Below are 101,146 nucleotides of genomic sequence, written 5' to 3' on the forward strand. Positions count from 1 at the left end.
CCCCTGGGTTGATCCCTTAACTGCTGCAGTTTATTTATTTGATGAATGTTGAGTTGCTTTGCCCTCGGTGCTGGGGACATAGCTGTGAAGAAGATGGGAAGCATGCCTCCTCCTGGAGCCTGCAGTCTGGCAAGGGAGGCACTGAGATGCAGCGCAGCAAAGCTCGGATGAGGCCAGCCCAGCCAGTGGGGGGTTGTGGATGCACAGGCACAGCCCCTGGATGGCCAGGGCTGCTTTTCCACAGGCACCATCTGAACACATGCAAGAATGACAGAGGCCGAGCACTGGGAAGATCCAGGGGATGCTGAGATCAGAGGCATGGTATGAGCAAAGGTCCTGAGGTGGGAATGACTGTGGAATGTAGGGGCAGGGATAAGACCTCCATGGGGAGCAGGGGCATAGTTCCCAGAAGTGGGAGGAATAAGTTTTTGTTGTTTATAAACCATCCAGTCCATGCTATTTTGTTCCAGCAGCAAATGGATGAAGATAGAAATCGGTACAGAGGAGTGAGGGGCTGCTGTAACCAACACCTGAAAGATGAGGAAGTGGCTTTGGAATGGGGTGATGGGCAGAGGCTGCAAGTGTTCTGAGGAGCTAGAAAAAGCCACTGCTGTGCATGGACTTTTAGTGGTGATTCTGTTGAGGGCTCAGAAGGGAAAGAGGAGGGCTGTAGAGAGAGCTTTAATCCAGAGGAATTGCTGAGTAATCCTGACCAGAATGTTGGTGGCAGTGTGGGGGGTGAGGGTTATTCTGATGAGGCCTGCAACAGAAACCAGGAGGAGCATGTAATGGGAAGCTTGGGGGAAAGGCCATCCTTGTTACAAAGTGGCAAGAACTAGGTTCAGTTGGGTTCATATCCTAGGGTTTTGCTGAAGGTGGGACTTGCAAGTGATGAAATTGGGTACTTGGCTCTTTCTAAGCAAAGTGTTGAAGATGTGGGTTGGCTGCTCCTGACTGCTTATAACAAAATGTGAGAGGACAGAAATGACTTAAAGATGAAATTATTAAGCAAAAATGAAGCAGAACTTAAAGACTTGGAAAAGTCTTAGCTTATCCACATTACAAAAAGTGAGAACACTAGAGTGTGGCCAAGTGACTGATGAGGTCAGTAAAGTCATCTGTCTCCGCAGAAGCCAGGAGCTACTCTCTGTGACAGTAGCAGAAACAGTTCAGAGATGGTCAGAGCTGCCATTCCCATCAAAGGAGGGGCCACTGTGCCTGTGGGACCTCGGTGTGTGCTGTCCGGCACCACCTCGCATCACCGGCCCCGCTCCTCTGCCACCCCAGGTGTGGCTCTGTTGGGCCCTGGTGTGGTACAGGCTGTGGTGGCCACCACTCCAAAGATGCGGGCAGCAAACTTGGGTGATGTCTGCATGGTGCCATCTCCACTGGGTGCAGAGCGAATGGGCTCAGGGAGCTGCCCGGAGCCCTGGGCACAGGACCCCAGCCCCAGAGAGCTGCCGTGGGCCATCCCGTGGAGCCGTAAGGGTGATGTTACCACCCCAGTGTGCTCATGAGCCAGAGCACTGCGATCTGGAAAATTGTTCCAAGAAGGAGAAAGAGTCCCTGAGGGCACTGGAGGCACTGGAAGGTGGGACTGTAGTGTTGGAAGTCTGTTTGACTTGCTTTTGGAGACGAAGGAGCTGATATGTGGCAGATTTCAGAGCAGTTACCAATCCCCCCCCCCCCCCCGCCCCCACCCCCGTAAGTGTGCCCCTTTGCCATGTGACTTTGCCTCTGTAAAATCTGTTCCTCTCCAGCCATGGATTCTGGGCTGGTCCACATGACTTCTCTGGCCAAGAAGACAGTGGCTTGAAAAGCGCTTTTACACTGGGCCTGCCATCCTCTGCTGCCCACCTCTGTGTGAATAAGCCCAGGCCATTTGCTGGAGACACCAGGCCCAGCGATAGCTAGCATGAACTGTGAGTCAGAAGTGAGGTCCCTATGGCTGCTGTAACTAATTGCCACAAACTTGTTTGTTGAAAACCAGAAATGTATCCTCTTACACTTCTAGAGGTCAGAGGTCCAAAATCAGTCACATTGGACTAACCCATCGTGTCGACAGGGCTATGCATCCTCTGTGGAGGCTCAGCTGGGGTACAGGTGGGGAGGGTGTGGAGTGGGGCTCAGCCTCCTGGCCTTTCCCGGCTTCTAGAGCAACATAGCATGGCTCTATTCCTCCTCCATCTTCAACTCCTCCTCTGCTCTGTCTGGAGCCTCTCTCCAGGACCCTCCCTACGAGGACCCTCATTTAGGGCCCACCTGGAAAATGCTTTCCAGGACAGTCCCCATCTGAAGACTCTCAATTTAATCATCCACAAAGATCACTTTTCCATATAGGACAACATTTATAGGGATTAGGACTTGATATTTTGGGGGGTCATTCTTCAGCCTGCCAACCCTGTTGTGGAGTGCCAGCTGACTGTTGATGTGGGAGTGAGGCTGATACTACTAGCCAGAGAATTTCAGCTGACTCAGAGGGATCGCTGACCACAGTCCTGAACTCATAAGTGATCCTTGTTTCAAACCATTAATTTTTGGTGGCACGTGGGTGGCTCAGTTGGCTGAGTGTCTGACTCTTGATTTCAACTCAGGTCATGATCCCAGGGTTGTGAGATCGTGCCCCACGTTGGGCTCCATGCTCTCAGCTCAGCTTAAGATTCTCTGTCTCCCTCTGCTGCTCTCCCTGGCTCTCTCTCTCAAATAAAAAACCCCACAAACCATTAATTTTTGGAGAAGTTTGTTGTGCAACAAGAACTCATGGAGACATGATGATTTTGGTTGACTGAGTACCCCACCCTACCCGTCTGGATTTGGCTTATTTTCTCAACATGCCTTGTGAAAATACTAGTATAGTAATTTCCTTAGTGGTTAGAAGGATCCCTTTCCACATTTGCCTTTGTTGCTCATCACTAAAACCATGAACCAAACTTTGTAAAATAAAATCAGTCTCATACAGGTAAGATAAGAAAGCAGCAAACACCTTCAGACGTTATTTCTATAATTTATGTATTTACATGTGTAGGTATGTACGTACCTTTTTCTAGTCATTATTGTATAAATATGACTGTTTTGAGACACAAGGTATACTATGACAGTAGGTAGCAACTTGGTTTTACAAAAGGTTACTTTCTAGATCTGTTCATACTAATACCATTGAGTGCACTGTCCAATCTGCATACATGTGTGTGAGTGTGTGCAGTCTGTGGTGTGAGTGTGTCTGCTCCTGAGATCCACACTGATCATTCTGTCAGGTGCCCCAGCTCCCACCTTGTACCAGACACCTGCTGACTCGAACCTGGGCCACTTCACCTTTTGTTCCATTCTGTGTGCTCTCGGGCTATGGTTTTCCCTCCTTCAATGCAAGTTCCACTTACTTTTCGTGTTTTGGGTCTTTGGTTTGTGGAGGTGCTATGGACAACCTATTTAGTGAAAGCATGTCTTTTCTGCCACCTGCAGGGTTTGGGCAGGTGGGCAGCTCCATGCTGGCTCAGGAGGGCTTATGTTGAGCAGAGCATCATTTTAGTTACTAGGTTGCAAAATGCAGCACAGACAAGCCACTTTTTTGTAGTTTGGGAGCCTGGGTCCACCCTTGGGGTACAGTTGGGGGCACAATAGTGGCAGCTTCTGGATCCCACTGCTCCAGCGGCTGAGCGCCGCCCCCCCCACCCCGCCTCCCCTCCCCCCCTTAGCGCTTCATCATTCTGAGGGTCCCACATGTTTCATGGACACTGAACAGTCTGCTCGTCTGTCTTCCTGCTGAGACCCCTGCTGAAGCCTCTGCCTGGGAGTCCTGTGCTCTGGTGAGCAGCAGTGTCTAATGTCCATTCTGACCCCTCACCCCGTAAGATGCTGTGAGTCCCCCAAACATCTTCTGAAGCATAGACATGATATTGCATTGTTGGATGGGATAATTTTTAGGATATGAACAAAATGTAGCTTATGCAAAGTGGGCATAAGTAATTTTTCTGTTGGAATACAGATGGGAGCTGAGGCCACCCTATTCTTTGATATTTACACGGCTTTTACTCAGTGTGTGTGGTGGGCATCTCCGAGGTCGGCAGGGGGTGCTGTGAGAGCACCTGAGAGCAGTGTTTACAATACTTACCGTTGTGCCTCTGGCTACCATGTTTCTAGAAGCCCAAACCTCCACTGAACTCTTAGTGCTTTTCTCTTGGTCCTACCTGGTTCTGCCATGTGTCCTCTCCCACCTCAGGATTTTGTGTCTTTCTTAGACAAAGCCACTTGCATCTTTGTTTCTTTGATTCCCTCCAAGCCTTGGGAGCCATGCTTTTCACACCCAGAGCAGACTACCAAGGTTTGTTCATTTGTTCGTTTTCAACAGATAAGACCGTTTATTGCAGAGACATCGAGCCACCCTTCCAAGGGAGTCACACATCACATTTTCTTCCTTCCTCGTACACACACACAGGGTTTCAGACAACATCCACACCCCAGTAGTTAAAGTTAACATTTGAGGCTGCACCTGCACAAACGTGCAGTAGTAATATGTATAAAGCTTTTCACTGAGGTAGTACTTGGTAATAGCAAAGGGCTGGAATATCCTTCACCCATACGAGACTGGCTGAATTAATTCTCATATATCCGTAGAATGGAATACCATGTAGCTGTCAAGAAACGAAAGTTTCTATGGACTGATTTGGTTTGATTCCCAGGATATATTGTTGAGTGGAAATAACAAGGTACAAAAGAGTGTATTAGTATGCTACTTTTTGTATGAGAAAATATAAGCACACACATACATATATTTATTTTTCCAAAAGAAACCCATTAAAAGTAAACCAGAAATCAAGGAAAATGATTATCTCCAGGAGATGGTGGGGACAGGGTGCCCTTGGAGCTATGCCAACATAGCAGCTGGTGCAGCAGTGGGATCTGGTGGCCTGTGGAACATGCAGCGTGGAGAAAAGGTGGCAGCTATATATCCTATTTATGCAAGAATGTACATGTGACCCTCATTAATAAATTTGCATCTTTGAAGACATTATCCTAAGCAGGCAAGCAAATCTGTTACCTTTAAGGATCAGGAAAATTGGAAGAGCTCCTTTAAATTTTGAAGTCTGCCACTGTTTTCTTCTCAACGGCTCCCCGGATCACCTGCTGAGTAACAAGAGTGTCACTTTATGTACAAGCAGAGGGAGGTAGATTGCACAGAATATGCAACAACAACAACAACCATAAAAATGGACAGGGTTATCGGACCTCTTTCAGATTTCATTTTCTTCACTAGACTTCCCCTGAATGCAGCAACAAAATTTGCGTCATGGAGCTTAACGGGGAGCAGCAGGGGTGTGGAGCAATTCTCTGAGGGCTCCTATCGTGTGAAAAGTCTTTGCCAAAGCACATACGCTGCTGGAGCCGGAAGCTGGGCCGAGTGAGCCGGTGAAGGCGGGGACGGGAAGGTGGCCAGAGCTCTGCGGAGCACTACTGTATTATTTTGGCTTGTTTTGATTAAAAAAAAATTTTTTTTCCCATTGCACAATCAAGACATTCCTTGTACAGACCACTTGCAGTGATGTCCGAGAAGAAAGAAAATCCCCACTCTTGCCTCCTAGAGACAGTTGCTTTCCACTCAAGCTTTCTCTAGAGGAATGGCCACCTCGTTTTGGGACCCGTGGCCTTTCAGACATCTGCGTGCAGGTCTGCACCTTCACAGTGGGCTGGGTCCCCTCCCAACAAACCAGATGCTCTCAGGCTGACCCCCTCCTTCCTCCTTCCCTGTAGAGAATCTTGAGGTTTCTCCAGGGTCTGCCTGCCCACCAGCTCTCACAGACTAACCCCACACTGACTGATGACCCCAAGGGCCTCAGGCCTCTCTCCTAAGCTCCAGACCAGTGAATCTGATGGTCCCAGGACTCACAACCCAAGTCCCTCCCTTGATCACCCCAGACTTCATGGCTTCAAGACCTAACTCTGCCTCCACCTCACCATGCCTCAGATTCCCCATGTGTAAGGATAATAATGTACGTTCTTCAGAGGGTTATTAGGCAGATACAGTAAAATACCTAGAATATCCGCAATAAATGTCACCTCCATTGCTCCTGAGACAGATGCAAGCCTTCACTCACTGCCTGTCACTGTGAGCCCCCCTGGCCCTCATCCCCATGTCTGGCCAGCAGCACCTCTGGGGTCCCCACTCCATCCTTGCCCACTCTACCTTTGTCAGTGATGCTGGAACCCAAAGAGGAGGTGGCCACAGCACAGCACCCTGTGGTAATGGAAATGTTTTGTACCTTGACTGGATGGGGCTGCAGGGAGGTGCGTAGGGCCAGATCCCGGAGGGCTGCCAAGGCTGGCTCAGAAATGCCACCTCCATCCTGAGGCCTGGGCGAGAAGCCTTGATGGCTCCAGGAAGTAGCTGTGGTTGCTGCTGGGTGGCGATCAGGTTCAGGATCTGGAGCACTGGGGGTGAGTCCTGAGCTCAGAGGCTGGCCGTACACCCGGTGCTGCTCTCACATGCCGGTGCTTGGCCAAGCCAGCTCCGTCTGCTCTTGCCCGCCCTCTCCTGGGTGGTGCAGGAAGGGTGACCCACTTGCACCTCTAGGCAAATCCTGACTGCTGAGGCCAACTTGGTGCCACATCTGTTCCCAGTGATGGCTCAGGTTGGGCACGTGGCTCTGGCCTGTTGGGGGAGGTCCGGGGGGGAGGCCCACCCTTTTCTGCTGTTGTGAGGTGCATCCGGGTGGCTGTGCTTACCTTGCTAAGGGCACAGGTTGAAGTTTATATGAAAGAGAGAGGCTGAGGGAGCAGCAGGAGACAGAGCCTACAGCCATAAGCCCTCCTCCCCTTGGCCTTGAGCCTGACCCTGATAGCGCAGGAAGCCCTGTCATTTCCTCTTGTACTCTTCGGGGACCTGGCAAGAGCTGGGTTTATGGAATGGTGGGCAGATCTGTCTTCACAGGAGATGCAGCAACCCCCCTGGATGAACAGGATCATGGTCTATGCTCACTTGGGCCCATCAAGGCCAGTGGATGCCCAGCTGCCCATCACAATCCCCCTCCCTGGGTGCAGCTCTCTGGGCTAGGTGACTCATTTTCCTACATCCTGAGCCCAGAGTTGTTGCGGCAGCATCTCAGGGCGTCTCCGAGAGCGGGGTGCACCAGTAGCCTGGCTGTGCTTTTGTTTCAGCAGATCAAGTGGGACTCAGATATTCCCTGCCCGTTTCAAAGCATTGTCTGGGAAATAACGTGGCACGTCAGTGTTTTGTCAGGGGTCAGATGAAGGACACACGTGGTAGCCCACAGGCTTGGGCTGTGTTCCTGCTAGATAGACAAGGCTATGGAGACAAGTGCCAGCCCCACAGGAAAACAAGGGGCCTCGAGTTCCCAGGAAACCACTGGTGGGAGAGGTCGTGGGTTTGGGAGAAGGCATAGCCCTGGGTGGGGACGGGGCAGGTCACAGGCTGATTAGCACAGGTGCCCAGAAGCCTGCATCCTATCCCTGCTCTGAAGACAAGCCAGTGGGATCAGGGGTCCGTGGTGCCCTCTTCCCAGTGTAGGATGGGCTCCAGCCCCACTCCTCATCTCCTGCTGAGGAGACTTTAAAGAGGCAGCCTGGGACAGACCCCTTCCATGGGGGCATGCTGCACCCACTGATCGTGGGGACCATGATTTTCTTTGCTGCGAAGTCTACTTTATCTGATACTAATATGGCCACTCTTATTTTCTTATGTTGATATTTTCATGATGCATTTTTGTATCCTTTTACTTTCAACCTGCCTATATTATTATATTTGAAGTGAGTTTCCTGTAGACAGCATACAGTTGAATCATGTTTTCTAATCCAGTCTACCAGTCTGTCTTTTCATTCATTATATTTCGTGTAGCTATTTATATATTAGTGCTTATGTCTACTATTTTATTTTTGTTTTGTTTCCTCTGTTTTCATGCCTTCATGTGGATTACTTGAACAATTTTTAAAATTCCAGTTTGATTTACCTACAGTGTTCTTCATATAAACTTGACTGTGGGGTACTCAGATATTTAGTTCAACATTATTCTAGGTGTGTCTGTGAGGGTGATTCTGAATGATATTAACATTTGATTTGGTAGACAGAGTAAAGCAGATTGCTCTCCCCAATATGAGTAAGCCTCATCCAATTAATTGAAGACCAGAATAGAAGAAAAAGGCTGAGAAAGGGAAGGGAGAATCTGTTCTCTGCCTGCTTATGAGGCAGGGCATTGGTCCTCTCCTGCCTGCAGACTCAAATTCAGAATCAAGCTACACCATTGGTTCTCTTTGTTCTCAGGCCTTCAGGAAAGAACCATTTGTTCTTCTGGGTCTCTGGTTTTTGTCTCTGTCTCGTATATAGTATTTATATTTATATATCTTCTGTTTATAGGTATCCATATTTTACCAGGCTAGTAAAATGTGGAAAGCATACATTTTTTAAGTGTTTATCTTTGAGAGAGAGAGAGAGAGAGAGAGAGAGAGAGAGAGAGAGAGAGAGAACAAGTCGGGGAGGGGCAGAGAGAGAGGGAGACACAGAATCCAAAGCAGACTCCAGGCTCCAAGCTGTCAGCACAGAGCCCAATGTGTGGCTCGAACCCATGAACTGCGAGATCATGACCTGAGCTGAAGTTGGACACTAAACTGACTGAGCCACTCAGTCTCCCTGAAAACTTACATTTCTTTATGTTCTTTTATACTCCCTTATTTATAATATAGTTATCTTGAATATTTCCTCCACATTAATTAAGGTAGAAAGCATTTCAGATAGTGTTATACTTTTGCTTCAACTGCCAGACCTAATTTAGATGATTCATGATGAGAATATCTATTTAATTTACCCTTACTCTTTGCCATGTTCTTTCTTCCTTCTGGTGTTACAGTTTCCTTTGTTATTGTGTCCTTTCTCTTTAGAGCATGATTTTCAGCCAGTTAAAATTTTTTTTCAGTTTAAAATTTTGTTATTATTTTAGAGAGAGAGAGAGTGAGAGCATGAGCAGGGGAGAGGGGTAGAGGGAAAGAGAATTTTTTTTAATTTGTTTTTTAAACAAATTTATTGTTAAGTTAGCTAACATACAGTGTATACAATGTGCTCTTGGTCTTGGGGGTAGATACCTGTGATTTATCGCTTGCATACAACACCCAGTGCTCATCCCAAGAAGTGCCCTCCTCAGTGCCTGTCACCATCCCCCCCCCCCCAAACTGCCCCCATCAACCCTAAGTTTGTTCTGTGTATTTAAGGGTCTCCTATGGTTTGCTTCCTTCTCTGTTTGAAACTATTTTTACCCCTTCCCTTCCCCCATGGTCTTCTGTTAAGTTTCTCAATTCCACTTATGAGTGAAAACATGATATCTGTCTTTGACTGACTTATTTCACTTAGCATAATACCTTCCAGTTCCATCCATGTTGTTGCACATGGCAGGATTTCATTGGAAAGAAAGAGAATCTTAAGCAGGCTCCATGCTCAGCGTGGGGCTTGATCCCATGACCCTGGGATCATGACCTGAGCCAAAATCAAGAATCTGATGCTCAACTGACTGAACCACCCAGGTGCCCCTCAGCCAATTTTATAAAGGGTAGTTCTGTTGGTGACAAATTCTCTTAATTTCCCTTCATTTGAAAATGTCTTGATTTCTTCTTTATTTCTGAATGATATTTTTTGCTGGACAGGGATTTGGATTGACAATTCTTTTCTTTCAACCATTGGAAAGGCAGTGCTACCTTGTTCTTACCTCCATGATTTCTGACAAGAAATCACTGTCATTCATAGTGATCCCTCCCACAGGTAGGTGCCATCTCTCAGCTGATGCTTCGAGACTTCTTCTTTTTTTTTAATTTTCAGAAATTTTGCCATGATGTATCTTGGTGGGGATTTCTTTGAGTTTATCACTTTTGGTTTTTCTCTGCTCTTGAATCTACAGGTTTATGTGTTTTGCCAAATTTGGGCAGTTTTCAGCCATTATTTCTTTGAGTACTTTTTCAGCCCTCCCCTCCTCCTTTGTTGAACTCTGATGGACACGTGCTAGAGCTTTTATTATAGTTCCCTAAGTCCCCAAGGTTCTGCTCCCCCCCCCCCTTTTTTCCCCCAATCTATTTTCTCTCTGCTGTTTAGATTGGGTAATTTCTCTTGTTCTATCTTCCAGTTCATTGATGCTTGGTTTTTTCACTCCCTTGTTGTTGAGTCCATCCATGGAATTTATTGCAGTAATGTATTATATTTTCTTGTTCTAAATTTTTTTATTTTTCTTTATTTTTTGTTTCTTTGCTGAGACTTTCTGTTTTTTTATTTGTTTCATGTGTTTTGGTAATTGTTCACTGAAGCATTTTTTTTTTTTTTTTTTTTGCTGGTTCCTTTAAAATCTTTGCAGGCAATTCATTTTCCCCCCTACAAACTTAAAAAATACTTAGATTCAAGTTAGTTAACATATGGTGTAGTATTGGTTTCAGGAGTAGAATATAGTGATTCATCACTTACATATAACACCCTGTGCTCATCCCAACAAGTGCCTTCCTTAATGTCTTCACCCATCTAGCCCACCCCCTCACCAACCTCCCCTCCAGCAACCCTCAGTTTGTTCTCTATGTTTAAGAGTCTCTTACTGTTTAAGAGTCTCTTACAGGGGTGCCGCATGGCTCAGTTGGTTAAGCATCCAACTCTTGATTTTGGTGCAGGTCCCATTCTCACGGTTCATGAGTTCAAGTCCTGCATGCAGCTCTGTGCTGGCAGCATGGAGCCTCCTTGGGATTCTCTCTCTCCCTCTCTCTGCCCCTTCACAGATAGCACACTCTCTCAAAATAAATAAACATTTTTTAAAAAGAGTCTCTTATGGTTTGCCTCTTTTTATCTTATTTTATTTTTCCTTCCATTCCCCTATGTTCATCTGTTTTGTTTTAAATTCCTCATAGGAGTGAAATCATATTACATTTGTCTTTCTCTGATTGACTTATTTGCTTAGCATAATATATTCTAGTTCCATCCATGTTGTTGCAGTGGCAAGATTTCATTCTTTTTGATTGCTGAATAACATTTCACTATATATATATATATATATATATATATATATATATATATATATATACATGCCACATCCTCTTTATCCATTCAGCAGTTTATGGACATTTGGACAATGTATTCAGCATTTTTGTATCCTTTGGATAAATACCCAGTAGTTCTTTGCAGGTGACTCTAACATGTCTGTCACCTTGTGTTGGCATCTATTGATTATCTTTTTTCATTCATGTTGGGCTCTCCTTGGTTCTTGGTATGACAATTTATTTTCAACTGAAACTTGGATATTTGGGGTATTATGTTATGAGACTCTGGATCTTAATTTAGATCTTCTATTTTAGCTGGCTTCTCCTGACACTGCTCTAGCAGGGGAAGTGGGAACACTGCCTTGTTACAGCCAGGTGGGTGTAGAGGTCTAGGTTCCACACTTGGCCACCATTGACACTGAGGAAGAGGTTCTTGCTGTCAGGGCAAGGATGAGAGTTCTGGCTCCCCTCAAAGCCTCTACTAATACCTCTGGCTGAGTGGGGTTGGAGTGGCTTGTCACTGCTCCCCAGCTGGTCTCCACTGACACTGCTGGGTCTTGGGTCTTGTTAGTGCCCACTGGAGCAAAAGTCCTGGCTCCCTACTTGGTATTCTGTGACTGCACCCTGGCGGAGGGTTTGTACTGCCTGGAGACGGTGAAAGTCTTGTTCTTTGCTCATATGATTGACTATGGGTCACAGTATTTTCTGTGGTGTTTGGGTGGAGTACAGAAATCATATCTAAAGGTTTTCTGTTTTGCTAGGTGGTCCCCCTTCTGGTTACTTGATTAGAGAGAGCCAGTTTTTATTGGACCTCTCATAGTCGTGCTCATTGGTGTTTTCAGTTGGCTTCTTCAGCTCCAAGTCTGGGATACATTAAACAAACAAACAAACAAACAAACAAACAAAAACAATAAAACCCAACCCAACCAACAACCAAACAAAACAGGTAACTCAGTGCTGTGTTATCCCTTGGGGTCTAATGTTTCTAGTTGTTCTGTCTTATTCTCTCCACTTCAGCCTTTTTAAAAATGTGTGTCTTATACATAATGTTTAGGGCTTTCAGTTGTACTTTGTAAAAGAATAAGGGGAAAAGTCAACGTTTTCCTGGGGGTAGAATTCTTTTTTTAAAATGGAAAAAATATATGCCTTGCCATGAATAGGTAAGCAAGACCTCCTAAATAATGTAAAAATAAAATAATGCTGTTCCATCTAGGTACTATTACTGGGAAAGTACCCAGCTGAGCCCTAGTTTCTGCTTACAAGAATAGATGTTTATGGCATTACGGACTTCACAGAACCACACTGGGGGATTATCCTGGATATTAACAAGACCCCCTACATCACATTCTGAGGATCCCACACTTTGGGAAGTGCCATTTTATGTAACTGGTCCCTTTCACAATAGAAGCATAGGGAGAATTTTAAAAAGTATTTTTAATGTTATGGAGCATCATACATACCCACGAATAATAAAAGGACACCCATGAGCCCACCACTGGTGAGAGAAACAGAACATTACCAATATTGGGAACACCCTGCTCGCCCCTCCCAATCACATCCTATTTTTTGCTTTTTGTTTTCACCCCCTGCCCCCACAGTTTTGATATTTAGGCTTTATCATTCTTTAATACATGTGTGTGTATTGTTAATAAAATAGTTTCATTTTAATTATTTTAAACTTTATATAAATGGTATCATGCTATGTGTATTCTTCTACAATTTACATGTTTTATCTGACATTATGTCTTGAAATTCACCCATGTTAATGCATGCATTAGTTTCCATTGATGAATGCAGTATCCCATCATATGGCTATTACAGAATTTGCTTGCCTTGTTGGTGTCTCAAGGATTTTGCAGCCACCACAATATCTGTAAATATCTCACAATATATCTGTGCAATCATTTATCTTCTTTTGTGTATCTAGGAAGAGTAGTGTGCACTTGTTCAACTTCACCGATAATTATTTTGCAAATTTGAATTCTTTTCCAAATTTATAACAATGTAAACTCTCACCAGTAGAGTCTAATATATTCCACCCCTTTGGGTTCATCCTCTTTTCAGCTCTCTGTACTTCCTCGACCTGGGCAGTGGAATTACTGGATCATAGGGTAGATCTATTTTTAATTTTTTTGAGGAATCTCCACACTGTTTTCCACAGTGGCTGCACCGGTTTGCATTCCCAGCTGCTGTTGGAAATCATAAACAGAAAACCCAACTCTGTTTACCAACAAGGGTTTCCTTTTCTCCATATCCTGGCCAACATCCTTATTTCTTGTCTTTTTGATTCTAGCCATTCTGACTGGTGTGAGGTGATATCTAGTCGTGGTTTTGATTTGCATTTCCCTGATGACGAGTGACGTTGATCATCTTTTCATGTGTCTGTTAGTCATCTGTATGTCTTCTTTGGAGAAAAGTCTGTCCAGGTCCTCTGCCCATTTCTAAATTGGATTTTTTTTTGGTGGTGAATTGTATGGAGTTCTTTATATATTTTGGATATTAACCTCTTATTGGCGATATCATTTGCAACTATCTTCTTCCATTCAGTAGGTTGCCTTTTGTTGATAGTTTTTTCTTCTGTGCAAAAGCTTTTAATTTTGGTGTAGTCCCAATAGTTTGTTTTTATTTGTCTTTCCATTTCAAGTGGCATATTTTATGAATAAAGGTTACTAATTTTTAATGTATTTAAAAAGTATTTACCAATTCTTTCCTTTTTTTTTGTTTTTGCTTTTGCTCTTTATGTCTTGTTCAAGAAATTCTTTCCTATCCTGAGGTCATAAATATAATCTCTTATAGTTTTTTCTAAAATGCTGAAACTTTTGGGTTGCCTGGGTGGCTCAAGTGGTTACGTGTCCAACTTCAGCTCAGGTCATGATCTCGTGGTTCGTGAGTTCAAGCCCTGCTTCCGGCTCTGTGCTGACAGCTCTGAGCCTGGAGCCTGCTTTGGATTCAGTGTCTCCCTCTTTCTCTGTCCCTCCCCCCATATGTTAGTGCTCTCTTTCTCTCTCTCAAAAGTAAATGCCTAAAAAAATAAATAAAATGCTGAAACTTTTGCTTTTCCTAATGATCTGCTCCATTTAGACTTTATTAATTATCTGCTCCATAAGACTAAGACCCGATTTTATTATCTTCCATATGGATAACCAACCATTTTAGCTCCATTGCTGAATGACCTATCTGTCCACTATAGCTTTTTTTTTTTTTTCCCCCTGCAAAAAGCTTTATTGTTTTATTGCTTCCATTTGGTCTGTGACTTGGTAGAGCATTCCAGGGTGGTTAAAAAAATTGCCTAGTAGTTGCATAGAGAAGCTCAAGCAGAAGCCCTGGCACCAGAGGATTACCAGAGGGGCCCCTCAAAGGCGGTGGGGCTCCAGAGGCTGCTAGTCATGCTTGATGGTGAGGCTTTTGAAGGGATCCTTGCCCAACCCAGCCTGGGGCCAGCCAGCCTGCTAGAAGTGAGTCAGGTGGTCTCCATCCTCTTGATAAGTTTTACCTCCTCATTCAGGAAGTGGCTTTCCAGGAAGTCACAGAGACAGGGGTCTGCGTGGGCAGAATCCAGGGGATGCAGACCCAAAAGGGCCTGGTTCAGGTTCTTCTCCAGAGCCAGGGCAGCTTCCATGGTATCCAGGGTTTTACTCCACTCATCTTGGGACAGCTCATATGTCCTAGAAGAGGATGCAGCTGCCATGCTGGTTTTGCATCTTCCAGAGATGCTCAGTGTCTTTGGGCTTCTCCTCAGCCAACTTGCAGAAGTGGCCCATGCCCTCCAGAGCCATGTCTTCATAGTAGAAATAGAAGCCTAGAGAGAGATAGGTACTGGAGGGCCACAGATGCATGTTGGTGAGGTGGTTGACACCCCACCATGGGAGAATAATTCTGACAAACCTAGGAGCTCATGGTTTATTGGTAATAAGGAGCTAGCTCAAAGTAGGGTGCTGACTGGTCCTGAAGGCAGAGAGTGCTGAGAAGATGGCTCTGAAGGTTGCCACTGGAAAAAAGTTTGGAGGATGAGTGGAGACTGGAAGAAGGGGAGTTCCTGGGTCTGCTCCATCCAAATACTGTTGAAGCAGGAGTCAGATCTGTGAGACTTCCAGGTACACTAGAATAAACCAGTTCTATTCAGAACTGTAGTTCTGATCCCTTCCGGCATATGAGTTCCTGGATGTGTGGTCTATTTCTGGGCTCCTAATCTGTTCCTCTGCTCTGTGTGACTGCGCACCAATACCATAGTCTCTTCATTGTTGTGCTTTATGAAAGCCTTGACAGGCAATATGGCAACTATAGCCTTTTGTTCTTCTTTATGACTAGATATCTTGATTAATCTTGGTCCTTCATCTGCCTTATACATTTCAAAGATTTTTAAAGTTTATTTTTATTTATTTTGAGAGAGAGCTAAAGAGCAAGCAAGGGAGGGGCAGAGACAGAGAGAGACAGAGAAAGAGAGAATCCCAAGCAGGCTCGGTGGTGTCAACGCAGAGCCCAATGTGGGCCTTGAAGTCACAGACCATGAGATCATGACCTGAGCCGAAGTTAAGAGTCAGATGCTTAACCAACTGAGCCACCCAGGCTCCCCTGCCTTATATATTTTTGAATCAATTTTTCAAGTTTTATGAGAAACCTGGCAAGTTTGACTGGAATTGCACTGAGTCCTTAGGCCAACTATAAATACCAATACTTTGTGATATTGGGTTTTCCAGTCAGAGCTGGGTGAGAGCTGCCCTGGACTTTCGTAGGCCTTCATGCTTAGAGTTGGGTCTGTCTAGACTCCAGCCCCTGTGTTACTGTGTTTCCTGTGGCCACCTGTGGGCCTAGCTCAGCTGCAGGAATCAGAGATCATTAGATGGCAAAGACAGAGAGCCCACCAAGCCTTCAGAAGATTCATGAATTGCCTATGTACCGAAAGCCTCTCCACCCATGGTACAGTCACCTCTCCTCTACTGAGTAGCAACTCGGGAATGAGAGATGATCCCAGGTCCAGTGCTGTGCTCTGGGCCTCCCAAATCTACCTGGGAAATCCCAGAAACCCCAGGCATCCCCATCCTCCCTGTGTTCTTCTTCCATGATTAGTTCACACAAAGGCACATGATTCATCTTAGGTTAGTAAAAGTTATTGCTGGGAACTTCTGGGGAAATTTTACCTGTTCTTGAAAGAGAGGCACAGAAAGGAAGGACAGACTCCTGTGTGGCACATTGTGGCTGTGGTTTGGGCTCTGGAACTGCCACATGTCCAGAGTGAAGCAAACACACTACACAGGGAAACACCAAGAACCAGAGAGAAACATCAGCAACACTGGAGTATCCCAAAGACTCTCTTCTGCACTGGGCTTCTATCTGGGGAGCAACCCCTGATCTGTTTAAATCAGACAGAATTGGATTTTCTGTTTATGCCTTCAATAGCATCTTCTCTGATAATCCCTGAAGAGAACCCTAAATTCCCTCTAGGAAACTCCCTACCCCACTGTCAACCCATGTGCTTGGCGGGACCCCTCCCCCAGCTCCAAGAGGGGTTTCCATGACCTTGGCTAATGAGGGGGCATATTCCTGATCCGTGAAGGTCCTGGACGGGAACCTAGTGCAGCCCCTCCCTGTCTGAACTTACAAACTCTGCAGCAGTGGAGGCCCCTCTGGTCATTTTTATGCCAGAGTCTCTGGGCCTTCCCTTGAGTTGTAATGGAAGAAGCTCCCTGGGTTCCTTGAGCTGGTTGGAGCCCTGTACCCTAGAGGGTAGTGTGTGCCACACCCCACAAAAGAGTGAACCAGTATAGCCAACCCCTCTGGCCACTCCTGACTACTTGTTTATTACCATTCATTAAGCACCCACTGTGTGCCTGGTTCTGGGTGACAGTGGTGAACAAGTCCAATGGCGGTTGTACTTGATGATGTTTCGCCCATTCAGCTCCTGAACAATGAGTTCTGTGGTTGAAGCCTCACAAGTCAGTGGAAGTGCTACTGTGAGTCTTGACCGTTCTGAGTCCTTTATGGCAGGAGAAGTAGTGGCCGCCAGTGTTTCTGTTTGCTCTGCTGGGAGACTGAGGTCCATGCACTCTGTGCCTCAAAGGTGCACCACTGTCTGGATCTTCCATCTACAGCGTCCCCATGCCTTCCTCTCAGGCAGGACACGATTCTTTCTGCACATGGGCTCCACAGAGGACCCTCTTCTCCCGTGTCCTAGATACTGGGTGAAGGCCAAACCCTTTTCAGGGGTCTAGACCAAAGGGCTCACATCCCTTCTCCACGTGTGGCTCTCAGCATGTCATTGTGCTGTAAGAACCATGTGTCTGGGTGGCCCTGATTGTAAATAGGTTGTCTGATGCTGAGCCTCAGCTCTGAGCTTGGAAATGTCATTGTGAAGGCAAATGTTGGAATGTGTCTAGGGGGTTGGATGCCCATTATGTCTCTTTCCTATGAACATTTTTGTGGATCAAAAGTTACTTTTCTAACAAGGATGAGAATTCTGTGTGTGTCTTGAGTATAAAGTGCACAGAATGAAATGAGGAAAAAAACCCCCACATATCTTTGGGATACAGAGAATAAGGTTTCAGATATGTGTAATTACACATAGAAAACAGTTAACTATTGACCCAGAAATATGAAAATTTAAGATACTTCAATTCAAGGGAAAATGTTAATAGTTAAGGCTCCAAATCACGTTCACAGACAGGGGCGAAGAGCACGATATGGCCTAAGTCAGAATTTGGAGGAAAACGTGCTTCCTTTGAGGCTTGCAATCCCAGGTGCTCTGGTGCTGTGCACTTTGTTTTGATAACACTGCCATGGGAAAATGAGAAACATTTAGAACAGTTAGAACAAAATTATAGAACACGAGGGTTAATCCAAGGACCCTAAAATTGATACTTGATTACAAAAGATGTAAATTTGAGGCTTTAATTAGGAATTATTTTGGTTTCAGATATAAGTCTAACAAATTTGGTCTTTTGATTTTCTAACTTATGGCAGATGGAAAATAAAAAATTGAAAAGGGGTGTGAGCTGAAGGAGCACGAAGACCCCAGAAATGAGAGGTGGCAGAGTGACACGAGACTGGGCAGAATATCCAGAGAAGTGAGGGGAGCTCCTACTGAAGTCCTATGAGGCTACCTGGGGTTCAGGGACACCACATTCCTTCTTAGCCCTAAGGGCATCCCTGTATCACCAGAAAGGCACATCTGCTCCTCTGTGTGAGGCAGAGGGGCCACAACACCGCTGGTGTGACTTCCATCCAAAGCTGCTTTGGGGGGTGTATGCTACAGTTATTTGAAGAATCTGTGTGTGGAGGTCCTGCTTCCCTGGTAGCACCAGACGATGAATAGCACTCCTGTGGTAACCTGCTTTTGGGTATTGGAAATGGTGCCAGGAGGGGAGCACAGCAGAAAAGGGCATCAAATTCAAAATTCTTACAACCAACCCAATTCTGGGTGTCCAAAACTGGGCTAAATTACATGCAGGTGTCCAGGTGGCTCATTGATGGCCCAAGAGACACCAGAGTGGGAGCAGACTACAGCTGGAGGGCCTACCAGGTCATAACCAGGCTACTCCCAGGGGTAAAGCTGCTCCTGCCACCATCACTGGCCTCAGTTGACCAACACTGACAGTGACCTGCTATGTTTGCAGAATCCCTCCATGTGTGCCTGCCCTGCAGCCTCACAGCAATGCTGTGCCTAGGCCCAGGTGGGCTGGGGGATCTTCCAACAATACTGGCTAGCTGGGCTGATGCCTCCTCATATTCAGATCTGCCAGCAGCTCTGCACTTGGAGCACCCCTTCCTGCTACCCCCAAATTCCCATGGTCCTGCTTGCCAACACCTACCTGGAGCTGGAGGTCATGGCTGCCCTGCGTAGACGTAGATGGGCAGGCAGGGTCAGGATGGCAGGGAGGCAGAACAGGGCTGGACTGCACCTGGGATTTCACCACAGCACCTGGGGCTAGGATGACCGGTCTGTCCTTGCTCTGCCTTGTGGGTTCAGCTGGGCTCTTGCATTGGCTGCTGCCTATACCTGGGGAGCTGCTTTTGGAGGACAGGAAGGGGCTCAGCTGCAGGGTGGGGGGAATGGCATCTCTTGAGCAGCCACCCAGGTGCTGGACACTTGGAAATCTTTCTCTCACTGGCCCGTATGCCTCCTGGGTCTGCAGCCACTGCTGCTGCTTGGCAGCTGAGCAGGGGCAGTCCATGCTGTAAGAGTCCTGCATAGCCAAGGGTCTGTGCAGGAGCTCCTGGGAAGGACAGGCAGGGCTCCCCGAGAGCTGGCTCACCACCAAGGAGTGGGGTGGGTGCTCTTGACTCCCAAGTGTGTCCTTTGGGGTACCTAGTGCCCCCTGCACAGATGGGGGCAAACCACAGCACAATTCAGGAGGAATGTCACTGGCTGGCCCTGCCCATGGAGGGCATGAGTTGGCCATGGTTGACCTCAGGTGGTGGAAGGGGTCAGGCTGGGCCTGCCTTGCCTCCACTTCCGCAGGGACCATTACTGGCTGGCCTTGGATGGGGGAATCCCAAATGCTCTCCGAGGGATGGGTGCCCCAGGAGGTAGGGTCTGAGGAGATGAAGGGCCCTTGACACTGACCACTGTGTGAGGCTGTCCAGAGCATAGGTTCTTTGCAAAAATCAAGAAAACCAGGGTCTGGCTGATCCAGGTGTCCAGGGACAACATTTTCTCCTAAAGGGAGCAAAGATGTGTGGTTTGGCTGAAACACCTGAGCAGGCTGTCTGGGGCTGGAGGCCTCGGGGAGGGGGCTGAAGTCAAATATTTTTGGTTTCTGGCATATCCCAAAATTTAAAGGTGCTGCCTGGGTGTGCTGAGGCTGCCACTGTGGAGGGCTCTGGAATGTAGGGCCAGTGGTGAAAAAATGCTGGGTGTGTGTGTGAAGGCAGCTGGGCACTGTGCCCAGGTTCTGAGGTGGAGTTACTTCCCCAGTTAGCTGGCCCGAGCCCAGAGAAGGCTGTGGCTTTAGGGTCTGTGGAACAGTTGTGCTGGCTGGTGGGGGCAATGCCACATTTCCACTGTCATGAAAAAGTACTTCCTTTTCCCTGTGGGAGCCCCCTCCCTGACTGGAGGGCAGTGGGTGGAAGTTCTGAGACCCTGCAGGGCCTGAGTCAGCCCTGAGAAGGCTCTCTTCCCACAAACACTGCTTGAGGTCAGTGACCCCCAGGTGCTGGAGAGTGGAGCAGAGATCAGGCTGTTCTTCTGTGTCCTTCTCCAGCAGGGTCTCAATGAGGGACAGGAAGGAGTGGTCTTCCTCCTTCTCTTTCTCTTCCTTGTCCTCATGTCTGCCATTGGACCCCTGCCTCTCCAAGGGTGAGCCTTGGGTGGTTGGGACCATGCAGGACAAATACATGGATTCATCTTGCCGCATCATGGCTCCCAGAAGAGAGCCTGGGTGCACAGGGCCCTGACCAGTGGGGGTGCCCTTCCTTGCCCGGATCCTCTTCCTGGCTGGGAGGGAAGTCAGAGGGCTCAGGGGGCTGCTATCATACAGGATGGCTTCCCCTGTGGTGAAGGTGAACGGTAGTTGCAGGGCCCTCTTGCGCAGGTGATCTTCCCCCTCTGCATTCCTATGGTTAACGAAACAAAAGACCACATCTGAAAATTAATATAAGAATGAAAACGGGGCTCTCCTGGACAGGGGACAATAGTGGCCAAGTAACTGAGCAAGGGGCAGGACATCATCTGTTCTGGCTTGTCCATACAAGGGAGAAGCCACAATATCGAACTTGCTCCTCTCTTACATTCTTGGTAAGCACTTTCTGTCTTGGATTCTGAAGTAGTCTGAGGAAACTGCTTATTTGTGGGAGTAGTCCAAAAATCCATGTAGAAATTCCCTAAACTTTTAAGTTTACTTTGAAAAGAATAAGTCATTATGCAAATATGACATACACATCTGTTTTTCATTGGGAAAAATAGTTTTCTCTTCCTTCCTCCTCTCCCTTCCAAAAGACTCATGGGATATGGCTGCTATAGGGCTGCCCCAACAGTCATGTAACATCATGCTTAGCAAAGTGAAAAACCTTCAGCTGGGCTGACTCCATTTGATTTGTAGCTCTACAAAGGATAACTGACCTAAAAGGAGTGCCTTTGGCACAAGCTGACCAGGATGCTATGGGCATAGGAAACCCCATCACTGGAGGGGCCTTTAGAGAAGCCGGTATCTCACCTGAAGATCTCTGGTCATAGCTTTTGTCTTTAAGTCTACTTTGCATGAACACAGCCATTCTTGCTTTCTTGTGCTTAGTGTTTTTATTACATATGTTTTATTTTACATCTGATTCCTTCCAACTTATTTGTGACACTATTTAAAAACATATCTCTTGTAGAAGACATATAGTTGAGTGCACTTTCTAAAATGCATGTTGATAATCTGTGTGTTTTAATTGGAGTGTTTTATCCATTAACGTTTAATGGAATTATTGACATATCTGGATTGGGGTCTTTTATATTACTATTTACTTTCTTTTTGTCCCTTCTTCCCCTACCCCCATCCACCCCTTTCCTGCCTAGATATATTACTTTTTTAAGAAATCAATTTTCACTTATATAATGAATTTTGGCTCTATCTTTTGCATTATATTTTTAATGGCTTCTAGAATTTATGAAATACGCCTTCAACATTTCACTGTCTACTTACAATTAGTACTGTGTCACTTACATAAAACATGCACCTTTCCATGGTATAGTCCATGTGCTTCTAAAACCAATCTTTTATGCTAGTGATGTCACATATATGGCATCTACATATGTTATAAATCACACATTATATTCTATTTTTGGCTGTAAGCAGTTGTATGTATTCTTTAAAAAGTAAAAAAAATAATATTTAATATTTATCCACATGTTTACCATTCTCATCCTCTCCACTCCTTTTTTTGAGGTTTAAGGTCTTAGTGGATATTATTTCCCTTCAGCCTGACATATTTCTTTTAGCATTTATTAAACTGTAGGTCTACTGGCAATAAATTATTAGGGTTTTTTTTGGTGCTGTTGTTTAATAGAAATGTCTTTATTTGCTATTATTTTTGAAGGATATGTTCACTGGTCACAGAATACAGAGTTGACAAATTTTAAAAGGATTTCATAGATATTGTTCTAATGTCTTCTGATCACCATTGTTTCTGGTGAGAAGTCCACAATAATTTGAATCATTGTTTCTTATATGTAATGTCCTTTTTATCTTAAATTGCCTTTAAAGTTTTCTCTTTATCTTTGGTGTTCAACATCTGACAAGACTATGCCTTGGTGTGGTTTTCTTTGTATTTATCCTGATTGGAATTCACTGAGGTTCTTGAATCTGCAGTTACAATTTTCATCAAATTGGGGAAGTTTTTGGTCATTATTTCTTCAAACACATGGACACATGCTTGCGCGCACACACACACACACACACACAGTGGATGGACAGATAGACAGATATAGATATATTGCCCACTCTGTTCTTTTTCAGCATTCCATTTACCTACATGTTAGACCTTTTGATACTGTCCCATAGATCCCTCAGGCTGTTTATTTCTTTTTTCAATCTTTTTTCCCCTCTTTGTTCTATTGATTGGATGATTGTATTCATTTAGCTTCAGGTCATAAACACTCCTGTCATCTCCAATCTGTTGTTAAATCCACCCAGTGAGCTTTCTATTTTAGATACTATCTCAAATTTTCTGTTTCTTTTTTTTTTATTTATTTTTGGGACAGAGAGAGACAGAGCATGAACGGGGGAGGGGCAGAGAGAGAGGGAGACACAGAATCGGAAACAGGCTCCAGGCTCCGAGCCATCAGCCCAGAGCCTGACGCGGGGCTCGAACTCACGGACCGCGAGATCGTGACCTGGCTGAAGTCGGACGCTTAACCGACTGCGCCACCCAGGCGCCCCATCAAATTTTCTGTTTCTTATAAAAAAAAAAAAATTACATGGAAGCCCCAAAGAAAATGAAAACACAACAGTCCAAAACCTTTGGGATGCAGCAAAGGCAGCCCTAAGAGGGAAGTATATTGCAATACAGGTCTACCTCAAGATGCAAGAAAAGTCTCAAATACAAAACCTAACCTTACACCTTAAGGAGCTAGCAAAGGAACAGCAAATAAAGCCTAAAGTCATCAGAAAAAGGAAATTAATAAAGATTGGAGCAGAAATAAACAATATGGAAACAATAACAAGTAGTAGAAAAGATCAATGAAATGAGCTGGATTTTTGAAAGAATTAATAAATTGATAACCTCCTAGCTAGACTTACCAAAAAGAAAAGAGAAAGGACCCAAATGAAGTCACAAATGAGGAGGAGAAATCACAAGGAACACCACAGAAATACAATTATAAGAGAATATTATAGGGACACCTGGGTGGTTCAGGCAGTTAAGCATCTGACTCTTGGTTTTAGCTCAGGTCATGATCTCACGGTTCGTGGGTTCAAGCCTCACACTGGGCTCTGTGCTGACAGTACAGAGCCTGCTTTGGAGTCTCTGTCTCCCTCTCTCTCTGCCCCTACCCTGCATGCTCTCTCTCTCTCTCAAAAATCTTTTAAGAAGAGAATATTATGAAAAATTATATGCCAACAAACTGAGCAATCTGGAAAGAATGGATAAATTCCTAGAAACGTGTGAACTACCAAAACTGAAATAAGAAGAAATAGAAAACTTGAACAGACTCATAACCAGCAAAGAAATTGAATCAGTAATGAAAAAATCTCCCAACAAAAGTCCAGGGCCAGATGGTTTCAGAGGGGAATTCTACCAAACATTTAAAGAAGAATTAATACCTATTCTTCTCAAACTGTTCAAGAAAGAAAGAAAGAAAGAAAGAAAGAAAGAAAGAAAGAAAGAAAGAAAAAGAAAGAAAGAAAGAAAGAGAAGGAAAACTTCCAGACTCATTCTACAAGGCCAGCATTACCTTGATTCCAAAACCAGACAAAGACCCCACTAAAAAAGAGAATTACAGGTCAATATTCCTGATGAACATGGATGCAAAAATTCTCAACAAGATACTAGCAAATTGAATCCAACAGTACATTAAAATAGTCATTCACCATGATCAAGTGGGATTTATTCCTGGGCTGCAGTGTGGTTCAATATTCACAAATCAATCAATGTGATATACCACATTAATAAAAGAAAGGATAAGAACCATATGATCCTCTCAATAGATGTGGCAAAAACATTTGACAAAATAAAGCATCCATTCTTGATAAAAACTCTCAACAAAGTAGGTATAGAAGGAACATACCTCAACATCATAAAGCCATATATGAAAGACTCACAGCTAATATAATCCTCAATGGGGAAAAAATGAGAGCTTTTCCTCACAGAAAAAGGAACAGTCCTTTTTCCTCAGGAACAGGACAGCGATGTCCACTCTCACCATTAATATTTAACATATAGTACTGACGGTCTTGGCCTCAGTAACCAGACAATAAAAATAAATGAAGGGCACCCAAGTCAGCAAGGCAGAAATCAGACTTTCACTATTTTCAGACGACATGATACTCTATGTAGAAAACCCCAAAGACTCCACACAAAAAAATTGCTAGAACTGAAACATGCATCTAGCAAAGTCATAGGATATAAAATCAATGTACAGAAATCTGTTGCATTTCTATACACCAATAATGAAGCATCAGAAAAAGATATCAAGAAATTAATCCTATTTATAACTGTACCAAAACCAATAAGATATCTAGTAATAAAACTAACCAAAGAGGTAAAAGATCTGTACTCTGAAAACTATAGAACACTTATGAAAAAAAATTGAGGACACAAAGAAATAGGAAGACATTCCATGCTCATGGATTGGAAGAACAAATATTGTTAAAATGTCTATACCACCCAAAGCAATCTACACATTTAATGCAGTCCCTATTAAAATACCAACTGGGGCACCTGGGTGGCTCAGTCGGTTAAGCATCCGACTTCGTCTCGGGTCATGATCTCACAGTTTGTGGATTTGAGCCCTGCGTAGGGCTCTGTGCTGACAGCTCAGAGCATGGAGCCCGCTTCAGATTCTGTGTCTCCCTCTCTCTCTCTGGCCTCCCCCACTTGCACCTTCTCTCTCTCTCAAAAAATAAACAATAAAATAAAACAAAATAAAATACCAACAGCATTTTTCACAGTGCTAGTACAGACAATTCTAAAATTTGTATGGAACCACAAAAGACTCTGAATAGCCAAAGCAATCCTGGAAAAGAAAAACAAATTTGGAGGCATCATGATTCCAGACTTCAAGCTATATTACAAAGTTTAGCCATCAAGACAGTATGGTAGTGGCACAAAAACAGAACACATAGAACAGAAGAGAAAACCCAGAAATGGATCCAGAACTATATGGTAATCTTTGATAAAGCTGGAAAGAATATCCAATGGAAAAAAGACAGTCTCTTCAACGAATGGTGTTGGGAATCCTGGACAGCAACATGCAGAAGAATGAAACTGGACCACTTTCTTACACCAGACACAAAAAAGAAATTCAAAATGGATGAAAGATCTAAATGTTAGGATACCATCAAAATCCAAGAGAAGAGCACAGGGAGCAACCCCTTTGACCTCAGCCAGAGCAACTTCTTCCTAGAATATGGCTCTAGAGGCAAGGGAAACAAAAGCAAAAATAACTATTGGGACTTCATCAAGATAACAAGCTTCTGCACAGTGAAGGAAACAATCAACAAAATGAAAAAGCAGCCTACAGAATGGGAGAAGATATTTGCACATGACATATCTGATAAAGGGTCAGCATCCAAAATCTATAAAGAGCTTATCATGCTCAACACCCAAAAAACAAATAATCCAGTGAAGAAATGGGCAGAAGGCATGAATAGACATTTCTCCAAAGAAGACATCCAGATAGCTAACAGACACATGAAAAGATGCTCTACATCACTCATCAGGGAAATAGGAATCAAAACCATGATGAGATACTACCTCACATCTGTCAGAATGGCTAAATTAATTAACACAGGAAACAACAAGTGTTGGTGATGATGCGGAGAAAGGGGAATTCTCTTACACTGGAATGCAAACAGATGCAGCCACTCTGGAAAACAGTATGGAGATTCCTCAGAATGTTAAAAATAGAACTTCCCTATACTCCAGCAATTGCACTGCTAGGTATTTACCCAAAGGACACAAAAATACTGATTTGAAGGGGCACATGCACCCCAATATGTATGGCAACATTATCAACAATAGCCAAACTATGAAAGGAGCCCAAGTGTGCACTGATTAACGGATGAAGAATACACACACACACACACACACACACACGGAATATTACTCTGCCATCAAGAAGAAAGAAATCTTGCCATTGGCAACAACATGGATGGAGGTAGAATGTATTATGTCAAGCAAAATAAGTCCATCAGAGAAAGACAAATACCATATGACTTCACTCATATGTGTAATTTAGAAAACAAAATGGATGAATAAATGCAAAGGGGAAAAAAGAAAAAGAGGGAAACAAACCAAAGGAGATTCTTTACAATAGAGAACAAAGAGGGTTGATGGAGGGAGGTGGGTAGGAGATGGGCTAAATGGGTGATGGGCATCACTTGTTGGGATAAGCACTGGGTGTTATATGTAAGTGATGAATCACTAAATTCTACTCCTGAAAACAACATTACACTATATGTTAATTAATGAGAATTTAAATAAAACTTTGGAGATGAAAAACATTTGTTTCTTATAGTTTCTATTTTTCTGCTCTGAATTCATCATAGCAGTCATCATAGGCATATTTTCTTTCATGTCCATAAGCATAATTATAATAGTTGCTATAAAATTCTTATCTAGTGTTTGGGCCTTCTTAGAGCTGGTCTCCAGTGACTGCCTTTAGTTTTGAAACTTTCTTTCCTGTTTCGTCATATATCTGGTAATTTTGGGTTGCATCCTTGACCAAACAACAAGTAAATTTGGATTTAATCCTGGACATTGTGATGATATACTGTAGATTCTTATTCTGTCACGTTCCCCCAAAGACCATTGACGTTTTTGCTTTGTTGAACTTGACCGAAAATGCAAATTCTGTTTCCCTTGTGATGGGCAACAGCTGGAATCTCTTTGGTTTTTTTAGGCCTCAGGTTGGCTATCCATCCCACACATACATGGTTCAGGGGTGAGCGGATTTGGACTAAGTTTATTCACAGAATTTGAGGGCTCTTTCTCTTCAGCTCTCTCTCTAGAAGAGAGAAGTTAAAAACTAGAAATTATTATTTCATTTTGCAGCTGCTGCGGTCACTGCACTCTCTGTTGTCTAGTTCTCATGTCATTGAGACCATAAATTTTCTATTTGGGTGTTAACCTGCCGAGCCCAAGGGCAGTCTTCCTTCAGACTAAAAGCAGTAAAACCCAGGAAACTCACCCAGTGCCATTCCCTTCTTTCAAGTGTTGATCCTCCAGTGACTGGTTAGTTGTTGTTGTTTTATAATATTTTGTCCAGAAGTTTTAGTTATAGCTGTTACTACAGCTGTTACTTATGGGAGGGCTGATGCAAAAATTACCAGCAGCAGAACTGTTCCATGAAAGTTTCACCAAAAAGACAATCAAATGTGGATAAAGTTTCATTGTAAAAGGTATGAAGGTAAATACCTTTCATTGTAAAAAGGTATAATTTAACTTTCCCTATCCTTCAAATGGTTACTCTGTTGCCCCAACCTCACTTACTTTGTCCTGTTCTGTGGATTTAAAACACTTCTTATTTGAACAATTAGTTTTTCATATGTTAACATAGTTTTTTTTTTTTTTTAAATTTTATTTTTGGGACAGAGAGAGACAGAGCATGAACGGGGGAGGGGCAGAGAGAGAGGGAGACACAGAATCGGAAACAGGCTCCAGGCTCTGAGCCACCAGCCCAGAGCCCGACGCGGGGCTCGAACTCACGGACCGCGAGATCGTGACCTGGCTGAAGTCGGACGCTTAACCGACTGCGCCACCCAGGCGCCCCAACATAGTTTTGTTTCTTGACACCTTGCTTCTTCATTGCTCTATCTGGTGCTAGGACAATCTGTGCTAAAGTCGGTGTTGCAGTAAGACTGGCCAGAGAATAATTTGGTACAACCTTTCTTGAAAGCCATTTGATAATAGCATCAAGGGCCTTTGAAATCTTTTAACCCTTTGACCTAAACATTCCACTCCTGAGAATTCTCCTAAGGAAATCAGAATAGCAGCCAGATATTTGTATACAAAAGTGTTCATCACAATGCCTTCATAATAATGGAAACCCCCCCCATTCCAATATTTAATAAAAGGGTATGATGTGTCCAAAGAGGAGTATACTGTACTGTCATAAAGATATTTATGGATACTTTTGATATGAGAACTTGCTTTCAACTTATTCTTAGGTGGAAACACCAGAATATAAAACTATATATAGAATATAGTTTCAAGTATAAAACTTAAATATGAGCCAAAACATACCTGAAGGAAATACATCAATATATTGACAACAATGTCTCTTGAGTAGTAGGATAACAGCTGATTCTCATTTCACTTTTGCAATGTTTTTCATTTTCTAAATTTTCAAGAATGGGAATGTATTACTTTTATACTTAATGAAATCAACATTACTCAACAAAAGTACTGGGTTCTGAACATCTGGCTGAGTGACGCCAACGAGTAATAGAGCTGCTAAGAGCCATAGAAAATGCATACTGAAGCTCTCTTATTTTTGCAAGGCAGCAAACTGAGGCACATTTACGAGGTGCTGTATCTGAGACCAGGGTGAAATCAAGCTCAGAATCCAAGTGATTTGATGCAGTTCTATAATTTCCTGTGATCTAAGCATTATTCAGGAAGGCTGTAGGCTCAGAAAGCAGGAACGTTTTGTTATGTGTGGCGTATTTTGGCATTATTGGCTTTCTGGTCACTGTTCAAAATATGACACTAATTAGACCTGGGCCAGATAACTTATCTAGGCTCTTTCATCATTCCCTACATTTCCAATTGTGACCATCTATGTTATACAACCCAAATGGGGTCTGGCCATGTAAGTTCACATGCTGAAAGAGAACACTTCGTGGTCTTAACATGTTGGTAACAATTAGACTCCTCTTGTTTGTATGCATATTTCGGCTCACAAAGTATGCTGCAGATAGACGAGAAAGTGGCCATGAAACCCGGGTCTTCTGGACGTGAGTGGCAGATTTGTGTTACCCAGAACGTGTACCCTACTGAAGAGAGCCTACAGAGTGATAGCTTTGATTCTCTTCTTCCCTAAAAACCACGTTACCAATGCAGAAAAGTGGCAAAAAAGTGGGGAAGTCAGGCTGAAGGAATGGCATTTCTGAGGAGAGACACATGGTCAGATTTTTGCAGAGTGCAATGGGGAGCAGTGACTTCCTTTGAATATAGCTGACGAAAGATTCTATGTTCAGAATTTGAACTCTGGGTAAATAGGAACCTGGGAATTCTCTGTAAGCAGTTTTCAGGGCCTTGATATGAGCAACCATTTTGGTATAGGCCCAAGGAGCCACGAATATGAGAATCGGTGACCCAGGCAAATACGAGAATTTGACATAAAGCCCTGTTTGTGGTTCTTTTAGGGAAAAAAAGGTGTGCATGTACATGCTTGCACTAATTGTTCAGCAGAAGCAGGCGAGTCCATTACAAAGCCAAAGGCACACACGGATACTTGCGCTAGTCTCTTTCTCCTAGGCTCTGCCAGCCTCACTGGGAACAAGGCCGACTGAAGCCTTGGAACTGAACCCATGTGCTCACAAAGCGCCTCCCCTCCCCCTCGTGGAGTGCTCCGCCTACCCTACTGTTGGCCGAGATTGAGGCCCACGGGAATCGAGCGTCCTGTCTACGGCCAAACAACTATAGATGAGCTGCAGCTTTACTTGGCCCCTGAAAGCTGGGTGGACTTCAGAGGCTGCCAACTCGAGGCTAGAGGAAACCTCGCTCCCAAGGCAGGGTTTCAGACCCTCCCTTCCGGTTCTCATTTGCATCAGGTCCTCTGCACAAGGATCTCGTTGTACCATACGGGCTTTTAGTTACGTCTTGTTGCACGATTACACTTACGTCGGGACCTTGCTTTTACGACAGGGTCCTCACAGGGGGACCTCAAGGACTTCATTTCTGTCGGGTTTCGCACTGCCGCTGGGCCCCAGCGGACGTCGCGCCCTCACTTACGACAGGTCCCTCCCCCACCCCGGCCCCCGGCCCCCGGGGCCGCACTTACGTCAGGGCCCGCTGCCGGGCGACGATGCAGTCGGGCTGGCCGCCACGGAACACCAGGCGGGCGTTGGACTGCACCCACAGCCAGCCGGCCTGCTTGGTGAGCAGCCGGAACACCGTGAGGCCGCTCTCGCCCGTCCTCATCACTGCAGAGAGAGCCTGCGCTCGCATCGGAGCTCGGAAGCGCACCTGCCCTCCCTCGGAGCCCTCTGCAGGAGGGGGGGGCAGCAGGCGGGGGGGAGGATTTGCCCCAGCCCCGCGGGGCGAGGTTGGGCCCTGAGGGCGCCTCCCGAACTCACTCCGCACGTGATTCTCGGCGCAGTGCATCATGTCGGCCGCGTGGATGAACTGGTAGCCCGAGCCTTTCCTGCAGAGTTCGCTGTCGGTGTAACCCAGGACCACCTTGCCTCTGTGCAGAGGAGACACCGCACTCCTTTACGTTACGGCCTTGTTGTTCATCCCTCAAACTCCTAACAGTTCTCCGTTGCAGCCTTTTCTGCTTTGTGCCCACCCACCGAAGCGCCCAGGAGCGGTCTTCCCCAGGACACTCCAGGTCCGGCAAGGGTACCCCTCCTGCCACAGGGTTGGAGCAGGACCTTTAAGAGGCCTCCGCACTGACAGGATCGTCTCGGACACTTCTACCACACTTGTAATCCAAAATGCTGTTTAAGCCTGTGCTTACTTGCCTGCGCTGTGGAACAGGGGTCTGTCTGTACCTACAGTTACTCATGTGGGTGAACAAGTGAACTTTGGTTAAGGAGAAGTCCCACAGCTTTCATCAAAGGGCTCTGTGACTCCCCAGCATGCTAAGGACCAGTCTTTGAGTAAGAAATGAAACGTGCATATTCTAGTTGTAACAACACATTGAATCACTTGCTTTCTAGAATGTGTTCTAAGGGGCATGTTAATTGATTTCCCCAAGAAAAGTTCAGTGGTCAAATAAAATTTGGGAAAAGTTGGGTCAAACCCAACTAAATTAGATTTTTTATAGTGGGACTTCTTGGGTGTTCACGATGATTAGTTACTAGAAGTCTTTAAGAGGGAGAAAAGTATCACTAAGGATTTGTTCTCTGCATCACACTAACCTAAACCCCATATTCCCACATGGAAGGTTTGCTACACCGCCCCCATAAGCAGCATCTTTTAAACTAACATTACAGGACCTGTTTGGACAGGATTGGCCAATTGTTCTTGCCTTGCCTTTGGTTCTAGATTCAGGATTTGGGCTAACTAGTAACTAGTAGCTAGTGTCCAAGCACTCTTGGTTCCCTAGGAGTCACGATTTCTGCTCAGAGGGTTGTACCTGGAATCACAGGCTATAGGTGTGAAATCCAATTTGTGTTTTGTTTGGAAAAGAAATGTTTTGTTTTGGAGCTCCAGGATGGTGAGTGGCTGGCGAGGTGTTGCAATGGCAAACAGGGTGAGTTGCGGAGACATGAGGGTGCCATCTTCTGATCTGTTGTTCTGCCCAGGGAGGAGTTTAAGATGGCCATGGAAATTCAGCTCCTAGAAAAAGCAGACCCCAAATGTAATGAGAAGACAGAAGAGGATGTGAAGTAGCTAAAACTGTTGATACAACTTTCCCTTTATGGAATTCAGAGGGTCCAGTATCCTCCTTGTAGTTGAACAGGTAGAACTCCTCAGTATAGGTGTGTGCAGGCTTGGAGCCTTCTCATTCTGCTCTGCCCATCTGGCCCTGATCATTTTTCATGGCTTCTCCATCCTCCCTTAGGTCCTTGACCCACACAGCCTTTTTCCTAGAGCCACAGAGTTAGTTGATTGAGCTGTGAGAGGGTGTATGATTCCAGGAATTGATAGGCACTTTTAGCTGATTTGGGGGATGGTGAAGAAGGTGTATATTAACATCCTGAGTTCACCAGGGATCTCCACTTAGGACTGTACTGTAGGTAACAGGTGTAACTAAATATCAAGTAAACATGTCCCATATCTTAACCAGGCAGAGGAAGGTTCAAAAGACAACCTGGGATTCTGAAATGGCAGTGAGCTGAAGGCCAGATGGCCCTTCCTGGGATGGTGAGGAAGCCTGGCTCACCCCTTGGGCAGTGTTCCATCTGAGCAGAGCCATGCTCTGTTGTAGGAAGTTCCTGAGCCTGTAAGGATAGCGTGATTACCAGAAACCCAGAAGAGTTGTCCAGCAGGCAGCGGAACCGACAGACAAAACTTCTTTCCAGATAGGAGGGGTCCTCCAAGGGCTGATGCTGCAGGCTGTCAGTGGGGGTGCCATTAAGTGAGAGACAGTTCTCTCCAGGCAGAGCTGGGAAGACAGAAAAGTGAGGAAGCTCTACTAGAACACTCTACACCACAGAGCCAAAATATTTGTAGCTCTGAAAGAAGCTGGTGGGTGGAGGGAATGTGGGATCATAAGCCCTGTGGCCCAGTGAACCTTGGCCTTGCCTGACAGGATGACCTTGATTAGCCACTCAAGCTGGCTTTACAGTGTCATGAGGATCAAGTTAAAAATGAGATGATGTACATAACATACATATCCAGGAACCCTATTTGCTCTACTGTTGAAATACACCTTGGAACTAACCACTTCTCATCACTTATACCTCTATTGTGCTGGCCAGTCTCTCATCAGCTGGGCAGACCGTCTAGGTCGAGAACAGCACAGACCCTGAACCCAGACCTGTTGTATGAATCTGGGCAAGTTATTTAACAACTCTATTGGCCCAAATTTTCTTATCTCTCTTTTTTTTTTTTTTTTTCAACGTTTTTTATTTATTTTTGGGACAGAGAGAGACAGAGCATGAACGGGGGAGGGGCAGAGAGAGGGAGACACAGAATCGGAAACAGGCTCCAGGCTCTGAGCCATCAGCCCAGAGCCTGACGCGGGGCTCGAACTCACGGACCGCGAGATCGTGACCTGGCTGAAGTCGGACGCTTAACCGACTGCGCCACCCAGGCGCCCCTCTTATCTCTCTTTAAAGAAAGTTATTATGAGAACTACATTTATATATGTAAAGCACTTGGAATAGTGCCTGGCACATTGTAACCTTTATACATTGACTGTTACTCTCGTCATTTTTTTCTTTTCTTGTTTTAACTTTGCCATAGCCTTCTAACTGGTGTCCCTGCTTCTCCCCCTGCCCCTATAGTCTGTTCTCCATTCAGTAGCCAGAGTAACTTTAAAATACAGGTCAGATCATGTCAACTATCTGTTTAGAACTCTCCAGTGGCTTCCTACCTCAAAGTCTATAGTGGCCTGTACCCCTGCACCCCTTTCCCACTCAGTCACCTGCCAGTTTCCCTTTCACTCTCTGTCTGTGCCCTTCTCAGTGTCCTCCTTGCCATTCCTCATCTATGCCAAGTCCACTTCTGCCTCAGGGACTTTGCACCCATGCTATTTCTTGCACCTGCACTGCCCTCCTCCATTTATCCGTAAAAAAGGATGCCACTTTGACTCGTTTTGGAGTGCTGGTTTAGCTTGCTCTCTTCCCTGTCCTAGGGGTTTGTATCCTTTGCAAAGGATAATAAAGGAAAAAACAAACTTTTGGGTTAAATACAAAAGTACCATTGAAGATTCATTAGAAAGTCAAAGAGGCAAAAACCAAATTTGTTATCTTTTGCTATAATTCTCAACCTGACAAGTATGATTATAGTTGTGCTAATGGTTTTGCCTTTGTCACATGAAAATTGATTTGTCTGGACTTTATTCTTCTGCAGAAGAATAAAGTGTAGCAGTCTAGGGAGGAACAAAGGCAGGTTTATGATCTGATAAATTTTACTACTTTTGTAATCTTTAATAAAACCCCTAGCACATGGTACACCATCAATAAATGTTAGAACATATACACACATGTATAAAGCACACATCAAGTTGAATTTGGATTAGTTGGGTGGTCTTCAGATATCTTTTTTCCATGTTTATAGCACTGCATTAAAATTTTGCTTGTATTTTGAAAAAATTACGCATATAGTTATAAATATATAGGTAGACTTCTATATGGTTTCTGCTACTACAGAGGTATAAGGGTATAAAAAGTATTTAAAAACATGAAATTAGATGCAAAATTCCAGGCTATCCATTGTTAGGGACATAATTCAAACTTGGCAGTGTCAGGCAGTGTACAAAAGTCTGAGCTTCACACTTATGTTCCCTTCTCTTTTGACCCTAGCCAGTCAACACGGACATGGGTGGAGACACAGAAACAGCCCGCACAGAGGTCCAAGCTCAATGCTGAGGACAAAGTTCCTCCCTTCAATGAGCTGATAATCTTATGGGAAAGAAAAAAAGTGAAGTCCTATTTTGTGATAAGTAACTTTACTCTGCTGGATTTATGGCTAGTTAAGACAGAATCTTGTGCCGAATGTCTGAAGTAGGAGCAGGCTTTGAAGAGAGATGGACTAAAATCACAGCAGCCAAAGCTGAGTTGAGTTAAAGCTGTATCTTAACGAATTTACACAACCATATATTATAGTCAGCCTTGTAAGTTTATTCTTGCTTAATACTTTTGGTTATCTACCACAAAAAGGATGTCGTTAGTGTGCAAATATTGGCACATGGATTCACTTTTTTTTTCCTAATTGAAGCCTCTGTTTGAGTATTTTATTTTTTTCTAACCATCCGTCACAACAAAGCACAGAAGAGCCTTTCTTTGCATCCTCTGTGGATGCATTAAGTGTACTCTAAATCCTTGGAGAGGGGTCCTGTATTGGATTTACAAAATGGCATTTACTTGTAAAGGACAGTATTGCCTTTTGCCTATGGTTTCCCACCAGTTGGCAGAGTAACACGTTATGGCCATAATGGCCACCTAACTTGTATACTCACTAGATACACAAATATGAGTCTGTGCCAGCTTGATCATTGTTCAGAGGATGCACCTGCCTGGGCAAGTGGATATTTCCTCCAGCATGAGTCTTATCACTCACCAACTGGGTCCATCTGGCCAAGCATCACTCTCTTCATCTGAACATTCATTTGTTCAAGCAGCTAATGTTTACTTTGTCTCAGACACTGTTCCAGGCGCTGGGAATACATCAGTGAACAAGATCATCAAAAATCCCTCCCTGCATCCTACTGGTAGTAAAATCAACAGGTACTCATGCCTCATGCATAGTTTCCAGTTCCTAGGAGGATCAGATGAGGTCACAGATATGAGATGTAGAGTCCTGTGCCAACGCACACTACCTGATTCGTGATTGCAGTCCTTCCTCCTCTCTTTCCCTCATATTCGTGGGACTTAGTGAGGGCTCGATCAGTGCTTAATGAAATCTACATCTGAGTGAGAAAGCCTGACTTCCTTATCTAATTTCTTCCTCATGGAAGAAACACATGTATACCGGGTTGAAACACATGTAGAGGATTGATTTTGTATTTGCCCTTTTCCCCCCAAGCCTTCCTGACTTACGGTGGTTGTCCTGCTCTCCCTCTCTGCTGATAGGTGCTGCATCTGGAGGCCAGAGAAATTGGCTCTGGAACATGGCTCTATCCTCCTTGTGGATCAGCTCGAACACACTCTGATAGATGACATCTGACTGCAAAGACCAAGGGGCAGTGTCACACTCCAGGGGATGCTTCTTTCCTTCCTGAGGCCAGGTATGACCTGTTCACCTCCAATGAACCTAAGTCATGTCTAGCACCTCTGATCCTTCCAGGCATCGTGTACTCACCTGTCTTTGTCCCTCCCCATCCTGGGTCTGGTTGGTGCACTGTTTCTGTTTTCCTTCTCTGGTTTTGTACAGCCATCTTATCAGGCTGCTGCTGTCCCCAGACCCTGAAAACATCCATGAGGTGGGCACTCCCATGGTGTTGGAGGCCATGTCTGTATCCTCTCTTGAAAGGGGTGGCAGTGCTTGGGGCCAAGGGAAGAATGACTGTCTAGCAGACAAGGCACAGGTCATTAGCAGGGAGATGTCTGAGGTGGGGACACCCTTTGGAAGCTACTGAATAGCCCTGGAGAGTTGGCTTAAAGTTCTGTGGAAGGAGAATGTTGAGCTCTTCTGGATAACAAAATTAAACTGGATTAGAACAAAAATCTCATTTCCAGGGAGAGCCAAGTTTGTTCTGTCATTTGTTGAAGGAGATGAGTGAATATAAATGCTAATGTATTTATACATTATATAATGTATTCACTCTAAAGAAATGGGCTCAGGGGCACTGCAGGCAGGGGGCTCAGTCGGTTGAGTGTCTGACTCTTGATTTCAGCTCAGGGCATGATCTCATAGTCGTGGGTTGGAGCCCCGTGCTGGGCTGAATGTGAAGCCTGCTTGGGATTCTCTCTCTTTCTCTACCCCTCCGCTGCTTGTTCGCTATCTCAAAATAAGTAAGGAAACATAAAAAAAAAAAAAAAAAAAAAAAAAAAAAGGAAATGGGTTTGGCAATGTAGTGACTTGAATGTGAACAAAATTTAAGGTATCCTATCCCCATACAGATTTTGCAAATATTTTACACATAAGGAGAATGTTAAATTGTTTTCAAGCCAGTTTGCCTTGAGAAATCTTACTGTATTCCTTGTAAATCAAGCAGGTTTAATTTTAAAAATGTAATAAGTCAGAGCGCCTGGGTGGCTCAGTCGGTTAAGCATCCAGCTTCAGCTCAGGTCATGATCTCATGGTTCATGGGTTTGAGCCCCATGTCGGGCTCTGTGCTGACAGCACTGAGCCTGGAGCCTGCTTCAGATTCTGTGTCTCTGTCTCTCTCTGCCCCTCTCCCACTCGTTTTCTCTCTGTCTCTCTCTCTCTCTCTCTGACAAAAATAAACATTAAAAAAGTAAGAAAGGTAATGAGTGTCTCTACTGTTGCTTGTAGTGAATAATTTATTAAGTTATGTTTTATTTGAGTATAGTTTGGGATTATTATTGATCTTCTGAGAGGAATTAAGTGCAGCTGAAAGTTTTCTGTCAGCAATAAAAAGTTTTTCTGGCCCAAATTCTACCCCAAATAAGTTATTCTTCTTCACTCTTCCCCTGCATCTCTGAACCCACACAAAGCATGATCTTTAGAAACCTGTTGTATATAACCATTTTCTGCACTAAATTCAGGGAAAATGAACTTTTCAGGAGCATATCCATCCCAGCACATGGCATGGTGATAAATATTTACAAGCGTCTGGTTTAGCTGATGAAAGGACAGAGACATTGTATGGGCCTCCAGGCTGGAAGGCGGTGAAGGGCCAATGGCATGAAGATTGGAGGGGAAATAACAGAGATGGCAGCATGGGGGCTGAGGCCAAGGGAGGTGGGCTTCCAGGGGACCACCAGGGCAAAACAGAACAGACAGCATGGAGGAATGCAACAGTGCTCTGACAGTGCCCAGCACCCGACACATCCGTGCTCCCTGCTTCTACCTGGTCGAACTCTAAAACCCATACACAGCACTGGTGTGGGAGAGCTGTGCACAGAGGCAGAGGCCACAGGCAGTGACCCTGACTTCTCTCCTGTTCACCCACATTGCTGTCATTCTGTCTGCAGCTCTTTTCACTGCCCCTGGAGGTTCTGAACTGGAAAGGCATCACAGCAGGGCAGCCCTGCCTCCCCTAACCACACTGGACAGAGAAACCCATTGCATTTCTTGGATATGAAGGGCTTTAGCCAAGTTTATTTTTTTCTTTTTTTTGTAAAGTCTTCTTATAAGGGTCCCTATCTCTGAACCCTCCCTCACATCACATTTGTCCTCAGCAAGGGCAAGGAGGCGGAAAGTTCGATGCTGACAGTGTGGGTGTGGCAAGTGCTCAGGCCTCAGGTCTGTCTTTGACAAATAAAACTCCTTCTCAGATTCTCAGCTGAAAATCAGATACAGCATAATGGTACTGACTGACATTTTTTCTAAAGGAAAGGTGAAAAGACCGTAAAACTTCTCAGCAAGTGTCTTTTCATCACAAGTGAGGCGTAAGTCCAGAGCTGGTGTGGGGTATGCTGCGCACATCCATGAGTGCAAGGTGGGCATGGGAATATGTGAGGAATGGAGATGGAGGGATTTTGAGTCTTCCTGTTGCCTTGATTTCAGAAAACCTTCTGTTGCTATGGCATTTTATGAACCCCTTACACAGCGTGGTATTCTTGGTGAGCAATGCACTTGCACAAGCATTGCTGTTTTTCAGTCTGCACGGCAGTTGTGTGGAGCATGGAATGTCTTCCCTCAGCATCAGCAATGAAAATGCCCTTCAGGTCTCCAGCTGCAGGGAGTATAACTGAGACACGTCCCAGCTGCTGCCCACTAAAATCCACTGTGGCGGCAACTGTAAGGCAGGCCTGCTCCTGGGAGATGGGACTTCTCTGATGGGCAACTTGGCCATGAGGGCTCCCCTTTGGCCTGTTCAGCTTCCTGAGAGCTGTACAGTTGGCTAACTCTCCTTGCCAGGGTCAGGTCAGAATTTTTAGGACATACAATTTTTACACCCTTGCAGGAACTTCAGGAAATGGGACAAACTAAATGCTGGGATGGCTCTTAGAGGCTGGAAAAAGCCAGTGGTCAGTGAGAGGGTAATACCAGAGTTGTCCTGGCAGATGGCAGAGAAAGGGACAAAAAGGCTGAGGGAAATGGGTGTGGTGGAATGAATGCAATTCATCAGTTCAGAAGACCCACCAGAGATTGCATACCATGGGAGGGCCCAGGGACATACCACACACCAAGGCCTACAGGAGTGCACTACTGGAGGGGCACCATCATAAGAAATTTGGTAGTAAGGTGACTGTTCTTTTCAGGTCAGGGCTGATGGTAGGAGAGGAAGACACTGGGGTGGGCTCATGAATGTCCATTGGGATGATGGAGCCCTGAAGTAAGAGAGGTCAGATGGCAGCAATTACTGACCAAGCCTGTAGGCTTCAATTACAGTGGTGGCCAGCAAGGTAGAAGAAATAATCAAGGGGGCTTGGACCATAGGGAGTTGTGGAGATGGTTAATAGAGCATGGCATCCCAAGGGGCAAAAGAGATGGGCAGCCAACAACGATGCTGCTTAACATCTACAATTAAAGGCAACAAAGGAGGGTCAGTAGGCTGGGGGCTGTTACCTTGATGAAAAATGACAATCCTTTGCTCAGTTTCTGGACCTGAGACAAATTTCAGATCTGAAATCCACTGGCTGAAGAGGGGGCATGGTCCCTAGGAGGAAGGGCCCTACAATGCCATGGTAAGATATTGACCATACCTTCTATCCAACCGCACCACTGTCCATGACCTCCTTGAGATATGATATTGCATGTGATTTACTATCTTGACTGGAGTCAGTTTGGGGGTAGGTTCAGGTAGTTTCAGGGGTTTCCCCTTGGCATTTTATATTTTGATATATCTCACTCCATGAGCCAAGGACCCAGTCTGGGGGTTACACCAGCTGTCAACTAGATTGATTCCAATTACATGCTTATGGAATGGGTAAATGACCACTGGGTGGGTCCTGACACTTTGTAGGTTTGCTGTGAGCCAGACTTTAGCTGGCACTTCAGGTATTATCTGGCCCCCATGGACCTTCACCCTGATGTGAGGACCATGACGGCACTGGATACCGGGACTCAGACCCCTCAGTAGTGAAGGTTTGCATCACACCTCTAGGTAAGCCATCAAGATGTGCTGAGGTGATGGCTGAGGGTGAGAAGAATTCAGAATGGAGAGCAGAGGAGTTCCAGGTGCTACCCTGAGACCAGCTGGAGTTTGTCCCACTCACCTCTCTTTTTTGAGGTTCCCCCAGGGAGAGAGGCTCATAGGAACCAAGGAGGATTTGCTCCGCAAACCCTGGTGGAGGAGTAGACTTGTGAAGCACAAGAAGTGAGTGTGATGGCCATGATAATGTGCCTCTTAGGTTTCTGACTGAGGTTATTGTAAGGTTGCCTCTCTTTGATGTACCACTTGTTTGTGCTGGGGCCACAATTCCTACGGATTGCCCCCAGCCAGTGACTGAGCATGATAGGGACACCAAGGCAGGCCTGTTCCTGGGAGAAGAGGAGCTTGCCTGCTGCATGACTTTGGATTGAGGAGGTCCCACTGGCCCTGCACTGCAGTAGAAGACTCTTCCACCCACCCCCGTTCCTTCCTGGTCTCTTGCCCAAGGGACAGACCTGCTTTCCCCAACCCCTGCTCCCTCTTGGGTCCTCCCAGGATTTTCTCCTGAGAAATCTCTTGTTCATCTCATCCTACCTTGGCATCTGCTTCTCAGAGGATATGGGTTACCATGCCCTCCACTGGATGAAAGAAGCCAGTGCTCTAGAAAGGCTCAGTCAAAGACATATGACGTACATGTGTGGGACTGAGATGGAGACCCAGGTCTTCAGAGTTCCATTACAGCCCCATGTAGACAAGCATTACATGGCCCTGCCTCACCCCCTAGATTTGCCAAACTCTTCAACTGAAAAATAAAACCACTCACTTGATGAAATCCCAAGTAGTCCTGGACCGTGGGAGAGACGTATAAAACATAGCCATCCTCTGTAACTGCCATGAGGAAGCCGTTGAGGGCCTGGGGAGAGGCAGAGAAGAGTTAGTTCAGATTTTTCCTCATTTCTGTCTTGTGGAGCTCCCGAGGGCTGGGATCAGGGTTGTTAGGTGTTTCTGTGAGCTTTCTTTTGGTGCCACTCATACCCTGAATGGTCACTTTTAAAGCAGGGCCTGGGATATCTGGTTACAAATATCTGCTCACTCATGCCAGCTCCCAAAAGAAGGCACAGTGTGTGTGTGTGTGTGTGTGTGTGTGTGTGTGTGAGGCATCAAAGTAGAGCCAAATTCCAGCTTCAGTCTATTGAGAACACTGCAAACTGAATTAAACAAATACACATGCACATGGGCTGTTTTCCCCTCTGCATCTCTGTTGTGGGTCCCACCCTTTGGTTACACAAATCCATTGAAGTCTTCTCATCTGTAGTGGACGAAAAAACTGCTTGTTGTCTATCAGCTGAGGCTGCATGTTGGTCTCACCCCAACAGGTGGCTAAAAAAAGTGCTTATTGATCCTCCAACCCCTTCTGGGAGCCACCCTATTAGAAACTTGCAAAGTATACATTTTTAACCATTTCCTCAGCAGATCCTAAGGAGGCATCCAATCTTAGGACATGGTTTTGGTTGTGACTGAGATGCATTTTAATTTTAAGCTTTCAGTTGGAAACATTTTTCTACACTTATGTCAGGGAAACATATACCTGTAGTTTAAAGCCACTCCCCATCCCCAACATTTCCAGGTACAAATTACAAACAAATGCTCATTAGGAAAACTGTATTTATTCAGCGGTATTTATCGAACACACATGTTCCCAAATCTAAGCCCAAGCCAAATGTGACAAACAGCCATTGACCTCCAGGAGAAAAGAATTTACCCGGGAGACAGGCTCAGTGGGGAGCACAGAGAACAAACAACACAATGCAGCCTGCTGTGCATTTCACAGCAAGATGTAGGGGCTTTGGGGGTCTAGAGTTCACAGAGGAAGGTGGGATCTGGGCCCTGGCAAGAAGCCAGAGCTTGGCCTCAAGACTGCAGGTGGTTTAGCTTGAAGGAAAAGAGCATTCCTGGGATGGGGTGTTGGGGGGGGCGTGGAAGGACGTATGTGCCAAGTTTAAGGTGCTGAGTGACTTCCATGTACTGACCATAGAAGAGAGTGTAAGAAGGTGAGTATCAAAATCTTTTCAGAAGTTATTTATGGTGGTGTGATTTTTGCCTATCTTTATAATTTTCAAATATGAATAAGCTCATTTTTTTAAAGAATATGAACACATGAGCTTGTGGATGGGAAGAGATGTGCCTGGAAGAGGCACTAACCTTGTGTGGTGGGAATAGACAGGACTTCACAACATTCCATCTCAAAATATCCCATTTTACCTGCTGTCTGGTCCCCATGGTGGGGACTCTGAGAACCCTGCATGCCTTGGGAAGAGGTGATTTAACAAAAAAATGGAGGACTCTTCCTGACATTTTTGTTTCAAAGGCCAAGTTCTCAGGCATCAACAAAGGAAAGACTTAATGGGTCAGTCAAGACAAGAGCCTGGCCAGTGCTGGGTGACAGGACATCAGCACAGCTCCCTGCCCATGAGACTTGAGAGGGCCTCCAGTCTATGTGAGTAAAGATTCAAGAGAGAAGTGAAGAGAGCTTATATGCTGGGAGGTCCTGAGAAAGCTCAGGAGGGTGGGCATGAGGGCTGTTCTCCCCCCAATGGAGGATGGCAGAAACCCCAGATAGATTTGAGGTTTGAGGGGCTTTAGAGAAAATATTTTTTATGTTTCTGCACACTTAGGGGTTCTGAGGAAACCTTACTGAGACCTGGGAACATGGGGTCATCCTGGGTTGTAAAAATGTAGACAATGGTCTTATTGTTACCCTAGAAAAGCTTATTTACATTGCAAATGGTTAGAGTAATAACTCGTGAACCTTTCCAAGGGTTTTATCCTTCTTTTCAGGAGGGGAGGGTAACAGCTTGTGTTTAATTTTTTTCCTATTTTTTAAAAATTTGATTTAATTAGTTTATATCCAAGTTAGTTAGCATATAGTGTAACAGTGATTTCAGGAGTATATTCCTTAATGCCTCTTACCCATTTAGTCCATCCCCCCCTCCCACAACCCCTCCTGCAACCCTGTGTTCATTCTCCATATTTAAGAGTCTCTTATGTTTTGTCCACCTCCCTGTTTTTATATTATTTTTGCTTCCCTTCCCTTCCCTTATAAAGTCCTCATATGAGTGAAATCATATGATATTTGTCTTTCTCTGACTGACTAATTTCATTTAGCATAATACCCTCCAGTTCCATCCATGTACTTGCAAATGGCAAGATTTCATTCTTTTTGATTGCTGAGTACTACTCCATTGTATATATATACCACATCTTCTTTATCCATTCATCCATTGATGGACATTTGGGCTCTTTCCATACTTTGGCTATTGTTGATAGTGCTGCTATAAACATTGGGGTGCATGTGTCCCTTCGAAACAGCATACCTGTATCCCTTGGATAAATACCTAGTAGTGCAATTGCTGGGTTGTAGGGTAGTTCTATTTTTAATTTTTTGCATTCCCACAGGCAGTGCAAACATCTTTGCCAACATCTGTTGTTGCTGGAGTTAATGTTAGCCATTCTGACAGGTGTGAGGCGGTATCTCATTGTGGTTTTGATTTTTATTTTCTTGGTGGCGAATGATGTTGATCATTTTTTCATTGTCGGTTGGCCATCTGGATGTCTTCTTTGGAGAAGTGTCTGTTCATGCCTTTTGCCCATTTCTCCACTGGATTATTTGTTTTTTGGGTGTTGAGTTTGTTAAGTTCTTTATAGATTTTGGACACTAACTGTTTATCTGATATGTTGTTTGCAAATATCTTTTCCCATTCCGTCGGTTGCCTTTTAGTTTTGTCGATTGTTTCCTTCACTGTGCAGAAGCTTTTTATTTTGATGAGGTCCCAATAGTTCATTTTTGCTTTTGTTTGCTTTTGTAAGACGTTGCTGCGGCCAAGATAAAAGAGGTTTTTGCCTGCTTTCTCCTCGAGGATTGTGATGGCCTCCTGTCTTACATTTAGGTCTTTCATCCATTTTGAGTTTATTTTTGTGTATGGTATAAGAAAGTGGTTCAGGTTCATTTTTCTGCATGTCACAGTCCAGTTTCCCCAGCACCACTTGCTGAAGAGACTGTCTTTATTCCATTGGATATTCTTTCCTGCTTTGTCAAAGATTAGTTGGCCATATGTTTGTGGGTCCCTTTCTGGGCTCTCTATTCTGTTCCATTGATCTGAGTGTCTTTTGTGCCAGTACCATACTGTCTTGATGATTACAACTGTGTAGTATAGGTCGAAGTCCGGGATTGTGATGCCTCCTGCTTTGGTTTTCTTTTTCAAGATTGCTTTGGCTATTTGGGGTCTTTCCTGGTTCCATACAAATTCTAGGATTGTTTGTTGTAGCTCTGTGAACAATGCTGGCGTTATTTTGATAGGGATTGCACTGAATATGTAGATTGCTCTGGGTAGTATTGACATTGTAACAATATTTGTTCTTCCTATCCAGGAGCATGGAATATTTTTCCATTTTTTTGTGCCTTCTTCAATTTCTTTCATAAGTTTTCTATAGTTTTCAGTGTATAGGTTTTTCACCTCTTTGGTTAGATTTAGTCCTAGATATTTTATGGTTTTTGGTGCAATTGTAAATGGGATCGATTCCTTGATTTCTCTTTCTGTTGCTTCATTGTTGGTGTATAGGAATGCAACCGATTTGTGTACATTGATTTTATATCCTGCAACTTTGCTGAATTCATGGATCAGTTCTAGCAATTTTTTGGTGGAATCTTTTGGGTTTTCCATGCAGAGTATCATGTCATCTGTGAAGAGTGAAAGTTTTACCTCCTCCTGGCTGATTTGGATGCCTTTTATTTCTTTGTGTTGTCTGACTGCAGAGGCTAAGACTTCCAATACTATGTTGAATAACAGTGGTGAGAATGGACATCCTTGTCTTGTTCCTGACCTTAGGGAGAAAGCTCTCAGTTTTTCCCCATTGAGGATGATATTAGCGTTGGGTTATTCATATATGGCTTTTATGATCTCCAGGTATGATCCTTCTATCCCTACTTTCTTGAGGGTTTTTATCAAGAAACGATGCTGTATTTTGTCAAATGCTTTCTCTGCATCTGTTGAGAGGATCATGTGGTTCTTGTCCTTTCTTTATTGATGTGATGAATCACACTGATTGTTTTGTAGATATTGAACCAGCCCTGCATCCCAGGTATAAATCCCACTTGGTCATGGTGAATACTTGTTTTAACGTATTGTTGGATCTGGTTGGCTAATATCTTGTTGAGGATTTTTGCATCCATGTTCATCAGGGAAATTGGTCTATAGTTCTCCTTTTTAGTGGGGTCTCTGTCTGGTTTTGGAATCAAGGTAATGTTGGCTTCATAGAAAGAGTTTGGAAGTTTTCCTTCCATTTCTACTTTTTGGAACACCTTCAAGAGAATAGGTGTTAACTCTCCCTTAAATGTTTGGTAGAATTCCCGTTGAAAGCCATCTTGCCCTGGACTCTTGTTTTGGGGAGATTTTTGATGATTAATTTGATTTCCTTACTGGTTATGGGTCTGTTCAAATTTTCTATTTCTTCCTGTTTCTGTTTTGGTAGTGTGTATGTTTCTAGGAATTTGTCCATTTCTTCCAGAATGCCCATCTTAGTGGCGTATAATTGCTCTAATATTCTCTTATTATTGTTTTTATTTCTGCTGCGTTGGTTGTGATCTCTCCTCTTTAATTCTTGATTCTATTTACTTGGGTCCTTTCCTTTTTCTTTTTGATCAAACTGGCTAGTGGTTTATCAATGTTGTTAATTCTTTCAAAGAACCAGCTTCTGGTTTCATTGATCTGTTCTACTGTGTTTTTGGTTTTGATAGCATTAATTTCTGCTCTGATCTTTATTATTTCCTGTCTTCTGCTGGTTTTGGGTGTTATTTGCTGTTCATTTTCCAGCTCTTTAAGGCGTAAGGTTAGGTTGTGTATCTGAGACCTTTCTTCCTTCTTTAGGAAGGTGTGGATTGCTATATAGTTTCCTCTTATGACTGCCTTTGCTGCGTCCCAGAGGTTTTGGGCTGTGGTGTTATCCTTTTCATCGGCTTCCATGTACTTTGTAATTTCCTCTTTAACTTCTTGGTTAGCCCATTCGTTCTTTAGTAGGATGTTCTTCAGTCTCCAAGTATTTGTTACCTTTCCAAATTTTTTCTTGTGGTTGATTTCGAGTTTCATAGTGTTGTGGTCTGAAAATATGCACGGTATGATCTCAATCTTTTGTACTTACTTAGCGCTGATTTGTGTCCCAGTATGTGGTCTATTCTGGAGAAATTTCCATGTGCACTGGAGAAGAATGTATATTCTGCTGCTTTAGGATGAAATGTTCTGAATATATCTGTTAAGTCCATCTGGTCCAGTGTGTCACTCAAAGCCATTATTTCCTTGTTGATTTTCTAATTAGATGATCTGTCCATTGCTGTTAGTGGGGTGTTGAAGTCCCCTAGTATTATGGTATTATTATCAATGAGTTTATGTTTGTGATTAATTGATTTATATATTTGAGTGCTTCCACATTATAGCATAAATGTTTATAATTGTTAGTTCTTCTTCGTGGATAAGCCCCTAATTATGATATAATGCCCTTTTCATCTCTTGTTACAGTCTTTATTTTAAAGTCTAGATTGTCTGATATAAGTATGGCTACTCTGGCTTTCTTTTGTTGACAATTAGCGTGATAGATGGTTCTCCATCCCCTTACTTTCAATCTGAAGGTGTCTTTAGGTCTGAAGTGGGTCTCTTGTAAACAGCATATAGATGGATCTTGTTTTCTTATCCATTTGGTTACCATATGTAATGATTTTGATTGGAGGGTTTAGTCCATTGATGTTTAGAGTGAGTACTGAAAGATTTGAATTTATTGCCATTATGTTGTTTGTATGGTTGGAGTCTGGGGTGTTCTCTGGTCCTTTCTAGTGTTTGTTGTTTTCGGTATTTATGTATGTATGTATGTATGTATGTATGTATTTATTTTTTCCTCTTTTCTCCCCTCAGAGAGTCCCCCTTAAAATTTCTTGTAAGTCTCGTTTACTGGTTATAAACTCCTTAAATTTTGCTTGTCTGGGAAACTTTTAATCTCTCCTTCTATTTTGAATGGCAGTCTTGCTGGATAAAGAATTCTTGGCTGCATATTTTTCTGATTCAGCATATTGAATATATCCTGCCACTCCCTTCTGGCCTGCCAAGTTTCTGTGGATAGGTCTGCTGCAAACCTGATCTGTTTTCCCTTGTAGGTTAAGGGAAAAAAGAACTTTTTTTCCCTTGCTGCTTTCATGATTCTTTCCTTGCCTGAGTATTTTGTGAATTTGACTATGATATGCCTTGTTGATGGTTGGTTTTTGTTGAATCTCATAGGAGTCCCCTGTGCTTCCTGGATTTTGATGTCTGTGTCTTTTCCCAGGTTAGGAAAGTTTTCCACTGTGATTTGCCCACGTAACACTTCTACCCCTTTTTCTCTCTCTTCATCTTCTGGGACCCCTATGATTCTGATGTTGTTCCTTTTAAATGAGTCACTGATTTCTCTAATTCTTAAATCGTGCTCTTTTGCTATAGTCTCCCTCTTTTATTCTGTGTCATTATTCTCCATAAGTTTGTCCTCTATATCGCTGATTCACTGCTCTGCCTCATCTATCCTTGCCACCATGGTATCCATTCGAGATTGTAGCTCAGTTATAGCATTTTTTATTTCATCCTGACTAGCGTTTACTTCTTTTATCTCCTCAGAGAGGGATTCTAATCCATTTTCGACTCCAGCTAGTGTTCTCATTATGTGATTCTAAATTCTGGTTCAGGGGCACCTGCGTGGCTCAGTTGGTTAAGCATCTGACTTCAGCTCAGGTCATGATCTTGCCATCCGTGAGTTCGGGCCCCATGTCGGGCTCTGTGCTGACAGCTCAGAGCCTGGAGCCTGTTTCAGAATCTGTGTCTCCCTCTCTCTCTGCCCCTCTCCTGCTCATGCTCTGTCTCTCTGTGAAAAATGAATAAACCTTAAAAACAATTTAAATTCTGGTTTAGACATCTTGCTTGTATCTGTGTTAGTTAAGTCCCTGGCTGTCATTTCTTCCTGCTCTTTCTTTTGGGGTGAATTCCTTCATTTCATCATCTTGAAGGAAGAAAAGGAATTAATGAGGTAAAAAAATAAAAAAAAATTAAAATAAAAAAAATTAACAACAACAACAACAACAACAACAACACACACAAATCAAATAAATGATGCTAGATCCTAGGTGTGTTTTGGTCTGGGTGTTGAAAGGGGCATGATAGATTAGAGAAAAAAGGGGAAGAAAAAAAAAGGAAATTGTCTGAAAATTTGAAAAAATGAATACACTGAAATAGAATAAAATGAAATGATGGAAGTAAAATAGAATTTGAAAAATTTACATAAAATAAAGTTGAAAAACATTAAAAATATTTTAATAAAAATTGAAAATAAAGACAGATTATTTCTTTCTGTATTCAAGAAAAAGAAAAGAAATGAAAAAGAGAGGAAAAAAAAGAAAATTGAATAGGTGGACCCGCGAACAGACTGAAATACGATTGAAATTACTTGGTTTTCCATAAGAAGTCAAACCATGAAGCGCATTGTAGTCTGTAAACTAAGCAGGTGGAGAGACTTGTGTTCCTGAAGAGCAAGGTTGGCCCAGTTAGGCAGGGCTTAGTGTAATGGCTCCATCCTCCATTAGTTTTTGCTGCTTAGCTTAATGGGGTGGATTGTTGTGGTGCTTGTAGGTGGTGTATGCACATGTGCAGGAACGGTGAAAATGGCGTCACTCAGCTACCAGGTCTCTAGTATTGGAACTCTGTTCTCTCCGATCAGCAATTGTGCACCCGTCCTTTGTCTCCGGCTTCTGTCCACTCCCCACGTTTACACTGTCTGGTGACCAAGCCCCAGGCAGCACCTCCCTCCTGGATTTTATCTCAGATGTAGCTATGTTTGCTGACCCCTCACTTCTGAGGGACTGCGGCTTTGACCTGTTCTGACCCTCTATGGAGTGTCTCACCAAGCAATGGCCGGGTGCTGGCTGCACCCAGGAACGTTCGCAGGACCATGCTGCTGCCGATGCCCAGAGACTGCGGCTGGCTGCCAGCCTGCCCCAGAAAAAGTTCACGCGATCATGTATCAGCAGCGTTTCAGGGATTATGGAAAATCACAACACACATCTGGCACCAGGCTTCACCCTTAATGACCTTGTTCCAGCACCAGCAAATGTGGTTGTTCTCCTGGGTCCACTTGGGTCTTTGCCTGTGTGGGGGCCACACAGCCTCTACCAGATGTCCTCCCAACAGGGGAACTGCCTTTCCCCTTGTGGCCTGAAGACCCCTGGACCCCACTCTGCTCCTGGGGGTTCGTCCTTCTCACCAGAGCACCTCCAGGTATTGAGCTGCGGAGTTTCAGACTGTGCCCCCCCTGTTTATAGAGTCTTAAAGGAGTTTAAACACTCTCCTTTCTCCTTTCTCCTTCATTAGTTCAGTCCCTGCGGCTGTTTACACTTTTCCACTTTCTCTCCAACTGCTTTTGCGGTGGGGGGGGGGTGTGCTTTTCCCATATTCTCCCCCACTGTTTCCATTCTCTCTCCACAAGCAAAAACAGCTCCCTGCCCTCTGTGGCTTCTCTCTTCCCCAGTTCACCTCTCTACACCATGTACCTTCTGAGTTCTGTGGTTCTGGTTGTGCAGAGTGTTGTGTTAATCCTCAAATCAGTTTTCTAGTGTGCAGGATGGTTTAGTGTTGGTCTGGCTGTATTTCATGGATGCAAGATGCAAAAAAACCTTCCATGCTCTTCTGCCATCTTGGCTCCTCCCAACAGCTTGTGTTTAAATGCCTAAATCAGTATTTTTGCATTCCTTGCCCATAATACAGGCTCAAAAGAGTAGAGTAAACTCCACTTTTATCTCATTGCCTAAGAGCAAGGAATGGGGGCTCAGGAGAACCACATGATTATTGTTTGCTTGTAAGTAAATAATAGTTAATGTGTTCTGCTCCAGAAACCTCATGTATGCATTCAGGATTGTGGAAATAAAGGAACACCAACCAAATGAGAAAAGCAGAGGCTATTTATTCAGAGCTTGCTGCAGCAAGGGAGTCAGCCATGGTCACTTGAGTTTTAGCAGAGACTCAAAGGCAGAGAGAGGAGTAGGAAAGCTTCCTAGTGGAGAAAAGGGATGGCTTTAGATGGGGCTTGTTTGGAGGCTGTTCACATGGGGAAGCTGGAGATGCCTAACTAGAGGCAGGGCCTACTATGTGACTGGTCAGGGGAGCATTTGGCTTTCTTTCATTGGTTGTAAGTTAGAAGGAGGGAGAACAATTAGGGAAGCTGTCAGTTATTCATCAAGTCCTGGCCATTCTGGGCCAATTGTTACAGAAATCATTGTCCTGCTTCCTGAATGCTACTAGAGATAGCAGTCTGATTTTCTATAAGTCTTACTGAAAGTAGGCTTGCTTCTGGGATAAATGTTTATTTTAGACAAGGGTTTGGTTTCCTGGGAAGGCTGCTGTAGGTTGTGAGTCAAAGTTCTATTTTTACATATGTCCTGAGCATTGTCTGTTTGTATATTCAGTCTCCTAGGATAAGTGTAATAGGGTTAATGAAAGAGTAAAAGTCTCTCTTCCTGGGTAAGATCTAAGAAGTGATTATTTGGTGAGTCTAGCCAGAGGATTCCTGTGACCTGTCACAGTGTTTTCTCAGTCCAGAGAGGGTAGGAGAACATAAATTATCCTGAACCTTGAGGAGACTAGTGGTCAGGAATAAGGAAGCCAGAAGGGACTGCATGGATGCATGTCCAGAGAACAGGAGGGAACAGGAGCCCTCAGAAGTTGCCGGCATAGACAACTCTGATGAGATACCTTCCACCCCTCAAACTTTAATGCTATGCATGTCCCCATGCACTTAGATCAACTTCAAGAAAGAGAATAGGGAATTCATGAACTGACAGAGGCTTCAAGTATTAAGTTTTAGAAAACCAGAGGGAGCTATGGTTCTTGCACACCTCAGTTTGTGACCTGAGATAGTCATTCACACTCATAATGATGATGACGATGACAACGGTAATAGCAATGCTGCTGGAGAACATCACATTCTCCTTTCTCCTTATTACAGTGTTACTATATAATCATATCTATCATTGTTTTGGTTACTTTCCATCTACTCTCAAACTCTTTGCTCTTCTCACGATTCATGGAGTTCAAGTGGGCAAATTATAAACCTCTTAACAGTCAACTTTCTGCCTCCTCTATGTCTGTGCCCTCACTTTTTCCCACTTTACATTCATGACCATGGATCTTAAAGGACCTCTGATGCTACTTAAAAGTCCTGTTAGGTTCTCTGTTCCATTCACTCTTTCATTCTCTTAGGTGACTATTTCACACCTTTCCTCTCTTCTCAAATCTCCAATACCTCTTTTCCTGTCTCACTCTCTGTCTTGCTTCCTGTTGCATTGAAAATAAAAAGCAATTAGAATAAAATGACAAGATCCCCCCCCCCTTCCTGTCTACTTTTATTTGGGTCTATATTCTTTGCATTCCCCCTTGTTACAGTGGGCAAACTCTTCATCTTCCAAGCCAAGCCCAACCTTTCCACACACTGGTACACTAGATCCTACCCACACTTTCTCAGGCAGTTCTAAATAATACAAAAATATGTCTTAATACTCTGTTATTTCTATGGAATGGGAAAAGGGAAATTCAAACAATTAAGCAGTTCCATATAGGAGATGTGAGAACAATGCAGATTATAAATGTGGTATTTAAAAATAACTCTAGACATTTTTGAAGTAAATAAAGGGTGACAGTTTAGGAAAAATAAAATAACATACTTCTGTCCTGTCTTACAGGATCAACATATAATACCCAGCAGAGGGCTGCCTTAATTTATGAACTTAAAAAAAACTCTGACTATCCTATTTCTCCTTGGAAGTAGTATTAAGTGGCACCAATCTGCGTACAACCCTTTTGTTTTTAAACTGATGTATAAACACACAGAGAAATGCACACACGTTAAGTGTATAGTTTGATGAGTTTTTGGCAAATGCATTCATTTTCCTTACCCAGATATAGAATATTTCCACAATCCCAGAAAGTTCACTCGTGACTCTTTTCTAGTCAGTCTCTACCTCTCTTCATTCCTAATGAGGTGTCCACTATTGTGATTTCTATCAACATATATTGGTGTTGCATGTTTTCTAATTTCATATAAATGGGTACAGTATATGTTCTTATGCCTGCTTTTTTCATTCGACATAAGGTTTTTGGAGGCTTATGCATGTTGAATGTATCAGTGATTCCTTCTTATTGTTGAGTAGTATTCCATTACACAAACATTCCATAATTTGTCTTTCCATTCTCCTGGTTTATAAAAATGTGATTATGATGATTTGATTATGATTGATTATAATTTGGGTTCTTTTGTATTTATCTTGCTTCAATTTAATTGTGTCCTTATGGCTCTGTGGGTTGATATTTTTCATCAAAGTTGGAAAAATTTCAACCATTATTTATTCAGATATTTTTTCTACACAATCTTTTCCTGTCTTCATTTCTTTTGTAACTCCAATTGCATGTATACTAGACGGCTTGTTAGTGTTCCAGAAGTTACTGAGACAATTTTAATTTTCTTCTATATTTTTTATGATTCAATGAGGATGCTTGCCATTGACTTGTCTTAAAATTCACTTACCTTTCTTCTGCTGAATATAATCTGTTGTGAGTCCATCAAGTCATTTTCTATTTAGATATGCTATGTTTTCAGTTCTAGAATTTCTATCTGGTTCTTTTTTATAGTTTCTATTTTTTTTTTTTATATTCTTATGTTACTTTTTATGTCCATCTTTCCTTTTAAATCACTGAGCATATTTACAATAGCTATTTCAAAGTGTTCATCTGTGAATTGCAGCTTTGGTGTCATATCTAGATTCGTGTCTTACTTTTTTATTCTTAATTATGGGTCATATTTCTGTTTCCTTGTATGTCTAGCAGTTTTTGACTCCATGCTGGAAATTATGATGCTACTTTAAAAAATGTTGATTCCAGACCTTCTGAAAGGTGTGAAGTGATATCTCATGGTAGTTTTGATTTGTATTTCCCTGATTATGAGCTGTGTTGAATGTATCTGTTGGCCATCTGCTTGTCTTCTTTGGAAAAATGTCTATTCATGTCTTCTGTCCATTTCTTAACTGGATTAGTCATTATTTGGGTCTTGACTTTGATAAATCTTTATATATTTTGGATACTTGCTAACTCTTTATCAGATAGGTCATTTGCAGTGATCTCATAACATTCCATAGGTTGCCTTTCAGTTTTGTTGGTTGTTTTCTTCACTGTGCAGAAGCTTTTATATTGATGAACTCCCAATAGTTTATGTTTTCTTTTGTTTGCCTTGCTTCAGGATACATATCTAGAAAAAAGTTGCCGAAGATGTCAAAGAAGTTACTGCCTGTGCTTTCTTCTAGGATTTTTATGGTTTCAGGTCTCAGGTCTCACATTTAGGTCTTTCATCCATTTTGAATTTATTTTTGTGTATGGCGTAAGAAAGTGGTCCTGTTTCATTCTTTTGCATGTTGCTATCCTGTTTTCCCAACATCATTTGTTGAAGAGCCTACCTCTTTTCCCATTGGATATTCTTTCCTGAATTGTCAAAGATTAATTGACTGTTTGGGGCGCCTGGGTGGCGCAGTCGGTTAAGCGTCCGACTTCAGCCAGGTCACGATCTCGCGGTCCGTGAGTTCGAGCCCCGCGTCAGGCTCGGGGCTGATGGCTCGGAGCCTGGAGCCTGTTTCTGATTCTGTGTCTCCCTCTCTCTCTGCCCCTCCCCCGTTCATGCTCTGTCTCTCTCTGTCCCAAAAATAAATAATAAAAAATGTTGAAAAAAAAAAAAAAAAGATTAATTGACTGTATAGTTGTGGGCTCATTTCTGGGTTTCTGTTCTGTTCTATTGATCTATGTGTCTATTTTTGTGCCAGTAACATAACTGTTTCATGCTATAACTTGAAGTCTAGAATTATACCTCCAGCTTTGCTTTACTTTTTCAAGACTGCTTTGGCTATTCAAGGTCTTTTGTGGTTCCATACAAGTTTTTGGATTGCTTGTTCTAGCTTTGTGAAACATGCTGTTGGTATTTTGATAGGAATTGCATTAAATGTGTAGATTGCTTTGGGTAGTATAGACATTTTAGTGACAATTGTTCTTCCAATCCATGAGCATGGAGTGTCTTTCCATATCTTTGTGTCTTCTTCAATTTTTTCATAAGTGTTTATAGTTTTCAGAGTACAGGTCCTTTACACCTTGGTTAGGTTTATTTGTAGGTATCTTATTAGTTGGGGGTGGAATTGTAAATGGGATTGTTTTCTTAATTTCTTTCTGCTCTTTCATTATTGGTGTATAGAATTGCAACGGATTTCTTCACATTGATTTTGTATCCTATGACTTTACTGAATTTGTGTATCAGTTCTAGCAATTTTTTGTGGAATCTTTTGGGTTTTCTATATAGAATATCATGACATCTGCAAGAAGTGAAAGTTTGACTTCTTCCTTGCTGATTTGGATGCCTATTGTTTATTTTTATTGTCTGATTGCTGAGGCTAGGACCTCCAGTACTATGTTAAATAACAGTGGTGAGAGTGGATATCCCTATCTTGTTCCTGACTATAGAGGAAAATCTCTCAGTTTTTTCCTATTGAGGATGATATTAGCTGTGGGTTTTTCATACATGGCCTTTATGATGTTGTGGTATGTTCCATTTATTCCTACTTTGTTGAGGGATTTTATCATGAATGGATGTTGTATTTTATCAAATGCCTTTTCTGCATCTATTGAGAGGATCATATGATTCTTATTCTTTCTTTTATTAATGTGGTATATCACATTGATTGATTTGTGAATATTGAACCATACTTCAGCCCAGGAATAAATCCCACTTGATTATGGTGAATAATTGTTTTAATGTACTGCTGGATTCAATTTGCTAGTATCTTGTTGAGAGTTTTTGCATCCATGTTCATCAGGAATATTGGCTTATAGTTCTCTTTTTTAGTGTAGTCTTTGTCTGGTTTTGGGATCAGGTAATACTGGCCTCGTAGAATGAGTTTGGAAGTTTTCCTTCCATTTCTTTTTTCTTTTTTTTTTTTTTTTTTAGCATTTTGAGAAGAATAGGTATTAACTCTTCTTTAAATGTGTGGTAGAATTCTCCAGTGAAACCATCTGGCCCTGGACTTTTGTTGGAAGATTTTTGATTACTGATTCAATTTCTATGCTGGTTATCAGTCTGTTCAAGTTTTTGATTTCTTCTTGTTTCAGTTTTGGTAGCTGACATGTTTCTAGGAATTTATCCATTTCTTCCAGATTGCCCAGTTTGTTGGCATATAATTTTTCATAATATTCTCTTATAATTATTTGTATTTATGGTGGGAATTTTGTATTTTTCCTCCCACGTTTGTGATTTTTAATCCTTTCTCTCTTCTTTTTGATCAGTCTAGCTAGGGTTTATCAATTTTATTTAATTTATCAAAGAACCAGCTGTTGGTTTCATTTATCTGTTCTACTATTTTTTTTGTTTCCATATCATTTATTTCCGATCTAATCTTTACTATTTCCTCTGTTTTTCTGATTTTAGGCTTCATTTGTTGTTATTTTTCTAGCTCCTTCAGGTATAAGGTTAGGTTGTTTATTTGAGATTTTTCTTGCTTCCTGAGATAAGCATGCATTGCTATATACTTCCTTCTTATGACTACCTTTGCTGCACTGTAAAGGTTCTGGACCATTTTGTTTTCATTTTCATTTGTTTCCATGTATTTTTTAAAAAATTTCTTCTTTAATGTCTGGTTGACCCATTCATTCTTTAATAGGATGATCTTTAGCCTCCATGTATTTGTGGTCTTTCTAAATTTTTTCTTGTGGTTGAACTCAAGTTTCATAGTGTTGTGGTCAGAAAATATGCATGGTATGATCTCAATCTTTTTGTACTTGTTGAGGCCTGATTTGTAGCTTAGTATGTGATCTATTCTGGAGAATGTCTCATGTGCACTTGAAAAGAATATGTATTCTACTGCTTTAGGTTGAAATATTCTGAATATATCTGTTAAGTCCATCTGGTCCAGTATGTCATTCAAAGCCATTGAATCCTTGATGATTTTCTGTTTAGATGATCTGTCCATTGCTGTAAATGGGGTGTTAAACTCTCCTACTATTATTGTATTATTATAAACTAGTTCTTTATATTTGTTATTAATTGCTGTATATATTTGGGTTCCTTCAAGTTGTGGGCATAAATATTTAGAATTGTTAGATCTTCTTGGATAGTTAGTTCCCCTGTATTATGATATAGTCGCCTTCTTCACTCTTGTTACAGTCTTTGGTTTAAAGTCCAGTTTGCCTGATAAAAGTATTGTTACTCTGGATTCTTTTGATGTATATTTGTATGATAAATGTTTCTCCATCCGCTCACTTTCAATCTGTCGGTGTCTTTAGGTCTAAAATGCGTCTCTTGTAAGCAGTATATAGATGGATCTTGATTTTTTTATCCATCTGATACCCTATATCTTTTATTGGAGCATGTAGTCCATTTACATTCAGAGTGATTATTGAAAGGTATGGATTGAGTGCCATTGTGTTACCAGTAGAGTTGGTGTTTCTCTGATGCCCTCTGGTCCTTTCTAAGCTGTCAGCACACAGCCCTATGTGGGGCTCGAACACAAAAAACATGAGATCATGACCTGAGCCAAAGTTGGATGTTCAACCGACTGAGCCACCAAAGCACCCCTGATTTTAGTCTTTCTTTCCCACTCCAAGAGTCCTCTATGATATTTCTTGCACGGCTGGTTTAGTGGTCACAAACTCCTTTAGTTTTTGTTTGTGAAACTCTTTATCTCTCCTTCTATTCTGAATGGTAGCTTTGCTGGATAGAGTATTTTTGGCTGCATATTTTCCCCCTTCTGCACATTGAATATATCATGCCACCCCTCCTTGCCTGCCAAATTTCTGTGGAGAGATCTGTTGCGAACCTTATTGGTCTTCCCTTGTAAGTTATGGACTTCTTTTGTCTTGCTGCTCTTGGGATTTTTGCTTTCTATATTTTGCAAATTTAACTACATTACGTCTTGGTGTTGGCCTGCTTTTGTTGATTTTGATAGGAGTTCTCTGTATCTCCTGGATTTGGATGTCAGTTTCTTCTCCCAGATTAGGGAAGTTTTTAGCTGTCATTTTCTTGAATAAACCTTCTGCTCCCTTTTCCCTCTCTTCTTCTGGGACTCCTATGAAATGAATATTATCATGTTTGATGGAGTCACTGAGTTCCCTAAGTCTACTTTCATTTGAAGATTTTTCTTTACCTCATGTTCAGCTTTATTATTTTCCATAATTCTATCTCCTATATCACTTACTCATTCCTCTGCTTGCTTCTTTCATCTTTGTAGTCATTACATCCAGTGGTTTTGGATCTTGGTTATATCTTTCACTGCAGCCTGATTGGTTTTTAGCTCTTTTATCTCTGCAGTAAGGGTCTCCATAATGTTCTCTATGCTTTTCTCAAGCCCAGCTAGTGTTCTTATGATTTTTGCTTTAAAATCATAAAATCAGGCATATTACTTATATCTGTTTTGATTAGATCCCTGGCTGTGACCATTTTTTGTTTCTTTTGGAATGAATTCCTCCATCTTGACATTTTGTCTAGGTCTCTGTCTTCTTCTTTGTGTTAGGAAAGTCTGTTATGTTTCCTGCTTCTGAGAGTAATGGCTTTATGAAGAAGAGGTCATATAGTTTCCGGGACGTGGTGTTTCAGGAAGTGTCTCTGGTGTGTGCTGGGTGCACTCTGGGTGCTGCTGTGTTTTGGCTGCTGTATTCCTCCTGTCAGTCATCTGCAGTTTCTTCTTGCCTACAGTGGACAGTGTTTGTACCTTAACCAGAGTGCCGTGAATCTTTACTAGGTGTGCTCTAGTCTGCTTGTTAAAAGAGACCTGATGCTATTTCCACTAGAACTGAAGTTCGCATAACTCTCTGGTTGGTAGACATGGTGTATGTGAAGGTTCGTGCTGGTCTTCTAAGGGAGGGGCCTACTGCACTGGTCGCTAGGCACACTTGCCAGAGAAAAGCAGTACCAGCAGAGGTAAGGGCAGGTGGTACTTGGTGTAAGCAGGCTAGGCAGCAAGTGTTGGTGCTGTGCTGTTTACTGAAGTTGGTTTATGCTGGTGTATGGGGGAAGGAAATGGTGCCAGCCCATTCCTCTGTCTCTGGAGAGGGGAGTTTGTTCTCACTGCTGTCAGAGAAGCACTTTCAGATGAGCGAATAAATTCCCCTCAGGCGATCACAGGCATTTTTCAGATCACTGTATTCACACACTCTCTCAGTCACTTTCCTGCCTGGAGCAGTGCAGCATACCTTAGGCTCTATCCCAGCCAGGCCAGCTAACTTTTAAACTTCCAAGCTTCAGGGACCTAGTGTGGCTGGGACCTGTGCTGCTTCTTTGGGGGCTGAGCTTGCTGCGCTGAGACTGATGCAGGTTTGACCCAGAAAGGAAGTCGTGCCACAGTGCAGGGGTGTGGAGTTTGAAGCAAGCAGCCTAAGCAGCCAGCCTCCTGGTTAGTTGGCCTTAGCAGGTGTCTCTGAGCCTATGCTGAGAGGTGGGGAGGGAAATGGCAACCACAGGTTCTTTTGTCCCCAGAGAGGCAATGGCACTTCTCACAGATGCACTCCAAAAAGAATGAAGAGTCTCTTCCTATGCCACTTAGGTGATCCTCAGATTGGGCAGGCTGCCCCAGGGTTGCTTGCCTGCCTTCTCCGAGGAGTAGGGCAGCGGCCTCAGATCTCTATCCCAGCAAAGCCTGGGGACCTCTGAAACTCCAGTCTTTTGAGCCCCGCTGGTTGCAAAGACACAAAATGCATCCCCACTCATTTCCCCTCGCCAATGGCTTTGGGGAAGTGTTCTTGTGCTTATCCACGTGTGCTCCACTCTCTCTAGCTTTTCTCTGTGACCAGGGATCCTTTCCCTCTGCAGCAACCACTGTCTGTTTCTCCCCCAAACCACATCTCCACACTTCCTACCTTCCTCAGAGTTGCCTCTTCTCTCCCTCTAGTTGTGCAGTTTGTTCTATCAATTCTAGGTTGATTTCTAGAGTATTCAGAATGACAGTTAGCATTCAAGGGAGGAGGCAAGCCTAGGGTCCTCCTACTACACCATCATCTTAGCGCCCCCCCCCCAATTTATTTTATATTGATCTCTTCTGCAAACTTTCTGAACTTGCTTTTAGTTTTATTAGCTTTGTACTGGATTCCCTAGGTTTTTCTCATACAACATGATGTCATCTGCAAATTGAGGTAGCTTTACTTTTTCTTTTTCTGTAGGGATGACTTTAATTTCCTTTTCTTGCCTAATTTCCCTAGAACCTCCAGTACAATGTTGAGTAGAAATGGGAGAAAAAAACATAACTTGTTTTTTCCCTGATCTTAGACAACATCTTTAATCTGCAACTTTATTTATTTTTTAATGTTTGTTTATGTTTGAGAGAGAAAGAGCACGAGCAGGGGTAGGGGCAGGGGAGGGGCAGAGAGAGGAGCACAGGGGATCCAAAGCAGGCTCTGCACTGACAGCAGCTAGCCTGATGTGGGGCTTGATCTCATGAATCATGGGTTCATGACTGGAGCCGAAGTTGGTTGTTAAACCGATTGAGCCACCCAGGTACCTTTTAGTCTGCAACTTTAAGTGTGATGTTTACTTTGGCTTTTTTGTAGTTGTCCTATATCAGGTAGAGAAAGCACTGTTTTAATGAAAGAGTATCAGATTTTTGTTACATGAAAGAGTATCAGATTTTTCGTAATGCCTTTTCTCCATCAGCTGAGGTTATCATGTGGTTTTTGTCCTGTATTCTATTAATATGGTGTATTTTATTACTAGATTTGCACATGTTAAACCAACTTTGAAGTTCTTGGGCAAATCTCACTTGATTCGGGAGTATAATCTTTTTTTGTATGTTGGTTAGATTCACTTTACTAGTATTATGTTGAGGATTTTTGCATCCATATTCCCAAAACATATTGCCCTGTGGTTTTCTTTTCTTGTAAAGTCTTCTTTCTTGTAAAGAAATGCTCCTTCTATTTTTGCTTTTTTTTTAGAAGAGGTTGTGAAAGAATAGTGTTAATTTTTCTTTAAATCTTTAGTAAAAATCACCATGATGCCACCTGAACCTGAGATGCTCTGTATGGAATATTTTAGATTTACTAATATGATCTCTTTACATGTTATAGTTTTATTCAGATTTTCTGTTTTGTTTAGTTTGTGACTCGCTAAGAACTTGTCCATTTCATATAAGTTTTCTAGTTTGTTGGAACACAGTTGCTCTAGTATTTCCTTATAATCCTTTGTATTTCTATACAATCTGTAATGAGGTCTCCTTTTATATTCCTAATTTCAGTAATTTGAATTTTGTCCTTCCCCCCCCCCCCCTTGATCTAAGTAAAGGTTTGTTAATTTTGTTTATCTTTTCAAATAACTGTTCCATGGGATTTCTGTATTGTTTTTCTATCCTCCATTTATTTCCATTCCAGTCTTTATTACTTCCTTCCACTGCATGCTTTCGTTGTAGTTTGCTCTTCTTTTTACAATTTCTGAAGGTGGAAAGTGAGATTATTCATTTGAGATCTTTATTTTTTTGATATAGGCATTTATAGCTATAAATGTTCCTCAAAGAACTGCCTTAAGAGCATTTGATTAAGTTTTGTTGTATTACTTTTGTTTTCATTCATCTGAAAGTATTTTCTAATTTCTCTTGTGATTTCTTCTTTGACTCATTGGTTGTTTAGGAAAGTGTGTACTTTGTAAATATTTTTAAATAGTCCTTTTGTTATTGATTTCTAATTTAAGTCCAATATAGTAGGAGAACTTTTTCCCCTAGTGCTTTCAACTGCTAGAAATTAAAAAGATGTATCGATTATATAAAATTTTATTTTATTATATATGTATTTTTTCCTTATAATGTGCCTTTCATTCCTGTCAATTATGCATTCCATAGCTGAAAACCTATATTTCTCTCTCCCCTTTACCCATTTTGCCCAACTGCCCAACCCCCTCCACTCTGGTAACCCTCAATTTGTTGTATGTATGTATAGGTCTGATTCTGCTTTTTGTTTGTTTATTCATTTGTTTCTGTTTCCTTTTTCTTTTCTTAAATGTTTATTTATTTTGAGAGAAAGAGAGAGCGAGAGAGCAAGGGAGGGGCAGAGAGAGAGAGGGAGAGAAAGAATCCCAAGCAGGCTCTGTGCTGTCAGTGCAGAGTGCAATGTGGAGCTCAATCCCATGAACCATGAGATCATGGCCTAAGCCGAAATTGAGAGTCGGACAGTTAACCGACTGAGCCACCCAGACACCCCTGTGCTTTTTAAGATTACACTTTTAAGTGGAATCATATGGTATTTGTCTTTCTTAGTCTGACTTGTTTCACATAACATTACACATTCTAGGTCCATCCATGTTGATTCAGATGGCACAATCTCATCATCCTTTTTTATGGCTGTGTAATATTCCATTGTATATATACACCACAATTTCCTTATCCATTTGTCTATTGATAGACCCTTAGGTTGCTTCCATATCTTGGCTGTTGTAAATAGTGCTGCAATAAACATAGGGATGAATATATCTTTTCGAGTTAGTGTTTTTGTTTTCTTTGGGAAAATATCCTATGGTGGAATTATTGGATGATATGGTATTTCTATTTTTAATTTTTTGAGGAAACTTCATATTGTTTTCTGCAGTGGCTAGACCAATATACCTTCCCACCAACAGTGCAGGAGGGGTACTTTTTTTCTCCACATCTTTGTCAACACTTGTTGTTTCTTTCTTTCCTTTTTTAAAAATTTTATCCATTCTGGTTTTTTAAAAATTTTATCCATTCTGGCAGGTGATATCTCATTGTAGTTTTGGTTTGCATTCCCCTGATGGTTAGTGATATTTAGCATCTTTTCTTGTGTCTGTTGGCCATTTGTATGTCTTCTTTGGAAAAAGGTCTGTTCAGATCCTCTGCCCATTTTTTAAATTGGATTGTTTGCTTTTTGGAGTTGTGTATGTTCTTTAGATATCAGAGACATCATTTGCAAATATCTTTTCCCATCCAGTAAGTTGTCTTTTTGTTGATGGCTCCCTTTAATGTGCCAAAGCTTTTTATTTTGTATAGTCCAAATAATTTATTTTTGTTTTTGCTTCCTTTGCCTTAGGAGACATTTCTTGAAAAATTTTACCATGGGGATGCTTGAGTGGCTCAGTCAGTTGCGTGTCTGACTCTTGATTTTTGCTCTAGTCATGATCCTAGGTTTGTGGTATTAGGCCCCATTTTGGGCTCTGTGCTGAGCCTGGAGCCTGCTTAAGATTCTCTCTCTCCCCCTCTGCCCCTGTCCCTTACTCACTCTAAAATTAAAAAAAAAAAAAAAAGACAAGAAAAATACTATAATGGCCAATATCTGAGAAATTACTGCCTGTATTCTCTTCAAGGATTTTTATGGTTTATGGTCTCACATTTAGGCCTTTAATTAGTTTTCAGTTTATTATTGTGTATGGTGTCAGAAGTGGTCCAATTTAATTCTTCTACAGGTAGGTGTCCAGTTTTCCCAGAACGGTTTATTGAAAAGATTGTCTTGGGGCGCCTGGGTGGCGCAGTCGGTTAAGCGTCCGACTTCAGCCAGGTCACGATCTCGCGGTCCGTGAGTTCGAGCCCCGCGTCAGGCTCTGGGCTGATGGCTCGGAGCCTGGAGCCTGTTTCCGATTCTGTGTCTCCCTCTCTCTCTCTGCCCCTCCCCCGTTCATGCTCTGTCTCTCTCTGTCCCAAAAATAAATAAAAAACGTTGAAAAAAAAAAATTAAAAAAAAAAAAAAAAAAAAGATTGTCTTTCCCCCATTGTATATTCTTGCCTCCTTTTTCATAGATTAATTGACCATATAATTGTGGGTTTTCTCCTGGGGTCTGAATTCTGTTCCATTGATCTATGTATCTATTTTTGTTCCAAATTAGAGAACATATTTTGTATGATTTTAACTCTTTTAAATTTATCGAGGCATGTTTAATGGTGGAATATGGTCTAATCTGGAAAATATTCCATGTTTGAGTAGAATGTGTATTGTCCTGTTGTTTGGTTGAGTGTTCTATACTGTTTGTTACATCTAGTTGGTTTATAGTATGGCTTAAGTGTTCAACATCCTTGTTAGTCTTCTATCTAGTTGTTTGTGTTTATTATTGCAAGTTGGGTATTAAAGTCAGTAACTACTATTTTTGAATTATTTATCCCTTTGATTATACCAGTTTTTACTTTATGTATTTTGGGGCTCAATTGTTAGGTGCATATATATTAATAGTTGTTATATCTTTGGAATAGATTGGCCCTTTAATTATTATATAATATCTATTTACCAGAGCAACTGGGTGGCTCAGTTGGTTGAGCATCTAATTGACTCTTGACTTCGGCTCAGGTCATAATCCCAGGGTTGTGGGATTGAGCTACACATTAGACTCTATGCTAAGCATGTAGCCTGATTAAGATTCTCTCTCTCAGGGCGCCTAGTTCAGCTCAGGTCATGGTCTCACAGCTTGTGGGTTTGTGCCCCACATCAGGCTCTGCACTGACAGAGCCTGGAGCCTGCTTCAGATTCTGTGTCTCTCTCTCTCTCTGCCACTTCCCTGCTCATGCTCTGTCTCTGTCTTTCAAAAATAAATAAACATTAAGAAAAACCTTAAAAAAAGATTCTCTCTCTCTGACCCTCTCTTCTGCACTCTCTAAAAAATAAAAGTAAATAAGTAAATAAATAAATAAATATTTATTTATTTATTTCCAATAATTTTTCTTGTGTTAAAGTCTATTTTGTCTCATATTAATGTAGTCACACCAGGTCTCTTATGGTTGTTGTTTGTATAGTATATTTTTTTCCACCTTTGCTTTGTATCTATTTACATCTCTGAATCTAAAGTGTATCTCTTGAAGACATATGGGAGGGATTATAAGAAATACAGCCAGATAGTCACTGACTTTTTATTGGATTGTTTAATCATTTACATTGAAGATTATTATTGATATCATGGGATTTACATTTGCTGTTTTGCTTTTTGTTTTCTGTGTCTCATATTTCTTTTGTTCCTCTTTTACTATAAGTTTTTATCTTAGTATAGCATTTCATTTATTTAATGTAATATTTTTGTATTTTTTGAGTTTGTTAAAAAATGGTTGCTCTGTGGCTTGCATATACATAACAAATTATCAGAATATACTTCATTTTATGCTAACTTAATTCCAATGAGATATAGAAATTTACTCCTATATATCTCTATTACCTTCTTCCCTTTTTGCTATATTTTAATGTATATTATAACTTTATATGATACAAATCTGTAATACAGTGTTATTTTATTACTTTAACATTTAATGCATTTTATTTTTTAATGTTTATTTATTTTTGAGAGACAGGGAAAGAGAGAGAGAGAGAGACAGACAGGCAGAGAGAGAGAGAGACAGGCAGAGAGAGAGAGAGACAGACAGAGACAGAGACAGAGACAGAGCTGGGGAAGGGCAGAGAGGGAGACACAGAATCCAAGCTGGCTCCAGGCTCTGAGCTGTCAGCACTGTGCTCGACATGGGGCTCAAACCCATGAACACGGAGATCATGACCTGAGCTGAAGTCGGACACTTAACCAATTGAGCCACTCAGGCGCCCTAATTTAATGCATTTTAAATCAGCTGAAAGAAGAAAGGAGAGCACATATATGTTTAAGGAGAATTACTTTATTAAACTTCTTGTTACCATTTCTGGTTCTTTTCAATTTTTGTGTATTTGAGTTCACATCTGATGTCATTTCCTTACTTCAGCACAAGTTTTCTCCCATTTTCTCTCACTTGCCTTCTGTATTGTTGTTATTGTAAACTATGTTGCATTTCTGTGTGTTATAGGCTCAACACAATTTATATACTTGTTTGTTTCCCCAGGAAACTGCTTTTTAAAATAACTATATAGAAGAAAGAAGAAACATTATTTTGCCTTTTATAATTGCTGATAATTGCCTTATCAGTGCTGTTGTTTCTCACGTGGATCAATTGCTGTTGGATATCACTTACCTTCAGGCTGAAAAAGATCCTTCAGTATTTATCAAAAGGTGAGTCCGCTGATAGCAAATTCCTTGAGTTTTGGTTTATCTGGGAATATTTAGTTCACCTTCATTTTGAAATATAGTTTTGCTGATATAGGATTCTTGGTGGAAATGTGTGGGTTTTTTTTTCTTTTTCTCTTTCAGCACTTTATGTCACTGCACTGTCTTCTGGCCTTCATGGTTTCTGATCACAAGTCAGTTGTTAATCTTGTGGGGGGTTCTCTTGTACATGATGAATCATTTTTCTCTTGGTGTTTGATTTTCTCTTGTCTTCATTTCAATATTTTGACTATGATGTGTCCAGGTGTGTATCTCTTTGAATTTATTCTACTTAGATATTTTTGAGCTTCTTTGGTGTGTACAGTAATGGTTTTCATCAAATTTGTGAAGTGTTAAGTCATCATTTTGTTGAATATTCAATCTGCTCCTTTTCCTCTCTTCTTTCTGTCTGGTACCCCCAGTATATGTATATTGGTGTGCATTTAATGGTATCCCATATGTCTTAGAGTCTCTGTTCATATCGTGTGTGTGTGTGTGTGTGTGTGTGTGTGTGTGTATGTGTATGTATGTGCGTGTGCATGTGTGTGCTGCAGACTGCATAATCTCTATCTATCTTCAAATCCTGCCATGATTCTTCTACCAGCTCAAGTATACTATTGGTCCCTCTAGTGAATTTTTCATTTCAGTTATTATATTTTTCAACTCTAGAATTTCCATGTAGTTCCTTTTATATCTCACTTCATGGATATTTTATATTTGATGAGACTTTGTCATCTTCCTTTAATTTTAAAAATTATTTCCTTTCATTCTTTGAGCATATTTATAAAAACCACTTAGAAGTTTTATCTGGTATATTCAACATCTGGGTCACTCAAGGGCAGTTTCTATTCCCTCTTTTAGTTCTCTACATGAGTCACACTTTCCTGTTTCTTTACATGTCTCATGATTTATTGTTGAGAACTACATCTTTAGGTAATATACTAACTGGATAATGATCTCCACCTCTCTTGTTTGCTTGTTTATTTAATGATCTGGATGGATTAGTTCAGTGAAGTCTAATTCCCTCACCCCCGGCAGCCTCTAATCTCATTCCCCATAAGGCATAGCCTTGGGTATGTACATAGTCTTCCTGATCAGCAGATAGTGACAACTGGTGTTTACCTTTGCGGTTTATTATCTCCTTCCCTGATCTCACCACTAAACTTCAAGCTGTTAGCCTTCACTAATTGTTAATGGGTTGCTCTATTGTTCTAGATGATGGCCCAGTTGCAGTTGGACATTACAAGGGCAAGGTTTTGGTAGATTTTGAGACTTTTCTGACCCTGTGGCCCTTCCAAATTGTGTCTTTCCATGATTTTCTCTGTTAAATTTTAGCTGGTCTACTATTTCACCCTCTTAATTGTGCGTTTTTAGAAAAATGGAATGATTTAAATGTAAATGTACTGAATGTCTCATGTGTGACTCCCACCCACATGGCACAATAGTTATAGAATCATCCAAAAAATGGGAAAAAGAGATATAGAATACTCTATTCAACCAGAAACTGTTCATGGCAATTAAAGATAAATTCAATAAGAGTTGAAACAAAATTTTTCTGGAAAACTCTGAGGCCTGGTTCTGTTATAATTATAACCACTGACAGGGAATAGAGTTGGAAAATATCATACAGTACCTGAAGAAGCAAGTCCCCTTCAGAAAACAGTTCTACATTGACCTGTGGAGAGGTATGCTCACTTCTTCCTGGATTCATGGGTGGGTCACCTGAGCAGTCTGCAATGCTGTCCTTTAGGATGGCTGAGGAAGACAAAGGTGGCATTGAAAACAAATATGTAATAATCTTGTTGGTATAGCTTGTGTTTGAGGAAACCGTCTTAACAGGAAACAAACTGAGGGTTGATGGAGGGAGGGTGGGGGGATGGGCTAAATGGGTGATGGGTATTAAGGAGGGCATTTCTTCTGATGAGCACTGGGTGTTATAGGTCAGTGATACATCACTAAATTATACTCTGGAAACCAATATTACACTATATGTTAACAAACTAGAATCTAAATAAAAATTTGGAAGAAATAAAAAAAAAATACATGACAGCTCTGAAATAAAGAGGGGGGAAAAAAGGAAAGCATCTTACAGCCTCAGAAGTGCCCATTAAGTGATCTGGTCATGATTCCTGGAAAGAAACCCAAGGGCTACTGGAGCTGCTCATGCTTGTTCAAGCCAACATCTAAGACAGAGCAGCTGTGAAAAGTCGAGGCTGCTCGAAATCAGAGGAAAGTCATTTGTACAGAGCGGTCTGCAAGTTGTTTTAAAAACAAGCTCATCACAGGGTTCATCAGAGAACCCTGTGGAAACCAGGGCACTCCTGCCTCTGTCTCTGGCCCGGGACCACTGGAGTGGCCTGCATGCTAGAGACGTAGCTGGTTGTCTGGGGAAGATTAAAGTGTGGGAAGGGGGCTGGTGCTGGGGAACGAATTCAACCCAAGAGCAGCCCCACATAGAGATAGCCTAGAAATAAGACATTCTTCTGTGAAGAATGAGGCATTTGGGCCAGGCCCAGGCTGGTGGGGATCTAGAATGCCCTCACACCTCCAGTTCTGCACCACTCTACAGAGGCATTCCATGTTTTCTCAGGCTCCTGCACCTCCCTGCAAGCTGAGTGCTAATGTGCTCCTCCATCGGCAGAACAGTCCCAGCCAGGCTCTCCCCCAAGTTCCCACAGGAGTGTGAACAGTGGGTTCTCATTCAGCCAGTTGTCTCTTTGGGACATGTGACTATGTGCTTCCCCCGCGCCACCCCCCCCTGCCCCCGCCCCCATCTCCAGGTCTCCAGCAAAGTCTCTTTATCTTCTTACTCTACAGTGGGCCCCAGCTGGTCTAAGACCCAAGTGATGGGCCATCCAGTTCTCCCTAGCTTGAGTTTGTGATTTCAAATTACCTCATTTTCATGGCAACAGAGACTGCCTAGTGCAGTGAGAGCAGGTTCAGACCTGGCTCTCTCTCTCTGCTGTGCCACCTTAAAAATCCTTGAGTTCTCTGAGCCTCACTTTTCTATCAGTACTGGCAGATAGATGATGACAGTGCCTCACAGACTCAGATGAGATACCTGGACAAAAAGCATGGCTCATAGAGGATGCTCAATAGATGACAATCATTTTTTATGAATTACATAATATGAAAATTATATAATGCTGAGTCACAAAGAAAGGGAGAACCGGGCATCTGGATTTGAAGAGCATATAGCAGATGAATGTGGGTTAACTGCTTAGTTATGAAACTTTTGACACATGGCACCTGTCCTGTTGAATGCGGAAGTAGGCAGGGATAGGGAAAACCCTAGCCTCGGTCTTAGGCCATGGCAGGAGGAAGCTGGGACCTTGATATGGCAGCTCAGTGGGTTCTATGGCTTGGGGAGGCTAGGATCCTGTGGACAGTAGTGGGTCCTCAACAAAGCCGTTGTGTGTGTGGATCCTGTGGGTCCAGCCTTCCTGCCTGTTTGAGGGTCCAAAAGGAATGGGGACTCTTTTCCTTAGGCTGGCTCTTGAGGTAGCTGTGCCTCTCACCCAGGCTGTCCCTACTCCTGCCTACATGAGAAACAGCCTTGTAAGTCATTCATCCATTCAGAGGAGAGACCCAGAGGAGGAGTGTACAAAAGTGGTGGGAGAGACAGGACTGAGATCCACAGCTCTGAACAGACCAGGTTTTAGACTGGCTGAGGATCAAGGTGTTCCCATGTGAAAGCAGTTCACAACACACAACTAGTAAAGACAGCAGCTCTCCAGAGCATCCCAGGGGCACATATGTGCCTCTTTCCTTTGGGCCATCCTTGGGGGAAACCAGACCCAGGTCAGAGGGTCTAAGGTCTCCACCACTGTCAGTGGCCTGCAGCACAGCCCCTGTACTCATGGCACAAACCAGAGGCATCTGGAGGAGAGAAGGCCCAGGCACAGCTCTAGGCAGGCAGCCTGGAAACAGAGGCAAGGCTATTCAAGGCAAGGCTCTGGGTAATGAGAGGACTTTGAAGGGCCTATGCTTCCCTTCCCTCAAAGGATTTCAGCCCCTGTAGGATTCATAAAGTATAAAATTAACCATTTTAAACTGAGCAGCCCTGTGGCATTGAGCACATTCACAATGTTGTGCAACCTCCACCTCCATCGAGATCCAAAATACTGTCAACACCCCAAAAGAAAACCCTGTATCTGTTCAGCAGTCATCCTGGCCCTCTGACCCCAGACCCCTGGCCAGCACCTCAAATGTGTTTGACCGTTACATGGCTATTCCACGTTAATGTTATATGCGATTAAATAGCTGCTGCTCCTCTAAAGTTTTCACTGCATTTTGGGCAGTTTCATAATTCTCAATGTATTTTCAATGTCGACTAGATCCAACTAATTTTTTAATTTCTATTTTGAGCTGCTGTAACAATTTGTTACATGTTATCCAGGCCCAGAGTCTTCCTGTCTGTCTTCCTGGACTGCATGTTACCAGTTAAGAAGGGACACACTTTCCTCCTCCAGGAGAAACTGGCGGCCACAAGCTCACCTGTGCTCAGTTGCATCTCTGGATTTACTGAGTAAAAGTTCCACTTGCAGGAATGGGTTAAAACTACCTTTCAGCAATGACACAGTGAATTAGCAGGCAGGACATGGAAGAGTAGACTGTGCCCATTACATGGTAAAGAACTTTAGGAGAATAAGTGCTCCAGAAGATAATAAGAAATATCTCAATTCATATCCTAGTTTCATAAAAATGGTTGTTCTAAACCAAAGTTTTGCAAGGTGGAGGAGCACTTGGGCTTATCCCAAGAAATGACAAATTAACGGAAGGAAAGAATTCAGGCCATCAGCTAGGGATTTCTACATATGCCAGTCTCTGAGCCTGGTGCAAAACACAGCCAGGCTGGGACCTGTGTTCATCTCCTTCCATGGACAGCCTGAGAGATGGTGTGGAGCCCAGAATTTACACATCAGGTTGGGCATCCACTTATGCGCTTGCATTCTGGTTCACCTTTTGCACCTGTGCTGAGCATGCTGCCTTCTTCCTCTGCCTGAGACCAAACACCATGGTGCAGCCTTTGCCCGGACAGAAGGTTAACTCCAAGTGCTTGTGTGCACAGGCTCCTCTCATAGCTTATTTTGGAAACCACGGCTGCCACTTACCTGCAAAGTAGCTCTTCACCTTTAGGTAGCCCACAATCAGCCTGAGGATGGAGAGCTTGTCAAGCCGGGCCCGCACATCCTCAGGGAAGGGCAGCAAGTTGGTCAGTTTGGTCAGCTCTTGATTCAGGCGGTCCCGGTGCCGTTTAGAAGGGTTGGACTTGGCTCCTTCTGGAGGCTGTGGTTTAGGACTTGGAGGGGAGAGAGAAGCCATTATTCTCTGCCTTTCTCTGCACTGTCGCTTGTATCACCCACAGAGCCCCAATGGTGTGCCAGACACTATCTGGCCCACGTTCCTCGTGTTTGGAGGCAGAAACCTTTGTTCCACAGTTTCAGGTTCTGCCCATGCATAAAACGCCACGGAGGCTCTGCCCTCCTGGCCAGTGGGCCCAGGGGATGGATGAGGCCACTTCATACTGTGCACATGTTAGACCTGGTGGCCCTCAAAGCACCAGGAGCTGGGGACTGGCCATTCCTCCCCACTTTCTGGTAGCCTGACATATTTGCATCCATATGCAATTTTTTAAATTAGGAAATCTATACCACAATTAACACTGAAATGGCTGAAACTCCATTTAGGAAATTATTAAGAATTGAGCCTACAGGGGCGCCTGGGTGGCGCAGTCGGTTAAGCGTCCGACTTCAGCCAGGTCACGATCTCGCGGTCCGTGAGTTCGAGCCCCGCGTCAGGCTCTGGGCTGATGGCTCGGAGCCTGGAGCCTGCTTCCGATTCTGTGTCTCCCTCTCTCTCTGCCCCCTCCCCCGTTCATGCTCTGTCTCTCTCTGTCCCAAAAATAAAAAAATAAAAAACGTTGAAAAAAAATATAAAAAAAAAAAAAAAAAAAGAATTGAGCCTACACACACACACACACACACACACACACTCACAAACCTACATTAACACACATCTATGTGTATGTGCTCTCTCCTTTTCTGTATGCACACACAGACCAAGGTACATTGTAATTACATTGCTGAAAACCAGTGATGGAGAGAGCCGGAGAAAAAAGACCCATTTCATACAGATGAATTAAGATACAATGAATGCTCACTTCTCATCAGAAAAAATGCCAGCCAAGACGCAATGGGATGACATCTTTAATGTACTGAAAGAAGGAATTTTTAACCCAGAATTCCATGACTGAGGAAAAGATCCTTTAAAAATGAAGGCAAAGTAAAGACATTTTCAGACAAACAAAAACTCAAAGAATGTTTACAGAAGATTTGAGCTACAATAAATATTAAAATTTGTTTAATGTTTATTTATTTTTGAAGGAGAGAGAGAGAGACAGAGTGTGAGTGGGGGAGGGGCAGAGAGAGAGGGGCAGAGAGCTGGCAGCACAGAGCCCGACATGGGGCTCGAACTCATGAACTGTGATATCATGACCTGAACCGAAGTGAGACGCTTAACCGACAGAGCCACCTAGGCGCCCCTGAGCTACAATAAATATTAAAAAAGGTTCTTCAAGCTGAAGAAAAATGATATTAGACAGAAATATGGATCTCCATGAAAGAATAAACAATGCTGTAGATGATAAAAATTTAATGATTTTAATTTACTTAAAACATGATTGACTACTTAAAGAAAAATAATAGTGTTGCACTGTGGTGTTTATGGCATATGTAGAATGTATGAAAACAATAGCACAAAGGATGGAAGGGACGTGGAATTATATTATTCTGAGGTGATTACATTATCCATACAGCAGTATCATATTATTTGCAAATAGATAGTATCAGTTAAGATTTACACTGTAAGCCTCAGGGCAAACACTGAAAATATAAAGCAAAGAGGTACAACTAATAAGTCACAAAAGGAGATATATGAGATACTAAAAAAGAATTAAATCCAAAGAAAGGAAGGAAAAATAACAAAGAATAGATGGAACAAATAGAAATAAAATGGCAGACTTAAACTCAACCACATTGAGATTACAAAAATGTAAACAAGCAGAGAATATCAGACTGGCTGAAAAAACAAAACCCAATATATGGTGTCTAGAGGAAACACAATTTGAATGTAAAGACACAGGTTAAAGTAAAAGGATTGAAAAAGACATACCATGTGCACATTAGACATAAGAAAGCTGGAGTGCCTGAGTGGTTATATTATCAGACAGAGAAGACTTACCAAAGATAAAGAGAGATGTTTTCATAATTAAAAAAAAGTCATTTTATATGTGTATATATATATATATATTCACAGAGTTTCAAAATATGTGGATCAAGAACTGAGACAGCTGGTAGGAGGAACAGACAAATTCATAAGTAGAATTGGGGACTGCTGCAGTGTCCTCTCACTAAATGATAGGACAGATAGTTAGAAAATTATTAAGGATATACAAGACATGAACCCTCTCCTCTAACTTAGTATGATTGATATTTGTAAAACACTACAACAAACAGCTGCAGAATATAGATTCTTTTTATGCACAAGCAGAAATTCATCAAGGGAGACTATATTCTGGGCCATAAAACAAGTCTCAGTATGTTTAAATAGATTGAAATCATACGGAGTACATTGTCAGACACAATGATATTTAAGAAACAGTAACAAAGATATCTGAAAAATCCTCAAATATTTGCAAATTAACACATTTTAAAATAACTCATGTGCCCAGGGTGCCTGGGTGGCTCAGTCAATTAGCATTCAACTCTTGATCTTGGTTCAAGTCATGATCTCATAGTTTGTGAGTTTCTAGCTGTGCGTCAGTCTCTATGCTGATGGCACAGAGCCTGCTTGGGATTCTGTGTCCTTTTCTCTGCCCCTCCCCTGCTTGTACTCTCTCTCTCTCTCTCTCTCTCTCAAAACAGATAAATGAACTTAAAAAAAATAAAACAACTCATGGGCCAAAGGAGAAATCACAAAGGAAATAAGAAAAAATCTAATTGGTAATGAAGGACAACATACCAAAATTTGTGGGGTGCAGTTAATGCAATGTGTAGAGGGAAGACTATCGCCTTACTTACATATGAAAAGGAGAAAGTTTTATAGTAAATGATCTGAGTTTCCTTCTTAAAAGCTAGAAACACAAGAGTAAACTAAGCCCAAAGTATGTACAAGGAAGAAAATAATCAAGTAAAAGCAGAACAATGAAACAGAAAATGGAGGAAATAAATGAAAGTGAAAACTGAAAATATCAATGAAATTGATAATCATCTATCAAATCAATTCCCCCCAAAAGAAAACGCTAATTACCAATAGTAAGGAAGGAAGGGAAATAGTTATAGATCCTACAGACACGAACAGGAGGAAATCTTCAAGATCTTGTGATGTGCAAAGATTTCTTAGATGGGTCACAAAAAGCACAAACCATAACAGAAAAAGATTGGTAAGCTGGACTTCAACAAAATTAAGAAACTAAGTATGGAAAAAAGTATATGTAGTATATGTAGTTGAAAAAAAGTTATTGTATCCAGAATACATAAAGGACTTTCACTAATCCATTAGAAATGGGTAAATAATTTGAATAGATACTTCACTAAAGAAAATATACTAATAGCCAAAAAGCATATGAGATCATAGGCAACATTATAATTCATCAGAAAACTGCAAATTAAAATAAATTACTTGTACATATATATTAAAATGGCTAAAATTAAAAAGATTGACAACATCAAGTGTTGGAGGGGATCTGGAGTAACTGGAACTCTCATTCATTGGAAAATGATTTCAGTTTTTTTAAATGTTAAACATGGCATAGAAATTCCAATCCTAGGTGCTTACTGGGATGAAATGAAAGTATATGTCCACAAAAGACTATTTATAGCACCTTATTCATAATAGCCCGAACTGGGGGGACCAGCCAGCCAAATGAATGAGGAGGGGGCTCAACAGCTCAGTTCACTACCCCCTCAGGTTCCTTGGAACCTGCTCACCAGGTGACCCTGTCTCATGAGGTTTTCCCTCGTCTTCTCCAGCAGGATCCCAGCCTCTTTCAACAAGCCACAGAAAGAGGCCAGGTCCAAGTGAGGCAGCAGGTAAACTGGGAAGCCCCTTCACCACCCAGGCTCTATGCCTCAGCCCTAAGAGGGGGATGATAATAGAAGTCTCTACCTCCTAGGTTGCCTAAGGATCAATTACAAAACATAGATGCCATGGTGTAGAACATTGTGCCAGTTTTTTTTAAGTTTATTTTTTAAAATTGACATCCAAATTAGTTATAATATAGTGCAACAGTGATTTCAGGAGTAGATACCTTAGTGTCTCTTACCCACTTCGCCCATCCCCCCTCCCACACGCCCTCCATTAATCCTCTGTTTGTTCTCTATATTTAGGAGTCTCTTATGTTTTGTCCCCCTCCCTGTTTTCATATTATTTTTGTTTCCCTTCCCTTATGTTCATCTGTTTTGTCTCTTAAATTCCTCATATGAGTGAAGTCATATGATATTTGTCTTTCTCTGACTGACTAATTTCACTTAGCATAATACCCTCCAGTTCCAGCCATGTACTTGCAAATGGCAAGATTTCATTCTTTTTGATTGCCGAGTACTACTCCATTGTACATATATACCACATCTTCTTTATCCATTCATCCATTGATGGATGTTTGGGCTCTTTCCATACTTTGGCTGTTGTTGATAGTGCTGCTATAAACATTGGGGTGCATGTTTCCCTTCAAAACAGCACACCTGTATCCCCTGGATAAATACCTAGTAGGGCAATTGCTAGGTCATAGGGTAATTCTATTTTTAGGTTTTTGAGGAACCTCCATACTGTTTTCCAGAGTGGCTGGAAAGCCCACCAACAGTGCAAAAGAGATCCTCTTTCTCCGCATTCTTGCCAACATCTGTTGTTGCCTGAGTTGTTAATGTTAGCCATACTGACATGTATGAGGTGGTATCTCACTGTGGTTTTGATTTTTATTTCCCTGATGATGAGTGATGTTGTGCATTTTTTCATGTGTCGGTTGGCCATCTGGATGTCTTCTTTGGAGAAGTGTCTGTTCATGTCTTTTGCCCATTTCTTCACTGGATGATTTGTTTTTCGGGTGAGTTTGGTAAGTTCTTTACAGATTTTGGATAGTAACCCTTCATCTGATATGTCATTTCCAAATATCTTTTCCCATTCTGTAGGTTGCCTTTTAGTTTTGCTGATTGTTTCCTTCGCTGTGCAGAAGTTTTTGTTTTGATGAGGTCCCAATAGTTCATTTTTGCTTTTGTTTCCCTTGCCTCCGGAGACGTGTTGAGTAAGAAGTTGCTGCGGCCAAGATCAAAGAGGTTTTTGCCTGCTTTCTCCTCTAGGATTTTGATGGGTTCCTGTCTTACATTTAGATCTTTCATCCATTTTGAGTTCATTTTTGTGTATGGTGTAAGAAAGTGGTCCACGTTCATTCTTCTGCATGTCGCTGTCCAGTTTTTCCAGCACCACTTGCTGAAGAGACTGTCTTTATTCCATTGGATATTCTTTCCTGCTTTGTTAAAGATTAGTTGGCCATACGTTTGTGGGTTGATTTCCGGGTTCTCTATTCTGTTCCGTTGATCTGAGTATCTGTTTTTGTGTCGGTACCATACTGTCTTGATGATTACAGCTTTGTAGTATAGCTTGAAGTCCGGGATTGTGATGCCTCCTGCTTTGGTTTTCTTTTCAAGATTGCTTTGGCTATTTGGGGTCTTTTCTGGTTCCATACAAATTTTAGGATTGTTTGTTGTAGCTCTGTGAACAATGCTAGCATTATTTTGATAGGGATTGCACTGAATATGTAGATTGCTCTGGGTAGTATTGACATTTTAACAATATTTATTCTTCCTATCCAGGAGCATGGAATCTTTTTCCATTTTTTTTGTGTCTTCTTCAATTTCTTTCATAAGCTTCCTATAGTTTTCAGTGTATAGGTTTTTCACCTCTTTGGTTAGATTTAGTCCTAGATATTTTATGGTTTTTGGTGCAATTGTAAATGGGATCGATTCCTTGATTTCTCTTTCTGTTGCTTCATTGTTGGTGTATAGGAATGCAACCGATTTCTGTACATTGAATTTATGTCCTGCAACTTTGCTGAATTCATGGATCAGTTCTAGCAGTTTTTTGGTGGAATCTTTAGGGTTTTCCATATAGAGTACTGTGTCATCTGCGATGAGTGAAAGTTTTACCTCCTCCTGGCTGATTTGGATGCCTTTTATTTCTTTGTGTTGTCTGACTGCAGAGGCTAAGACTTCCAATACTATGTTGAATAACAGTGGCAAGAGTGGACATCCCTGTCTTGTTCCTGACCTTAGGAGGAAAGCTCTCAGTTTTTCCCCATTGAGGATGATACTAGTGTTGGGTCATTCATATATGGCTTTTATGATCTCCAGGTATGATCCTTCTATCCCTACTTTCTTGAGGGTTTTTATCAAGAAACGATGCTGTATTTTGTCAAATGCTTTCTCTGCATCTATTGAGAGGATCATATGGTTCTTGTACTCTCTTTTATTGATGTGATGAATCATGTTAATTGTTTTGTGGATATTGAACCAGCCCTGCATCCCAGGTATAAATCCCACTTGGTCATGGTGAATACTTGTTTTAACGTATTGTTGGATCTGGTTGGCTAATATCTTGTTGAGGATTTTTGCATCCATGTTCATCAGGGAAATTGGTCTATAGTTCTCCTTTTTAGTGGGGTCTCTGTCTGGTTTTGGAATCAAGGTAATGTTGGCTTCATAGAAAGAGTTTGGAAGTTTTCCTTCCATTTCTACTTTTTGGAACACCTTCAAGAGAATAGGTGTTAACTCTTCCTTAAATGTTTGGTAGAATTCCCGTTGAAAGCCATCTTGCCCTGGACTCTTGTTTTGGGGAGATTTTTGATTATTAATTTGATTTCCTTACTGGTTATGGGTCTGTTCAAATTTTCTATTTCTTCCTGTTTCTGTTTTGGTAGTGTGTATGTTTCTAGGAATTTGTCCATTTCTTCCAGAATGCCCATCTTAGTGGCGTATAATTGCTCTAATATTCTCTTTTTATTGTTTTTATTTCTGCTGCGTTGGTTGTGATCTCTCCTCTTTAATTCTTGATTCTATTTACTTGGGTCCTTTCCTTTTTCTTTTTGATCAAACTGGCTAGTGGTTTATCAATTTTGTTAATTCTTTCAAAGAACCAGCTTCTGGTTTCATTGATCTGTTGTACTGTGTTTTTGGTTTGGATAGCATTAATTTCTGCTCTGATCTTTATTATTTCCTGTCTTCTGCTGGTTTTGGGTGTTATTTGCTGTTCATTTTCCAGCTCTTTAAGGCGTAAGGTTAGGTTGTGTATCTGAGACCTTTCTTCCTTCTTTAGGAAGGTGTGGATTGCTATATAGTTTCCTCTTATGACTGCCTTTGCTGCATCCCAGAGGTTTTGAAAACTTGTGCCAGTTTTTTGTGGTTTGCTAACGATGTTAGTCTGTGTGTAATCAGACTAACAAAAATTACTACAGTAATCAGACAACAAAAATGAATAAAAGGCATCCAAATTGGCAAGGAGGAAGTCAAACTTTCACTCTTTGAAGATGATATGATACTCTTTGTATAAACCCAAAAGACACCATCAAAACATTGCTAGAACTGATACATGAATTCAACAAAGTTTCAGGACATAAAATCAATGTACATAAATCTGTTTCATTTCTATACACCAATCATGAAGCATTAGAAAAAGAAATCAAGGAACTGATCCAATTTATAATTGTACCAGAAACCATAAGATACTTAGGAATAAAACTAACCAAAGAGGTAAAAGATCTGTACTCTGAAAACTATAGAACCCTTATGAAAGAAAATATTCTATGCTCATGGATTGGGCGAACAAACATTGTTAAAATGTCTATACTATCCAAAGCAATCTACACATTTAAGGCAATCTCTGTTAAAATACCAACAGCATTTTTCACAGTGCTAGAACAAACAGTTCTAAAATTTGTGTGGAACCACAAAAGACCCTGAATAGCCAAAGTAATCCTGATAAAGAAAAGCAAAACTGGAGGCATCATGATTCCAGACTTCAAGCTATATTACAAAGCTGTAGCCATTAAGACAATATGGTACCAGCACACACACACACACACACACACACACACACACACACACACACACAAAGACACATAGATCAGTGGAACAGAATAGAAAACCCAGAAATGGATCTACAACTATATGGCCAACTAATCTTTGACAAAACAGGAAAGAATATCCAATGGAAAAAAGACAGTGTCTTCAACAAATGGTGTTGGGAAAACTGGACAGCAACATACAGAATGGACCACTTTCTTACACCACACACACAAAAAAATTTGTGAAATGAATGAAAGACCTAAATGTGAGACAGGAAAACACCAAACCCCTAGAGAAGAAGTAGGTGGCAACTCTTTGACCTTGGTTGCAGCAACTTCATGCTAGACATGTCACTGAAGGCAAGGGAAACAACAGCAAAAATGAACTATTGGGACTTCATCAAGATAAAAATATTCTGCACAGCGAAGGAAACAACAAAAATAACAGGCAGCCTAGAGAATGGGAGAAGATATTTGCAAGTGAAATATCTGATAAAGTCTTAGTATCCAAAATCTATAAAGAACTTATCAAACTCAGCACCCAAAAGCAAAGAATCCAGTGAAGAAATGGGCAGAAGACATGAACAGACATTTTTCCAAAAGAAGACATTCAGATGGCTAACAGATACATGAAAAGCTTCTCAATATCACTCATGATCAGGGAAATACAAATCGAAACCACAATGAGATACTACTTCACACCTGTCAGAATGGCTACAATTAACAACTCAGGAAAAAACAGATGTTGGCAAGGATGTGGAGAAAGGGGAACCCTCGTGCACTGCTGGTGGGAATGGAAACTGGTGCAGCCACTCGGGAAAACAGTATGGAGGTTCCTCAAAAAGTTAAAAATAGAACTACCCTCCATCCCATCCCAGCAATTGCACCCAAAGGATAAAAAAACAAACACACAAAAATACTGATTCAAAGGGGCACATTCACCCCAATGTTTTCAGCAGCATTCAATAATAGCCACACTATAGAAAGAGCACAAGTGTCCATCAACTGATGAATGGATAAAGCAGATGTGGTATATATACACAATGGAATATTACTCAGCCATCAAGAAGAATGAAATCTTGTCATTTGCAACATTGTGGATAGAGCTAGAGTGTATTATGCTAAGTGAAATAGGTCAGTTAGAGAAAGACAAATACCATATGATTTCACTCATATGTGGAATTTAAGAAACATAACAGATGAACACAGGGAAGGGAAAAGAGAGAGAGAGAGAGAGAGAGAGAGAGAGAGAGAGAGAGAGAGAAGGAAACCGTAAGAGACTCTTGATGATAGAGAACAAACTGAGGGTTGATGGAGGGAGGTGAGTGGGGATGGGCTAAATGGGTGACAGGTATTTAGGAGGGTACTTGTGATGAACACTGGGTGTTATATGTAAGTGATGAATTGCTAAATTCTACACTGGAAACCAAGCTTACCAAGTTAATTTTAGTTAACTAGAATTTAAATAAAAATGTGAAATTAAAAAAATGTGCAGTTTATGTAATACATTTAGGGATGCCTCCCCCCATTTTAACATTTTTTTTTTTCAATTAACCAGTGATGGCTGGTTTCACTGCCCTGGACAAATAACTTATGATGAGCTTGTTTCTGAGCTATGCCCCTACTGAGAAGTTTCATGGTGTGTATATTTTTTATTGTGTAAAATGCAAACACCATAAATTTTTACCAATGTAACCATTTTTAAAGTGTACCGTTCAGTGGCATTAAGCACCTTCAGGATGTTGTATCGCCATCACCAGTCCCCAGGTCCAGAACTTTTTCAGCACCTTGAGAGAAACCCCTAACCCTTAGCAGTCACTTCCCCTCTCCCACCCCCTTGCCACCTCCGATCTACTTTTGGATTTACCTGTTCTGAGCATTTCCTATCACTGGTATCAAGGGCTATTTGCCCTTTTGTACTTCACTTCTACCACGGCATTTTATGTATTTTAAAACGACATGGAATTAGAATTGATATTTTGAGAGGTTTTGGAAATTTCTCACAGACCCGCCTCCAGGAGCTGGTTCCCTTGCGCCAGTGGGGGTGGGGTGGGGGTGGAAGGAGGGTCTCTGCGTCCCTGGGGATATGCTTTGAGGGCGGGTTGTCGCCAGGCCCTCGCTGCCAGGTGTGGTCCAGCCCCGGGTCCCCGCCCCAGCCGCTCCGGGACGCGCACAGACCCTGGGGTATCTGGTCCAAGGACGCTGCCCAAGGAGTGACCTCTCCACAGGCTTGTGATTTTTTGTCCTCAGGAACGTCTGCCCAGCTCCAGGGGCCACACAGATCTCTCCCGCCAGGAACGTGGAAGGGACCCTGCCGCGTCGGGACCGTGCTCAGGGCCTTGGCATCCCGTCGGTAAATGGGGGTGAAGTGTGGGAGTCACCCATCCACGCAAGGTCTCTCCCTTCCAATCCCCCGCCGTGACTCGGGACCCCTTCCCTTGCGGGCGTGCGCGCCCTGGTCCCGGGATTGTGGACCCGGGAGACCCTTCCCCGGGCGCGCCCTGGTCCGGGAGACCCCGCGCGCCCTTCCCGAAGAGCTCGCTCAGTCAGCGCCCTCCGCCCCCAGACCTGAGCAAGACCCCCAGAGACACTTCTGGGGTGGGACTGGGGGATCTTGACGTCGCATTCCACCCTCCCCAGGCCGGTACTCTCGGCGTCGGATCCCGCGGAGCTCCGGGTGCGGTTGGCATGGGACCCACACCCGCCGCCCGCGCCCCCTGTGCCCTAGTACCTCCTCCGCGCCGGCTTTTTCCTCTTCTTCCCCGCGTACCTGCCCGCGATGGACAGCATGGTGCCCGCCGGCGGCCGCACAAAGGGGCGCCGACCCGGGGCGTCGCCGCCCAGCGCCAGGGAAGAGGCGCCCCCGCCCGGAAGGCTGCCTGCTGGGTGCGTCCCGACCCGTTTCCAGGACTGGAGCGCGCGCCCCGGGGGTCGGGGGCGAGGGTTGTCCGCCTCCCGGTACGAGGGCCCGCGGCGCGCGATTGGCCGGTTTCCCCCTAGGGGCCCTCAGCGCAGACAAACGCGGGCTTCCTCGTCTGCAGGTGCGTATGGCACTTGCCAGTGGCAAGTCCGCGACACCAGCCGCAGGGAGAGCGCTCTCGTCCGGGAATGAGTCCCCGGCACGAGTCGGGAGAGGGCCTCGTCCCCACGCGCTGCGCCTCCGCTCTGCAGGTCTTCCGGTCGAGAAAGCAGGACCCCCTCTCGAGAAAGCAGGACCCCCGACGGGCTCCCTCGATGCGCGGTTGGGCGCCAGGGAACGCGCTCCCTGGGAGGGGGTTCCCCAAGGAGAGACGCGTCGCGGGGGCGCGAAAGACTCAGAACTGAACCAGGAGCCCCTTTGAACCTGTGGTCGCTGCGGACAGAGGAACCCTCCCGGCGGGGCCGCCCCGACGCTCATGCCGCGGCCAGAGGAGCCTGCCCAGGAAGGTTTATTCCAGAACAGCAGTGGCTACCGGCTGACATCCAACCTCTGCATAAGTCTGTGCCCAGGGGCCATTACACTTCATTCTACCGGCTGCGTGTGTGTGTGTGTGTGCGCGCGCGTGTGTGCGTGTGCGTGTGTGTGTGTGTGTGTGTGTGTGAGATGCTTGCGTTGTTTTTGTGGGCCAGGTATTAAGTAAGTAATGGAAATGCCTCCCAGCGTTTCCACATGCAGGGGTGACAGGTAACAGGTGACAGGTGAGGTGTGGCTATCGCAGGGGGAGCTTCCTTGCCTTCCTTTAGGTCATTACCGGGACCTCAGGACTTCAAACCACTCACTTCGGCATGGGGATGATGAACAAGAAGTGCTTTTGTTTTCTTTCAGTGTCCATAAAATGGCAACTAATCCAGGACACTAAAAAAAAAACCCAGTAATTGGGGCGCCTGGGTGGCTCAGTCCGTTAGGCGGCTGACTTCAGCTCAGGTCATGATTTCGCGGTCCGTGAGTTCGAGCCCCGCGTCGGGCTCTGCTGACACCTCAGAGCCTGGAGCCTGTTTCAGATTCTGTATCTCGCTCTCTCTGACCCTCCCCCGTTCATGCTCGCTCTCTCTCTCTCTCTTTCAAAAATAAATAAACATTAAAAAAAAAACCCAGTAATAAAACACATTAGTGACTCTGGATTCTTCAGAAAGCATAATGAGAATCTAAGTATTTTCCTATCAGCATCAGATTCCTACTTTGAATTTTATGAAGTTGATTAGAGTAGTGGAGGCAGAAACACCGAGCCCCAGTCTTGAGAGCACCATGCAGCCAGGCTGTTGCAGACTTCAAAACAGCACTCAAGTTTTCCAAAACCACCTGAGCAAACTCTTAACTGCAGTGGGAGGCATTTGTGGAGGGGCTGGAGGAGATGAAGGTTGGCAGGAAAGGGGTCTCAGTCTCCTCAGGACCAGCCTTGCCCGTGCAGTCCCTCCCAAATAAATAAAGCCATTCTTCCCTCTCCTCCCAGGTGAGAGTAAAGGCCAGTCCCAACAAAGTCTGGAAAGGTCCAGAGATCTGGCTGCAGGTCCAGAGATCAGCACATGGAACCCTCTTTACTTCTAATGTGCGGGGTGCTGAAAAAGTAGTCTCTAAGTCCTTTACAATCTTTCCTCAGAAAAGACTTTTAAAACTTCTGCTTCCTGATTCAGTGGAATCTTCATTCTTAGAACCACTTGAGTTCAGATGCTCTTGCCTAATTTCCCTGTCTGGTGTTTCTTGAAAACAGATGACCAGATAATGTATCAAACCAGGCCCCTTTCTTTAGACTTTATAACAAGGAAAACTTAGTAATAATTAATTAGATAAGAGATGTTGGTAGGTTTCCTAAAAGAACCAGGATGTGTGTTTTATTTTATGATTGAATTATGCTGTGTTCATTACTCAGCAAGGGCACTGGGTCTTGGGGCCTAGGACTCTTGGTGGAGGAGCCAATGTTGTTAGATGTTAGTTGGATATCACAATAGTGTTATTAGGTAAATAGTGTTGGCTATTTATCAAGACTGCTGGTGAGGCAGTACAAGGCCAACCCATTTGGTTTCAGTCCTGCTGATTTGACAGCAGAAAGCTGTCAAGTGGAAAAGCATCCTGAGATTTAAGAGGTAGACTCTGCCTGGGGCCAGGGTACCAGGGCCACTTTACAATCCAGCAATTGCCTACTTTCTTGAATTGCAAAAGTTGAATTCTTTGTACTAAGGCAGAGTTAGAGCGGGGACTGACAATCTGTGGTATTCTGGGAACTGGGATGTGATAGCCTGGGGGATGGGAAGGATCCTGGACCCTCCTAAACCATTCTTGCTGTGCCTGCTCCTGACAAAGGTTCTCACCTGCTTCTGTACCTCCGCATCTGCCATGCATCTGGATGTGGTTGTGGTCTGGGGCCTGAGCAGGGTTCTGGACTGGGTTGGGGCTGCCTGGCTACCTCAGTTCTTTGTTCCCACTGCTTGGAGGCAGAGAGGAGGCTGGATCAGAAGCCACTGACTAGAGTCACAGAGACAGGGGCAGTAGTCATGGCAGGACTTAGAGGAAACAAATCAATTGGCATCAAAATAGTGTTTGAGATTGTGGCAGCAAAAAGTGCCCTGGCGCAGTGGCTTCTTACTGTTCCCCAAGGCCACCTCCAGGATGGTTACCTCCACCCTCAGAATGTTGTCCCCGGGCTATAACCCTTCCCAACACCCCTCTCAGGCTGGGCCATAGAGAACAGAAGGGAACAGAAACAAATCTTCCACCCTGGCAGAACCCAGCCAGGCAAGGTGTCCACTGATCTGTCCCTAACTTCCTCCATACCCAAAGGGACATACTGTGTTACTCAGATCTGATTACTGGATTTACATTCCCTTTTGTGAAAGAAAGTTTTTACTCTGATTATTCTATTTTCCCTCATTGATTAGGTTAGGTATCTGGTTAACTGTTAAGTCTTTGGAACCCAGAGGCTGCAAGATCAGGAAACTCCACATTTGTACCTTCCAGGATGCACAGACAGCGCCTCTAGGTCCTTGGATGGCTGCAGAATCAACTGCTTGGACCCAGTCCTGAGCCATCTCCCAAGGGGAGAGGAGGAGTGCTTTTATGATTGAAAGAAGGATTGTTGCATTATGTTAAGAGTGGTCATCTTTGGAATTACCAGTTAGGGAAATTACCAGTTACACACACATGCATGCATACTCAGGAGCCAAGGCATGGACTGTAGTTGGATATTTCATGTTTCCTGTTTGCTCTGTTGTATTAATTCTCAGTTGCTGTAGTGACACATTACAGATTACTTGGTGGGTTGGAACAACACAAATTCTCTTACAGTTCTGCAAGGGGTCAGCAGTTTCACATAGGTCTTACCAGGATAAACTCAAGGTGTCAGCAGGACTGCATTTCTTTCTGGGGAAAGAACAACTCCAAGGGAAAAGCTGTTTCCTGTTCATTTTGGTTTTTGGCAGGATTCAGCTCCTTGTAGTTATAGGACTGAGGTCCCCATTTTTATGCTGGTTATAAGCTGAGGGCCATTCCTAGCTTCTAGAGGCTACTCACATGCCTTGGTTTATGGCTTCTTCCTCCATATTCAGTGCCAGCAGTGGTGAGTCCAGTCCTTCTCACAGACTCTTTTGCCTTCCTTCTCCATGGATTTATCTCATTAGATTGGGGCCACTTGAATAATCCCAGATAATTTCTCTGTTTAAAGGTCAACTTACTAGGTAACTTTAATTCTATCTGTAACCTTAATTCTCTTTTGCATGTAGAGCAATATTTGCTCAGATTGTGGGGATTGGCATGTGGCCATCTTTGGGGTGCCATCATTCCACCTGCCACAGTTACTTGCCCAGGAGAGGGAGGACTTATGGGGTGGTAGAATCTCCATATGATAAGTTTTACCTGATTCTGCTAAATAATTCTCCAAAGTGGTTGTGCTCACTAAACACTATTCTGTTTCATTGATCTCTTTGTTTATTCTTTTTTTAAAATTTCTTGTTAATGTTTATTTTGAGAGAGAGAGAGAGAGAGAGAGAGAGAGAGAGAAAGAGAGAGAATATGAACAGGGGAGGGGCAGAGAGAGAGCCAGAGACACAGAATCTGAAGCAGGCTCCAGGCTCTGAGCTGTCAGCACAGAGCCTGATGTGGGGCTCAGACTCATGCACTGTGAGATCATGACCTGAGCTGAAGTCAGACCGTCAACTGACTGAGCCACCCTTGTGCCCCTGTGTATTCTTATGCCCATATCATCTGTCTGTGTTATTGTAGGTTTTATTAGTCTTAATATCTGGTAATGTAAATCTTCTTTTTTACTCTTTTTTTAGATTGTATTTGCTATTTTAGTTTTGCATTTCCATATACATTTCAGAAATAACTTGTTGACTTCCACAATACCTGCTGGAATTTTGAATGGGATTGCTTAGATTCTATAGATAAGTTGGGGGCAGAATTAACATTTTGTAATAGAGTCTTCCAATCCATGGACAAGTAATATATATATATTTTTTGGTCTGGGTCTTCTTTAAGTCTCTCAATAATGTTGTATGTTTTTTTTTTTCTTGCACATATTTCATTAGGCTTTTTCCTAAGTGTTTGATTTTACATTTTAAAATGTTTATTTATTTTTGAGAGAGAAAGATAGAGCCAGCAGGGAAGGGGCAGAGAGATAGGGAGACAGAAGATCCGAAGCAGGCTCCACGCTAAAAGTAGCGAGCCAGATGTGGGGCTCGATCTCATGAACTGTGAGATCATGACCTGAGCTGAAGTTGGATGCTTAACTGACAGCCACACAGGTGCTGCACTTTGATAATTAATCATAATAGTTACTTACAGACTTCTTTGGATTTTTTTAGTGTTCATATCATGTAATCAATAACTAATGACAATTTTATCTATTTCCTTTCTTTTTCTTGCCTTATTGCCTGGGTGGCATCTCCAGCACAACATTCAGTGCAAATGCCTATTTGTATTTTGCTTCCAGTCTCCAAGAGAAAGATTTTATGACTTCACCATGAAGCGTGATGTTTGGCATAACTGTTTTGAAGATACATTAAAAGATTAAATCATTTTCCTTCTATTCATATAGTTTGCCAAAAATTTTTTCTTTTTATTATGAATGGATTTTTAATTTTATACAATGATACTTCTGCCTCCACTGAAATGATCATATGGGTTATTTCTGTTTGTTCTGTTGATATGGTTAATTACTTAAGTTGATGTAAAAATTTTTTTTTTAAGTTTATTTATTTTGAGAGAGAGAGAGCAAGCAGGGAAGGGACAGAGAGAGGGGAGAGAAATCCCAAGCAGGCTCTGCACTGTCAGTGCAGAGTCCAATGTGGGGCTGGAACTCATGAACTATGAGATCATGACCTGAACTGAAATCAAGAGTTGGACACTTAACTGACTGTGCCACCCAGCTTCCCCTACTTAAGTTGATGTTTGGATACTAAATCAATCTTGCTTTTCTAGAATAAGTCCATTTTATCACATTGTACTATCCTTTAATATTGTTTTATATTTTGATAGCATTTTACATTGTTAGGTTTAATTTTATAATATTTTGCTTAGCAATTATACACTACGCTTTAATTTTCCTTTTATTTACTGTCTCTGTCCAGCTTTTGTATCAAGGTTATGATAGCCTCAGATACTGAGTTGGGAGTGTTCCTCTTCTTCCCTTTTTTTGGAAAAATTGATGCAAGTTTGTGGCATTTGACCCTTGGTGCTTGGTAAAGCTACTCAACCTGGAGTTTTTGGCTAAAAGTGACCCAGGCAGGAGGAATGTAGAACCTGCTTGTAGTGGAGCCAAGGAGTAGAGATAGAAGGAGGCATCTGAAGGAAACAAAGACAGAACTTGCAGCACTTTAGCTCCTTTGCTCCTCTCAACATGAAAAGGACATAGTGTCTGAGTCTGGAGAAATTTCCTAAACCTGTGCCCACAAGTGGCTGGCTTTCCTCTGATATGAACCATCATCAACTGTCAAACTATAAACTCCCTCATTTGCTCTTTTGTAGTACTTGTCATATTAATAGTTTAAATTAGAATGCTTTAGGAAACAAATGATTGGAGGATCTGAATCCCAAGGAGACTCCCTGAAGAGAGTCTGACTTCCTGCTGTTTCCTCTCAAAGTGCTCACTGTTTCAGGCACTGAGAAGTTGAGCAGAATGAAGCTGATCAGATGCAGATGATAAGCAGTGAGTTCCACCACCTGGGGAGACAGAAACCGGAAATCTAGGCCATGATTCTGTGGAGAAGTGAGCCACTCTGTGTGCTCTGGCCACAACAGTATTAAGGTAGAAACTAGTAATGGGGTGTACTGTCACAGTAAGGTATAATAAGGTGTATAATAAAGCATAGATCAATAGATAGATAGATAGATAGATAGATAGATAGATAGATAGATAATAGTAGCTAGAAAGTACCTAACTATAACATCCAATAACAACGAGCCCAGATCCTAACTTCTAAAAACAGCTTTCATCCAAGAAACCAGAGCTCTCTGGAGAGGTAGATGATTCCAGGGCCATGTTAGGGAAATTACAAGGTAAACCTTGGAACATCTAGTGCAAAATGCAAGGAGGTGCTCACAGAGTGACTGGACACATGTCATAGAGACACAGGAGCCAGCCTGGGTGGCATCCAATTGTTCAAGTCTGGAATAGTCTGAGCATCAAAATAAACAGTGAGATAACAGACTGTAATGCACTGAGTAAAATAGGAAGCTGTAACAGCATTCAGGTATAATTACATAAGTGATTACATTGACAATTCTCTGAGGAAGGGGATATTTACATAGTTTGAAAGTATCCCCCCAAAAATGCTTAGTAATTTCAGAAGAGAAAGAGTATTATGATGGACACCCCCGGAGACCCCAGCTTCAGTGGGTGATTGTCAGTGGTACAAGGAGAAGCTGCATGCCTCCTGCTAGGACACAGGCACAGCACCACCTAAGGATGTTTGTCATGGAAGGAGAACCTTAACCTATCATGAGGACATGTCAGACGATCCAGATGAGGGGCCTTCCACGTTCCACAAACAACTGGCCTGTGATCCTGGAAAGTCCCCAGGAACTAGTGACAAGACACTGAGTGCAGCAGGGATGTTGAGGGGCCCCTTTCACGTTGCAAGGTTCCTGGGATGTTGGAAGAGACTCGAGTGTAGTCCAAGGATTAGGTGTCAGCTCTATATCCATGGCAACTCCTGATTTTCATGGATGCACCACAGTTGTGTAGGAAAAAAGTTCTTGTTTCTGGGAAATACGTGTCAAAATATTCAGGGGTGATGAGGTGTCAGTTTAGCAGCTTTCTCACAAATGCATGTCTAGATTTTCTCTAAGTTTGTGATTATTTCAAAATTACAACAAAAAAGTGGAATTTATAACTTTCCCACTAAGAAGACTCCAGGCATAACTGGTTTCATTTGGTAAAAGCTATCAAAAACTGAAAGAATAATTGGGGCACGTGGGTAGCTCAGTTGGTTGAGTGTCCAACTCTTGATTTCAGCTCAGGTCATGATCCCAGGGTCATAGGATTGAGCCCCATGTTGGGCTCAGTGCTGAGCATGGAGCCTGCTTAGGATTCTCTCTTTACCTCTGCCCCCTCCCCCCTGCTCACATTCTCTCTCTCTCTCTCAAAATAAAATAAAGAAAAATTTAAAAACCTAAGGCAGATTTAAAATCAATGTTACACAAAATGTTTTAGAAAATAAAGGAGGGAATACTTTTCAGATCATTGTATGAGCCCAGGATAACACTGATACCAAACTAAACAAGGATATCATAAGAACAGAAAATTGCAAATCATAGTATCCCCCCATGAACATAGACAGAAAAATCCTCAACAAAAATACCTGCAAATTGATTCAGTAATACATAAAGGAATAATGTATCACCACTTCCTCATTGTGTGACCTTGGGCATTTTACCTAACTTCTCTGAACCTCATTTTCCTCACATACCCTTTCTGAGGATGGTGCCTGCAATGTTGGTTATAGTAATTTCCCCATCCTTGTCTCAGTGGTAGGCCTAGGGTTTGGGCCAGTATGAGGACCCCAGCCCACTGTTCACAGCCGTTGAATTAAGGAGCAGGCATGCTACCTAACCTAGACCAATCAGTTTCTCTCTTCCTGGAACTCAGATCTTGAGCAGACACACTCGGGGACCAAAGGCAGTGGTGAGAGGGTATGATGGTGGCACCCACAATTCTTGAAGCAGCCTGGACTCCATCGTAACCAAGTGTCTATTTCTACCCTCAACACAGTGAGGAATGGCCCTCATTCCCTCACTAAATCCCCATTTGCTTTGGTAGAGTTAGTTTCTCTTGCTCCCAGCACTTGTCACTGCAGTCACAATGCTCCAGACCCTGTCGTTGGAGAGGAGGTGCCTGGACATTGGTGAGAAGGGCGGGACTTAAGGAAGGGCACTGAAGGGTGAGTCCCTGACAGCAGGTCACATGAGGGGAGTGACCTCCTCAGGGTGGGCAGTGGAGGGAGCAATATTTATATGAATGTGGCTGAAACTTGCCAATTTTCAATGGCTGTCTGATCACATGGCATCCCTTTCTGTCCCCTAAACCAAGGGGTGATAAAAGATTTTGTAATTAAGAGTCTGACTCTTAATTGCAAAAGTTTTTGATGTTGGACTGCTGACAGTGTTCCAGTCTCACCTCCCTCTTTTCTTCTGTCCCATGTCTGGGCAAGCTGGTGAGACAGCTCAGTGTTCCCTCCTTTGGCAGGTGGAAGATCCAAACCAAGAAAGTCCCTGGCCACAGCAGGAACTCTCACCGTGGCTCATCCCTGGCCACAGTAAAAGGCCAGGCTAGTCTCCTTTCCCTGTGCTTTCAAGCCATTTTCGGTACTGCTTGGGCTTTACACTCACTGAAGGCATCTAGAGGAGGGTTTGGCGATGTGAGTGGGGGTACAGGGAGATGCTCGTTCATCATGCCATGTTGTAGAGATGGGCTGGGGAATCCCATATGGGATGGATAGAGCTGAATGGGTGAGGAGGCTCGGAAGGTTGTGTGGGACCAAGGTTTGGGGCAGAGAAAGGCCATGGCTGGAGGGGGGATTGTATCTGCCTGTAGTCCAATCTCCCAAGCTCTGGATGGGGTAGTTGAGTGGAGGAGCCCCTTCCAAACCTCATCTTCTCTTGGACTCTGTCTTTGTTGGATGCTGTGCCTTAATGCAAAGGAAAGGCTCCTATTGCCTGGGTCCACATGTGGGTAGGGGCAATGGGAGGTTATTCTGTAGGAGGTTGCAGGAAGCTGAGCGATGGGGGTGGCTCTCAAGCTCCTAGGACCTGTTACTCCACAGACACTTATCCAGGAAAATGTCCCAGGTCCTCCATTTTTCATTAAATAGATATTGCATGAGTGCTTTTATGCTAGGCAGTGTGCAGGTGCTAGGAGAGGGACAAACTTACATCCTGGGGCCACTCCACACATGTGGGCTCCCCCAGAAAGTACCAGTGGCTTTGTGACTGCATAGGTTGGAGGGGCAGCACTGAAGGCCCACCAAAGGACCTGGGCCACCCTGGGTAGGCAGGAGCAGGAGTAACTTTCACTGGCTGTGAAGCCCTGGACTGGCAACATTGGCTGCAGATCCTTGGTGTCCCTTGTGCACATGTTCTCTTGAGCATCTCAGGGGAGGTGTCTGGGGAGGGCAGTCCCAAGTGTTGCAGCTGCAGCTTTGTGGCTGCTCTCTGCAGCACATGCCTCTCATATACACACATCTGGTCACAATGGCTGCAGCTGAGTTTGAAGTCCCTGGAGGTTGGGACTCAGAGGGCTGGTCTGCGTTGTAGAGGCACTTTTCCTCTTTTGGGGGCCCTCTGGTGGACCTCACAGATAGGAGTGGCTGACCAGGCTTGCAGGAACCAGAGGTCTGTCCTGGGGCTGTGGCTCTTTGGGGCCAAGAGAGTGGAGAGGATGTGCCATCTTAGGCTGTATAAAGGGGTGCACCAAAGACTTTCCAGTTAAATGTCTAACCAGGATTTTGTGAAGACTATAAGAGTGAGGGGCCCCTCCATGGCTTGGGCTAAGGGTGGAGGAACCAGAGCATTGAGCTCCAGAGGCCAGAATTGACAAGGAGGTGGTCATTGTGACTTTGACAGGGACAGCTCCAGGAACACTGCAGTTTGTTGGTTGTGGACAGAATGAGTGGAGATGCCTCCAGCGATGGGCCCAAATCTATGGATAGCACAGGAGGTAGGGCAGAGGTGGAGGGCCGAGAGGCCAGAGGGTTGGAGTTTGAATGCCAGGGGTCTTGGAGTTCCATGATTGAAACTAAATGATGGAGGGCAGTCATTGGTCGAGGCAAGGTCTAGAGTACCCCAGAGGTATTGGGGGCTGAGAAGGGTTGATCAGCAAGATGGTTGGGGCTGAGCAAATCCAAGCCCCCTAAAGCCAGGGTATAGGAAGGAGCAGCTTGTGGATACTGAAATTACCAACAATGAGGGAGGGAAAGAGAGACAGACACAGGCAGAGACACACAGAGAGAGCCAGAGAAGGGGAGGAGAAAGACAGAGAGAGACAGACACAGGCAGAGAGAGATAATCAGAGAGACAGAGACAGAGATGGAAAGACAAAGAGAGAGAGAGAGAGAGAGAGAGAGAGAGAGAGAGAGAGTTGGAGAGAAAGACAGAGAGTCTGGAAAACCATGTTCCCTTGGAACTGCTTCTTAGTAGGCTTGGTACATTGACATTTTGCAGTTTAACAAATTTTGAGTTTTGAAAATTCTATGGCTATACGGCTGATACTCTGATAGTCTCACCAGTGCTGTTGATTCCTTAGAACTTGGGGAAAATGGGCACTTGAGCACATTAGAGTAGCAACCCCAACTCTGGAAGCACTGGAGGAGCAACCTGGGAGGAGCCCTCCCAGGTTCTGGGATGATGGTCTTGTCTTGGGGGATCCTGCCTAGAGGATGAAGGGTTTTGTGGTGAGGAGATTTTGCCATTTATTGATGGAGCAGCACTTCATTTTCTTGGCTGTGGTGCCATCTAGCGCTTTGCTACTCAGAGTGTGTTCCACAGACCAGCAGCTTCAGCAACAACAGGGAGCAGTCAGGAATGCAGATTTCTGGGCTCTGCTCCAGAAGCTGACTCAGAATGCTGGGGTGGGGGTAGGGCATCCCTAACCCAGCACTAGGCGGGAAGCATTCTTCTGTCTGGAGACCTTTGTTGAATTCAGAAGAGTGAGCATGAAGTGGAAAACAACAGAGGCTTCCTTCCTCAGGAGAAAAGCAGGGCAAACCCACGTTCCATTTGTTAAAATACTCTTTTTTATTTTATGGATTTTAGATTTTATCATACCTGTTCTTTTCTACAGATAATAACTGCTGAATCCCTTACTTCACTGTAAGAATGTACGAGGGGACATTCTGTCTTCAGCTGCACATCAGTATCACCTGGGGGGAACTTTTACTACATACTGACCTCTGGCCCCCATCCCAGAGACCCTAATGTGCAGCTAGGGCTGAGGCTGCGGAGAGACCTTCTGGGCTGGCAGCTGACCAGGAAGGAAAGATGAAGAAGCACCTGCCTGCTGTCCTCACAGGCAGGCAAAGTCTGAGCATTAAGGGAGAGTCCAAGGGCGCCACTGATGCAGCACCTGTCGTGCTCCCAGACAACAGTATTTTTCTTCTTAGTCCAGATGCATGAAGTTTTTAACTATATATAATCCGTTCTGTTTTCTGTAACCACTGAAGTATCATCTGTAACAAAAGAATCTTCTAAGCAATCCAGATTTAAAAAGTATACGTAATTTTCAGAAAGTCATTTTTAATTTGTATAATGCCTTATCTTGTAAAGTAGATTGTATTGCTTGAGGTTAGTTGACCTGGATGGTAATATTTCAAATGACAACCTTCGGAATAGATTTTGTGTGATTTCTTTGATTGAATGGAGAGCTCTTTTGAAGAATTTGGAAGTTTTCTGGAGTCTTTGTCTCATGACCTGCCAGAAGCCCAGATCCTCATGCGGCCTCTGGAAGAAATGGGAAGAGGGAAGGTTCTGGCCGCATGCTGAGGCTGGGGAGCAGCACAACAGGAAGTGTGTGGATTGAACCACCACCATGGAAACCAGGACACTGTGGGCAGCACGTAACCGTGCTGGGAGGAGGCAGCTGGCCTGTGTCAAACAGAGAGGTCCTGAGGCCGACCTTGTCTAGGTCAGAAGGAGCCCAACCATGAGCCTTTCCTGCCCCGACAACTGCACAGACCCCTTTACTACCCAGGACAGAGAAGCAGTAGTGCCTCCCAGTGTCCATGGAAGGTGGGCCATTTCGAGTCATCTTGATGCCCAGAGGAGGTGGCACGCAGGCAACAAACAATGTGGATGGAGCAGGTGGTCTGTGCCCACACTCCTGCCCTGCCTCTTGTCCTACACTGAAGCTCATGGAAGGGAGCAAGGCTCAGGGGGAGGTCCACAGAGGCCCAGTCTAGGTTGTGCCCAGGGGCACTCCATGCCCTACTGAAGCCCTACTCCCAATAAATGGTATTTGGAGATGGGGCCATTGGGAGATAATTAGATTTACAGAAGGCCATGAGAGTAAGGCCATTGAGATGGGGTTGGTGCCATCATACATAGAGACACCTGAGAGGCACCCTCCTCTCTCCCTCCTTCCCACCTCCATGTGAGGACACAGTGAAAGGGTGGCCATCTATAAGCCAGGAAGAGAGCTCTCCCCAGCACCCCACCATGCCAGCCCTCAGTCTCAGACTTCCATCCTCCAGGACCTTGAGAAAATAAATTTCTGCTGTTTTAAGCCAGGTGCTCTGGTATTCTGTTATGGCAACCTGAGCAGACTGAGACATCTGCAAACAGAGTCATGAGCTGGAGCAGTGCAGGCTGCCAGCCCCCAGCAGCTCGGGAGGAAAGTACCTGAGCATCTGGAGAACAGAGCTGTGTAAAGAAGGCACATAAAGCCTCAGGTAGTTCAAGTTCTAAGTATGTGTAATAACATCTGAAAAAAGATAAAGGAGGACATGGCAACATAAAGCAAACATAAAATTTATAAAGAAGAACCAAGTAGATATAGCAGATACAAAAATACAATTCTGTAAAAAACAAAACAAAACAGAAACAAACCTCAACAGATGGGATAAACAGCAAATAAGAAAATAACAAAATAGGGGCATCTGGATGGCTCAGTTGGTTGAGAGTCTGACTCTTGATTTTAGTTCAGGTCATGATCCAGGGGTCTGGGATCGAGCTCCTCATAGGGCTCTGCACTGGGCATGGAGCGTGCTTGGGATTCTCTCTCTCTCTGTCTCTCTCTCTCTCCTTCTCTCCCTCTCCCTCTTTCTCTCTCCCTTTCCCTCTCCCTCTGTCTGCCCCTCTCCCCTACTTGCTCACTCCCTCTCTAAAAAAAAAAAAAAAGAAAAGAAAAGACAAAAAAGAAGAACAAAATATCTCGACTATGGTGGCATTTAATGACACCCAAAATAAGGACAAATTTCTATGAGTTTACAGAAAGAAAAAGATTACACAAGAAAGAATGAATGAATGAACAAATGAAAGAAAGAAAGAGAAAAAGAAAGAACAGAAAAGAAAAAAATCAAAAGGACCAAATAATTATTACCACTTTGCTGACCCCTGACCCAGGGTCAGGGCATGAATTGTGAAGAAAGAGCTAACACAGCAGGTCTGGTTGCTCAGTCTTTGCACATCTCCAAGGGAGCCTGAAATCATGACTGGCTCAATTCCTGGGAATGTGACCTTGGGAAAGTTCTTCATGCTAACTGTTGATGATTTTGTTTTGTACATCTGGAGCAGTGGGCCATGACACATCAGCTTGTCAGAATTGCTTTGCACAAACATCAAGATTGATGATGTGCACTTGATTTCATTGTTGGGGTCCTGAGTTTCATTTACCATGACTGATTGGAGCCGATGTGCCTATGTGACCAGCCCTCCTCCATAAAATCCCTGGACCCTGAGACTCAGATGGATTTCCCTGGGAAATCCATTTCACATATGTTTCTGTAGTTTATTGTTAGAGACAAAACACATCTTGAGTGTCCCTGAACAGGGAAGAGCTTAGAAGCCTGTGCCTGGTCTCTCTGGGCCCCGCCAGATGCATACATTCTTCCTGTTGCTTTGCACTCATCCCCTTGCTGTAATAAACCCGAACCCCCCCTTTTAACTTGAAAGTGAGTCTTGTGAATCCTAGTGAAGCAGCAAACTTGATGGTTTATCTTATTAAAGATTATCTTATTAAAGATGGTTTATCTTATTAAACATATCTTAGAATCTCCAAGATAGGAATGAAGCTCCCTTCTGCTCTTAGAACCTTGGAGCATGAGAGCTAAACATTCTTTTTCTAAAAGAGTGAACCCTCCAGAATCCAATAGTCACAACTCAGTAAAATCCCCAGTGTGTGTAAGGATCAGCACTACTCACTAACAGAAGTAAATTAGGTACAATTTTGCAGGAATATTTCCACCAACAAAGCAGATATGTGTGAATATTTTATTTTACTTTTTAATTAATTAAAAAATTATTTTTGCTACTTCTAATTTTGTTTTTTATTTTAGAGAGAGAGAGAGAGAGAGAGAGAGAGAGAGAGAGAGAGAGAGAGATGCGCACAGGGGAGAGGGGCAGAATAAAAGAGAGAGAATCTAAGCACAGAACTCAGCCCTGGGATGGTGAGCTGTAATTAAATCAAGAGTCTCACACTCAAGTGACTGAGCCACCCAGGCACCCAAAGTATGTATATTTTAAAACTCTTTTTATCAAAACATAAACAGTAGAGTTTGGGGAATTAATAAGCTTTTATTTGGAAACCTGCCTCTAATCCCACCCTGGGTACCAGGGAAGGTGCTGTTTATAGAACCAGTTGCATATTTAGGGGCACATAAGTGTCAGCAGGGGATTCGAATTAGGCCTCTCATCTAGAGAAAAACCATCTGCTTCCAGAAAAATGTTCAGGAATTTTACCTATGTATACCTTCTCTTTCCAGATGTGGGTGGTTTGCTCTTGATTTATTCACTTGGGGAATCACCTAGTTGGTCCTTCTTTTTTTTTTTTCTTTTTTTTTTTCAACATTTTTTTTTTTTTTTTTTATTTTTGGGACAGAGAGAGACAGAGCATGAACGGGGGAGGGGCAGAGAGAGAGGGAGACACAGAATCGGAAACAGGCTCCAGGCTCCGAGCCGTCAGCCCAGAGCCTGACGCGGGGCTCGAACTCACGGACCGCGAGATCGTGACCTGGCTGAAGTCGGACGCTTAACCGACTGCGCCACCCAGGCGCCCCACCTAGTTGGTCCTTCTTACCCTCTCCTGCCATCTTATGAGATACCAGGTCCAGTTGACCATACTGCTTGGGGCCTCCATTCTGTTCCCTTAACCACAACCCTACCAATACTGCCTTCATTCAGAGGCTTAGAAATTTCTCCTTGTGCTAGATAGACATTTGTTTCCTGTGGCAGCTCCCCACCTGTGGATTCCCTTCCTATACCTTGGTCATTTTCCACAGTAGGAGACCAAGTCAGAGGTCAGAAAACTCAGCTGTCCAGACTCCTTGGTGCTAGCTCAGGTATGTGGCCGGGTAGCCCCCAGAGGCATCTGCAGGCCTGGGGCTCAGAAGGCACTATGTGAACAGGTGGCAGAGAGCAATGAAACTAGCTGCTCCCTGCAGCTAGTAATTGGTAATTGGTTAGCCAAATAATGATGTATTCTGACTTGCTAAAATCCATATAAGCCCACTGCTGCCTTTGTGCGGGGACATTCTTTGCACTTTTCTCCTTAAGGTCAGGATATCAGGTTTGGCCCGGCCGTGAATAAAATCTTGCCTTGCTTCTCTTCGGCATCTGGTGTTTTTTTTGTTTTTTTTTTGTTTTTTTCAATATCACCCTGTTTCAAGGGTGAGCCTTGAGTCATTGGAGATAATGGTTAAAGTGTTTGGGCTGGGGCAGTGGAAAATCCAAGGAGAACCCAGTTGTCCAGAGGACTCATTAGGGAGAGCACTAGACTTAATAACTAGAGTTTGTGGGTTCCAACCTAGAACTAGAAGACCTTGAGAGCTAGGATTTAGGATCAAGTTACATTCTGAATACAGATCCCTTATCAGATACGTGGTTTGCAAATATTTTCTCCCAGTCTGTGTGGCTTGTCTTTTGTTTCTTTGAACAAGATTTATCAGAATACAAGTTTTAATTTTATAAAGTCCATGTTATCATTTTTTCTTTTTTGGATTGGTCTTTGTGTGTTTTATTATTATTATTTTTTGATGTTTATTTATTTTGAGAGATTGGTGCTATCTGCACAGAGCCCAATGTGGGACCAATCTCACAGATCACAACTTGAGCGGAAATCAAGAGTTAGACGTTTAACCCGCTGAGCCACCCAGGCGCCCCTTGTGTTTACATTTAACTTAATTTAATTCAATTTATTTATTTATGCAAAAAGGTGATTTTATTAAAGCATGCGGACAGAACCTGTGGACAGGGAGAGCTGCCCTGGGACCATGAGGAAAGACTGGTCATATATACTATGGAGTCAGGGGAGATAAAGTCCAGGGGGAGTCTCCAGTGAGATTTTCTTTTCTGTTTTTCTTAACGTTTATTTATTATTAAGACACAGAGACAGAGCATGAGCATGGGAGGGGCAGAGAGAGGGGGGAGATACAGAATCTGAAGGGGGCTCCAGGCTCTGAGCTGTCAGGGCCTGAGCCTGACCCACCCAGGTGCCCCTCTAGTGAGATTTTCATATGCTAAAGAAGACTCACTGGATATTGGAGGACTAGCTATTGTCAAGCTAATATTGTCTTTCCCCCTAGCAAATCATTAGCATTGAGACAGTAGGGAGTTCCTGGAGAAACCTTCCTCAAGTATTTGCCAATGGGCTGCAGGTTATAGGGAAATTTACTTTTATCTGCCATTTCCTTCTGCCTTTGTTTCCCACATCATTCCCCCCTGGACAATTTTGACCCTTAAAATCTTTGAGGTTGCTGAGGGTGGAAGGTCTCATCTTCTGTAACTTCTTCCTGCTGAGTAGGGGCATAGAGATGTCCCTACCTATGGGCCAATATTGGTCAATTGGGGAAGGTATTTATACATAGGAGTTACCACTGGCAGAGGCAGCCAATCCAAGGTAGACAACATATATGAACCTCCTTGAGTAGAAAGGATCAGCTATCTTCTAGAAGTTATGGCTGTGAAGGAGTGTTGGCACCAGGCAGGGAGACACTGGAAAAGACAACAAAATAGGGTTCATATTATGAGAAAGAGAAGCCTAAATATAAAAAAAAAAAAAAAAACCTTTGGCAATTTTCCTTCAGTCCATTACTGTCATTTGAAGAGAGATTCGAGGCCTTCCACTGGTTCACAGGAATACGAAAGCATGTCAGCTTGCATACTAGATTTCTGTGAGGAAGGTCCAGGTTTAATTCTTGATATGTGAATCCATTAAGAATGACCTAATTTTACTATAGTGGGAGTACATAATACAACCCAGTAAGGGGACCTTCCATTTTGGAGTTAAAACCTCTGCTGTGTTAGACTTCCAAGCCTTTAAATACATCATGTCTTCAGGGTTTATATGGGGTGGGCTTCTGGTAACTGTCTGGTCAGGTTCAGGAAGGCTATGACTTGCATATTCATTTAGAGATGTATCAATTAACCTGGCCTCAAGTGAATAATTAAACAAAACACTATAGTCTATCTATTGATAGGTCTACAGTGAGAAAAGACTTTCCATATGCAGTTATTGGAGGAGTTCATCCCATTTTTAGTTGTTTAAGCAATCATATGCCCATTGGGTCCTGTTACTATCTGCAAAGAATAATAAGCAAGAAGATTGTCCATACCTGTGCTATTGTGACAAATTTTTTTTCAAGTTTATCTCAAGTTGTCCAGCTTAGGCAAACAATATTTGTAGACTATCAGAACTAGAATTTTACATCCATGAAGGTGCATTATTGAAACATAGGTTTTTTTCCCTAAAAACCCTCATTTCCAGAGGAAGCCAAATCAACACTAATTGATTTGTAAAACAAGTCCAGTTTTCACAAACTTGGCCTAATTAATTACATAGGCTCAGCAAGACTAGTGATTGATCCTATAGATCTTTGAAAGTTTGCTTTGCTGGAACCTTTCATAAGGAACCTCTAGATTGAAATTTTATTAGCCTGTCTAGGCCAGAAGCCAAGCCAAGCACTTGCCGTCAGACCTGCCTGCAAAACCTGAAGCTTTGGGCAGATTCTTCTTCATGATTTCCCAAAAGTATCCTAAAGTTCCTGCACCTGCCAGGAAGTGACATTCTTTACTCACCTTGTAAGGCTTCTGGGAACTCTGTAAGCAAGGTATCAGGCCAACATTTCCAAGGGGCTTTATTGGCGTCATGCTTCATAGTCATTCTTAGTTCCTTAAAAATGTTACCGTTCTGGCCAGGGTACTAACTTCCAGCCATAAGGCAGGCTTTCTTCTCCCCGTAGAGTAGCCATGGTTGAGGGGATTGCAGCCTGCGTGATTGACATGAAAGTGTTCCAGTAAGAGCATTCTTCTCAAAAGGCCCTGAAATGAGGGCAAAGGAAGGAAAGAGTACTCATCAAGTTTGCACCAGCTCAGAGTACAGATGAAAAGACTCATCGCCCCACAGGATGGGCGCCATATAAATGATGAGGTTTTTGGGGGTGATAGTGGGGTTCGCGGGGTCCTGAGCCCATGCCAAGAAAGAATTCTTGAAAACGCCTTTGGTGCACAAAGGTGATTTTATTGAAGCACAGGGACAGGACCTGTGGGCAGGAAGAGCTGCTCTTTCTGTTTGCATTTTGAATTTATCTGCGGGTCCAGTGAATTTTGGTGTAGGTTGTAAAGTTTGTGTGTACATTTAATTTCATATGGTTTCCAATTAATTGTTCTTTAACTATTTTTGGCGAAGTTGGGGGACAGTGAGCTCCGCTTCAGTTTCAATTTCCAAAATGTCATGGATTTAGTGGGCGGCCAGGAGGGGGCGCTGCCTCCACGGACCTGTGAGCCCAGTGTTGTCCCGCACTACCTCCACTGCCTGCAGGGGGCGCCCGAGCCCCGCTCCCTGACGCGGGCGCGCGCACGCGCATTGAGCCCGCCTCTTGCGTGACAGGAGCTCCGCTTCTTCAGGACCCGAGCTGTGGCGGCTTCGGGAGAACGTGGGGCCGCGTGCACGCCGACAAGAACCCGTCTCCTCAGGACCCGCCGCGGGAGGAGCAGGTGAGGAGAAAGCGAGGCCCGGGGAGGAGGAGCTTCCGGAGCGGGGATGCTGAGGGGGTCGGTGTTCAGGGGACCCGGCGGGGCAAGGGCCCGGCGCGGCTTCGTGCGCGGTAACACTGTGTCCCCCGCGGGGTTGTGCGCGCGGCCGTCGGGTCATCCAGCTCCGGGCTCCGGGCCTGCGGGGCCGCGCGTCCGTCTTCCTGCCCCGCGCCGACTCGGTTCCCGCCGCGTCCTTACGCGGTTCGCGGTCCTGGAGCAAGTTCTCCGGCGGTGCTTGCGCTCCCGCCGCTCTGGCCGCGCGGGGTCCGTCCCGTCTCCGCGCGCGGGTCGGGGTGTCCCTCCCGTGTCCGTGACGGCGTCGTGGGGAGTTCGGTGCGATGGCCCCGGATCTGCAGATCGCTCTGGGCAGGACGGACGTGGTCACAGGATCGATTCCTCCACCTCCAGGAGCACAGAGTAGCTCTCCGTCCCTGTGCCGTCTTCCTCCGTTTCTGTCCCCAGTGCCCTGTCCTCAGAGAGCAGGCCTGTCACCTCCTGCTTAGGTTTCCTCCCGGGCCCTTCGTTCCTTCTGAGGCAGTTGTAAATGGGATCGTGTCTTCACTTCTCTTTCCGATGGGTCGTCGGGAGTCTGTAGATGTGCACGTGGTGTTTGTGTGTTGATCTCGTATCCTGCGGGCGTGCTTATTAGTTCTGTTTACCTTAAATATAACACTGCCGGTTTCTACCAGCAAAAATGGGTTTATTTGGGAAGAAGAGAGCATTTCCCCCCCTGTGACCGGCGTATTTCCCTCAGCACGATGAGTGCAAGGTTCAGTCCTTGTCATAGCAGGTGTCAGAATTCCCGCCCTTGAGGAGGCCAAGCCTATTCTGTCGCGTAGAGACCACATCTTGTTTATTTATTCATCTGTCCGCGGTCGCTCGGGTTGCTTCCATGTTTTGGCTGCTGTGAAGAGGCTGCTATGAACACGGGAACAGGAATGTCTGCTCAAGGCTTTGCTTTCAATTTCCCGGCGTGTGCAGAGGTGGAGTCTGTGTTAACTTCCTGAGGGACTACATACTGTTCTCTACGGCCGCGCCATGCTACTTCATTCCTTTATAGGATAGAACGATATTGCCATTCATGGGTCTGCCCCAGTTTGTTTATCCATTCCCCGCCCCCCCCTCCCCCCCCCCC

At 43.3% G+C, this 101,146-nt stretch overlaps 1 protein-coding gene, 1 long non-coding RNA gene and 1 pseudogene across 2 annotated transcripts; all 3 read right to left on the reverse strand.

Moving 5' to 3' along the window:
* Positions 1-12,420: 12,420 nt before the first annotated feature.
* On the reverse strand, positions 12,421-14,901 carry LOC131512998 (ferritin light chain-like; annotated as a pseudogene).
* A 1,875-nt stretch (positions 14,902-16,776) lies between these two features.
* LOC131513223 (aryl hydrocarbon receptor-like) lies at positions 16,777-81,367 on the reverse strand. The gene is made up of 12 exons (XM_058732556.1): positions 81,361-81,367; positions 80,593-80,857; positions 69,862-70,049; positions 66,381-66,502; positions 40,467-40,556; positions 35,517-35,643; positions 32,274-32,416; positions 31,445-31,647; positions 30,441-30,550; positions 30,146-30,287; positions 18,810-20,553; positions 16,777-17,772 (listed from the first exon to the last, which is right to left on the reverse strand). The coding sequence occupies exons 1-12, from the start codon at positions 81,365-81,367 to the stop codon at positions 17,692-17,694; spliced, it is 3,222 nt and encodes a 1,073-aa protein (XP_058588539.1). The 3' UTR covers positions 16,777-17,691.
* Positions 81,368-97,320: 15,953 nt separating this feature from the next.
* Positions 97,321-100,919, reverse strand: LOC131512999 (uncharacterized). Its single transcript, XR_009262423.1, has 2 exons — positions 99,055-100,919; positions 97,321-97,971 (listed from the first exon to the last, which is right to left on the reverse strand). It is a non-coding gene; the product is annotated as an uncharacterized LOC131512999 (long non-coding RNA).
* Positions 100,920-101,146: the final 227 nt, after the last annotated feature.

The sequence above is a fragment of the Neofelis nebulosa genome, chromosome 5, assembly GCF_028018385.1.
Source record: "Neofelis nebulosa isolate mNeoNeb1 chromosome 5, mNeoNeb1.pri, whole genome shotgun sequence".
Lineage (NCBI taxonomy): Eukaryota > Metazoa > Chordata > Mammalia > Carnivora > Felidae > Neofelis > Neofelis nebulosa.

Bases quoted from the DNA above. Each gene is read 5' to 3' on its own strand.
- LOC131513223 (XM_058732556.1), bottom strand. The intron at 32,417-35,516 runs GTAAGTCAGGAA...CTGTCTTCCCAG, and splicing joins GGGAGAGCAGGACAACCACC to CTCTGCCTGGAGAGAACTGT. The intron at 17,773-18,809 runs GTAGGTGTTGGC...TTCCCATGGCAG, and splicing joins GCCATGACCTCCAGCTCCAG to TGTTATCAAAACAAAGTGCA.